We start from the raw sequence: 144,179 nt of genomic DNA on the forward strand, positions 1-144,179 counted from the left end.
CTATAACAATTTATTCATAAAATTAAGAGAGCCTATGTGACAACACAGCTCAGTGGGGAAAGAATACTACGTTTTATAAAGTGAATAGGTAAAAGATTGAGGCAGTCTTTGACTGGCAAGCTTTCCATCAAAATGCACGTTTTGAAAGTGGAGGCAGCTTTCTTCAGTTGCATTTGACAGTCCCTGGTTGGCTGCAAGGAGGCAAGGGAGCTTTTCTGGGATGTTTGAAAAGAGGAAGGATTGTTCCATGTTAAGGGTGGAGGATTTTCTGTAGCTATCTGTTTTATAAAAAGTAGAGGTAATTGGGATGCTTTCTTTCTGTTGCCAGGCTTTCACTGTTACAATAGTCCTTATTAAGGGGGTGGCTATGAGGTTTGGCAAATTATGTTCAGTTTTTTGGGGGGCTTCTTTAGGAACAGTGCAGTATCTACTGAAGGAAGACTATATTCAAGGGATTACTAACGAACTTTTACTTTCTTGTGTGAAAGGAGGTAATAATATCAACATTATTTGAGTAAATACAGGATTTGTAAAAGGACTAAAATAGATGTGCTAGTAGCTTCTCAGTTTCCCCCTAGTCTTCTACTATTGCTACTCCTTTTTATATTTTGCTATTTACTTCCTTCCCCCTCCGAATTTTTACTAGCCCATAATTCTCTCAAGTTGATAAAAAACAGTTTCCAAAAAATACTGTGATGATGGTTTTCAGTATTGTACCAATGGCCCTGAGCAAAGAGCCCAAATTTAGGACCAACTTTCAACTGTGAGTTTCAGCTAAAGTAAAAATTGCTGCTTGAGTCAAAACTACAACACAAGTATTTGACTTTTCCCTGCTACAAAAACCCTGACCCTTCAGTGGGGCATCTCTGGATCTTTAGGTGTTATCCGATGCATCTCAGCTAAATAAATTATTTAACCTCTACTTCAGTAGCTTAAGTAATTTTATTTCTGATATGTATGTAAATTCAATCTTGTAGTGACCATAACTGACTTCTCTCCACCATGGAAAATCTGGTGTTGTCCCCATTCACAATGTACCTCAACATTCCTTTACTTTATGGAAATTTGTGTTTCTAATTTTTTTTGAACTGCTATAACATGTACCTGGTTACCTCATATTACATGAGGAAATAAATTGCTTAATATGTGTTTATTATTATACTATATGCCAGTCACAATTTCATCTTTTTCTAAAAATTGCCTTTTAACATCTCTTTGTAACCTTGCTAAATGCATCAGAATTGTTTGTGTATGCATAAAAGTCTAAATTCTTTAAATGATGTTAATGGATCATTCTTACATATGAACTTCATGTACTAAAGCAAGGATGATAAATAAAATTTAAATGTTTATGTCAGACCTAATAAAATTGATATACAAATAGACAAACAAAGGGACAGATTATATTCTGGTAATTGGTGACTTTCATTCCCCTGAGTTTTATCAGTTGAGCCTATGAAAATTAAAAATGGATACTTTAGTCAATAGAACTATTGCACTCTTATGACCCCTAGTCATACAAAACAAATTCAATATATTAGGAAAGAGCTCATAGTAGTTCTACCACATGCAATAGTTGTGAAGCAGAGAACACTTGTGACCCAAGTGAATAGAAAAAGATAAAAATATGCTTGAGAGCTAGTGTTGAGCAGCAAAAAGGTGAGGCGGTAAATGAATCTCTTCCATCTACATCACACTCATATCTCCACTGGACTCTATTTCTCCTTCCAATTTAAAATATCTGTCATTGGGAAATAAAAACCATCTATTGTCAGAGTCTGTTGATGACTATCAATAGCAATGTTTCTTTTCGCCTAAATGCAAAGTAAACACTAAGATAACAATTACTGGGTACTTTTTTCATCTTGGGTAATCTACAGATTTGTTTAACAGCTAAAATTGTATTGCTATGGAAAAATACCGAAATAATGAATCTTACTTGGATTCATGCACTATAGGTGTACTCGTCATAGAACTGATTGTTACAGAGTTTTCACATGGCATGCATGAAAGAGTTTCATTTTAATTCATTTACTATTCATACATTATTTTCTCAGAATTTGCTTTATATACAAATAAAGTTTGTACTATTCTCACAAGTACTGGGAATTTTTACTAAACCATTCAACTCTTGCTTCTTTATTACCTCAATAAATGTCCATTAGCTAAAAACCTGAAAGTCTCTGTAGAGAAGACTTAAGACAATAAGGAAGGGTTAAAACAGAAGAAAGAAAGATAACACAACAAGGAAAGAATTGAATAAAGTATTGAGGACATTAACAACAAACACAATAACAACAGCAGATTAGCAAGAAGTATGCAGTGATTCATAGATTACCTGAAATTAGAATTGATTAACTCTAGTTTGTAAGGAAATACTATCATAAATATTAGAAGGCCAGTTTTCTATTTTGGTTTTATTGCTCACTAGCTATGTTATTTTTTTTAAAATACATCACACTCATTATTACATTATGTCTCTAAAATTTGAATTGATAATTCACAGGTAAGTAGTCAAACATGAGCAGGGCAACAGAGGGCTTCCTTATCACCAGGAATGTTAGGCAACAATTAGGTCATGGTCAGGTTGTTAAAATATCTCTCTAAAATAATAATTGGTTGCAGCCTGCACCAGGGAAAGGCAGTCTTCCAACAGAAAGAAAACATGAAAAGCTGGTGAGCAGCAGCTACCTGATAAGATCTCGGGAGTTAGGCAAGTGGGCTGAAGCATGCACACTAAGAGACAAAATACTAGAGTTTAATTGGCATATATTCTTCCTCTAGGAACACTCAACTGGTAAGGGAAAAACACCTCAAATGAGCATGCATAAAACTTCTGTGGACACACTGAGCAGGCAGCCCCTCTCAATTGCTGGCAGACTACTGTACATCCAAACAGTCCACCCCCAAGATAGTAATCAGGAGAGAAGGAGCAAAACCTGGAAGCATGCCACTGTGTAAATCCTAAGTCAAAGGTCAAATAGTGCAATTGAATCTTTCAAGTCGCCCACTTGGCCCTCTTTACTTCCTTTCATTCCTGCTCTAAAACTTTTTAATAAACTTTCACTTCTGCTTAAAACTTGACTCAGTCTCCCACTTTGCCTTACACCCCCTCAGTCGAATTCAAGAATTGAGGTTGCTGCAGAATCATACAAATTCACTACTGCTAGCAAAGGGAAAGGTATTTAAAAAACACAGAAGTACTGCATTGTTATTTATTTATTTATTTATTTGTTCACCCATGAATCTACTAGGTTTTCATGAGTAGATGTGGACTGTCTGTTGGTTGGTTTTTCATGAATAGATTATTTATATGGTTCTAATTAGAGGGCAATAAGACCTATACCTTAATGAGAAGAAGAATAAAATCAGGAAGAAATACCTTTCTCTAAAACTTGGCTTAATTTTCCATGTAAGGTTTTGAATCTTGAATGCTTACTAATACATACTATATGTTACATAATGTCTGCCACATAATAAGTACATAATTGGATCTATAAATGAAATTTGACAGATCACTAGTCTGTGGTCCATTAAGTAATTTAATTGACCAATATTTTAATAAAGAACTAACTTTGTGGCATATCTCACCAATTAATTAAAATTACAGAAATACTTGGTAAAGTGTTTAATGTAAGAGACATTCAGGCTTTTTCTTACTTCTTCTGGCATTATAGATGATTATTGTAGTACCCAACCTTTTTGGCACCAGGGACTGGTTTTGTTGGAGATAATTTTTCCATGGACTGTAGTGGAGGTGGTTTTGGGATGATTCAAGCATATTACATTCATTGTGCACTTTATTTCTATTATTTTTACATTGTAATATATAATGAAATAATTATACAACTCACTATAATGTAGACTCAGTGGGAGTCCTTAGCTTGTTTTCCTGCAATTAGACAGTCCCATTTAGGAGTGAGTGGAGACAGTGACAGATCATCAGGCATTAGATTCTGAGAAGGAACACACAACCTAGATCCTGTGCATATACAGTTCACAATAGAGTTTGCACTTCAATGAGAATCTAAAGCCACCTGCTGATCTGACAGGAGGAAGAGTTCAGGTGGTAATGTGAGTGATGAGAAGTGGCTATAAATACAGATGAAGCTTTGCTCACTTGCCTGCCACTCACCTCCTGCTGTGCAGCATGGTTCCTAGCAGGACTGGTCTATGGTCACAGTAGATACTGTGAAAGGAATTCACAATTAAAAGAAAACCCTGGATAACTCACAACAACAACAAAATATATTTTATACCCTGCCTGGTGTACAGGAAGATGGAATTTTTCTTCTCTTTCGCTTTGAAGGCTCAAAAGTTTGAGTCTATAAAACAAACTGACAATAGACAGATTAACAAGAGAAAAGGCATAGAAGTGTATTATGGGTACATATATATAGAAGCCACATGAAATATGAGACTTGTAAATGGGACAGATGACTGAAGTTTCAGTAAAGTATAGGGGCTAGGAGTTCATGGAGGATGATGGTGAAAAGCCATGGAAGGGTAAGGAGAGGAAATTTACTATAAATAAAGATTGTCCTCTTAATAAGAAGATAACAAGACTCTCAGGTGATAGCCCTCAGATGAATATGTGGCATCCTGTGGCAGTCTCTGAACAGGGGTGTTAATATGATCATTTCTAAATTCAGGTAAGGCAGATAAAGGGGCCTTAGAGACAGACTGTTTATATTTGCTCTTTACTAATATAAATGCATTCCTCTGTAGGTGAAAATCTATTCCATAAAAGGACTTTTTTTTTTTCAGAGCTATCCTATATCCACAACCCTTCCCTATACACATCTCAAAATATGCTAAAGAAACATACATTGAGGGGACATATTTTAATCTCCCACATTGGCTTGGCACTAAGTAAAATAAATTCACGCCACTTTCAACATCCTCATTAGATTAGGATATTTTGTTACCTGTAATTTAAGTCTGTCCTTAATTCCAGTTATATTAGTTCACCTAGAGTAGAACGGACTCTGAAAGACAAACTTTCATTAGCTAAACTCAGAGATAACTATTTATTTAACCCATCAGACATAGAGCATTCTAGTTACTGAAGTACTCCCCACTTCTTTTCTTAGTATCAGGCTCTTTGGGAACTGGTAGTGCTATTAGAAGTTTGTTTAGTGTTTATAGAGTTATTAAATCATAAGTGATAATTTATATGAAACAACCAATGAATATTCAGAGGTAATTTCTAATTATTCAAATGTGTAATGTTATTCTTTCTTAGGCAAGACTATCCTTACTTACTGATGTAACTACCCAACAGTTTCACCTTGTCTGCTATTTCAACAGAGCCAGTTTTTCAAGACAGGGAAACTGCAATAAAGAAAGTTATTCACTCTTTCTTTACTGAAGAGCTGGCTATGCAAGAGACTGGAGTTTTATTATTACTTAAATCAGTCTCCCAGATAATTTGGGAATTGGAGTTTTTAAGGATAATTTTGTGGGCAGGGGGCCAGTGAACTGGAAGTTCTGATTGGGCAAGTAGGAGATGAAATCATAGGGAGTCAAAGCTATCCCCTTTTGCTGAGTCAGTTCTTGGGTAGCGGGGACCACAAGACCAGTTAAACCAGTTTATTGATTTGGGTAGGGCCAGCTGATCCATCAAATACAGGGTCTGCAAAATACCTCAGGCACTGATCTTAGGTTTTACAATAGTGATGTTTTTCCTAGGAGGTATTTGTGGATTGTCAGAATCTTGCAGCCTCCAGCTGTATGGCTCCTAAACCGTGATTTCTAATCCTGTGGCTAATTTGTTAGTCTGCAAAGGCAGTCTAGTCCCTAGGCAGGAAGGGAGTTTGTTTTGGGAAAGGACAGTTACGATCTTTGTTTCAAGATTAAACAAGAAACTAAGTGTCTCCCAAAGTTAGTTCAGCCTATGCCCAGGAATAAAAAAGGACAGTTTGGAGGTTAGAAGCAAGATGGAGTTGGTTATGTCAGATGTCTCTCACTGTAATAATTATCTCAGTTATAATATTTACAAAGGCAGTTTCACTGTCAGCTGAAAAAGATAAAAACTTATTGAAGTGTCTACAAGACTATAACAGGCTTTCTAAGAAAGAGAATGATTGTATTAAAATCCAGAGGGAGAAGTTTCTGCTAGTGGGTGGTATTTGTATTTTAAGAGCAGAATTTTATGGTTCATAGGTTCAAGCAAATACCCATTGTGCCAGACATTAACTGCCACTTAGCAACAGTGATAAAGAAGAAGAAAACATCTGGTTATGGATAATGAGCCAGAGCTTCTCAGCTCCCTTGGATGCTAATAGTATTGGGCAAAGGTCATGGTGAAAGGCCATCTGGCTTCCTGTTAAAGATCTGTAGAGATCTTTCCAAGCACTGCAAATCATCAGCATATTTGTAGGAACCTGCAGATAAGAAAATCTATTAAGTAGTAATATTTAACCCCCAGTTTTAAATTTCTGACATCAACATATTTGCTTAGGATTGTGGCTACTAAATATTAGATTGTATCACAAACTATTAAAACATATGAACTATGCAATGATAATTTGCAAATTAGGAAAACTATATTTTAGAAACAAAACAAATCACACTCATGTATTTAAGTTACTCATGCAGAGCAGCTATGTGTAAAATTTCAACTTAGAAGAGATTTACTTTCAACAAGTATTTACATTCTCTGATTTTCCCTTAATTCCTACATTTATCATATTTCTATCAAAAATTACTTAATAGAAAACTTATGTTGTTACTCATTCCTTATGTAAACTCAATTATTATCTTTTTTATTTAAAGAAATTGTGGCATATTTCTGTGTCAGATGCTATGCTTGGCACTGGGGACCCAACAAAATTAACACCCTAAAAATTGATAGTTCTGTTGCAGAAAATACTTAAAAAATACCATTTGGAAGCATAATACAATGCATGCTTTAATAGATATATATATAGTGACTCATGGAAATTAATCAAAAAATAGTTAACAAAAGAAATGTCACTCAATATCCATCTTGTGTGACAAATAGGTATTAGGCAGGTAGAACTGATTATGAGCATATTGAGGCCTGAGAAAATAGCAAAGAGCATGAGAGCATAACTATTCATTTAAGGAGCAGAGGAGCAGGTAATAAAAAGGGAGTTATACTCTTACTTGTCATGTCAGTGTGCTTCATTTTCTCGTCATTAGAAAACTCAAGAATGACTTTGAAGTCTTGAAAATAGTTTTAGTGACACAATTCTGCAAGTGAGATGTTAAAAGTGATTTGTAGCATTATCAGATGAAGGCTAGAAAGTCATCTAGAAAGCAGTCGTGGTAACAGATGAAGAAAATTCTGATTATCTAAACTAAACTAAAACATGATTCAGTGAGGATGAAGAAGGGTATGTATATTTTAGAGATATTTTAAAAAATAATAACAAATTTCATTATGAAATTGAGCATGAGGGCTTTGATACAAGTATTATGCAAAGGTGGTTTGCAAATTAAAGTTTTGTACATTAAATGGATTATTATCACATTGAATTTTGGGACGCTGAGATCACTAAGCTAAAGCAAAAAGTCAGGCTGGGAACTGCTTAGGGCAAACCTTTCCATTTTATTCAAAGTCACTCTTCTGCTCACTGAGATAAATGCATATCTGATTGCATCCTTTGCAGAGGCTAATCAGAAACTCAAAGAAATGCAACCATTTGTCTATTAGTTATCTATGACCTGGAAGCTCCCTCCCCACTTCAAGTTGTCCCACCTTTCCCGATCAAAACAATGTTTATCGTACATATGTTGATTGATGTCCCATGTTTCCATAAAATGTATAAAAGCAAGCTGTGCTCTGACCACCTTGGACACGTGCTGTCAGGTGCCATGGGCGTGCATCCTCAAGCTTGGCAAAATAAACTTTCTAAATTAAGTGATACCTCTCTCAGATGTTTTGGGTTCACATTTTGGTAATCATGAAGGGATTCTGAGTGGAGTTGCCACTGACCTTTGACTAATCTCCTATCAGTGCTTGGTACCAGCATAAACTAACTTTATGGCTCAAACCAATACGATCATTTGGTAAAGTCTGGGAGCACTCCCTCCAGAGAACCTCTGATCTCCCAAACTTTGGTCAAAATTTAAAGTTTATATTTCCTTTTATTTTTTTTTCCAGGGAGAAAGGCAAAATTTCCTGTTTTCATGACGATACAAGGCAGGCAACTCCTTTGTGGAGTTTGAGCTTGCTCCCAGCAGGGAAGATTAGTTCAAGTTATTTTTCCTTCTTTTACGATGGCAGAAGGCAGTCTTGGCCTGAGATTCATTTCTAAGTAAGTAGCTGAATTGGGATTTTGTCTTGTGTAATGTTTTAACAGCCAGCTGATCTTAATTTCTTTTTACCATTAGAGTGTTCAGTAATCACATTGTTGGGGTTTTTGCTGTTGTTTATTCTGGTTGTTCTCTCATCAGATTTGACCAACTCTACATAACTTTGTCAAATCTGAGTGAGAATTCCAAAGTATGGGTAACAAAACTTCTCTATTTTAGCTAAAATTTCTTGCAGCTGAAAAAGAGGAAAATAAAAAGACAAAACCAAACCCCCCAAAACCATGTGCTTGGTTTCTGTGTTTGTTTCCTGTCTTAGAAAAAAAAAAGTTCTTTTGTTTACTTTTCTTCCACCCTATACCTCCTTCCCTCTTTTGCCATCTGCAGTACCAAAAGTCCAGAGAAGGTTTCTAATGACTTCAACCCCTTTAAAGAATTCAGAACCAAGGCACCACTTATCTATGACCTGGAAGCTCCCTCCCCACTTCAAGTTGTCCCACCTTTCCCGATCAAACCAATGTTTATTGTACATATGTTGATTGATGTCCCATGTTTCCATAAAATGTATAAAAGCAAGCTGCTCTGACCACCTTGGACACGTGCTGTCAGGTGCCATGGGCGTGCATCCTCAAGCTTGGCACAACACCCTTTTGGGGTGTTGTGTTTCTTTGTGGAGTTTCAAGTGTCATGGGAAGATTCTTCCTAGCTCTAAAGCTATGTTTTCCTGCATTGCATTACCTGACTTCTTTGGCTTTGGGGGTACCACAGATAACCTTGTACTGTGAGAGGATTTGACCTTGGTGTGTGTAATGGTGGACAAGAGCTACAGAGCAGTGGGCAGCTGAGCAGTTTACAGAAAGTGGTCTTGGCTGCTGTTGTTTTTTATTTTTCCTCCTAGGAAGTTGTTTTTAAAGGATCCTAATTCTAGTACTGAGATCTAAAGGGTCTTCTCTATTTGCTTTTTCTCCCAAAATTAATCTTGACTCAGCTTGTCTGTGTGCATTTGTATGAGGAACTGTTGTTTTTCATAGGTAAATGAGAGATTGAGTTTTTTCAGCTCTAAAGAAAAAGGGCATTTTGCTCCTTCCGGCTGATACACACATCTTGGTGACCAGGAGCCTCATGGAAGTGTCTAGGGAGTTGACCGCCCCAGCCCCGCCATGATGTTCAATGGCCCCTCAGGGAAATTGCCAACAAAGATTTTTTTTTTTTTTTAAAGGCTCATTCATGAAACATTCATAAGGGCTGATCACCTGGTGTTTTTAACCCTCTCAGAGCGTAGACCTCTGGAGAGAGAAACTGAGACACCGAAGAGGGTAGAAATGACTCAGAGGTAACACACTGTGGAGTCCTGCTCATAAGCAGCACATGTTCATCTGCCATACAAAAACCCTAGGCCACAGCTCAGCTCCTCTTTTAAGAAATAAAAAAGTGAAAAACAAACAACCTAAGAATGAGGAGAAAGTATGGAGAATGACCCCTTTTGAAGCACTCTGTCGGTTTTATGGCACCTCTACTACTAAAGTTTATGTAAAATAGGAATAATATGGTCTTGGTGCACATTTATATTATGAAAAAAGAGACCTAAGGTCGACCTGCAAACTCTAGAGTTTTTAATTTCTCTTTTTTTCCTCTTTTTTCTTTTCTGCCTGCTTTAAATCTGGTGTTATTTTTTCTATTAACTTAAAAACCAATCTTTGGATCAGGTTTCTGTTTGTAAGCAGCTAAATTTGTATTTATCTCATGACTAAATTTCTGAAGTAAAAGTGTAAAACTTATAGGGTGTGTGTGTGTGTGTGTGTGTGTGTGTGTGTTTATATTTAGAAGGACTTTATAATTTCTTTCCTTTTCTTTTCTTTCTTTCTTTCTTTCTTTCTTTCTTTTTTTTTTTTTTTTTTTTTTTTTGAGATGGTGTCTTGCCCTGTAGCCCAGGCTGGAGTGCAATGGCATGATCTCAGCTCACTGCAATCTCCGCCTCCTGGGTTCAAACGATCCTCCTGCTTCAGCCTCCGAAGTAGCTGGGATTACAGGCACCTACCACCACACCCAGCTAATTTTTGTATTTTTGGTTGAGATGGGGTTTTACCACATTGTCCAGGCTGGTCTCAAACTCCTCATTTCATGATCTACCTGCCTTGACCTCCCAAAGTCCTGAGATTACAGGTGTGAGCCACTGAGCCTGACCAGACTTTATAATTCCTATAATATTATGTTTAATTGGCAATTGAATCCATTTTAATTTCCCTCTAGCATGCCAGATGTTTTCTCTCTGTAACTTACAATGTAAAATTTGCTATCTTTCACCTGAGTTATTTCCATTAATATGCAAATTTAAAGCTATTAGCTGACAACTGACTAGGGTTAACAAGAATTGATACAGGTTACCTGTTGAAACAGGTTATCATAACTTTTGAAAGTTTAAAATGGAAAACAAAAGGTTTTTACTAATCTTTAAGCTTCACTTCTATTGGCATGTACATAACAAATAAATACATAGTGTAACATGTCTATGTATTTATTTGTTATGTATACAATGTTTCACTACTTAAAATATATAAAAGAACTCTAATTGGCTTAAGAAAATAAAAGTGCTTGAATAAAAGTGTTTATCAGAAAAAAAGACTAGTCAAATACTTTTTCAAGTTTACATAACAAGTAAACTCTATAACAAATAAGCTAGCTTAAAAATTATTGATAAAATATAATAATATTAGAAATATCTTAAGAATTGACAGCATACATTTTAGTTTGCATTTATTGATTAGGCAATTTCATACCTATCTCTGCCAAATATTATAAGGTGTCAAAATTTGGTATGGGGTTACAAAACTATAAACCAAGCCGAAAAACACAATGATCTTTTCTTGTGTAATTTTAATAAATAAGGCATAGATATTAGTTTAATGAGAATAGCTACCTCTTGAATTTTGTAAAATTGCAATAACTTCTGATCTTGTGGCTCTAGGCAGTCTAGTCTTCAGGCAGTAAAGTTTGTTTTGTGAAAAAAATATCAATTTTTTTTAAAGCTAAACTATAAACTAAGTTTCTGCCAAAGTTAATTCTGCCTACATCTAGGAATAAACAAGAACAGCTTGGAACTTAAAAGTAAGATAGGGTCTGTTAAAATCAGGTACTTTTAAATGTCTCAGTTGTAATTTTGCAATGATGGCTTCATAACTTTAAATGATGCTACTCCAGTATTCATTAATAATCTAGATAAATGATTTAAAAATTGGTAAATGTAATGGAATAAATACTTGTAGTCAAACTGATCTTTATTTAGAATCATAAGATAAATAATGAATATTTCATTATTTGAGAATTTCTCAGTAAAAATGTATTTGTAGAAAACCATTCTAAAAATAAATGTGTTCTTTTTAAAAGATTATCAGTTTTTTTCTAATTCAAAGCATATTTACAGATTACATATAAAATAAGGTAAAAGGAATCAGGAAATGCGAGATATGCTAAAAAAAAAACCCTATAATACAAAGAGAAGTTTTTTTTTTGTGGTAAGAAATGTTAAGAGAAATTTAAAGAGAAATAATTTTATGTAAAAAAGAACCTGGTGTGGTAAATGCAGTCCTAGAATAAAATGACTGACTGATTGTCTCAGAAAGTGAGATATTCAGGACAAACCAGAAAGTCAAAGCATACATGAATGGTCTGTGTGAATCACAGTGAGAGAATTTAGACAAAGAAAAACCTTTTATATGATCAAGTTGTCTATTATTAAAGAGAAGTTATAACCGTCTTTCTAGATTGGGCTTGATGTAAAACATAATTATGCACTAAATAATTGGTTAGAACAATGACTTTTTAAAGAGATTGATTTACTTTAAATAACATTATAAGAGTTTTTTTTTTTTTTTTTAATTCAACCAAAATTCAATGTTTATTGCATCTCACTGTTTTTGGTTTTCTCTCCCCCAAAAATGAAATGAAATGAAATGAAACCTGAGGTGAGACACTCATTTTCTTCCAAAATTCTTTCTTCAATTTTTTTAAAAAAGAAAACAGAAAAATTGTGAAAGAAAAATAATTCTTGGGCCCCAAAATCACTAAGTTAAAGGGAGAAGTTGAGTTGGGAATTGCTCAGAGAAAATTTGTCTCCCATTCTATTCAAAGTCATCTCTCTTCTCACTAAGATAAATGCATATCTGATTGCCTCCTTTGGAGAGGCTAATCAGAAACTTGAAAGAATGCAACTATTTGTCTCTTATCAGCCTATGACCTGAAAGCCCTCTCCCCACTTCAAGTTTTTCCACCTTTGCTTCAAGTTGTCCTGACTTTCTGGACCAAACCAATGTTCATCTTACATATGCTGATTGATGTCTCATGTCTCCCTATAATATGTAAAACCAAGCTGTGCTCTGATCACTTTCGGGACATGTCATGAGGGGCTCCTGAGGCTATGTCATGAGCATACATCCCCAACCTCAGCAAAATAAACTTTCTAAGTTAACTGATACCTCTCTCAGATATTTGGGGTTCACAGTAGCTATAAAATGACCAATTACATTAAGGCATAATAAAAAAATGTCCATGAAGGAATTGAGAGAGAAGAGGAAAATCAAAAGAAAGTGGGAAGTTCTAGACAAGAAAGATTTCAGAATGAAGTCATGGGCATTGTACCTAATGTCAACAAATGATTCCAGCAAAGTAAGGTCTGCACAAAGACACTGGGGCATCCAGATTAGAATGCCAGTTTTAGGTCTGACTTTGTCACTTTTTTAAAATTGAAGTTTGCATGAAGAGGCAGGTAATGTAGAAATAATCCTAGAAACCTAGAATACTCATCTCTGACTTATTAGATATTATTCAAAGAAATAACTAACAAAGTAAAAGGTGTCTTTTAAGAAAACAAAAGTCAAGAAAGTAGTGTATCTGCATCCTTATTTCTACAAAAAGTAAAATAAAAGAAAATAAAAGAAAAATTTATTGGGTTTGCTGGCATATACCTATAGTCCCAGCTACTCAGGAAGCTAAGGCAGGAGAATAGTTTGAAACCAGAAGTTCAAGGCTGTAGTGAGCCACGATTGCCACTCCCCTCTGGATGAGGTGAAAAAAATAAGACTCTATCTCAAAAAAATTTTTTATACATTTATATAAATACATACATATATACATATATAATATGTATTACATATATACATGTCTAGTTCATAAAGATGTAATATGTCTTACATGAATATATATGATTTATATAAAATATATGTATATATATATAAACCATAAATAACCTTCAAATTTAAAAAGATGTAAAAATGTAATACAATAAACTTGAAAAGTATCTCAGAGAGAATATGACATGCAGTCAGGACTGAAATTTATTCCATATCAAATAGAAGAGTAGAAAAATATAGCTTCAATTATTTTTTTTTTCTTTGTAACTTTTACACAGCCGTTTACTACTCACTGAATACTCCTGAGCTCTTTCCTTTTCTCTTTATAGTTAGGCAAACTCTGGGTTTAGTCCTGGAGAATGGATTGTGAATGAAAGTGCATTATGCCATTTGTAGCCAGAAACATTGAAGACTCATTAAGCAACCCTCCAGCTCTTTCTTTCTCTATTGTGTCATTCAAGATGGTCAGGGGTTATATGGTGAGGCCTGAGCTCCATCAGCTTAGATTTTTGATCAGTGGTTTGGAACATAAATCTCATCAATCTGTAATAGACATGAAGCATTAGCAAGATGTAGAGGCTCATTGTATTAAGCTACTGATATTTGTGGGCTAGTTGTTATGCAGTATAATTTAATTTTTCTGCTAAAGTCAGATGATAAATACTTTAGATTTTGTGGGCTCTACTGTCTCTTTTTCAAAGATTTAACTCTGCTTTTACAGCACAAATGCAGCTATACATAATACATGAACAAATGAGTGGGGTTGTATTTCAATAAAACTTTATTTACACAAATAGGCAGGGTGCCAGATATGAACACTCAAGCTATAGTTTTCTGACATCTGATCTAGACTATATAGATAATAAAGTAACTAATTTTCTCTTAATCATGAGCACTAACATGCTGGATAGTAGAAATATGAAGTTTTGGTTCTTTCTGTTTAAATTGAGAAAATACTCTGTGTTGTCAATGGAAAAAAAAAATTCTTCGTTATTATTTCCATCTACTCAATCCATCTTTCTAAAATACTGTGTCTTGTTTTACGGGAGTGAAGGGTCTAAATGTAGGTAGGCTAAATTAACTTGTGGTGGTAGTTGATTGTGCCCTCTGGTACACCTTTGTGGCTGAGCAATGTGCTGGCAGTTGATGCCAAAGTTGGTAATCTCTTACATAGGTTTCTTTGTTTTTGTTTTGTTTTTGTTTTTGTTTTTTTCTTTTTTTGAGATAAAGTCTCACCCTGTCACCCAGGCTGCAGTGCAATGGTGCAAATTTGACTCACTGCAACCTCTGCCTCCTGGTTTCAAACAATTCTCCTGCCTCAGCCTCCAGAGTAGCTAGGATTACAGGCGCCCACCATGATGTCCAGCTAATTTTTGTATTTTCAGTAGAAACAGAGTTTCACCATGTTGACCAGCCTGATCTCAAACTCCTGACCTCGTTATGTACCTGCCTCGGCCTCCCAAAGTACTGTGATTATAGGTGTGAGCCACCGCACCCATCCCTTACCTAGTTTTTCTCCTGGATTTAACAGAAATTTTGTTTATTCATATACATAAATTCATACATATGAATTTTGTTCCTGAAAATGTGGTATTAAATAACATGTTATACACAGGGGAAGCCCCATAAATAAGTAGTGTCCAGCTAAAAGTATTGTGCTCCTGATCAGAAATCTTCACCCAGGTGTACCATGTTGAGCCTCCACTCAAAATTCACATCACCCCACATGTTAAGCCTGGTCCTGTCTGAGACTTTCAAGATACCTGCTTTTTAAATGACCTTATTAAAATATCTGAGGGAAATCACAGGGACTAAATATCACTAATAATATTTTGCTATAGTTCTACTACATAAGATCTAAGGACAATGTCAAAAGATTATACTTATTAGATATGATACAAAGGTTTTCTATTCAAAACCTCCCATACTTATGTAATATACATCCCTCTTTTGAACTAATCTAGCAAGGGAAATTTATTTTCTTCTTCCATCAATATGTCTCTAGTTTCAGAATTAGTAAGTCTTTTTGCTTCCTTAATGTCATATTAATCTTTTTCATGATATCAGTTTCATGTCTGAACTTTAACAGTGGACAGGAAAATCTTCTGTATACGATGCTGTACACTCCAATACAGTGATCACTAGCCAGAAGTGACTAACTTAGAAATATTCAAAATTAAACTTTACACAACTGTAGAAAGTCTTATTGCACAGCACTGTTATAGATAGAACTCAAAGGAATTGTCTGTCATTGGTGGGGTGTGGTGGCTTATGTCTGTAATCACAGGACTTTGGGAGGCTGAAGTGGGCAGATCATTTGAAGTCAGGAGTTTTAGACTAGTCTGGTCAACATGGCACAACCCCTTCTCTACTAAAAATACAAACATTAATCAGCTGTACTGGCACCCACCTATAATCACAGCTCCCCAGGAGGCTGAGGCACAAGAATTGCTTGAACCTGGGAGGGGGACACTGTAGTGAGCTGAGATCGATCGCACCACTGCACTCCAGCCTGGGCAACAAGATGAGACACTGTCTCAAAAAAAAAAAAAAAAAAAAAAAAATGTCTGCCATAGAGTAGATATTGCATTGTTATATACATACGCCCTCTACTGTCTCTGCTAATAAATCTCATGCTTAAGAGGTGAATGGTTATGAAGATATAAGGTCTCCCAGATCCCTCCACTTTCTTTCTGTGTCCTGATGGGGAATTAGTGTCATAACCACTCAGTGACCCAGCCAACTGAAGATTTTTTACAGCAGGCTTGAACATCTTCAAGCACTAACAAAGATATCTAGGCATAGTAGATCACCCTAGTAAGAGAGAAACTGTCCCCATCCCTGAGCCAAATTCCTTAAGCCCTCATATAAACTCCATACTGTGACCCCACCTTACTGTGGACATATCTAGGGAGAACATCATTTTTTTTTTCTCCCCGTCTATCACAGTATTGTGACAGTACTGCTGCAGCCACTCTCTATATAAGTGCTCCTAATAAATGCTTTGGTTGGACTGATCACCCTGTCATTTAGTGCTTCTTTCTTTGGAATCCCAGCTGCCCCATCTCAGTTCTGTTTGGGACGCTCCCTTGTGAGAATTTCTTTGCTTCTTAGTTTCAGTTTTGTACACTGCAGGTGCACAGTCTATGAAAGGAAGCAATCGCCGCGGTCAGCAAGATTCCAAAGAAATGGGCTGGGAAAATGAAACTGGCAGTGAGACCCAAGGATGGCCGCAGGAGCCCATGTGGGGCTGTGCTGCCCTGCTGCTTGTTGCTTGCAGACTGCCCTGGAGTACTGAGATACTCCAAAAGCTCCAGAATCCAGCAGGCTTGTGTAGCCTGACAGAGAGTATAAAAGAGCAAATGACCTGCAAGGAAGCCCAGTACTTAGTGGTGGAGATACATTGGCTCCTGTTGTGGGCAGCCACCATGACAGCAGAGGCTCAGCTGGTGGCCAAGAGTAAGGCGCACAAGTTAAAGGAAGAATTACAACTGGGAAGTGGCATGCACTCCGCTGCCCCTCCATTATTTGCCTACAAGGTAGGAAAAATGGAAGGAAGAGAGGAGCTCTGCTGAGATGCGCCCAAGGATCCCACAGCCTCAGTCCTGGAGAGCTTTGGGCTGCTGTAGTGGCAGCTTGGCCCCATCTGCTGGCAGTGAACAGAGGGAGGAAAAAAAAAAAATAGAATATATTCACACTATCATTACTCTGTGTGAGCTTTTAATTTTTAAGTTTTAAATACTATAAAAATAAAAATTCTTGCATTTTTAGCTAACTGAAAAAATACTTAGGCCAATGTTTAGCACAAGGCTGGCAATAAGAAACTATTGATCCTCATGCTCCATTTTAGATCCTTTCTTCTTACTGAGTTTCCTTTCCAGGGTTCAGTCATGCTGTTGCTCGTAAAGAAAATCCTGGTGCCTGGATCTTTTGCCCTTCTGGCATTTCATTGACCGAACACTGTCTTTCATCAAACTTCCTTCTCTATGCACTAGTGACTTAACTAAAATCTCTACCTGTTTCCCAACCTGGAGATTCCTGATGCTGTCTGCCTGCCTCCAATTCTCATTTCTCTCTACAAGAAATTTACCTAGTCCACTTCTCTCGTATGTAGTTGATTTCCACTGTTTGTTCTATGCCATCCTTGAACTATGCCATCCCACTGAAAGTTTAGCTCTTGTTAGAATATAGGTAAGAGGATATAAGGGTTATTTTTTTACTTAGATTATTTCAGTCCCCTGAAAAATTATATTTAATGATAATAATCCATTTATTTATCAAGCAATTATAGATTCATGAAATTATTACCTTATTTAAATATTATTAAGATAAATGTATTTGCCTTTATCCTAATGCATTTATCTTATCCCACATTTGGTTCCACAAAACCATGAAGCTCAAATTGATTTCATTGCTGAAAAGACATATTATTTCTTAAATATTTGATAAGGCCAATTTTTATTTTTCAGAAATGACATTCCTGGGCAGCTGCCTTTGTTTGTATTACTATAAAGAAATAGCCAAGGCTGAGTAATTTATAAAGAAAATAGGTCTGTTTGGCTCAGCGTTCTGCAGGCTTTTCAAGAATCACAGCACCGGCTTCTGCTCCTGGTGAGGGCTTCAGGAAGCTTCCACTCATGGTTGAAGGGCAAGGGAAACAGCTGTCATATGGCAAGAGAGGAGAAAGGGGCAAGAGGTGACATGTTTTTTAAGCAACCAGTTCTATTGTGAACTAATAGAGTAAGAACGCACTCATTATCATGAGTATGGCACCAAGCCATTCGTGGAATCTCCCTCCACGACCAAAATACCTACCTTTAGACTCCACCTCCAAGACTGATAACCAAATTTCTTTTTCTTTTTTTTACCTCATTCCAAATTTATCTACTTAAATACTGTATATCTGAAAGAAGACACATCAGAAAGTTAACAGTGATCATCTCTGAGTGCTATGACTGTGGCTTATTTTAAATTTTAAAAAAATTCTTCTCTTTTGCAAACTTTCTACACTGAGCTTTATTACTTTTACATTTAGGAAAATCTTTAATTTTTTTTTCTTTTTTGTTTGTTTGTTTCTTTGTTTGAGACAGGGTCTTTCTCTGTCACCCAGGCTAGAATGCAATGGTGAGATCACAGATCACTGTATCCTTGACCTCCAGGGGCTCCAACCTCCAGAGTAACAGGGACTACAGGTTCATACCACCACCCTGACGATTTTTTTTTTTTTTAGAGACAGTGTTTTACCTTGTTCTCCAGGGTAGAGGAATCCAAATTTCAACATGAGATTTGGAGGGGACAAATATCCCACCTATATCAGCAGTCGTGTTGTCTTATGAAGTAATACCATTTATGGTAAGCTACAGTACAACATTTTTCTTTAGCTATATTCCATGCAGTTTCTTAAAGGTTAACTTCTAAAAGACATTCCTCATCATTTAAAAAAGAAACAGCTAAAGTGTATAAAATGTTCATGGTAATTTCTGTATGAAGTCTACAGAATATTACGATCTTTATTTAAGCATGTGTTGCTTAGCTGCACAACTTTCAGTTTTACTATTCACTTATGAAAAATGCAATTTTGGTTTTTAAAATTAGTTATGTTTGCATTTTAAATATTTGATAACCTACTCATGTTCACCAAATTGCTTATCTGACATGAAGAAGATTCAAATCAACTCCTTAGTAATTTCAGATTAATTAAAGTGGCAAAATTAGAATACAGAAGTACAAGTGTAAAAAAATAATTCACCTTTAACTTAAGGTATGTTGATTTGTATTTAGAATAAGTCATGTTGATAATAATGCTTGAAAAGCAGTCTAAAAGGAAAATAAAACCTTGTGAACTAAATCTGTCTGTTGTTTGAAAAAGAAAATCTAAATATAAGAAAACAAAAATAGATAATCCGAATTTAAATATGACCAAAAAGCTTGTTTTTTTTTCTTTTTTCACATTTGGAGTTTTTCAATAATATGGGGGATATTTCAGAAGAAAAATATCATAAATTACATGATGGCTTTAAGAATGCTTTTGGAATATTTATAAAAAGTTTGATTCAGTTCAATTCTAATACTATCTTAGCAATGCACTACTGATACATTTAAGAAGCTTGCTAGACTGATCTGTTATTAAAGATTGATCTTGATGCTCCCTGAAATACAAATAGTAATGAAAACAATTGAAAGTCAGAAGACTATTCAGAAAACCAGTTCAGCAATCCAGGCATACAATAATGAGCTAATAGGCAAGAAGTGACAGTTGGAACTGGGGAAAAATTGAGAAATATTCTGAAAAACAGTAAACTAAGTGTCTTGGAGAAAAGACAAGGAAAATTCACTTTATTTAGCATTGTCTAACTGTAAGATTTGTAATAGTAGATAAACAGGGAAGTAAGATGAAACCATTAGTTTTGAGCCAAAGAAATTTATTTGACTTAATACAAAAAGAATATGAAAAATGACATATAGTCATTAACAAGAAAATGTCAAATAAGTAGAGTGTGAAGATGAAACTCCAAGGAAATATTAGGGCAAGAATCAAACATTTTACAGCCATAATTTTAAGGGATATTTAGCACTCTGAATGCAGATAGACTCTTTAAGGAAAAGAGCTAGAATTTCAAGTAACGGAGGGATGAATGATATGATTGTTTATGCCTCCATGTAAAAATAAGACCATAAAGTGCCAGAAAGTAGAGTTAAAGCAGAACAATCAAATGTGACAATTACAGTGTGAGGAGAAGTAGAAAAATTAATAAAGTAAAGATGAAGTCAACAGTGTCCAATCTGCAGAAATTTAAGGAGAGGTTTGGGAATGAGACTGTTAGGTTCATTAATGACAAGAGTTTCTAAAGAAAGCTTACTGTAATTTAAAGAATGAGATAAGGACTTCCGCCAAGATGATCAAATAGGAATAGCTCCAGAGTGCATTTCCCGGTGACAGTGGATGCAGAAGGCAATTGATCTCCGTATTTCCAACCAAGATACCAGGTTCATCTCAGTGTGACTGATTAGACAGTGGGTATAGCCCAAGGAGGGCAAACTGAAGCAGAGTGGGGCACTGCCTCACCCAGGAAGTGCAAGGGGCAGGAGAACTCCCCCTCCAAGCCCAGGTAAGCCATTAGGAACTTTTCCAGACACTCTGGCACTCCAGCTCAAATACTGCACTTTTTCCATGGTCTTTACAACCCACACACTAGGAGATTCTCACCAGTGCCTGCAACACTAGCACCCCAGATTTTCAGCACAAAACTGGGTGGCTGTTCTAGCCAGTGCCGGGAATGCCAGCAAGACAGAACCTCTCATTCCCCTGAAAAAAATGGGGGTCAAAGGCAGGGAGCCAAGTTATCTAGCTCAGAGGACCCCATCCCCACAAAGACCAGCAAGCTAAGAACCACTAGCTTGAAATTCTCAAGTCCAGAAAAGCAGTCTGAGCTCAATATGGGAAGGTTGAGCTCAGTGCAGGGAGGGGCATCCATCATTACTGAGGCGGTTCTGACCCTGCCTGTATAAACAAAGTCACCAGGAAGTTTATGCAGCAGCTGGGCAGAATCCCTTCTTACCGGGCAGGACATCTCTGAAAAAAGACAGCAGTCCATCAGGGACTTATAAATAAAGCCCAATCTTCCTGAGACAGAGCAACTGGGAAAACAGGCATTTGTGTGTTCCCCTTAACCAGACTTAAACATCCCTGACGAGCAACTCTGAACAGAGCAATGGAACTCCCATTGAACAGAGCAATGGAGCTTCCTTGAATGCTGATAAAAGACAGACTGCCTCCTCAAGCGGCTTCCTAACCTCCATATATCCTAAGGGACATCTCCTATAGGAGAGTTCTGGCTGACATCTTGGAGGTACCCATTTGGGATGAAGCTACCAGAGGAAGGAACAGGCAGCAATCTTTGCTGTTCTGCAGCCTCTGCAGCTGATTCCCAGGCAAGCAGGGTCTGGAGTGGACCTCCAGCAGTCCTGTAGCAGAGGGGCCTGACTATTAAAAGGAAAACTAAAAAACAGAAAGAAATAGCTTCAACATCAATATAAAGGATGTTCACTCAGAGACCCTATCCAAAAGTCACAAACTTCAAAGACCAAAGGTAAATAAATCCACAAAGATGGGAAGAAACCAGTGCAAAAGGTCTGAAATAGCCAAAAGCCAGAATGTCTCTTCTCCAAGGGATAACAACTCACCAGCAAGGGAACAAAACTGAATGAAGAATAAGTTTGACAAATTGGCAGAAGCAGGATTCAGAAGGTCGGTAATAATAAAACTCTCTGAACTAAAGGAGCATGTTCTAACCAGTGCAAAGAAACTAAGAACCTTGAAAAATTTTTAGACAAAAATCTAACTAGAATAACTAGCTTAGAGAATAACATAAATGACTTGATGGAGCTGAAAAACACAGCACAAGAACTTCATGAAGCATACACAAGTTTCAAAAGTCTAATTGATCAAGCAGAGGAAAAGACTTCAGAGACTGCAGATCAACTCAATGAAATAAAATGAGCAGGAAAGATTAGAAAAAAAAGAGTAAAAAAAAATGAACAAAGCCTACAAGAAATATGAGATTATGTGAAAAGACCAAATCTACGGTTGATCAGTGTACCTGAGTGTGATGAAGAGAATAAAACCAAGTTGGAAAACATTCTTTAGGATATTATCCAGGAGAACTTTCCCAACCTAGCAAGGCACGCCAACATTCAAATTCAGGAAATACAGAAAACACCACAATGATAATTGTCAAGAAGAGCAACCCCAAGGCATGTAATCATCAGATTCACCAGGGTTGAAATGAAGGAAAAAATGCTAAGTGCAGCCAGAGAGAAAGCTCAGGTTACCCACAAAGAGAAGCCCATCAGACTCACAGCAGATCTCTTGCAAAAAACCCTACAAGCCAGAAGAGAATGGGGGTCAATATTCCAAAGCCTTAAAGAAAATTTTCAACCCAGTATTTTATACTCAGCCAAACTAAGCTTCACAAATGAAGGATACATAAATTCCTTTACAGACAAACAATTGCTGAGCGATTTCATCACCACCAGGTCTGCCATACAAGAGCTCCTGAATGAAGCAGTAAACATGGAAAGGAACAACCAGTACCAGCCACTGCAAAAACATACCAAATTGTAAAGTTCAATGACACAATGAAGAAACTGCATTAACTAACAGACAAAAAAAAAAAAAAAAAAAAAAAAAAAAAACCCTAGCTAGTATCAAAATGGCAGGATCCAATTCACACACAACAATATTAACTTTAAATATAAACAGGCTAAATGCCCCAATCAAAAGACACAAACTGGCAAAATGGGTAGAGTCAAGACCCATTGGTGTGCTGTATTCAGGAGACCCATCGCACATGCAAAGACACACATAGGCTCAAAATAAAGGGATGAAGGAAGATTTACCAAGCAAATGGAGAGCAAAATAAAAGCAGAGGTTGCAATCCTAGTCACTGATAAATCAGACTTTAAACCAACAAAGATCAAAAGAGACAAAGAAGAGCATTACATAATGGTAAAGGGATTAATGCAACAATAAGAGCTAACTATTCTAAATATATATGCAACCAAGACAGGATCACCCAGATACCTAAAGCAAGTTCTTAACGACCTATAAAGAGACTTAGACTCCCACACAATAACAGTGGGAGACTTTTAACATTCCACTGTCAATATACGACAGATCAGTGAGACAGAAAATTAACAAGGATATCCAAGACTTGAATTCAAATCTGAACCAAGTGGATGCAATAGACATCTACAGAACTCTTCATTCCAAATCCAAAGAATATACATTCTTCTCAGCACCATATCACACTTAGTCTAAAATTGACTACCTACTTGACAGTAAATCACTCCTCAGCAAATGTAGAAGAGTGGAAATCATAAAAACCAACATCTCAGACCACAGTAAAATCAAATTAGAACTCGGGATTAAGAAACTCACTCAAAACCACACAACTAAATGGAAACTAAACAACCTGATCCTGAATGACTACTGGGTAAATAATGAAATAAAGACAGAAATAAAAATGTTCTTCAAAACCTATGAGAACAAAGATACAATGTATCAGAATGTCTGAAACACATTTAAAGCTGTGTCTAGAGGGAAATTTATAGAACTCCATGCCCACATGAGAAGCAAGGGAAGATATAAAATCAAACATCCTAATGTCACAGTTAAAAGAACTAGGGGAGCAAGATCAAACAAATTCAAAAGGTAGCATAAGACAAGAAATAACCAAGATCAGAGCATAACTGAAAGAGATAGAGACACAAAAACACCTTCAAAAATCAATAAATCCAGGAGGTGGTTTTCTGAAAAGATCAACAAAATTGATAGATCACTAGCAAAACAAATAAAAGAGAAAAGAGAGAAGAATTCAATAGATGCAATAAAAAATGATAAAGGGGATATCACCACCAAGTCTACAGAATTACCACTACCAACAGAGATTACCACAAACACCTCTATGCACATAATCCAGTAAATCTAGAAGAAATGGATAAATTCCTGGACACTTACACCCTCCCAAGACTAAACCAGGAAGAAGTTGAATCCCTGACTATTCAGAGATTGCTGCCTCAATTTCATACCAATAACAAGGTCTGAGGTTGAGGCAGCAATTAATAGACTACCAACGAAAAAAAGTCCAGGACCAGATGGGTTCACAGCCAAATTCTACCAGAGCTGAAAGGGAAGCTGGTACTACTCTTTCTGAAACTATTCCAAACAATACAAAAAGAGAGAATCCTTCCTAACTCATTTTATAAAATCAAAAACATCCTGATGTCAACACCTGGCAGAGACACAGCTGAAAAAGAAAATTTCAGGCCAATATCCATGATGAACATTGATGTAAAAATCCTTTAAAAAAAAGTACTAGCAAACTGAATCCAATAGCACATCAAAAAGCGTATTCATCATGATCAAGTCAGCTTCATCCCTGGGATGAAAGGTTGGTTTAACATATGCAAATCTATAAATGTAATCCATCACATAAGCAGAACCAAAGACAAAAACCACAGGATGATCTCAATAGATGCAGAGAAGGCCTTTGACAAAATTCAACAGCCCTTTAAGCTAAAAATTCTCAATAAACTAGGTATCTATGGAACCCATCTCAAAATAATAAAAGTTATGTATGACAAACCCACAGACAATATCATACTAAATGGGCACAAACTAGAAGTATTCCCTTTGAAATCTGGCACAAGACAAGGGTGTCCTCTCTTACCACTCCTATTCAACATAGTATTGGAAGTTCTGGCCAGAGCAATCAGGCAGGAAAAAGAAATAAAGGGTATTCAATTAGGAAAAGAGGAAGTCAAATTATCTCTATTTGCAGATAACATGATTGTATATTTAGAAGATCCCATCATCTCATCTCAAAATCTCCTTAAGCTTATAAGCAACTTCAGCAAAGTCTCAGGATACAAAATCAATGTGCAAAAGTTACAAACACTCCTATACACCAATAACAGAGAGCCAAATCATGAGTGAAGTGACATTCACAGTTGCTACAAAGATAATAAAATACCTAGGAATAAATCTAACAAGGGATGTGAAGTAACTCTTCAAGGAGAACTACAAACCACTGTTCAAAGAAATCAGAGAGGACACAAACAGATGGAAAAACATTCCATGCTCATGGTTAAGAAGAATCAATATCATGAAAATGGCCATACTCCCCAAAGTAATTTATAGATTCAATGGTATCTCCATCAAGGTACCATTGACCTTCTTCACAGAACTGGAAAAAAAGCACCTTAAACTTCATATGGAACCAATAAAGAGCCACATAGCCAAGACAATCCTAAGCAGAAAAAAAAGAACAAAGCTGGAGGCATAAAACTATCTGACTTCAAACTATACTACTAGGCTAGAGTAATCAAAACAGCAAGCTCCTGGTGCCAAAACAGAGATATAGACCAATGGAACAGAACAGAGGCTTCAGAAGTAATGCCACACATCTACAACCACCTGATCTTTGACAAATCTAACAAAAACAATCAATAGGGAAACAATTCCCTATTTACTACATGACGTTAAGAAAACTGGTTAGCCGTATGAAGAAAACTGAAACTGGACCGATTCCTTACACCTTAGGCAAACAATTAACTCCAGGTGGATTAAAGATTTAATCATAAGACCTAACACCATAAAAACCCTAGAAGAAATACTAGGCAATATCATTCAGGACATAGGCATAGGCTTGGACTTCATTACTAAAATATCAAAAGCAATGGCAACAAAAGCCAATATAGACAAATGGGATCTAATTAAAGTTAAGAGCTTCTACACAGCAAAAGAAACTATTGTTAGAATGCACCAGCAACTAACAGAATGGGGAAAAAAATTGTGCAATCTACCCATCTGATAAAGGGCTAATATCTAGAATCTACAACGAATTTAAAAAAAAATTACAAGAAACAATCCCATCAAAAAGTGGGTGAAGGATATGAACAGATGCTTTTGAAAAGAAGACACATATGATGCCAACAAACATATGAAAAAATGCTCATCATCACTGGTCATTAGAGAAATGCAAATCAAAACCACATTGAAATACCATCTCATCAGTTAGAATGGCAATCATTGGGCTGGGCGCGGTGACTCATGCCTGTAATCCCAGCATTTTGGGAGGCCGAGGCGGGTGGATCACGAGGTCAAGAGATTGAGACCATCCTGGTCAACATGGTGAAACCCCGTCTCTACTAAAATTACAAAAAAATTAGCTGGGCATGGCAGAGCGTGCCTGTAATCCCAGCTACTCAGGAGGCTGAGGCAGGAGAATTGCCTGAACCTAGGGGGCGGAGGTTGCGGTGAGCCGAGATCGCGCCATTGCACTCCAGCCTGGGTAACAAGAGTGAAACTCCGCCTCAAAAAAAAATGGCAATCATTAAAAAATCTGGAGACAAAAAGCAGATGCTGGAGAGGATGTGGAGAAATAGGAACACTTTTACACCATTGGTGGGAGTGTAAATTAGATCAACTATTGTGGAAGACAATCTGTCAATTCCTCAATGATCTAAAAAAGAAATATGATTTGACCCAGCAATCTCATTACTGGGTATATACCCAAGGAATTATAAATCATTCTAATTATAAAGGCACATGCACACATATATTCATTGCAGCACTGTTTACAACAGCAAAGACTTGGAACCAACCCAAATGCCCATCAATGATAGACTAGATAAAGAAAATGTGGCACATATACGCCATGGAATATTATGCAGCCACAAAAAACAGATGAGTTCATGTCCTTTGCAGGGACATGGATGATTCTGGAAACCATTATTCTCAGCAAACTGACACAAGAACAGAAAACCAAACACTGTATGTTCTCACTGATAAGTGGGTGTTGAACAATGAGAGCACATGGGCACAGGGAGGGGAACTTCACACACTGGGGCCTGTTGGGAGTTGAGGGTGCTAGGGGAGTCTAGCAGGATGTGGGGGGATTAAGGAGGGATAACATTCGGAGAAATACCTAACGTAGATGATAAGGGAATAGATGCAACAAACCACCGTGGCATATGTATACCTATGTAACAATCTGCATGATCTGCACATGTACCCCAGAAGTTAAGAGTATAATAAACAATAAATTAATTTATAAAATTCTACAGCATAAAAAATAATATATAGGTTCCACCTAACTGCAGCTATGCAATTAGAAAAAAAACACATCTCTTGTAGCTCTAAACAACAAAACAAAACAGCAAAAAGAATGAGATTAGTGGTATGGTAATATAGTTGGCCTTGTATTTCCCTGGGTTACACATTCACGTATTTAACCAGTCTCAAATCAAAAATATTCAGCAAAATAATCTCAAAAAGTTATGCAAAACTTGAATTTGTAGATTGCTGATTACTATGTCAAGTCTACACAATGGTGTGTAAACACAGCATTAGGTATTATAAGTAAATTAGAGATTATTTAAAATATATGGGAGGATATGTTTAGGTTGTATGTAAACACTATGGCATTTTATTTAAGGGACTTGAGCATCCACAGATTGTGTTATCCACGGGGCACCCTGGAACAAATCCCCCATAGAACTTGAGAGATGACTGTAATATCTTGGCACTAAAGTTTTCAAAGTTAATGCTCTTTTTATATAATACAGTTTTCATATATTTGGTCATGACTTTCAGTGGATTCCAAAATCACTTCAGTGGACCTCTAGGACCAGCATTTTCACAGTAAGAAATAGAATAAGAGCTACAAGATTATGATACAATAGAATAGAAAGCATCAGAATAAGATTAAATATTGTGTTGACAGACGTGTGTTTCATCTGAGTGTGTGCATGCATGTGCGCTTGTAAATACTAACTCAAAATGTTACATATATTTTATACAACGGCCCTTTGACAAAAATGTTGAACTGCAAATAATACATAAATATGTATAAAACATTACTGAGGGGCAGGAGTCTTTCTTAGCAGATAAAGCTGAAAGATTTACAGAAGAAAAAATAATTAACTAGAGAATATCACATAGAATGGAGGGAGGATTTAATCACATACCTTGGGAGTTAGTACTAGAAAGCCAAGACAATGCTGTCCCTACCAATAAAAATGTAAAATTGGGAACCTGTAAAATTTATTAAATTTAAGACGAAGTCTACATGTTCTATATTTTGTTTTGGCTTTATTAAGAGACTTTCTTCTTTACATCAGTTTAAGGTTCACAGATAACTTGAGGAGAGATCACAGTTTCCATATACCCTCTCACTTCTGCCCCACTCAAAGATTCCTCTATTATTAATTTTTAATTTTTGAAGGTACACAGAAGATGTACATATTTATGGATTACATGAGATATTTCGATACAGGTATGCAATGTCTAATAATCCCATCAAAGTAAATGGGGTGTTTATCACCTCGAGAATTTACCTCTTGTGTTAAAAAAACAGTCCAATTATACTTTTAGTTATTTTTAAATGTAGAATTAAATTATTTTCACTATAGTCACCATGTTTTGCTAGCCAATACAAGGTCTTATTTATATTATTATTATTATTATTATTATTATTATTATTATTGGCACCCATTCCCCATTCCCATCTTCCCCAACCTGTCCTTATCCTTCCCAGCCTCTGGTAACCATCATTCTACTCTCTATCTCCATGAGTTCAACTGTTTTAATTTTTAGCTCCCATAAATAAATGAAAACATGGGAAGTCTGTCTATCTGTGCCTAGCTCATTTCACTTAAAATAATAACCACCAGTTCCATCCATGTTGTTGCAAATGACAGGATCTAATTGTTTTTCATGGCTGAATAGCACTCTCTAGTCTATGTGCACACATTTTCTTTATCCATTCATCTGTTGATGGACATTTAGATTGCTTCCAAACCTTGGGTATTATGAATAGTGCTGCAGTAAACATGGGAGTGCACATTTTTCTTGATATACTGATTTCCTTTCTTTGGGTATATACCAAGGAGTGGGATTGCTGGATTGTATCGTAGCTCTATTTTTGGATTTTGAGGAATCTCTAAACTGTTCTCTGTAATGGTTGCAGTACATCCCCACAAACAGCATACAAAGGTTCCCTTTTCTCCACATTCTCACCAGTGTTGTAATTGCTTGTCTCTTGGATAAAAGCCATTTTAACTATGGTGAGATATCTCATTGTAATTTTGATTTGCATTTCTCTGATGACCACTGATGTTGAGCACCTTTTGATATAACTGTTTGATACTTGCATGTCTTCTTTTGAGAACTATCCATTCATATATTTTTCCCATTTTTAATTGGGTTATTAGATATTTTTCTGTAGAGTTGCTTGAGTTTCTTATATAGTCTGTTTATTATGGGTAGTTTGTAAGAATTTTCTTCCATTCTGTGGGTTGTCTCTTCACTTTGTTGATTATTTTCTTTGCTGTAAAAAAGCTTTTTAACTTGATATGATCCTGTTTGTCCATTTTTGCTTTGGTTGCCTGTGCTTATAGGTCATTACTCAATAAATCTTTTCCCAGTCCAATGTCTAGGAGAATTTCCCCAAAATTTTATTTTAGTAGTTTCACATTATGAGGTCTAATATTTAAGTTTTTAATTCATTTTGATTTGATTTTTGTCTATGTTGAGAAATAGAGGTCTAGTTTTATTCTTTTACAAATGAATATTCAGTTTTCCAGCACCATTTATTGAATAGACTGTTCTTTCCCCAATGTATGTTTGTGACACCTTTGTCAAAAATAAGTTTACAGTATGTGTATTATGTATATATTTCTGGGTCCTCTATTCTATTCCTCTCGTCCATGTGTCTTTTTATGCCAGTGCTGTGCTATTTTGGTTATTATAACTCTGTAGTATACGTTCAAGTCACATAATGTGATTCCTCCAGTTTTGTTCTTTTGCTTAGGATAGCTTTGGATGTTCTAGGTCTTTTGTGGTTTCACACAAATTTTAGAAGTGTTTCTTCTATTTCTGTGAAGAATGTTACTGTTATTTTCACAGATATTGTATTCAGTCTGCAAATTGCTTTGAGTAGTATAGACATTTTAACAATATCAATGTTTCCAATCCATGAACATAAATATCTTTCCATTTTTTTGTCTGTGTCCTCTTCAACTTCTTGCATCAATGTTTTGTAGTTTTCATTGTAAACATATTTTTTCTTTGGTTAATTCCCTGTTATTTTATTTTATATGTAGCTATTTTAGATGGGGTTACTTTCTTGATTTCTTTTTCAAATTGTTTGCTGTTGGCATATAGTAATGCTACTGACTTTTGTATGTTGATTGTGTATCCTTCAACTTTACTAAATTTGTTTATCAGTTCTAATAGCTTTTGGGTAAAGTCTTTAGTTTTTTCCAAATATAATATCATATCATCTGCATACAAAGATAATTTGACTTCTTCCTTTCCAGTGTGGATGCCCTTTATATCTTTTTCTTGTCTGAATTGCATTAGCTAGGACTTTCAGTGCTGTGTTGAATAACCCGTGGTGAAAGTGGGCATCCTTGTGTTCCAGATCATAGAGGAAAGACTTTAAACCTTTCCTCATCAAATATGATAGCAGCTAAAAGTCCATCACATATGGTTTTATAATGTCGAGTTATGTTTTTCATACCATATTTTTAATGTTTTTATCATAATAGGATGCTGAATTTGAGAAAATAATTTTTCAATGAATTTTGTCTTTCATTCTCTTGATATGATGTATAACATCGATTGATTTGTGTATGTTGAACTATCCTTGCATCCCTGGGATAAATCCCACTTGATCATGATAAATGAGCTTTTAAATGTATTGTTGAATGTTCGCTAGTATTTTGTTGAGGATTTTTGCATCAATACATTCATCAGTGATACTGGTCTGTATTTTTTTTTATGTCTCTTTTTGTACGGTTTGATATCAGGGTTATATTTGCCTTGTGGACTGACTTTGGAAGTAATCCCTTCTTCTCTATTTTGTAGAATATTTGGAGTAAGATACATATTAGATCTTCTTTAAATGTTTGGTAGATTTAAGTTGCAAAGCCATCAGAACCTGTGCTTTTCATCTCTGGGAGACATTTTATTACAGCTTCAATCTCATTACTTGTTTTTGGACTGTTCTGGTTTTGTATGCCTTCTTGGTTCAACGTTGGTAGGTTGTATGTGTCTAGAAATTTAACCATTTCTTCTAGATTTTCCAATTAATTGGCATATAGTTGCTCATGGTACCCCCTATCAATCCTTTTAATTTTTTCCCTTATCAGTTGTAAAGCCTCATTTTTTTATTTATGATATTAGTTTTGGGTTCTTAACTCTTCTTAGTCTGGCTAAAGGTTTGTCAATTTTATCTTTTCAAAAAACACCTTTTTATTTTATTGATAGTTTATATGGTTTTATTACTTTCAGTTTCATTGATCCCTACTCTAATTGTTATAATTTATTTTCTTCTACTAATTTTGAGTTTGGTTTGGTCTTGCTTTCCTTGTTCCATAAGATGCATCATTAGGTTATTTATTTGAAGTTTTTTCTTATTTTTTGATGTATGCACTTACGGCTATAAACTTCATTCTTAGTACTGTCTTTGCTGTATCCAATAGGGTTTGGTATATCATGTTTTCATTTGTTTCAAGAATTTTTTTTGTTTTATTAATTTTTTAATTGACTCACTGATCATTCAGCAGCATACTATTTAATTTTCAAGTGTTTGTAGAGTTTCTTATATTCATCTTGTTATTGAATTCTAGTTTTATTTGTGACCAGAGAAGATGCTTGAGATTATTTCAATGTTTTGAATATTTTGAGACTTGTTGGTGACCTAACATATGGGCTATCCTTGAGAATGAGCCATGTACTGAGGATTCTATAGCCATTGGATGAACTATTCTGTAAATGTTTATTAGATCCATTTGGCCTACAGTGCAGATTAATTTCTGATGTGTCTTTGTTGATTTTCTCTCTGGAAGACTTATCCAGTACTCAGAGGTGTGTATTGAAGTCTCCAGCTATTATTGTACTGGGGTTTACAGCTTTATGTAGCTCTAATAATATTTACTTTCTATATCTAGGTTCTCCATATTGGGGCATAAATAATTAAAATTGTTATGTCATTTTGCTGAATTGATCCCTTATCATTATATAATTACCTTCTTTGTTTCTCTTACAGTTTTTGTCTTGAAATCTGTTTTGTCTGATTTAAGTATAGCTACTTCATCTCTTTTGTGGTTTTCATTGGTACAAAATAAGATTATCTTTTTCCATTTCTTTATTTTTAATCTATGTGTTTCTTTATAGGTGAAGTATGTTTCTTGTAGGCAACAGTTCATTGGGTCTTGTCTTCATAACCATTCAGCCACTCTATGTCTTTTGATTGAAGTGCTTAGTCAATATACATTTAATGTTATAATTGATAAGTAAGAACAAACTCTTTCCACTTTGTTTTGTGTTTTCTCACAATTTTGTGGTCCTTTCTTACTTCTTTTCTTTATTCCTGTCTTTTAGTAAAGGTGATTTCCTCTGGCAGAATGATTTAATTTTCTGCTTTTCATTTTTTGCGTATATGTTGTATATTTTTAAATTTGAGGTTACCATGGAGCTAGCAAATGCTATCTTATAACCCATGAATTCAGGCTGATAGCAACTTAACGCTGTTTGCATAAACAAACTAACTGACAAGCAAATAGAAACTCTCTCATTTCTCTTTTCTCTCTCACTCTCATACCTCTCACACAAACTTTTTTGCTTCCATTATCAAATTACGTTTCATATATGGAATCCTCCTATATATGTCTTATAAGAGCTTTGTGATTACATTGGTCCCACCTAGATAACCAAAGGTAATCCCCCCATATCAAAATCCTTAAATTAACCAAATCTTCAAAACCTTTTTGCAAAGTGTGGCAATGTATTTATAAGTTCTTGGAATTAGGGCATAAACATCTTTCTGGGGAGGCTGTTATTCAGCTTGCCATAGCTATATGACAGCTATTTCTAAGAAAAAAGCAAGATAAAATAGGAAGCCCCACTGATCATCCCTCCTAGGGAGCATTGGATTCAACCACTATCAGCTCAAAAAAGCACCTTCATAAGAACCAAACTCAGGTGTGCACTCATAGTGCCTGTGAGGAAATGTATTCTCTTCCCATGTCCACAAGGAGGCGTAGTTTCAAGGGCAATAACTTCACAATGCCTCTCCCCCTCTCTCCATCTGGGAGACTTAATGTTCTTTGTTTTAATTTTCACAGGCATGGGAAAATAATCAAGTTCAATCACTCCAGTGGAAGTTTAAAGGAACTCTTTTCATTGGCCAGGGGGCTTGGAGTAGGTGGGAATTCCTCCCAGGTTAAAAGTCTCTGTCTCCCTTATCCCCGTGGCTTTCCCCCCTGGGGTCCCCTTCCACAATCCTCATGGAAGCTGCTTTTCCTCTCCTGGATTCCATCTTTCTGGATGCTTTCACTCAGTGTGAGAGGAGCTTTTCTTCTTGGTTTTCCCCCTCTGGGAACCCTTCTCGTTAAGTGTGACAGTAGCTTTTCCTTCCTCTCATTCAATGTGAGAGCTAGCTGTTTCTCTCTCTTTCTCTCTACCTAAATAAATCACTTTGTGCAAAAACGTTTTAGATCCAGCATTTACTCTACAAGTGCACCGCGCCCAGAATTCCATTCCATTGGGTGGGTGAGGGACCAAGAGCCTGGAAAAACATCCTCTTGGGGGAGCTGTGCCTCTCCTGCACCCCAAAAACCCAGAAACACCTGGTTTTAATTTCAAATTTCTGAAGGGGTTCTGAAAAGGGTAGGAAAGAATTAGTGCTATCACCCCCCTCCTCACTCACTGGCAGTAGCTGCATGGTATGGAAAAATCCTTGCTCTTGGAAGAGGAAGAACACAGTGATTGTGAGACATGACATTGAACTCAGTACTGCCCTGACACAGCAGAAAGAAAAACCATGTAGAATTCAGCTGATGCGTACCTATGGAGAAAGCATTCAGACCACCCCTAGCCAGAGGGCAATCGCTCATCCCAGTGGTTGAAACTTGAGTTCTGACAATCCTCACTATTTGGGGCTGAACTACACTGGGGACCTAAATAAACTTGAAATGTAGTCTAGACCACACGGAGTGAAAGTCCTAGTGCTGAGCTGAGCTCAGAGCCAGTGGACATAGGAGTGCATAACTTACTGAGACACCAGCTGTTGCAGCTAGGGGAGTGCTTGGACCACTCCTTACTTACCAAGCAACACAGCTTCCTTCTGCTTGAGGAGAGAAGAAAGAGTAAAGATAACTTTGGTCTTGCATCTTGGATACCAGCTGAGCCACAGTGGAATAGGGCACTGGTTGGAGCTGTGTAGCCCCCATTCCAGGCCCTAGCTCCTCGTCAAAATTTTTAGATAAACCCTAGGCAGGAGAAAACCTGCAGTCTTGAAGGAAAGGACCCAGTCCTGGCAGGATCCATCTATGGCTAACTAAAGACCCATGGACTCTGAAAAATGAGCAGTGATAACTAGAATTATACTGCAGGCCTTGGGTGAGACTCAGAGTTGTTATGGCTGGAGGAGACCCAGTACATTTGCAGCTGTGGTGGCTGTGGTGAGAGACTCCTGCTTGAGAAAAGCAGAGGGAAAAGTAAACAGCACTTTGTCTTTCACTTTAGCTACTGTCTCATACACAATGTGGTAGAGCACCAAGTAGGCTCTTGGGGTTCCTGATGCCAGGAATGCTCTTGAACAGCATTTCTGGACCTGATCTTGGCCAGAGAGGATCCCACTACCCTGAAGCATGAGTCCTAGGCTTGGTAGCATTCATCATATGCTGAATGAAGAGCCCTTTGGCCTTAAGATAACATCAGTGGTAGCCTGGCAGTACTGCCTGTGGGCCTGTGGTTGGGGTGGTCATGGGATGAGGCTCCTCTGCTTGTGAAAAGGGGAAGAAAGAATGGAAAGGATTATGTTTTGTGGTTTGAAAGCCAACTCAACCACAGTAGAATAGACCACCAGGGAGATTGCTAAGGTTTTTGACTCCAGTCTCTACCTCCTGAATAGCATTACTGGATTTGTTCGGGACCTGGGGAAGGTTGCCACCCTGAGGGGAAGAACATAAACATGGCTGGCTTTGCCACTTTTTAATTGTAGACCCCTACAGCCTTCAACCAACATAGGCAGTAGCCAAGTAGTGGTTACAGTGAACCTTGGGCAAGATTCAATGCTGTGCTAGCTTCAGGTCTGACCCAGTGAAGTCTCAGTGGTTGCGGTAACAGGGGTGCTCATGTCACCCCACCCCTAGCCTTAGGTAGCTCATCACAGAGAGCAAATTTGTTTGTTTAGAAGAAAGTAAGGGAAGAGAAAAATAGTCTCTGCCTGGCAATCCAGAGAATTCTCTCAGATGTTATTCAAGACTATCTAGGTGGTATCTTTATAGGTCTGCAAAAATCACAGCATTAGTGATCTTGGGGTGCCCCTAATGCATAAATGGCTTTGATCACAATACCCAAGTCCTTTCAAATACATAAAAAGCCTTCCCAAGAGGATAGGCACAAACCAGACCAAACTGTGAAGGCTACAATAAATACCTAACTCTTTAACGCACAGACACAGACAAACATCAGCAAGAAGCATCAAGTATGAAAATTACCACCAAATGAATTAACTAAGGCACCAGGGAGCAATCCCAAAGAAATAGAGTAATGTGTCCTTTTAGAAGAATAATTTAAAATAATAATTTTGGGGAAACTCAAAATAATTCAAGATATCAAAGATAAATAATTCAGAATTCTATAAGATAAATTCAATAGAGAGATTGAAATAATTAAAAAGAACCAAGTGGAAATTCTGGAGCTGAAAAATGCAATTGACAGAATAAAAAAAAATGCATCAGAGTCTCTTAATAGCAGACTTGATTAAGCAGAAGAGAGAATTATGTGTTGATATGAGCAAGAGAGAGAGAAAGAGAGAAGGGTGGAAATAGAGGTCAGAGAAAGGAGAAGGTGCTATGTATCTAGATTTGCAGATCGAGAAAACAGACTTGGGCCAAGGAATGCAATGCAGATAATAGCATCTATAATCTGGAAAAGGCAAGGAAATAAATTAGACTATAAAGGCTCCTGGAGAACTGGGCCAGCTGACACCTTGATTTTAGCCCTTACAAATGATGTATGATCTCTCATCTACAGAATTGTAAAATAATAAAATATATTGTTTAAAAAATCTCTGCTTCTGCTAATTTGTTAGAGCAGCAACGAACAACTAATATTGGTGTCAATTGTATCTTTCAGTATTTTTCTACTTAAATTTTCTGAATGTATTATTTTTATTATGTTATGTTAATAAATTTTGAGAAAAAATAAGTGGTAGCAAAATTCAACCATCTCTCCCATCTGTGTGTATGTACATGTATAAATACATTTATGTGTTGATATGCAGCTATCAACACATATATTTTAAAAATATATATCAATACATATGTTTTGACTAGTAAAAGAAATCTGCAATTTTATTTAGCCAAATATTCTGTCTTATTTGAATATGTTCTGTAACACAGCTTACTAGTTTATCATTTTTCAGTTATCTAAGAAATTTCAGATATTACTTGAAATTTAATCATATGTTTCCAGAATTCCCTTAGGCTTAGTTAATAAAAAATTTTGAATGTAAGTTTATGCTAAATCCAATATTCATTTCAATCTGGTGGTTTAATTTAGTATTATATGTGCAAAGCATGTTTTAACAAGGAAGCTTAAATATAAAAAAAAGATACAATTCCGTATGAATTTGAATGAGAAACGTTTCTCTAATTTCCTTAGATTTTAAAAATTACAATAAAAACATTCTGCATATTTGCAAAATTAATAAAACCATTAAAAAGCAAATTATGGGAAACATTATACTTCTATTTATTGCATACATTAGTCCATAATAAATAATAATAAATAATAGATATAATTGATTTTAGTTTGTATTTTTTTCTTTTTTATCATGATTTAAAATTTGGAGAAATCTACACAGATACACTTACACATACAAAAGTATCTGTGTATATGTGTGTATGTGTATAAAGAATATATATATTTTTAATTACTGAGGAACTTTCATTTTCTTATTATAAATTGTCAGGAATCATATTTATCTGTTGATTTTAAATTATCATTAAGTGATTTGATAGTAATTTAAAAACAATATTACTTTAGGATATAGTTCCTCCGAACTGTGTTTAGAAAAATAATATACCTTAGCCAGCTGTAACAAACTTATGCCCAACTTTACACAAATCTACAACTTAAACCAAAATAAAAAGAAAATTTCTATTTCCTTTTTTAACTAGCTTAGAATTTTTGTACAATATTGATAATAGATGTATTGTTTATCCCAAAGTGAAACTTAAAATATTTGCCAACTAATTATGCTATTTGCCGAGGAAATTTTTTGTAGATAACCTTTATCACATTGAAGATGTTTTCTTATAAGAATAGATGCTTAAGTGCATGGTCCAAATATTAATTTTGCTTCTGTGAGTGTTGTGGCTAATAGCTAAATCCTGAGATCTTCTCCAGAACATTGCATTTGGCTAATGGAAGGTTGCTTGCATATAGAAATACACAAGATTATATTACCTTTGATAGCAGAAAACTGAATGATATGAAGATTCACAGCCCAGTTATCTTATTTCCAGAGAGAAAAAATTATTTTGCTATTTATGTTCTAAATGCTGCCTATGAATGACAGTAAAGCTAAGCTTTGCCAGAAAACTCATCTCTGCTCTGTCCTTTCCCCAGCTTTTGTTCTCTCTATTACAGTATTTTCTGAAGAACAGGTTTTCAAAGACGCATATACATATGAATTCCAGTCGTAGAGATTCTTGTTTTTTTCTAGGGTACTTACCAAGATAACTTCTATTTCTCATTTGCTATGAATTGTCATCATGAGTTGTTGGTGTATGTATACATTTATTGTCTTGATTTCTGGTGGTAATTATATTGCTTTCCTCCTTTAGAATAAATGAAACAATGTAGGATTGTGTTGATTGATTTTCAGATGTTAACCAACACTTCATTGCAGGAATTAGCCCAAGTTATTCATGACATATTATCAATTTATTTTGTAGTTAGATTTGTTTTGCTCATATTTTGTTAAATACTTTATATCTGTACTCATAAATGATATTGCTATGCAATTGTCTTTTATTTTAATAATCTTGTCCTACTTTAGTTCATTTATATTGGTATAAAAATATAGTTTAGAATTTATTTTCTACTTGTTAACATATTTGAAAACTTAATAGTAATGTTGGTGAGGCTGGTTTTTTAAATTGCAGAAGTTAAAAAATATATATGAGGTCGGGCACAGGGCTCACACCTGTAGGCCTAGCACTTTGAGAGGCTGAGGTGAGCAGATCACTTGACATAGAGTTCGAGACCAGCCTGGCCAACATGACAAAACCTTGTCTCTATTAAAAAACACAAAAAAATTAGCTGGGCATAGTGGCACATGTCTGTAGTTGCAGCTACTCGAGAGGCTGAGGCACCAGAATCACTTGAACCCAGGAGGCATAGGTTATAGTGAGCTGAGATCATGCCACTGCACTCCAGGCTGGGTGACAGTGTGAGACTCTGTCTCAAAAATAAGTAGATAAATAAATAAATAATAAATGAATTTCAAAATCTGTTCCTTTCATAACTATAGGGACGTTTAATTTATTCTATCAGTTTTGGCAAATTATGTTTTTTTTTAAATTATTCATCTCATCTAAATACTTAAATAGATTAGAATAAAGTTGTTGATAACATATAACCTCTTTTTGTCCCTATGTAGGCAGTATTCTAAGGTGCCCCTAAAGATTCTTCTCCCAGATGTGTAGGTCACATATAGTCCTTGTTGTTTGCGTGTGGATGGGAGAAGTGATATACTAAGAGAGGAGAATATGATGGTACAGCACTACTATGATTAAGCTATTTGTCAGTTGATTTTGAATTAAAATGAAGGTGATTCTGGGTGGGCCTGGCCTATTGCAAAAGGCTATTTACAAGGGTGAAGTGATGGAGATTTTCCATTAGTGACATGGAAGAAAGGAAACTATCATGTTGTCCAGAGGGCCACTTGGCAGGGAATGGATCATGGCCTACAGGATCTGTAGACCTCAGACTTACCAAAAGGAATTGAATTCTACCAACAACCAATGAGCTCAGAAGAGCACCACAAGATTCAGGAGAAATCAAGCTTAAATATCCTCCTGATGAAACTGAGTAGAAAATTCTGCTCAGGATTTTCAGGAATCTGATACCTGCTCAGATTTCTGATCTCCAGGACTGTGAGATAAGACTTGTGTTGTTAAATTTTCTTAGTGTTTTGTAACTTCTTAGCAGAATAGAAAAACTAAAACACTATCTGTTATTGATTGATTGATTGAGACACGGTCTTACGCCGTCATCTAGGCTGGAGTGCAGTGGTGCTCACAGCAGCCTCGATCTTCCAGGCTCGAGTGATCTTTTCATCTCAGTCTCCCAAGCAGCTATGACTGCAGGTGCAACAACAGCACAATGCTGATTTTTTTTTTTTTTTTTTTTTTTAGAGAAAAGATCTTGCTACGTTGCCCAAGCTGGTCTCAAAGTCCTGATCTCAAGTGATCCAGTGGCTTCACTTCAACCTCCCAAAGTGCTGAGATTACAGGTATGAGCCATCACGCCTGGCCTAATTTGCAAACTTTTAATATGTACATCAGTATAACCAGGTTTATCACTTGTATTACATATGTTAATATTTTTTCCTTTCAACTTTTTTTCATCCTTATATATGTAAGGTGGATCTTTGATAAAGTACATATAATTTGTATGCTTCATAAATAAGTATAATGACCTCATTCATTAAACTGACATATTTAGTTCGCTTGCATTTAATATAATCTCTGTGTTGTTCTTCAGTGGTTCCACTGAGTCATCTTTTGGTTATACCAACATGTGTAAAAAGACATCTATTACCCTTGGTAAAGTGTGTAACAAGAACTTTTGTTATCTTATGAACAAACATTGTTTGACCAATATATTTTACAAAGCTAGTCTTTGGAGAGGAGATTGATCATTTTGGGGTCATTATAGGTTTCTAACTGGAAAAACAGGGTTAGGGAACAAAAATAATTCAAGATGCCAACTTGGAGGAAAGAAAAGAACCTTATTCCTGGGTTGGAGTTTAAGTTATCTTCCAGCATCAGCAACCATGGCATCTGGTTCTGCTTTGAAAAATGACTAGACTTGAGAATATGAAGTAAAACAGTGTGTCTTGAACAACCAGCATTCATGCAAGTGACTGAGTGTCAGGCGGGACATGCTCTTGTCACACTTCATTCTGTCTCCTCAATAGGCTCTCCACTCTCTCCTATGATTAGCTGGAGGGACTTAATACCCTGGACATAAAAAATAATAAAATGGCTTATTTCCTACAACTGCCCTCGCAGTCCAAACAAAAGGACATCAAATAGTTAATCCTCTCACAGGAAGATTCTCTTACCTTTCTGTTCTAGGTATCTAAAACAGGCGTCCCCAAACTTTTTACACAGGGGTCCAGTTCACCGTCCTTCAGACCATTGGAGGGCCGCCACACACTGTGCTCCTCTCACTGACCACCAATGAAAGAGGTGCCTCTTCCTGAAGTGCGGTGGGGGGCTGGATAAATGGCCTCAGGGGGCCGGTAGTTTGGGGATGCCTGATCTAAAAGATAACCGTTGAAGCAAAACATGGACATACATGAAAACTTCATTCATGAACCAAGATTAATTTTTGAAAGCAATACAGACCCTCTTTTTAGTGAAGAAGAACAATTCTTTTCTATGTAGAATATAATGTGAAGAGGTTATGTTGACCATATTGAAATAACGCTTGACATTTCTGGAAAAGAAATTCCTTGAGTTCTTGTCTTATACTTAGACGATGTCTCAGGGAATAAGCAGTACCTAAGGAGCAGAACATGGAAAATACTACATAGGAATCATCTCCTTGAGGGTGGTCAGCCTCATCTGAACCAAGACTCACAAGAATCTTAAACTTGATATTTTTTATTTCCTTAAGTTAGCGCCAAGGTATGATGAAACTCTTGCATAAGATATTAGCCTAGAATAACTGTAAAAATGGGACAGAGCAGGTTTTGAAAATTTAACCTCTTCAGTCCAAGTGAAGTTCTTAGAGTTAGAAAAGGTAGAATATTTGCTCTTGCCTTTGTGCTTTAAATTCAGTAATGGGAGGAGAATCTACATATTTTTCTAAATATCCAATAGTTTCAAGCACAGACCCTGGGATATAGTGGGTGTTCATTTGAGAACAGCTGTTTTAATTTTAATTTAGAATCAAAAGCAAATTGGAATCCCTTGGAAAACATAGTGAGCCAAACACTGTGGGAACAGCAAGCTAATCACATGGAGATAGTGGAAATAGCAGATGCTATCAAGAAGGGTGTGTAGGGCAGGAAGAAGAGCAAATAAAAAAGGAAGAAACTGATGATTACTCGTAAGAAGATTAAAGCCCCTTGTGAGCATAGCCCCACAGCTGATAACACAAGTCTAAAGTGAGAGCTGAAGAAGCTGTGAGTGTTGCACTTATCAACACCTCCTGGGTACTCAGGAGACTGCTGGAGATGAAAGACCAACAGAGGCTCTAATTTACCTTTCCTGGAGCTTTCACTTATGATTTAGCAAAAAGACAGTCATAGGTTTTTTTTTCAAAGATTAGGATTGTTTTGTAGCATGTTACCTACCAATAGCAAAAGAAAACTACATGTTTTACAGAGAAGGTAAAATATAGGTCTTATCACCATTTCCACTTTGTGTAATAATGCTCAGCCATAAAGGAAGGATCAAGGAATAGAGGCACAATGCCATGTGTCAAACTTCACAGTATTTTCAACGTAAGTGGGTCAATACTTAAAATACACAAATTAACATTGGAGCAGCCTATGTTTTTACCATAAAAAGTCTTCATTATTTTCAGGTTTATGTCTTTTTTTTTTCTGAAAATATCAACCTCAAATCAAGTTTTTCTTAAATTCCATGGCAAACTATATTTGTTATACATAGATTGTTATTCATTATACTTGATTTCATAAATTTCTTACATCTGTGTAAAACAGTTGTTATATTTCATTAAATCACATCTTTAATACTGAATTATTTTTACATGCTATAGTAATTCACACATAAAACTGTGAAATCAGTGTGACCTAACTTATAAAACAACTCTGCTGTTCATTAGTGTGATCTAGTTAAATTAACTAGCTGATGGACCAAAAAAAAGAATACTATGAGGAAAAAAATAGGAAGCTTGCATGTTTGTTTTGAAATATTTTGTGAAAATAAGTTGTTTTTTATTTTATCCCCAAATAAATATCAATATGTGTTCAAAATAATTGAGCAAAACAATTGCAATGACTTTAAACACAGTAAAATGAATCATTTTTGGTGTTTTAAAAGTGTGTGTTATCATATGCTAGAAGTTAAATGAAATGTGCGCTCAGTTTGTGAAGTTGTTCTTTTTTTTTTTTTGGAGATGGAGTTTCACTCTTGTTGTCCAGGCTGGAGTGCAACGGCATGATTTTGGCTCACTGCAACCTCCACCTCCCATGTTCAAGTGATTCTTCTGCCTCAGCCACCTGAGTAGCTGGGATAACAGGTGTGTGCCACCACACCCAGCTAATTTTGTATTTTTTTTTAGTAGAGATGGGGTTTCACACGTTGACTAGCCTGGTCATGAACTCATCTCAGATGACACACCCACCTCGGCCTCCCAAAGCGCTGGGATTACAGGTGTGAACCACTGCGCCCGGCCATAAAGTTTTTATTGGGATATCTTCAAAATCACTGACTCTTTCCTTGGCCATTTCCAGTTTAGTTATGAGTCCACTAAAGGCATTCTTGTCAGGCACAGTGGCTCATCACTGTAATCCCAGGACTTTGGGAGGTAACGGTGGGTGGATCACTTCAGGTCAGAGGTTTGAGACCAGCTTGGCCAACATGGTGGAACCATGTCTCTACCAAAAATAAAAAAAAAAATTTAAAAAGTTTGCCAGGTGTGGTGTTGCATGCCTGTAATTCCAGCTACTCAAAAGGCTGAGGCATGAGAATCTCTTGAACCCAGGAGGCTAAGGTTGCTGTATTTGCAGGGAGCCAAGATCATGCCACTGCACTCCAGTCTGGGTGACAGAGCAAGACTTAAAAAAAAAAAAAAAGAGAGAGATTTTCATTTCTATTACAGTGTTTTTAATTTCTAGCATTGCCTTGTGATTCTGTTTCCATCTTTTTGCTTACATTACTCATCTGCTCTTTCACGTTATCCATTTTTTCTATTAGAGACCTTACCATAGTAATCATTTATTTAAAATTCCCATGTATCAATAGAACACACCCATGTATAAAAACTATATTCAGACACAAAATATGTAATGTAACATACATAAAATAACAGTGAGTTTATTATATCTCTCAATATTTTAAGTATAAATAATTTTCAGAATGTTAGTTTATATAATTTTTAGAATACATATTTAATATTGGAAGGGTCTGCTAGATTATAGAACCCTTACAAAACATCTTCTGAAGGTCTATATTATTCCCCACACTGTGTTAAGTGATAGATCCTTAACAACTTTAATATCCTATTATTCTGTCTCTATTATATTGATATTTTACAAATTTGTACAACTTGAAATTCTGTTTTTCCTCTGTTTAGTATCTCCAGTTACTTAAACAATAGAAAAGAAAATCAGAATAATGAAAATAAATAGGTTGTTTCCTCACATATGTAAAACCTCTCATGGGTTACCTGAGAAATTTAAAAAAACAACAACAGCTAGAACTGAGCAGGAGAATAGGGTCTGGAGTTAGGGAAACTAAAGCTTTTTCAAACTGACTTCCTAGAACTAAATTGAAAGGAAAATCCTAACTTTCCACTGGTAAGTAACTACAAGACCAGAGACTACTCCCTTTTCAAACACCAACTTTTTCTGCACAGCAGATGGGAAGTTGCTTTTTGTGAACAATCAGACTAATTGTAGGCCACCACTTCATTTACATGGGGTGAACACCAAGTGCCCAATGGGAAACTTCTAGAGGGTATTTGGACCTGAGAAGATTCTGTATCCTGGGCCCTTCAGCAACTGCTCAGCCAGCTCCCACCCTGTGGAGTGTACTTTCATTTTCAATAAATCTCTGCTTTTGTTGCTTCATTCTTTCCTTATGTTATTTGTGCATTTTGTCAAATTCTTTTTTTCAAAACACCAAGAACCTAGACACCCTCTACTGGTAACAGAACTATTCACTTATTAAACTATATATGGGAATAGATAAATAAGAAGATCCATATTAGGCTAAGGTCAGAAGTACCTCAATGCCTCTGTGCAAGAAACAAGGTCGAAATTCTCTATTGCTCTAAGTGGTTGCAGTGCACCACCTTATAGATACTGAATGTAATTTGGAACTCAATGCTATCAATACCAACTATTTTCAGCAATTTTTCTCCCTGTAAAATTGCAGATATTTTAATCATTTCCTTTATTTGTCATACTGATTGAGTAGCAACATTCGATCATAGTGTGTTTTGTCGTATCTGTGACCATCTCATGACAGTTTGAGTCTACAGATCATTAAATGCAATAAATCTTATATATATATATATATATATATATATATATATATATAATCTATATGTAAAATAATAATAGATAAGGAAACATGATTTCTCTGTCTCAAGAATAATGACTTGGATACTTGATGTAAAGTTGAATTTTAAAATGACTCCATCTATACATCGAATCCCTTCATTTCATAATTAGTACTACAGCTGTGGCAAGGCATGCCAACCCAGACTAAGAGCAAAGCTAATTAGCAGTAAGGAACCGAGGCTCACCAAGTAGTTGTAAATTTTTACTTAGCTGGGTGGAAGGCCCCTTGAGAGGTCAAATGATACTGACATCAAACCAGCACATGGAAAGAGAACTATACAGAATGGTCAAAGAGATCATCAATGATAGTAAGTACAGAGAAGTTAGGGTACAGGACTAAAACACAGCAGAGTGATGAGTTGCACAATTTTTGAAAAGGCAATTAAATTTGAAGTACTTCTAATTAACTGCAGGGGTGAAAAAGAGCCAGATAGTGGAGGAGGAATAAATCATACGCCTCTAAGAAAAACATTGTTTTCTTCATTAAAATTCTTTTAAATTTTTACTTAAATTTTCTTCTATAAAGTCTTAGGGATGGCAGAAGCCACCTAATTAAATATTCACACATTACCTATTAGTCATTTTTCAATCACATTACATAATACCCTTGGAAAAGAAACTTTTGATAATGAATATATTCTACCAATTAAAGTAACCCAGAAATTTCTTTGATTTACAATAAAGAAACTGTACTTGACTATGAAAGTAAAAATGCTTGATTTGCAGTCTCTAAAACAATTTCAATCATTCTGTGCTTCCTTTAGTGTCGCTTTCTCTACCAAATTGGGTGCATCTTTATCAGGACAGCTTGTTAAAAGTAATTTGAGATTATGACTAAGTGAAAAATGCCTATTAGGAACTATGGGATTTGTTTCATTTACATTATATATTTATTGAAAAGGCTTCCATTTGATCAGGAAAGACTAAAAGTACAAATAATTGGGGTCATATGTAATGATTAAAAGCTGCACTAATTTTTCAAACACTCTTCAGTTTTGAAAAGCTTACAGAATAAAACCAGAATCAGAGTGATTGAAAAGGCATTTTCTTCCAAATGATCAATTTGTCTAACTTGTCTTCATTCATAGTGTTGAGAACATTTGGATAATTCTAATCAAAATATTAATACATTAGAAGAGTAAATGCATTTGTATAATTTTACAAATGAGCAATACTTTGAAGAGCTGAAATTTAAGGTAGCTATTTTCTTTGCATAAAAATCAATTAAATTAATTACATGATTAATCAAACTCTCATAGTAAAAAAAAGTTTCAGTATAATATCTTAAAATATTGGTGGGATTATAATTGAAAAAGAGAAGGACATCCCAAGTTAAGGATGGCAGGGGCTTTATCATGACTGGGATTCCAGAGTTTAGTGTAAAAAGACCTGAATTCTAGATCTGGCTAGATCACCAACTTGATTTTTATCATTCAAAATATGCCCTTATTTCTTAAAGCTTAATTTATATATATAAAATAAAAATAAGACTATAAGACAACTTATTTACATTCCATCTATTTAATTATCTATAATCCAGAGCATTAAACTATAGGGTAGCAATAATGACATGGGAATTAAAGTCAGAGAATTATTATGTAATCATGTTCTGGAAGCCCATTTATGGGCAGGCTGAGTTAATGTATAATTCAGCAAATTACGTGAAACTAAACTTTTTCATCAGCACATTCTGTCAATAGAATCAATAAAATAATTAGCTATCTATGATGGGAAACACAAAACCAGTGTAGTATTTTAAAGTGATACTTCTCCATACTTCTATTGATATGCTCCTAACATAAAGTAGTCTTAGGCCATAGTCCAAAGAAACCCTCTAAAAGCAAATTTTTTTTTACATGTTTGTGTTTATTAAAAAAATTCACAATTCCATTATGTGCCATAATATGTCCACAGTTTTTGAAATAGTATTTTCCCTAAAAGCTTCAAAGTAAATTGAACTGCCAAAACATGTTCCGTGTTTATTCTCTGGTTTGACCCACTGCCTCATATGCTATCTCAAACTTCCAGGGATATGTTGACAAATTTATTTAGGCAATACAAGACTCTGTGTGTTTTTGTGTGTGAGCATTAATTACTGATAAATTACCATGAGAATAAACAGAAGAGAAAAGAGAGATAAGAGAAAAGACACTGGGCCCTGTGGCTCATGCCTATAATCCCAGCACTTTGGGAGGCTAGGATTAGATACATAATTACATATTACATATGTTTTATATATATATATATATATATATATATATAATTTTATATAGAGACATATTTGAAAGAAGTTTATATAAAAAACCATTGCTACTAAAATGAGATTTCTTCCATAAAATAAATCTCATTTGTAGCAAAATTTTATCAAAAAAGATGTCTTCTCATGTATAAAGGAAAGCATAATTTATATTGACTATACTTTTGATTTGATTAAAAAAATTTCACCACACTACAAACTTTATCAAAGTAAATCACAAAAATGAGTAGTGGGGGAGGTATTTTGTCAAATAATTTATTAATATGACTAGCACTACTTCATATATATTAAATATCTACTCTGTATTAAAACAATGCTTCAAATTGTATAAGAAACCACATGCTCTTGGGCATTTAATACAGGAATATTTTATTACAAAATCAGAAAAAAAAATTTTTCAGACACCTATTGTGTGCCCTGGAATGTTCTAACGTATTCATTCATGTTATCATTAATATTCATAAATTCCCTAAAAGGTAATATTATACTCATTTCCCTAATGAGTAATCAGACTATCACATAGAAAAGTTACCTAGATTCACCTACCAATTAAATTACAAAATTTTAATTTACTATCAAGTCTATTTGAATAAATATTCAAGATTTTGTTCATTATATTATGGCTTGCTGCCTCTGAAACTACAAGAAATATTAGTAGTTTTGGAATTCTCTTTATAGTATAAAATACTCAGGAAATGACTGTTTATTAGCTGGGAAGAAGGAAATAATTCCAATCCTTGGTCTTCAATCTCTAAATTTAGTCCACTTCCCAGTTCTTTGCATGTCTCCTACATGCTCTTTCTCATAGTCCAGTTATCCTGGAACCAGATTTTAAAAGACAGACTTGGGTAAATAATTTTGGTTAACATATGTTCAAAAACAAAGTAAGTCAGACATGGAGGCTCATGCTTATAATCCCAGCACTTTGGGAGGCTAGGGTGAGAGGATTGCTTGAGGTCAGGAGTTCAAAACCAGACTGGGCAACGTGGTGAGACTCCCCATCTCTACAAAACATAAAAATATTAGCTGGATATGGTGGCACATGCCTGTGGTCCAGCAACTTGGGGGCCAAGGCAGAAGTATCACTCGAACCCAGGAGGTTAGGGCTGCAGTGAGTCATGTTAGTGCCACTGTTTGCCAGCCTGGAAGACAGAGATAGAGTCTGTTGGGAAAAAAAGCTATTAATAAGTAAACAAAACCAAAAAAAAAAAAAAAGAAAAAAAAAAAAAGAATGTTTCTCTAAATTTTAAGTTGTAAAGAACATGATGAAACTTGAAGTGTTAAGACTTTCACAGACTCTGTCCCAGTTTTCCAAACCATAGTAACAGATAAATTACTGTGTGGGAAAAAAACAAGAGATAAGAGAAAGGAATGAGAGAGGTAATTGGATCACATAAAACATGCATTGATATATATGCATATTAATGAATTTACTTTTCTTTCTCCCACTTAAATTTATTTAACTTTTCTCAGCTGACTTGAACATCCCTACATGACATGCATTTTCCTACATGTAGATATGTCTAAAATATATGTTCTATCCATGAAGGGGGTTATTATTTCAGTGTGTTAACTGTTAGAAAACCTCTGCATGAAGTTATGATTTTCTAGATATCCATGCAATCTGATTCATGGAACAGCAAGACAGTAGATGTTCTATAGAACTAGCGATGCATTATACATTTTATGAGATGAGTAATGTTTGATAATAACATGAATTTAGCATTGGACATGTTGAGTTTATAGTCCTTGGGAACATCCATATGGGAATATCGGCTAAGCAGTTTGGGGAAGTACTGCAGTGTGGTAGTCAAGAACGTAAAATGGAGACTAATTGTCTCACAACCTCTGTAAACTTGAGTAAGTTATTTGTATTGTTTGTTTCAGTTTTATTATCTATATATAATAACGAGAATACTCAACAAATGTACCTCATTGGATATTGTGAGAATATATGCAAATTACTGGAACAGTGCTTAACATATATAATGTGTTAGGTATTTTTTAATATTCTGTATAGGTTTGGAAGTACAAAGAGATGACTATAACTAAAGTACAGAATTAAGAGTCACAAATAGCCAGGCACGGTGGCTCAAGCCTGTAATCCCAGCACTTTGGGAGGCTGAGGCGGGTGGATCACGAGGTCGAGAGATCGAGACCATCCCGATCAACATGGTGAAACCCCGTCTCTACTAAAAATACAAAAAATTAGCTGGGCATGGTGGTGCGTGCCTGTAATCCCAGCTACTCAGGAGGCTGAGGCAGGAGAATTGCCTGAACCCAGGAGGCGGAGGTTGCGGTGAGCCGAGATCGCGCCATTGCACTCCAGCCTGGGTAACAAGAGGGAAACTCCGTCTCAAAAAAAAAAAAAGTCACAAATAAGCACGTTATAAGTTGGGATGTGTGGGACTGATTAAAAGTATAGTATGGAGTGAGTAAAGTATCAAGAAATAGAGGAAAATAAAGAGAAACTGGCAAAAAAAAGAAAAAAAGAAAAAAAAAAGACTGAAAGGAAGCAAAGAGATGTTATAGGAGAAATGCCAGAAATAATCAATGTCTCAGAAACAAAGGGGTAAGTAAAATATCTCTAAAGTGACCACTTTGGTGGTTAAAAACACCTATTTGTTTTGGAGACATGGATTTCATGTGTGACTTAACAAATGCACTTTTCATGCTATGGACTGGTGGAAGTTGCAGTCAGTTGAGAAATGAATAAAATAATAAGAAATAAGAATAGATAATAAGGGCCATACTTACAAAATATTAATTGTCAAAGATAAGAGAAACTAGTGAGGTCTGGGCAGTGCCACTAGACATGGAGACCTGATCATACTGTTGTAAAAATATTAGCATAAAGGAAGAGGATGAGAACACAGAAGTATGAGAGACCATTAGAATACAACGCATATGCATAAGAGGTGAAAAGTAAGTGAAGGGATTCATCTTAGCAGAGGAAAATGCTGCTGTGTATTAGGATAAGTGAATAAACTATGAGTTTCAAAGCAAAATAGTATTTTTTAGAAAGTAAATACTTTTGTCAGAAGTTGTAGAAGCTCTGGATGTCCTTCCCTCCTTCCCTCCCTCCCTCCCTCCCTCCCTCCCTCCTTCCCTCCTTCCCTCCATCCCTCCTTCCCTCCTTCCCTCCTTCCCTCCCTCCCTCCCTCCCTCCCTCCCTCCCTCCTTCCCTCCCTCCCTCCCTCCCTCCCTCCTTGCCTCCCTCCCTCCCTCCCTCCTTCCCTCCCTCCCTCCTTCCCTCCCTCCCTCCTTCCTTCCCTCCCTCCTTCCCTCCCTCCCTCCTTCCCTCCCTCCCTCCTTCCCTCCTTCCTTTCTTCCTCCCTCCTGTCCTCCCTCCCTCCCTTTCCTTTATTTTTTTCTTTTAGGATACAAAGTTATTTTTTGAAGACCATGGATAAGATGCAGGGGGTACTCAGAGATGAAATAGTTATTTTAGTACATGGGAAAAGTGAAATAAATAAAGGTGCTTGGCAACTTTAAGTGATGGTTTGAGGTTGGTGATCATGAATTTATACTAAAACCAGGCATTCCTGTTTTATGATTATGCCCGTGAAGCAGATAAAATTTAAAAAGTTGGATTTGTCTTCAGGTATAATTTTTATGGATAACTATAATAACGAGACTAAAAATCAAGGGGATTAAAATAATGGCAATAGAATAATGAAAAAGCATGGCTCGTGACATAAAAATGTAAAGGTAGTCAGCAAATTAACAGAAATGTGTATATATTAGAGGTGCACATGAGATTTTCAGATTAGGGTATTTAATGAATAAGCAGGAAGCAATGGAAATTTATTCACAGAATAGGATTTTGAAATTACTGAAAAGTAGAGCAGATTCAGGTAAACATTAAATTATGACAATGCGGAAAAGTTAGAGTGAAACAGAGGGGATGTTTAAAGATTATGAGGCCTCTAGAAACTGAGATCAATGTGTTGTATGGGCCAAAGTAATCTCATAACTCACCATGATTCAATTGTTATCACAGTCAGCAAATGAGGGGACATAATCAGGACATTTGTAAATAATACTCAAAATTAGACCATTGTAGTAGTTAAAACTCAAGAAAGAAGTTTAAGTTCATATATGTACATGTGCATATTTGTTTTGTTGTTTATTTTGTCTATTATAAGTTAGCAGAATTGTACTTGTCCAGCAGAGACTCAGAGAAATACAAGAGTTCCACTTCTACATAGCGCATTGTACAAAATATTAGAAAAAGAGCAGTTGCTACCCGATAGTACTTGTTGTGGGGTTCTAGGACAGGAGGAGGCTCAACTTGCTCTGTGGTGGGCTGTTCTTCCCGGCTCGTGGTTTCTCACTCTCCCAAGATTGGGATGGAGGACCCTCCTAGGAGGGAGGACCCCGCCGGGCACATTCGTAAATATCGGACCCCAAAGAGTTTTTGCAGAAAGTGATTTATTTAGGAAGAGAAAGAAAAAAAGGAGAAAGAAAAAGATAAGAGAGAAAAGCTTCCGTGAGATTGTGGAAGGGGATCCAGACATGGAATCAGAAGAAGTGTGGAACAAGGGGACTTTTAACCTGGGAGGAATTCCAACCCCCTTTATGTTTTCTGGGCCTATAAGTGGAGGTCCTTTAAACTCCCACTGGAGCGATTGATCTTTGATTCTTTCCTGCATGAGTGAAAATCTAGACAAAGAACTTTAATCCCAGGATGGAGAGGTGGGGGAGGCATGACGCTGGGAAGTTCTTGCCCTTAAAACTACACCCCCTTGTGGACCCAGAAAGAGAATACATTTCCTCAGTTTTGTGTTGATTTTGTCTGTTACAAGTTAGCAGAATTGTACTTTCTAGCAGAGACTCAGAGTGAGGAAGACAAGAGTTCCACTTCTACATAGTGCACTGTATAAAATATTAGAAAAAGCAGTTGCTACCTGATAGTACTGCAGGGAAAGCTAGTTTCTTCTAAGAATGGAAGAAACAGGAAATAATCATTAAAAAGTAGAAAGTAGGATGCATTTTTGATAATAAAGTAGGAATTTCAGATAGCAACAGAAAAAGTTTGAGTGAAGAAGACAGAGGAATGCAAGAATGTAGTCAGATCAGTTGATATGTCAAAGAGAATGCCAAACACACAATTATAAGACAAGAATAGTAAGGTGAAGTATGGATTATTGAGCCCTTTTGAGAAAAAAAAAAAAAAAAAAGAGAGTTATTGGGCTTCCATGTTTTTTCCAAGTCTCTGTAGTTCACACGGAGGCTTGTGGAGGCTTCAAGCACTTTTTTCATATTTAACTTTAATCTATACAAGACTTAAACCTTCTGTCTCCAACAAATATGTATTCTCCACTGAAAATAAGTTAGATTAGTTAATACTGGCAGAAAGTCTTTATCTTTTGTAACTCACAACCTAATACTCTGTAGAGTGCCAGTGGTCCATCAGGTTGCTTTTTGAAGCCTCACCTCCAGGATAAAGTAATTTAATGCATAATAAGCTCCTAAGTCTCTCCTGAAATGTCACTTACTTTCCTGTGTGAAGGAATAAGTAGTCCTCACAGGTACTTTCCCAAGGTAAAGAGGTTATTTTTTAAAATCCCAATATTTGCAGTAGTAGTAAGGTGAAGAAAATAAGAGACCTTGGATACTTTATCTCCATTTTCTTGTTTACACTTTGTATGATAGTGATATTATGTGTTTTATCATCTAATTTTTTTTTTTTTTTTTGAGGTGGAGTTTCGCTCTTGTTACCCAGGCTGGAGTGCAATGGTGCGATCTTGGCTCACCACAACCTCTGCCTCCTGGGTTCAGGCAATTCTCCTGCCTCAGCCTCCTGAGTAGCTGGGATCACAGGCGTGCGCCACCATGCCCAGCTAATTTTTTATATTTTTAGTAGAGACGGGGTTTCACCTTGTTGACCAGGATGGTCTCGATCTCTTGATCTCGTGATCCATCTGCCTCGGCCTCCCAAAATGCTGGAATTACAGGCTTGAGCCACCGTGCCCAGCCATTATCTAAAATGTTTCTAAGAAGCTAACAAGTTCTGTGATCTTGGTGTTCTTTCAGACTCTGTGATGCATATCCCAGAACCCCTTGCTTGCCTATACGGTGTTTCCTCAGATTCTAAATTCCAGACCACATGCTTGAGTGACCACCTACTCTCTATCTTTTTCATGGTAGCAGTTACATGATAGGTTCACTCTGCAAAAATGCATGAAGTTTTTAGACTTCGAATTTTTGCACTTTCTACATGTATTCCAGCCTTCAGCAAACATTTACTTTAAAAAGAATCCCTTTGGCACATAGTAAATGAAATGAAAGCACATTGTAAATTGCACGTGTCTTAGTGAGGCAGATTATATTCCAAGTTGATGGACAAGCACTCAAAGTAAAAGGCATATTTGCACAGTAGAAAACAGAGGATGAAATACAATTAGTGCTCTCCTGCTGAAAATGGAGTGTATGTTAAAATTAGAACCTGTTTCAGAACTCTGTTTCCACAGACACCGTATTTTCAATAGAACCCAAAATTTGGTCCTATCGCATTCTGGCTACAATTATTTATATTTTTTTAGTTTATTGCATATAAGAGACTTGGATACTTGTAAGACATACTGTGCTTATTTTTATCATACGGTCAATAGTTAACACAACTTATGATGTTATTAAATCAATATCAAACATTGTAATACTAGCTGTTTTCTTCATCTTATGAGAATTTTCCAGTTTCCATTAGTGTCGAGCTTATTTAAATATTTCACTTTTTATATTAGAGTAAGTTAATGCATTATCGTTCTTTAAACAAGCAAAATAATTTTTAAGATGTTATTGAATACATTTATTACTTTATTATAAATCTAAAAGCAATTTTATACATTTTTACATTTCTGTTATATGTCAGACATTTAAGAAAAAAATGTTCTAAAAAGAAGATCTTAGTTTGTCCTTCAAGATGAATGTCATATTACTTAAGGAATCTACTTACATAAAAATGCAAAAAATAAAAGGTATTTCATATCACATTTAATTATCTGTTAAAATCTTTTTGTTACACTCAGAAAACTTAAAATCTATACCACAGACTATCATATTCCAATTTGATGGACAACCATGTAAAGAAAAATGCATATTTACACAGTCGAAAATGGGACAAAATACAGTAAACACACTCCTGCTGCAGAAAGGATATGTGATAAAATTAAACCCATTTCAGAGCTCTGTTTCCATGGACCACACATTTTGAATTGGCCTTCTGGCCCTTGACTTCACTTCTGTCCTTTAATACTCAGTTCCAGCCAGATAATCATTCTTTCTCACTCATCTATAAAAATCATGCTTGTGTCTCATCATTTACCCTGATTTTTATTCTAATTAGAATTCTCATCTCTTAAACAACCATATCTTACTCCATCTCTTAGGTCCCTACTGCAATGTTTCTGAGACTCACTGAATACTCTATATGGAATGTAAATCCCCTTCACATCACTCCAATCTCTATCTCCCTTGTCCTATCTTATTTTTCTTCATAGCACATAAAGCCATCTGACATATCATTCATGTGTGCGTATATGCATGTCCTTCTGTCTTGGAGCTCCAGATTTAAAGTTTTTAGAAGATCAGAGATGCTGTTCTTCTGACTGTTGTAGCACAGTGCCTAGAATTCTTCTTGAATAAATGAATGAATTTGCTGTAATCAAGGTAATTATAGCTTTTCAAGAGTCCCCTCTGTTCTCTTATCTGTGTAAACTGCTATTATGAGACAATTTAAATTTGTAGCTTCTAATGGGCTACTTAAAATTAGAGACTCCAAGAAACATTAGGTTTGTGAACTAGCCTTTCTAAAACATTTGAACGTTGCAAAAACAGCATTTGTTATCTCTCAGTAAGTTAATATCTACCATTACTTTCTGGAATAGAATTTGTTAACTGCAGTTTCTTGATGCACTTCAGAAACCTCAAATCTCATTGGGATTAACCTGCAAAATATGTTATGTCTTTGCTAGGGTCTGAAAGTTGTCACTCCAAAATACTTATGGGGAAATCGCAACCCCCAAGATGATGCTACTAGTGGGTGAGGCCTTGGGAATCGATTAGGTAATAAAGGTACAGTCCTCATGAATGGAATTTGTTTCCTTATAAAAGAGGCCTAAGTGAGCTGTCTTGCCTCTTTCATCATCTGAGGACACAGAAGGTGTCATCTACGAACCAGGAAACGGGCATTCACTAGACATGGAATCTTCTGATATCTTAATCTTAGATTTCCCTGCATCCAGAAATGTGATAAATAATTTCCTATTCTTTATAAGCTATCACGTCTGGGTATTTTGTTATAGCGGCCCAAACAGACTAAGGCAAGAAAGTAAGATAACCACATCTCAGTGTTCCCTTGGGATTATTCCTGTCTTTCCAAGAGGGATTTGTGTAATGATTAATGAACTTAAAGTTTTTAACCTATTCTAGCACCTCATGATATATAATTAACTAATTAAGCTGAATTTATTACCTTGACTGATCTCCAGCACCTATTCAGATGAGTGTTCTCCTAAATACAATCAATACCTCCATTCCCAAACTGATATTTAAAATGGTGTCTACCAACTGAATTCACAAACTCTGTGTCCGTTCTATCTTCTTGAATTACTGTCTTCCAAGGCTTTCATTCCAGACAGAATTTGCTATTCATTTTAATTAAAAAGGCTCTGTGAACTTTGCCTTCACCATCCTCTTGAGGTCCACTGATCTGCGTATTTTTTTTTAATCAAAATCATATGCATTTAGCCATGCTATTGCTCTTGGATTTATAGGCCAAATAGTTTTTTAAACTACTTTTTGACATTTTGTATTCTGAGATCACCATAATTATCTATTGTGTAAATATACCTGTTTACTATTCCACCCTGCCCACCACTCCTAACCTCCCTACTTTCAACATACATCAATTTGGAGAAACTAATAATTAAAAGCATATTTATTATGGTCCTGCTTTACTAACCTCTACTTACGTTAGAGTTCTAGAGCTCTTTTGGAATGCCTATCATAATGTATTTCATGTTATATTCCTTTTTTTTTTATAATGTTGGAATCCTGATGAACAGTGCCAGTGAATGCCAGTTTGCAGTAAGTAGAACAGTTTGGCTCTCCACACCTATTCCTATCCCCTCTAGCATGTCTCCTTGTATCATGAATGCTGGAAAGCCAAAAACTACATTTTTCGGATGTATTTGCAGTTAGTCTGCAGTATGATGCTTTGACAAAGCAGAGCAATGTGAAATGGTATCTGTTCCCAGAGAGAATCTGTAGAGTGGCTTTTCTTGGGCATCTGTGACAAAGAACCGGTTACTGGTCTCTAGTGAGTGCAATGTCTTTTACCAATTGCTTCTGCATTCAGTTAAGTGTTTCTCATGGCATCATTTGTTCCTGACTGCATAGCATATAAATTTGATTCTATGTTCTGGAAATTCTGTAAGATAGCCATTATGCTGTAAAATTTCATTGTGTTATACTAGCTTAAAAGGATTCTGTTCTCTGCAACAAAGCTTGAAAGATATAGGAGTTTCTTTAACTAAATTTCCTATTCGCCCCTTCTCAAATCTGTCCTTATTTTAGTAACCTAAACATAGAAGCTATTAAGTAATAATTTTTTATACTGCCTCCTACATGTAGATTTATGAGGGTAAGTCTCAATGATTTCCTAGATTTTGTCTTCCTTTTACAGTTATATCATTTGACTTTCTCTCTGTGTTAGAATTATGGGATCTAAATCGTTACCTCTAATCTTTTAGGTATTTTTATTTCCAGAACAACGCTTGGATTCAAAAATCTACAGATGCTTGTCTCATTTTTATTTTTAATTATTTAAATTTACAATGTTTCCTTGTTTGTTCTTATCCATAGTAATGATCTCTGAGGATGCATTATGGAAAGTGTATATATTTTAACATTTCAAATAATTGTAGCTTAACCTGTCAAATAATTTTAAATCTTTCTTCATTATCTGGAACTACATGTCATCTCTTAACCTGCAACTCTTTTGCTAAACCTTCGATATCTGTGGATATAAAAATTATCTTGTCATTTCTTTGGTTGATGCCATGTTCTTTATTCTATTTCTGGCTATCTTAATTTCCAAGGCAGTCCCAGTACAGATTTTCATTATTCTGACCTTTGTATTTTATTATTTATTCTTTCCACTAACAGAAATATGCTTCTTAAATAATTTTACATGCTATTGTTCATATTACTTTTATTATAAATACATTTAATTCCATCTAGATCTTTACCTTAATCTGCTGGGCATTTTTTACTGATTTAACTTTTAATCTACACTAAGAATCCATATCAAATTTAGTTTATTTTCATAAATTTGGTAGGAGTTCTCAGTGTAGAATATAAGTTAAACTTTCTATTAAACCCAAATTGTCTTCTTTACCACTAGATCCTGGAAACAAATAATAAAAGCTCAATAAATATTTATCAAATGATAAGCTAAATTTATTTTCTCATGTTATTGATTGCTATTTAGTTTCAAAAAATGAATTTATTTACTTTCTTTTCTACCTATAGTCAAACTTACATATTCACAGGTTCCACATCAGTGGATTCAACCAACTGCAGCTCTAAAGTAGTCAAAAATGAATAAATATGTAAATAATATTAAATAATACAAATAAAAAACAATACAGTACAGCAACTATTTACATATAATTTACATTGTATTATGTAAAGTAATATAGAGATATTTAAAATATACAGAAAGATGTGAATATGTTATATGTAAATACTATGCCATTTTATATAAGGGACCTGAGCATCTGTGGATTTTGGAATCTGAAGGGGTTCTGGAATGAGTTTCCCGAGAATATCAAGGGATGACTGTACAGTTACCCCATCCACTGAGCTCTTCTTTATATTAGTTCCACAAGATGCTCTCATTGCATTCCATTGAGTGATTTGATCTTGAATTGTATCCATAAATGAATAAATTGGATAACAGCAACTGCATTTGGGCTTAACTTTTTCTAGTAGCTACAAAGGTAGGATGTAGGAAATATGAGAACAACAATATCTGGGCATAACCTTTTTATAGGACCACATCTTCATGAGCAAACTATACTGTATGCACTAAATAAATAGAAAAAAATAGTTATTATTAGAATACATACATAAATTGGTAATAGAAATCATTTCTGTATGCAAAATGCATTAAATAAGTACTAACTCTTTACAGCTATAACTATGGACATTTACTTCATAATTATCAACAATAATAATACAAAGATAGAATAGGCTTTTATATTCACAGAACTCAGTGAATAATAAGAGAGCCTTATCAAACATTACAGCAAAAAAATAAGTTATCAAAGCAAAGCACAAGATTCTATGAGTCCCAGTAAAAAATAAATATAAATTAGTCCAAATATCTAGAGATGACTTTTCTGAGAAAACAATGGGTGAATATGGGTTACTTAAGTTGGGGAGAAAGTGGGAATTGTTTCAGGAAATCACTACACAAATTCCTTATGAGGGTTGGGACACATTGTACTGGAGCACAGCAGTAGTTTACAGCAAGAAGAAAAACAATGAGAGGTGAGTCTAGATAGGTAAGCAGGAATCAGACCATGCAAGACCTTACAGACCATAGGAAGAAATTAGTTGTCATCTTAAGAACAATTGGAAATTGTTGAAGAACCTTAAGGATGGATGTGACACAGTTAAAATGTGTGCTTTTGGAAAGTAGATTAAAGGGTTATGAGTTAATTCTTAGCAAGCAAGAGGTTATTGCAGTGTAAAATGTAACTCAGTTTCTCAGGTATATTTATGCCATTCTTATTCCCAATCAATGTTCATGCCTCTGAATGAATAAACACTTTGGTTGAATTAGAGTTTATATATAAAATAACCTTACTACTTCCATTTATTTTATTATAACCATATATAAGTAAAAAGCTCTGATTTAAAACCTAATTCTTGCATTCTTCTAGATTAATTAATAAAGCATTGATATTGACTTTGCATTCTGGATGCTTATTTTATTACTCACACATCCCTGTGTTAATATATCATTTTAACATCTGAAATAAATTTTGAAACAGAAGTGAAATTATACTTTATGCAATTAAAGGTATAGGTTTCAGGGTAAAAAATTATCATATAAATGTACTCTCATTAATATTGTGGGTAAAAAGACCTCATTGATGTAATCACTAGTAGGTATATTGATGAAGACACGAAGAATGGTGAGTTATAATCATTACTGAAATAGGTCACATAAAATAAAAGACCAACTGAGTATAATTTTATTTTTAATTGCTAACACTTGAGTTTAGTCAGATTTGGGGGAAACTTTGAGCACGTCATATTGAAATTGTCAAAGTCTGAAGATATTTATGTAAGTTCAATATTTTGTGATAGAATAATAAGGCTTAAAGAAAGATATTATCTCAACGGATAACCCAGCCACAATGTTAATAGCATAGTTTTTGGACTTTGGTGCTCAGTTTTTATAAGAAATTAGATTATGATTGTTCTATCTTACCTTTAATGCAAACTTTGATCTCCGTATTTCTGGTGGGATTTTGCAAACTTAAAAGAATAAACTATCTTTACTCAAGCTTACAATAGTTTTGTCTTTGAATAAAATGATTTCTCTATAATCCTGTTTCAGTTTGAACTTCTAAATCTCTGGGAGATTGTATCTCTAGTCAGAAATGAAGTATAAAGCCAAAAAATTAATTAGCATGTATCACGTGTGCACATGTGCAAACACGCGTGTGTTTGTCCTTGTAGATTAAAATATTCTTCTCTATTGCACTTCTTACCTTCCTGTACCCCTTTCTTTTCCCGTGGATTGACAGTTGAATTGTATGCTGAATAGATTATTTGTAGGCACAACTCTTCCAAAGTGATATAAATCACAAGTTTTCTTGTCTCTCTGTTTTGGCTAAAGGAACAGAGTTTCCTTAATTACCTACTAATATTTATCTTTCCTCGTCTAGTGACAGAAATGGGCTTCGCTAGAGACTACAATTCCAAGCCTCTTATGCAGTTTTGCTATAAACATATATATTTTCTGACTAATGGGATATGCAAAGTGATATCCACCTCTGAGGTATGCCTTCAGAAGAACTTGTGTGTTTTTCTAACTTTTGTTTTACCATCCAGTGGCCTGGAGATGGTGTGAAAGAGCTACCCATGAAATAGACACCTGAACAAAGATGGCAGTCTCCCTACCAGATCTGGACCTACTACTTCTGTCCTTTTATGTACAAGGTAAGTACTTTTATACTGTTTTTACTACCATATTTTGGTGCCTCTTTGTTATAGCAACTTGCCTGATCACTCATTTATGCAGCATGAGGGCTAGGTCAAATATTCTTCGTGTTTGGAGTATGCCTAAACAGCATGTAACCTATGATTTCTTTGCTTATTTTATAACTACCCCTTTCAATCGCATTCCTGTCTACTAGTCTATTCTTTCAGAAAACAAATGATCAAGCATATGGGAACATGGCAGGGATTTTGTTCCTTGGTAACTAGTAAACCATGGGTGAATTTGCCAGTGAAACCAACTAAAGCCTGAAACAATATCTCTTATAATTAGGCATGGTGCTGAAACTACAAATAGAAGGAAAACTATTGTCAGCAAATATAAGGAACACAAGAAAAAGGAATAAGAAGCTTTTCAAAGCACAGCTCATAAAATGATGTGATCGTTATAGACATGAACTCAGTCTAAGCCAGTTGCTTATTCTCTTACTCTGTCATGGCACGTATTATGAAAAGGCATGGAGCGACCAAGAAATATTTACATACATATACCTTATTACCTTTAGACATCACCTACTTCGTGTTAACTAGAATATATTTTAAAAATTAACTTGAATCAAATAATTAAAATCTTATATATACACTATATGTTAAATAGGAAAAACTAATGTGAACATATTCAGGTAAAGTGGAAGGGTACTAGATAAGAGATTATAAGATCACTTTTACTATTTCTACTTAATGGTCTTTGAAATGAAAAAAATTATTTTTCAAATATATATAACTAGTGAAAAAACACGGCTCAGAATATGCCTAAAATACCATTTTTTCTATGGGATAGTAAGAGTGACAACTTTATATTAAATAAATGAAAAAGACACACATAGAATATTTATTCTTTCCAAAGGACTATTAAAAAAGAAAGTGAATAATTCAGGTTTCTTGCTTTTAAGTGACTAAAAATTTAATTTTAGACAAAATTTGGTAAACCATTCTTATAAATGGAGGATTAATAAATGATGAATAAAAGTTCAACTAAAACACCTTACAATTAATTCTGACTGGCAGATAGGGACAATATTCAGAGAAAAATGTGTCTTTTTATTTAATTTCTAAATGTGGAGGGTTTCAACTATAGGAGAGTGAAAGAAAAGATAATTCTGGGTAAAAGTAACATACTGGAAGTTAGTGTCAAAAAATAAATCCAGTCTTGGGTAAGGAGAGACTTTATTTGAAGACTATTGCATTGGGGCCAGGGATCATTGCGATAGAGAGAATGCAATGGCCATATTGTCTACAGTTTCTTTGAGCATATGGATAACCATTTGTCCAACTCTTATTCTGTTATGTTGGGTAATTTTTCTTGTGGTCTATGCTCTTTTGCTCTGATCCCAAAATCTACAAGAGTCTCCAAAGTGAGAAAGGGCTTTTTAATAAAAACAATAAACAAGTCTGAAAAGAATTAGGTGTGGAGTAGTGGGATGTTTTTCTTCACAGTCAGCTAATTCTCTGCAGAGGCCATTGCAAATATGGGCATTCAGGCTGAGATTTCTGTAACAAGTTGGAGGTTGGGGAGAAAGATTGGGAGCATTAGTTTGGTTGTAACGAGATATTGAAGAAAACAAACATAATTGGGAGTTTGATAAGGTTTGTCAATTTATACAAGGTGACAGGATCTAATACACATTACAAGTAGGTAACTAATTTTTTTTCATAGTAGAAAAAGTCAACTGAATCGCTGAGAAACAGACTTTGCATATCAGTTACCTGCAATTTACAAAAAGCTGGAAAAATAGTCAAAAGAGAGCAAACAGGTTCAGAATATGATTATCCTGTATTAGAAGCTCTAGTTTTCTACTGAAACATAAAATATCTCTCTACAATCACCATTCCTTTCCTCTGACCAAATATAATCTTACAGAAAAATTATTCTTGATCATAAAATAAGGCCTGTCTCTGAGTTGATGCGATTATTTATTTAAGTTCAACAAAAGTAATTTCCTATACAAGCCTTTTGAAGTTTGCATTGTTGGAAATTCTTATAAGGAATCTCAGATTGGACTTTTAAAATCCTCTTGAGGTTAGGAATAAGCCAATAATTTGCCATTAGATTTCACCTTCAGTAGCTATAAATTTGGATAAATTTCTCTGTTCCTGAAGTCACCAAAATATCCTAAGATTCCTAAGCTTTGCAGGAAGTTATCATTCTTACTCATCTGTATGACTTGGAAGCATTGTAAGCCAACTTTCATGCCAATTTTCAGAAGAGAGCTGTGATGCCTAATACTGAGTGTCAAGTTGATTGGATTGAAGGATGCAAAATATTGATCCTGCGTGTGTCTGGTTGGGGGTGTTGCCAAAAGAGATTAACACTTGAGTCAGTGGTCTGTGGAAGGCAAATCCACCATTAATCTGTGGACACAATCTAATCAGCTGCCAGTGAATATAAAGCAGGCAGAAAAATGTGAAAAGTAGAGACTGGCCTAGCCTCTCAGCCTACAACTATTTTGAGACAGAGTTTAGCTTTGGGACTCAGACTGACTCTCCTTGCTCCTCAACTTGCAGACAGCCTGTTGTGGGACCTTGTGATCATGTAAGTTAATACTTAATAACACCATCTCTACCTCTATCCTATTAGTTCTGTCCCTCTAGAGAACCCTGACTAATATAAGAGCTTTGTAAGCCTTGGCTCCATTTAAAGAAAAAAATCAACCTTATTTCTTTCATACTGTTCATATTTGATTAGATAAGCAACATTCTCCAAAATGGCCTTCCAGTCAAAGTAAGAACCAGTGTTTCCAATTATCTCTGTTTAACAAGCACCTCTGCAAATAATAAAATTGGCAAAAAAAAAAAGTTTCTGAATTTATTTTTGAGGCATATGAAACAAAGTCAATCCAAAGTAGTTTTTGACAAAATACCCATAAACATTACAATTAACTATGTTTTCAAATTAAAGTGAATATACATCTAATATATAAAGTGAATATATTATTTACAGAGGAAAAACATTTTCAAATACAATATCTAACAATTATGAGAAACAATATGAATATACATGTATCGTTAGAATATATAAAGAATACTTCTATGTATTGTCCTAATGAAGAGACTTAGTAAGTTTGGAGTAGGTCCTAAATATCTATATATTTTAAAAAATAACACAAGTAAGTAACGTAAATACCCAGCTGAAACCCAGTAGCCCAGAATATGCTAGATTCAAATTAAAGAAATAAAACCAAAATCAAATAACATTAAAGAGTAACTGAAAGTATGAATAGTAACACTATATTGTTGCATAATGTAAGGCAAAGCAGCACCAGGACTCTGAAAAAAATAGCAATATATCAATGGCAAGGGCATCAGTAAGTCTTGAGGAACTTCATACAATTTCTGAAATACTTATTTTAACAATATTTTCCTCATAAAATAAAATTAATCAAGGGAATGCTTAACATCTCATCTGATTGGATGCCTCCCTTGCAACTTATATCAAATAATCTGAATTATTTGTAGCACTTCTCTTTATAAAAGTAAAAGAAGAACTGATTTCTGATTCTTAGGGGATTCAGGGAACTCTAAAAGACAATTTTACCTGCAAAAGATATCCCTTGGAATTTGATTTGAGAAGGCAAAGATATTAACAGTTGTAAGAAGGTTTGAAAATTTGATTAAATTGGATTCTGGGCTACTGAGAAAATACTTGGCTACCTATTTAATGAAAGGGTCAACAAAAGATTTTAAAAGCAAGCATAAAATGTAACAATTGTAAAGAGGCTTAGTTCTTACAAAGGCAAACATATTATTTTTCTTAAATATTCAAGGGTATAATAAAGTCGACAAAAGCACAACAAATTTTTCTAATAAATGTCAGAATTTTTCCCTCTAGGTAGATTATCCAGAAGGTGAAGAAAAACATTCTGTAAACTCTTATTAAAGGTACACTATTAATAAAAAAAGTTATTGTCATTTTAACAGAGATAAATACAAATTCTAGTTTTGCATCAGTATGTCAGTATATTTAACACTAAAGTCCCCCCTCCCCCCCTTTTTTTTTTTTGAGATGGAGTCTCACTCTGTCGCCTGGGCTGGAGTGCAGTGGCACACACAATCTGGGCTCACTGCAATCTCCGCCTTCATGTTCAAGCAATTCTCCTTCCTCAGCCTCCCAAGTAGCTGGGACTACAGACCACCACGTCCATCTAATTTTTTGTATTTTTAATAGAGTCGGGGTTTAATTGTGTTAGCCAGGATGGTCTAGATCTCCCAACTTGACGAACTGCCAGCCTCAGCCTCCCAAAGTGCTGGGATTACAGGTGTGAGCCACTGCACCAGGACTAAATTTCTTTTTTATGTAAAAACACATGAAATCTTATCTAGCTTTGACCACAGCAGATAAAATTTATTTTCTATAAACCTTCTGGAACTCTCTGAACTCATTCAAATTTTTACCTATACTTTCCTCTTTCTCCTGGAAGAAGCAGTCATTTTACTTTAAGAGAAACACTACTCTTTTTCTTAACAAAAACGAATACTTTATGCTTTCCATACTAATGATTTTCCTTTCTGTCATTATTTCTCCCAATAGGTTCTTATTTACATGATTGGTTACAACTTTTAACTACCATAACTTTTATTATGCAGATGAAACTATGAAGTAGGTAATTGTGAATAGTCTTTTACAGCACAAATATTCTGTAGCAGATAAGTATATCTTACAAATACATACCTCACAGCCTTTTATAGCCATATACTTCCTTATAGTATAACTTCTCAATTTGGTAAAAGTGAATGTTTATTAAACCACTGAGCTCAAACCTCTAGCTATCTATTAACACCTCTAACTACCATAAAAATAAATGGCAAATGGTATGCACAATTAAAACATTTGAATTAGTTTCCACAAAAATACATTTGAAATTATTAAAAGTTCAATTTTCTTAATATCTGGGAAATATAGAAATGTTTAATTCATAAGTGCTTATTTATCACAAAGTCAGTAAGAATAGAGTTCTTTTAAAAATTTTTAAATACAAAAATTTGGTAACAACATCTGAGGGTAGGAAAATATTACATGCATATAACATATATACAAAAATACAAGTATTGAAAGTTTGATTTTCTTAATATCTTGTAATTATAGGAAGATTTAATTTATATAAGTGCTTTTTTATCACTCAGTCAATAGGAATAGATCTCCTTTGAAGTTTTTAAAATTCAATAATTTGGTAATATCATCTGAAGCTGAGAATATGTCACATACATATAAAATATACATACATATATGAGCATTCAGACAGACACAAAATAGAGGGCATACAGCTTCAACTGTAAAATTTTGGATAGCAATTAGGGATAAAAAACAGAAAAACAAATTCCCCTGCTTCATATAAAAGATCTGGCTCTCCTCCTTGCCCTATTTCTATAATTTTACTAAGATTGTGTTTTTAGCAGACAGAACAAATTGAGGTTACATGGTCAATGTGAAGGCTGAAGTGTCTTCACCAATATGCATGAATAAGATTTTTAAGACTGTCTTTGCCTCATGTCTAATCTGACGATGGCTATGAACTCAGTTTTGGCTGAGAGACTGAGGGGAAACCAAGTGGCCATTGCAGCATCTCAGAAGCCCATCTGACTTGAAAAGAGATTCAGTATGTCTCCACTTAGCCGTAAAAGGTCTCACATAAGGGTCAATGAAAAGTCTTTGCCCGAAAAAAAAATAAAATCAACTCCTTACTGAGCTTCTGCAGTAAGTACAACTGCAGCACTGGATTAGGCGGTGAAACTCACCATGGACCCTAATTTCCCCAGCCAAGTAAAAACATAAAGGATCCAATAAGCTGACATGGCTACCTAGGAGAAGAGAGTGGGATCCAGGGAATCAGCACTCCATCCAAGTCACAATACCAGAAAACCATCAAACAAAGCAAACTTGGGTTTAGGTTAAGAAAAAAAGACTTTATTCCAAAGACTACTGCTATAGGGGAAATGCTGTGACCATTAGATCTACAACTATCTGGCAGGTTAGAAAGAAGGAGCTTTCCTTGTATAGGAAGGAATGATGCTACAAAGACTAGGTGTGGGAGAGCGGAATGGCAGATGGTGTGAGTTTTGATCAGGGAATGTTTTTTTCTGCAGACATACGACTCTCAGGTGAGGCCATTAAGGAGTTTTTCTGTTTCAGTGTTTGTTTAATCTGAGTCAAGATTTCAAGGTCTCCAGTCAAAAAAAGAAACCCATCTAAATTTTAGTCAAGTTAGAGGGCATTCTTTCCAGATTGGCTAGAGGACAAACAGGTCAGTTAAACATTTATGAGTCAAATAATAGGAATTTGAAGGGTCTCTGTCTAGCCTTTACACAAGTAAACAAGGGCATCATCCACAAGTCTTATTTAAGTCATATGGAGAAGGGCTGTTCTTTTTAGTAAACTATATCCTGGAACTCAAAAGAGTGGGAGTTCCTGAATTAATATTATTTTCAGGAGGAGAGGGTTCAAGTAAATTTCAATGTTGTTAAAATAAGGAAATTATAAAAATTCATGTAATATTGGATTACTACTTGAAATATCCAAATCGTGTGGGTCTTCTAAATGAGTCCATGATCATTTAAAAGTGAATAATTTACTGTCTATGGCCATATAACTCTGAACGTGCTTAGTCTCATCGGAATTCAGAGATTAAGCAGAGTCTGGCCTGGTTTGTACTTGCGTGGGAGACTGGAAGCTGTAGGGGTATAAAAAAACTAGCAACTAATTATGAAATTGTCTAAAATATTTGTGTCTCTAATACTCAGGTTTTACAAAACTAAGAAGGGAATTATGATCAACAACAATAATTTGTGGCTTTCTTAAGTATCCAAAGAACAAAAATTGTATTAACAAAAAAAACTGTTGAAGTTATAAAACTTAACTGTGAAAATAAAACTGAAATAACATTTTGTATGAATACACAAATATGCATTACAGAATTGGCTCAACGTTTTCTTAAAATTCTGATGAAGTTACAGAGATAATAAAATCATCATGGCTTTCAACTTTGGAAATTGTGGTTTCACTTCCAATCTTTCCATATCAGTGAGTTTAAGAATAATGAAAAATTTAACAATAATTAATAATAATGTTTCATCAGTTGAAGGAAGGTGTATGCTAATCGCATCCCTGCCTGGGTGGAAGCATGGGAAATGTACAGAGAAGAAATCTACGGAGCTTAACCATGATGTGAACATCTATAGTTGTTTCCACAGAGTGCACATTGTTTGCAAATGCTTCATATTAACTGTGATTTGCTCATGAGAATGTTTACATTCGATTCTGAGCCTAGAACTAAATGTTAAAGCTTGTATTTCATGACTAAGAAGGCAATTATTCTGTCAGACTCAGTAACAATCATAGCAGTTATTTGATTATCAGGTTGAAGGTTCGTTAACTACCTGGAGCTGTTATTTAAATTATACTTTAAGGTTTTATTATCTTGACTCTTAACCATGCCAAATCCATCTCCCATTTCAATTCTCTTTTTCCCTTAAGTCGTATCTGTCCTTTTGCTTTATTTCAAGCAGTAAGTCTATTAAATACTATGCACAGAGTCCACAAATTGCTACCAGAAATCACTGTTTATTGCTGCTAAAAAAATCAATTGCAGGTTAGATATTTAAATGTGCCTAGATGGACATTGCGTATGTTATCTCCAAAATGATATTCCACATAGTTTTTCTTACTAGTTATAGAAATAAATAAGTTGGAGAAAACTACTATGATAGTTGAACATTGGAATTAGCATCATCAATCTCAAATAAAACATGAATAATATTTTTGTCAACATAATAGTTTTTTTAAAACCTTAAATTGAGAGTCACTTTTCAAACTTCAATTCAGTTGATAAGGCTTTATGGAAAAGTGAATAAAACTCTGCACTTGAGAATAAAAGTTTGCAATACTTTTGGTTTTTTCATTTTCTAAGGAAATTTACTCAATCAGTTTTTAAATATGTAACTCAGATGGAGGTATAACACTGGTTGATAACACTGTTGTAAATACTAAATCAGATTATATCTGTGTTAGGGCAGCTGAGATGATTCGTAATATTAATGATGTTAGTTCAAATAAAATACTTACCCCAATAGTCTTATTTCCTATTTAGTGAAAACTTATTTAAATACATAATAACAGAGTGCCATCATTAAATACAATAATCAGATTGGAAACTGGTCCTCCTTAATCAGAATTATTAAGTGCTTTTGGTATTGACCAGATCTGACCAGATTTTCCCTAATAGTGCAGTGCTACAAATAAAAGCCAGCATACTTTCCTCCTTACTTCCCCAGCTCCACAAGAGCCCTGACATTGCCTTCTGGACAGAATTTGCTAAAATTACAACTGGGGATGCAGCAGCCTCGAGAGGGTACTTGAAATTACAACTACAGCAAGTACACACTATGAACCAAAACTGGGGACTTCGTGAACATAATGGAAAAGGATTCCAGGCAGTCTAACCTTATACAAAGCCTAATAACTAGTGCAAATATTACTAATCAGTGTCATTCAAGGCTTTACTTTCTGGCTTTCTGCTTCTAGCTGTGTAACAGACAGTGGCAATTTCTTACGTAATGCCAACCAGGACCCCGAGACATGATGGCGAAGTTGGAGTGAATGGATTTGACCATATCAATTGCCTGGTCACCAGGGCTGACTTTATCACTATCACAGTGGATACTGTTACCATCAATGACTTCTTTCTTCACTAGCCTCAACTACATTGTCTATATGTTCCAGTATGTAATTTTACTTATGGCAGGTTTTGTGACACAGTCAAGGCTGAGAACAGGAAGTCTGCCATCAAAGGGAAGCCCATGTCTATTTTACAGGAGTGAGATCTCACTGTCAAATAGGGTCATGCTGTTGCTGAATATGTTGTCAAGTCCACTGAGGTCTTCAGTATCTTGAAGAAGACTGATGATCATTTGAAGGGTGGGGCCAAAGGGCTCACTGTCTCTGCCTCTTCTGCTGATGCCCCATGTTTGTGATGAGCATGAATCATGGGAAGCATGACATTTTCCTCAATATCTTCAAAAATGTCTCCTGTACTGTAAACTACTTAGCACCCCTAGCCAAGACCATTCGTGATAGCTTTGGCATCATGTAGAAACTCATGACCACATTCCATGCCATTACTGCCACCCAGAAGACACTCTGGGAAACTGCAGCATGACACCTGTAAAAGTGCTCAGAACGTCATTCCTGCATATATTGGTGTTGCTGTGGACTAAGTCATCCATGAGCTGATAGGAAAGCTCACTGACATGAACTTCAGTATCCCCACACCCAGTGTGTTGCTTATGGATCTGATCTTCCATCTGGAAAAAGCTGCTAAATATAATGGCATCAAGAAAGTGGGGAAGCATGAATATTACGGCCCCCAGATGGCATCTTGGGCTAAGCTGAAGACCAGGTTGTCTCCTGTAGCTTTAAAAGTAAAACCTGCTATTCCACCTTCAATGTTTGAGCTGGCATTTTCTTCAACAACCACATCGTTAAGTTCATTTCCTGATGTTACAATGATTTTGGCTATAGTAACGGAGTGGTGGACCTTGTGGTCTACCTGGCTTCCATGAAATAATAGCCGTCTGAACAACCAGACCCAACATGAGTATGAGAGGAAGAGAGAGCCTCTCAGCTGGCAGAGAGTCCTAGCCCCGGTTCAGTCCACCAATACAATGAGAATCTTCCCTCCTTGACACAGTTTTTATCTCTGGCCTCTTGAAAACGAGGGATTTAGGGTGTGCTACTATATACAGCAAAAAAAAAAAAAAAAAAAAAAAAAAAAAAAAAAAAAAGACAAATTTCCTGATATAGGACAGAAATTCCATTTTAAAACATATGAACACTTTTCAGATACCTACCTAATGTCTTCCAGAGTTTTATCCTACGAACTATGCTGGATAAGGTGTTGTCTGCCTGACAAAAAATGTACATGTAGTGCTCAATCTCTAGTCCTGGAGTATTAAAATTTCTCTTTGTTACCCTACAATTTTTCACATATGTTCAATTTACTTCTATTTCCTTTTTTTCAGTGCCTTTCAATCTTGTGCACTCCACTCAACCTTTAAGTTTTGGTACAAATATCTTCTTGCCTAGATGAATGTATATGATATCTGTAGACAGAGTTTCTATAGGATGTATCATGTTATAACAGTTATTATATCATACTCTATGCAATTGATGAGGCTCTCTGTTCTTTTCAACACTTTTGATTCTCCCCACCCTACAACAGTGCCTTGCACAGAAAAGATGCCCAATCAATATTGACTAAATGAGTTGTGGTTTAAGAAATATTTCTTTAGGATCTACTATGTAACAGACATTCTTCCTGGAAGAGCAGTTTGTAAGTGTGTTTGTTTATGTTAACCTCTATAGGATGTCTTAGTTGGCCCATTCATTCCAGGAACCTGAGCATTTCAGTTTTGTTAAGGTTAGATTCTGACAGTCCTTTCTGTGTGTGGAGTCCTGAAGAGACCCTAGGGAGATTCTGTAACTTCCCAAGTTGAAACCTATCATAAACTGTGGTCTTTTGTACTTACACAGCTAAGTACAGAAATAGAACACTTCTATTCTGATGTACTCAAAAAGAAGAGAAAAAATGTCCTGAAATAGGAGGTAAAAGCAGACACAGTAATTTATCAGCCCAGAGACTCTTGATTGGCAGTACTTCCAAGCAAAAAATTCTCCAGCACGGGGCAAATATCTACTAGTTTCCACCAGTGAAAAAACTATTGTAAAATGATAAATGAGTCTCCCTACTGACAGAGAAATTGCAGGAGGAAAAACTTACACAAAATGTTAACATATAAAAATGTATCATGGAGGTGTTAGCTTGATTGAAGCAGATGGTAAAGGTACTATGGTTCTACCACTTTGACATTTGTCTAACCTCCTAAAAGCCCATCATTAAATTTCTAGGCTTGAGAAGCACTACTGGAAAATCATACTGTATGATTTGAATTACTATGAACAGATATAGGTTCATTTTATATGTATAGTTAAATAGCGAAAATGAGGAGGACATTAGGTGTGAACAGGTTAAATTACCTCGCTAGTAGATAATCATTATATATATCAGGGAAATTACTTCTACTCTTTATTTTCTCAGCCATTTTAATTAAGAAAGGATCTCCAATTATGTTCTCACATATCTTTCCATGTGTTTTGTTCCTTCCATCTCCACTTCTGAGGCCATCATTCAAATCCTGTCATTTCTCACCTTATAATAATTTTCTAATGATTCCTTTATGTTCAACCTACTATCTTTGAAATTTTTTCTCCATATGAGCAGTTCTGAACTAAAATGTAAGGACGCTCTTGAATCAGAGCAAGGTGAAGAGATAGAATTACTTCAGTATCATTATTATTCAAAATCAGAATGACCCAAATATTATACTGTAGCTCATGCTATATGTCTCCTTAATATTCTTTAATAGTCTTTAATTGTTTTCCATGATTAAATCCAAGCATTTTATCATGGTCCATTAGTTAAAGTAGGCTAAGCTATCTTGTGTTAACAAATTAACTCCAACTTTCAGGGGATTAGCCAAATAAGACATTCATTTTTCACTCAAAGAAATTCGCCATGGGTCAGGACTGTCCTCCATCTGCAGCTACACTGTATGAATGTTTGGTGCCCTCCAAGGTTTCTCTAGAATAGAAATAAAGGTCATGAGAAAAACACTTGTTCTTAACTGCTCAGCCCCAGAATGATTTCTTAGGTTGTCTTTCTGTGAAATATATGTCGAAAAAAAGATTCAAACTCTATAAAATATTTTATGAGATTTATTCTAAGCCAAATATGAGTGATTGATGGCCCATAACACAGCTCCAAGGAGCTCCTGAGAATATATTCCTAAAGTGATCAGACTATAACTTGGTTTTATACATTTTGGGGAAACATAAGACATCAATCAGGCTGGGCATGGTGGCTCATGCCTGTAATCCCAGCATTCTGGGAGGCTGAGGCAGACGGACCACTAGGTCAGAAGTTGGAGACCAGCCTGACCAAACATGGTGAAAACTTGTCTCTACTAAAAATACAAAAATTAGCTGGGCATGGTGGCACGCACCTGTAGTCCCAGCTACTCAGGAGGCTGAGGCAGGAGAATTGCCTGAACCTGGGAGGCAGAGGTTGCAGTGAGCTGAGATCATACCATTGCCCTCCAGCCTGCATGACAGAGTGAGAGTCCATCTCAAAAAAAAAAAAAATGATAATCAGCCTTTTGAGAGACCGAGGAAGGCATATCCCTTGAGGTCAGGAGTTTGATACCAGCCTGGCCAACATAGTGAAACACTGTCTCTGCTAAACACTGTCTCTACTAGAAATACAAAAGTTAGCCAGGAGTGCTGCTGGGCACCTGTAATCCCAGCTACTCGGGAAGCTGAGGCAGGAGAATCACTTGAACCAGGAGGCAGAGGTTATAGCAAGCCAAGATTGTGCCACTGCACTCCAGCCTGAGCAATAGGGCAGGACTCAGTTTCAAAAAAAAAAAAAAAAAAAAAAAAAAGACATTAATCAGTACATCTAAAATGTGCATTAGTTTAGGCCGGAAAGGCAGGACAATTCAAAAGCAGGGAAGGGGAGCTTTCAGGTCATAGGTAGATTCAAAGATTTTCTGATTTGCAATTGGTTGAAAAAGTTTAGTTACTGACTAAAGACCTAGATTCAATAGAAGGGATGCCTGGGTTCATGGAGACCAGAGTTCCCATTATGCAGGTAGAATCAATAAAAGGAAATTTCTGGGTTAAGATAAGAGGTTACGGAGACCAAAGTTCTTGTTATGCAGAGGACACCTCTAGGTAGAAAATTTCAAAGAAAACAGATTGTAAATGTTTCTTATCAGAGTTGATCCCTTCTGGATCAGGAAAAAGGCATAGAAAATGAAGGAGATTCTCTTCAGAATGTAGATTGTCCCTACAAGAGACAGCTTTGCAGGACTATTTCAAGATATGGCAAAGAACATAATTTGGGATAAAATATTTCAATTTCCTTCCAGGCCTGCTATCTGTCATGTAATGCTGTTCTAGAGCTGGGCTGGAATTTGGTATCTTACTGCTACAAAAGGTCTGCTTTGTCAGTCTTGAAATCTGTTTTTTTTTTTTTTTTTTTTTTTTTTTTTTTTTTTTTTTTTTTTTATTGCATTTTAGGTTTTGGGGTACATGTGATGAACATGCAAGATTGTTGCATAGGTACACACATGGCAGTGTGCTTTGCTGCCTTCTGTCCCCTCACCTGTATCTGTCATTTCTCCCCATGCTATCTCTTCCCACCTCCCCTCCCCCCGCCCCTCCCCCATTTCCCCCCAACAGACCCCAGTGTGTAGTGCTCCCCTCCCTGTGTCCATGTGTTCTCATTGTTCAACACCCGCCTATGAGCGAGAATATATGGTGTTTGATTTTCTGCTCTTGTGTCAGTTTGCTGAGAATGATGGTTTCCAGGTTCATCCATGTCCCTATAAAGGACGTGAACTCATCGTTTTTGATGGCTGCATAATATTCCATGGTGTATATGTACCACATTTTCCCTATCCAGTCTATCATCGTTGGGCATTTGGGTTGGTTCCAGGTCTTTGCTATTGTAAACAGTGCTGCAATGAACATTCGTGTGCACGTGTCCTTGTAGTAGAATGATTTATAATCCTTTGGATATATACCCAGTAATGGGATTGCTGGGTCAAATGGGATTTCTATTTTTAAGTCCTTGAGGAATCGCCACACTGTCTTCCACAATGGTTGAATTAATTTACATTCCCACCAACAGTGTAAAAGTGTTCCTATTTCTCCACATCCTCTCCAGCATCTGTTGTTTCCCGATTTTTTAATGATCGCCATTCTAACTGGTGTGAGATGGTATCTCAATGTGGTTTTGATTTGCATTTCTCTGATGACCAGTGATGATGAGCATTTTTTCATATGTTTGTTGGCCTCCTGTATGTCTTCTTTTGTAAAGTATCTGTTCATATCCTTTGCCCATTTTTGAATGGGCTTGTTTGTTTTTTTCTTGTAGATCTGCTTTAGTTCTTTGTAAATTCTGGATATCAGCCCCTTGTCAGATGGGTAGACTGCAAAAATTTTTTCCCATTCTGTTGGTTGCCGATTCACTCTACTGACTGTTTCTTTTGCCGTGCAGAAGCTGTGGAGTTTGATTAGGTCCCATTTGTCTATTTTGGCTTTTGTTGTCATTGCTTTTGGCGTTTTGGTCATGAAGTCCTTGCCTACACCTATGTCCTGAATGGTTTTGCCTAGATTTTCTTCTAAGGTTTTTATGGTATTAGGTCTGATGTTTAAGTCTTTAATCCATCTGGAGTTAATTTTGGTGTAAGGTGTCAGGAAGGGGTCCTGTTTCTGCTTTCTGCACATGGCTAGCCAGTTTTCCCAACACCATTTATTAAACAGGGAGTCCTTTCCCCATTGCTTGTTTTTGTCAGGTTTGTCGAAGATCAGATGGTTGTGGGTATGTTGTATTTCCTGTGAGGCCTCTGTTCTGTTCCATTGGTCTATATCTCTGTTTTGGTACCAGTACCATGCTGTTTTGATTACTGTAGCCTTGTAGTATAGTTTGAAGTCCGGTAGTGTGATGCCTCCCGCTTTGTTCTTTTTGCTTAGAATTGACTTGGCTATGCGGGCTCTCTTTTGGTTCCATATGAAGTTTAAGGTGTTTTTTTCCAGTTCTGTGAAGAAGGTCATTGGTAGCTTGATGGGAATAGCATTGAATCTGTAAATTACTTTGGGCAGTATGGCCATTTTCACGATGTTGATTCTTCCTAACCATGAACATGGAATGTTTCTCCATCTGTTTGTATCCTCTCTTATTTCGTTGAGCAATGGCTTGTAGTTCTCCTTGAAGAGGTCCTTTACGTTCCTTGCTAGTTGTATTCCTAGGTACTTTATTCTCTTTGTAGCAATTGTAAATGGCAGTTCGTTCTTGATTTGGCTCTCTTGAAGTCCATTACTGGTGTATAGGAATGCTTGTGATTTTTGCACGTTGATTTTGTATCCTGAGACTTTGCTGAAGTTGTTTATCAGTTTCAGGAGATTTTGGGCTGAGATGATGGGGTCTTCCAGATATACAATCATGTCATCTGCAAATAGAGACAATTTGAATTCCTCCTTTCCAATTTGGATACCCTTTATTTCTTTTTCTTGCCTGATTGCTCTGGCTAGAACTTCCAGTACTATATTGAATAGGAGTGGTGAGAGAGGGCATCCTTGTCTAGTGCCAGATTTCAAAGGGAATGCTTCCAGTTTTTGCCCATTCAGTATGATATTGGCTGTTGGTTTGTCGTAAATAGCTTTTATTGTTTTGAGATACGTTCCGTCAATACCTAGTTTATTGAGGGTTTTTAGCATAAAGGGTTGTTGAATTTTGTCAAAAGCCTTCTCTGCATCAATCGAGATAATCATGTGGTTTTTGTCTTTGGTTCTGTTTATGTGGTGAATTACGTTTATGGACTTGCGTATGTTGAACCAGCCTTGCATCCCCGGGATGAATCCTACTTGATCATGGTGGATGAGCTTTTTGATATGCTGTTGCAATCGGTTTGCCAGTATTTTATTGAAGATTTTTGCATCTATGTTCATCATGGATATTGGCCTGAAATTTTCTTTTCTTGTTGAGTCTCTGCCGGGTTTTGGTATCAGGATGATGTTTGTCTCGTAAAATGATTTGGGAAGGATTCCCTCTTTTTGGATTGTCTGGAATAGTTTCAGAAGGAATGGTATCAGCTCCTCCTTGTATGTCTGGTAGAATTCAGCTGTGAACCCATCTGGACCTGGGCTTTTTTTGGGTGGTAGGCTCTTTATTGCTGCCTCAACTTCAGACCATGTTATTGGTCTATTCAGGGTTTCGGCTTCTTCCAGGTTTAGGCTTGGGAGGTTGCAGGTGTCCAGGAATTTATCCATTTCTTCCAGGTTTACTAGTTTATGTGCATAGAGTTGTTTGTAATAATCTCTGATGATGGTTTGGATTTCTGTGGAATCTGTGGTGATATCCCCTTTATCGTTTTTTATTGCATCAATTTGGTTATTCTCTCTTTTCTTTTTTATTAATCTGGCTAGTGGTCTGTCTATTTTGTTGATCTTTTCAAAAAACCAGCTCCTGGATTTATTGATTTTTTGAAGAGTTTTTTGTGTCTCTATTTCCTTCAGTTCTGCTCTGATCTTAGTTATTTCCTGTCTTCTGCTAGGTTTTGAGTTTTTTTGATCTTGCTCCTCTAGCTCTTTCAATTTTGATGATAGGGTGTCAATTTTAGATCTCTCCTTTCTTCTCATGTGGGCACTCATTGCTATATATTTTCCTCTAGAGACTGCTTTAAATGTGTCCCAGAGATTCTGGTATGTTGTGTCTTCGTTCTCATTGGTTTCGAGGAACATCTTTATTTCTGCCTTCATTTCATTGTTTATCCAGTCAACATTCAAGAGCAAGTTGTTCAGTTTCCATGAAGCTGTGCGGTTCTGAGTTAGTTTCTGCATTCTGAGTTCTAACTCGATTGCACTGTGGTCTGAGAGACTGTTTGTTATGATTTCTGTTCTTTTGCATTTGCTGAGGAGTGATTTATTGCCAATTATGTGGTCAATTTTAGAGTAGGTGTGATGTGGTGCTGAGAAGAATGTATATTCTGTGGATTTGGGGTGGAGAGTTCTGTAAATGTCTATTAGGTTTGCTCGTTCCAGGTCTGTGTTCAGGTCCTGGATATCCTTGTTGATTTTCTGTCTGGTTGATCTGTCTAATATTGACAATGGGGTGTTAAAGTCTCCCACTATTATTGTGTGGGAGTCTAAGTCTCTTTGTAAGTCATTAAGAACTTGCCTTATGTATCTGGGTGCTCCTGTATTGGGTGCATATATATTTAGGATCGTTAGCTCTTCTTGTTGCATTGATCCTTTTACCATTATGTAATGTCCTTCTTTGTCTCTTTTGATCTTTGTTGCTTTAAAGTCTATTTTATCAGAGATGAGAATTGCAACTCCTGCCTTTTTTTGCTCTCCATTTGCTTGGTAGATCTTCCTCCATCCCTTTATTTTGAGCCTTTGTGTGTCCTTGCATGTAAGATGGGTTTCCTGGATACAGCACACTGATGGGTTTTGGCTTTTTATCCAATTTGCCAGTCTGTGTCTTTTGATTGGGGCATTTAGTCCATTGACATTTAGGGATAGTATTGTTATGTGTGAATTTGATGCTGTCATTTTGATGCTACCTGGCTGTTTTGTTGGTTAGTTGATGTAGATTCTTGATTGTGTTGCTGCTTTTTTACCATTTGGTGTGTTTTTGGAGTGGCTGGTACTGGTTGTTCCTTTATATGTGTAGAGCCTCTTTCAGGAGTTCTTGTAGAGCAGGTTTGGTGGTGATGAAATCTCTGAGTGCTTGCTTGTTCACAAAGGATTTTATTTTTCCTTCACTTATGAAGCTGAGTTTGGCTGGATAGGAGATTCTGGGTTGAAAGTTCTTTTCTTTAAGGATGTTGAATATTGGCCCCCAGTCTCTTCTGGCTTGTAGGGTTTCTGCTGAGAGATCTGCTGTGAGTCTAATGGGCTTCCCTTTGTGGGTAACCCGACCTTTCTCTCTGGCTGCCCTTAGCATTTTCTCTTTCATTTCAACCCTGGTGAATCTGACGATTATGTGCCTTGGGGTTGCTCTTCTTGAGGAATATCTCTGTGATGTTCTCTGTATTTCCTGGATTTGAATATTGGTCTGCCTTGCTAGGTTGGGGAAGTTTTCCTGGATAATATCCTGAAGAGTATTTTCCAGCTTGGATTCATTCTCTTCATCACATTCAGGTACACCTATCAGACGTAGATTAGGTCTTTTCACATAGTCCCACATTTCTTGAAGATTTTGTTCATTCCTTTTTGCGCTTTTTTCTCTGTTCTTGCCTTCTCTTTTTATTTCATTGAGTTGGTCTTCGACCTCTGATATCCTTTCTTCTGCTTGGTCAATTCGGCTGTTGAAGCTTGTGCATGCTTCACGAAGTTCTCGTGTTGCGTTTTTCAGCTCCATCAATTCACTTATTCTCCTCTCTATGCTGTCCATTCTCGTCAGCAGTTCGTCCAATCTTTTTTCAAGGTTCCTATTTTCTTTGCGATGGGTTAGAACATGTTCTTTTAGCTCATTGTAGTTTCTTACTACCCATCTTCTGAAGTCTGATTCTGTCATTTCATCACCCTCCTTCTCCATCCGGTCTGGTTCCCTTGCTGGTGAGGAGTTGTGATCACTTTTAGGAGGAGAGGTGTTCTGGTTTCGGGAGTTTTCCTCCTTTTTACGCTGGTTTCTACCCATTTTTGTGGGTTTATCCACCTGTTGTCTGTCTCTGTCCCAGGGAGTTGGAGCTTTATGAGTTTCCGTTGCACTACTGCCTTTTTTGATTTTTTTTTTTTTTTTTTTTCAGGTCGGACCCGCCCAGCTAGCAGCACGCCTAGCCTCTGCCTGCCTGCAGGGGCTTTGCTGAGCTGCTGTGGGCTCCGCCCAGCTGCCCTGAGCTCTTCCCTGTAGTCCTTTTTATATGGGCGTAGTTAGAACTGCCTGGGCAATGGTGGCCCCGCCTCTGTTATGGCGGACTCTCTCTGTTGTGGCAGGTTGCCTCGGCAACGGCGGGTTGCCTCGGCAACGGCAGCCTGCCTCCGTAGCGGTGGAGAGTCTCAGTAATGGCGGAAGCCCCTCCCCCACGGAGCCGGACCGTCCCGGTTCAGCTGTGCTTGGTTTGAAGGGCTCAACCCAGAGGGTTTCCAATTACTGTTTTTGTTTTCGTTGTTGTTGGGGGTGGAGGGGTGGGACCAACCGAGCCTGATCACCTGGTTCCCTGACTCAGAGTCTTTTCTTTTAAGTTGAACGACCCCACGTTCCGGTCGCTTGTTGAAAAGGCGCCGGGATCTCCCGTGCTGCGACTCACGGAGTCGGCTCGAACCGCGGCGCCGGCTCCTGGCGGATTTTTTGCCTAGGAATCTCCTGGCCTGGCTCGCTATTTCAGATGAATGGGCTATTCTGCCGTCTCAGGGCTCTGCTCGCCAGATAAGAGGCTCCCAGACCAGTGGCTTTTGTACGGAGAACGGCAGCAACAGGGAGTGGTCACAGCAGCCGCGCGGGCGGAATCAGCCCTGCGGGGGCCAAAACAGCCGCACTGGCTGGGACTGCGACGCTGGCGACCCCTCTGCCTGGGTATCTCCTGGTCTGTGGGCAATAAGAGTTCGTCTGGAAATGCGGCGTCCACTCACCCTCTGCACTTTCACTGGGAGCTGAAGTCCTGAGCTGTTCTTAGGTGGCCATCTTGAAAGTCCACCCGTTGAATTTTTTTTTCTCGAAATCTGTTTTAATGTTAATGTTGGTCATCTGTGCCTGAATTCCCAAAGCGAGGACAGAATAATGAGGTATATCCACCTCCACTTTCCATCATGGCCTGAACTAGTTTTTCAGGTTAACTTTGGAATGCCCTTGGCTGAGAGAAGGAGTCCATTCAGATGGTTGTGAAGCTTACAGTTTTAGTGTACATATATTATATGTAACATATGTGACTTTTGTCACTACTACATAACATTATTTGAAATAAACTCAATTTCAGGTTCTCAGGAAGAAGGTTTCTAAGTCTTCTTAAACAGCTATTAAGAGTAAAACAAAAAGAGATTTTCAAATGTCCCTTTCATGTCTAGTATCCAAAGTCTTTCTTGATGTGCCCTTTATTTTTCAGCTTCATATTTCTCCATTGTCTTTAACAGATTTATTTGTTCTATCCACAAGTTATGTTACTCTCAAATGCACCATGCTATATTTTATACTTTTATGATTTAGAAAGTATCTGAAATGCCATCTTAACTATTCTCTTCAGCCCCTCTGTTTTCCTACAAAAATCTTATACATATTTAAGATTAAGTAATTTTGCATTCTTTGCCTTGCAGTTGCTGGGCTGAAGAGTTGTTAAATGAAAGATTATTTAAGATATGGCATTCTGAGAATGAGAAAGATTGGTTGTCAAGGAAGATATTGTAGAACATAAAAGAAAAAGGAAGTAAGGGGGAAAGCAGGCAGGAGGGAAAGAAGGAGGCAAGGAAGGAGGGAAGAAATTAAAGCAGAAAATAGAGAAAGAAGGAAGAAGGGAAAGAAACAATTAGATTTTGTTATCAAGCTTTACAGAGAACAAGGGCATTGATAGAAACTAGGCATTAAAGGCAAGAACATGGAGAAATAGAGAAAGAAAAATTTGGTTGAAAACTATTTTAGTAAGTCTTTAACCAAAGAAAGCAAAATCATCAGCAGATTATAAATACAAATATAGATTTAGTTGTAGAGAAGATAGCATGGTAGAGCAATAGGATAGATAGATAGATAGATAGATAGATAGATAGATAGATAGATGGATGGATGGATGGATAGATAGATACATACATACATACATACATAGATTAGATAGATAGATAGATAGATAGATAGATAGATAGATAGATAGATAGATGATAATTTCATTACTGAAATTATCTGACCACTTGATGCAGGTGGTCAGAAAGGGAAGATTTAAGGGAAAGAAAAACAATTGCAGGACCAGCTACTGCTTAACGCAGTTCAGTGATGTGAGTCAGAAGATCAGCAAAAATTAAGTGATGGATGAGGTACCAGAATATACAAATGCTTTTCAGTCTTTGTTCTTTCTGTTGTGTGAACACTCTAATATTAGTTCCACTTTGTAGGGCTTTAAGCCAGCCAGCACAGGATAATCTCCCTTTTGATTAACTAAAATCAACTGATTTGATACTTTAATTATATCTTTTAAGTCTTTTTCTAGCAGCACCTAAAGTTGCTACTAGAAAATTAGTAGCAGTTAGTCAACTGCGGGAAGATGTATGTATGATATAAAATGGCTAATGGATTTCTTCAGCCATTCAGCTCTTTGAAGAATCTTTCTTGTTTCCCATGCTAACTGGAAACACCGTAGAAAGGGAACCTCGTGGGTTTTAGTTCAGCCTAGACAAGTTGACAAGTTGCAAAACAATAAAGTAAAACAAACCCATTAATGCTGCGTACACTGGAATAAAACTTCTCAGAATCCTCCCTGATACTATCCCAGAAAGAATGAAACACTCACTCTTTCAGCAATCACATATTGGCTCGTGTACACAGTCGATTATTGTTATTCATATTAGTTATGTTTATAAAGTCACTGCAAATACTGAATTAGTGAACACTGAACTGTTGCTAAGGAAAACACAGAATTAGATTCCTGTGATCCTCCAGTCTCAACACTTTTTATCAACCAAAATGTAGGTTCATTTGCAACATTGTTGTAAAACAATCCAGACTCACTAGTGTTGAAAATCTACTCTTACACATAACTGTTTTTCTGCATAACACTTAACCGGTTTAAATATACTTCTGCAGCCTCTTAATCTACAGAAACTGTCTATCTGAAAGTTTGGCATTGTTCATGCTATACCATCATTTGAAATGTGAGAGCTAGCTGGTACTAGCCAAAAAACAATTAATATTTCCTTTACTCTTTGTAATGTGACCATAAATTTTTTTGGCCGTCAGCCTCACAACAATACTTTCCATTATACTTTTTAAAAAAGTGTTACCATCTCTTGAATTTACAAATTTTCTCACTTTTCTACTTTTTTGATATATTTAACTTCCTTCGTGGCCACGAAAGAAAGCTATTCGCTTCACCTATTCCAAAGACCCACCTTAGTGAATGGGAGACTTAGAGTTACAGTGGTCTAAATATTGTCTATTGATGATAATACAAAAGAATATCCATGCATGAAAATTTGTTAAACTCTATAAGAAGTGCTCTGAAGAAGCATTTCCAGTGAGTAGGAGGCTTTCACAGCCTCCACCTTCAAACTGAGGGGCAGTGTGCATATTCTGCATAGATTTTAGATGAGAATAGAGAATATTGAAACAAACATTTATGTGAAGGGGAATAGGAGATAAAGTTGTGTACTCCTATATTAATTCAAAACCACAGGATTAAAAAATATTAGCCAAAAACGTATTTATTTCTCAATACTTTAAAGAGGTAAGCTTTCTAAATAGTAAATTTAGATAATGAAATTCATCATATTATTTTTGCAACAAAATAAGAGTGATTAAGAAATAGATATGAGTAACTCCCACCTACATCAACCTAAATGGAAGAGAAAGTGATTGAACAACTAAAACCCAGGGACCAGGGATATTTTAAGCACTGAATTTACACAACTCTATTCACTGACCCAATTCACTACAGGGTTTCTGCCCTCTAGACACACATAAAAATTACTTCCAGAAAAAAAAAAAAAAAAAAAAAACTGTGGAAGCTGAAGAAAATTGTTTTTTATTTTTTCTTGGCCTAAAAGGAAAAATACGTGACTGATATACAAACACAGGAAAATCAGGTGTATTTTAAACTATTAAATAAAAACATGGTTTTATTTACAAGTATAACTACACATTTCTAAGTTTTTATTTAGAGTGAATATAACACTTTGTAAATAGAGTTGATACTAACAGAAAACATAAATATAATTTAAGTTATAGTAATTGCTTTCCAACTTCTTTCAGAGTAGCACACATCTTTTTTTAAGAAATAGCAATTTGAATTCATTTTGAATATTTTTCAATTATGAGGATGTTGCCTGCAAGTAGAATGTAAATGTAGTGCCTATTCCTATAGAAATAGTTCAACGTGTCCAAAGTGGGCTTTAAGCAGCTCAAAAATAAATAAAAAAATAAATAAATAACAAGAGTAGGCTAACAACAACAACAACAAAAACCGGCAGAGAAGTACATCTTCTCAGAAATTGTGAGAAAGCACAATTTCAGAAATGGAGTAAGGACCAAATTTCCTCTAAATATCTCCCCCACTAATATTTGCCATCATATCTGGAATTACTATTATTAAAGTCATTATTTATAGCTGAAGCATTGTTTTCAGGTAGTTTAGTTTAAAAATACATAGTTGTAGACATAGTAGTTTTAGTAATAATAGCACCAACAATAATAAGATGGTGATGATCTACCACATTGATGCCATGCATTCTTGGAAGTCCTCTACAATGCTTCTTTCTTCCAACCTCTCACATCTCTTTCCCACATCATCACCCTCAGCTAATGATTTTGCTTCTTACTTGAATGAGAAAACAGGAGCATTTAGAAGAAAATGTCAAAATGCTTCAACTTCTGCATTTATCTACTTAGTTGTATCTATGCGATTCACTGTCTCAGCTGTGCTGTCCTCATAGATAGAATAAGCTCAGTCTTATTTAATATCAACCTCTCCACCAGAACACTACATCCTATGCTAGTCCCTATGAGGGCCATCCCTCTCTTCTCTCCTAATTTGTCCTTCTCTACTGAATTTTTCTCCTCAGCAGACAATCATACTGTTAATTGGCCCTTTTAAAAATGTTACAATACTTAATTTCACACCTTCAAGCTACTGCCCGGTTACTCCTGCTTCTTCCTTCTTTACAGCAAGCATTGATGTCCCACTTCCTGCCTTTTCATTACGTCTTGAACCCAGTTCAATCTTTTCCCTCTACTACTCCAACAAAACTACTGAATTGAGGTCACCAACTTACTTAGACAAAAATGTAGTGATCACTGATTCCGTCCAGTGGGTTAATCCAGTGTTTAAGTAGTCCTTATTCTGTTTTGACTAGCAATAACATTTGACACAACTGATTACTCTTTCCTACTTAAAATACGGTTTTCACTTTACTTTCAGGACAGCATATACTCCATTTCAGTTCTCCTTCACTGCCTACTTCTTTGTTTCCTTTGTTGCTTCCATCTAATGGCAAAAAATGCTTATCATTTAAAAATTTTCCATTTAGGAAAAAAAAGTGCAGCTCGCTGCCAGCACTCATTTGATTTTACATAAACATGCTCTTTGTGGCTGAAGCAAATCTGACTGATTTTCAGTGTGAAAGTAAAATACAAGAAAATTGTTCTTGGAGTTATTTCTAACAGGAACTTGTCTCTAATTCTAATGTAACAGAAATGTATGTGATGATAAGTATTTAAATTTGTGTGTGTAGCGGGAGGTGCGTAAACTTTCAAAGCAAGGAACAACACAAACAGGAACATCACAACATTTTGCACAAAAATATCACATTTGTCTCTCGATATTGTTGCCATCTTTGTTTTTGTGCATGCAGTCAACTTTGCAGCAACAAGTTAGATTCTGTTTCACTGATGTTGGTAATATGCTCTTGGGGAAATGTCTTCCAGACACGTGAAGAGGTGTGACATCACAGCACAGACAACCAAGAAGACATTGCTGCCTTGGCTTGTGATGCTTTTCCAGCATTCTTTCCATCAATGGCCATCTTGACGTTTACATGGCTAATCATGTACTCAGAATTGTCCTTCTTGAACACCATGTGGGAGTTAAGCACTGTAATATTTAGAAAGTGGCAAAATACTTTGGGAGGCCAAGGCAGGTGGATCATGAGGTCAAGAGTTCGAGACCATCCTGGTCAACATGGTGAAACCCCGTCTCTACTAAAAATACAAAAAAAAAAAAAAATTGGCTGAGCATGGTGGCGCATGCCTGCAGTCCTAGCTACTCAGGAGGCTGAGGCAGGAGAATTGCTTTAACCCGGGAGGCGGAGGTTGTAGTGAGCCAAGGTCGTGCCACTGCACTAAGCCTGGCGCCTGGAGAGGGAGTGAGACTCTGTCTCAAAAAAAAAAGAAAGTAGCGAAATAACTTTCTGCCAAATCCTGTGTCTTTCGTGCTCAGGTGCATAAGAAGTGAGCATCTGCTCAGCTGAGTCCACTGCTCGCAGATTCTTATTATAATCCAAAATAACGCTTGATTTCTTACTTTTCTTTCCGTTTCTGTTTTCTACTTCAAACACAGTATTATGTGGAATAATAACAGCACTGTCACCTCCTTGTCACACCATTTCATCTCAGGGTAAATGCTGAAGCCACAAGCACCACCAGCGAGTATTCTTGGGGCAAATGGGAAATTTTGCACAAAATGTTATGCAAAATGTTGGTTTAATGCTGCAGAATTCAGTTTTCATCACTTATTGTTTCTTCATTTTCTATTGCCTATCTCATCTAGTCTCATGACTTCACTTCTTAGTTTGACTCTATCCTTTCAGTGTCTAAGATTATATATTATTAGCTATCTGAGTTAACTTCTTCTTTTCCTCCAGCCTACTCTTCTCAGTCTTCCACATCTCGGTAAACTCATGCTCATTCCTTTCAGTTCTGTAAGTCTAAATCCTTACAGCCATCTTTCTCTCCCATTCGACATACCTCAGAAATTCCTTTCTCATCCACTGTTACCACATATCCAGAATGTGACGTCTCACCACAAACTTTTGCTACCCGAATTCAAGCAACAGTCATTTTTCACCTGGTTATTGCAGTTGTTTCCTGCTTCTGCTTCAACACCACACACCTGTATCCCCATATGTTGCCCACATAAGTAGTCAGAATGATCCTTTACAAACAAAATGCAATGTAATTCACTCTTCTCTTGAAAGACTCCCATATTTTCCTATTCCACTTAGATTAAAAGGACCAACTCCAAGGTGACCTAATTTTGTGTAACCACCCATCAACTTATCTGTTGCCACTCTCTCCTTGCATCCATTCTACCCACACTGGCTGCTTGTTTACTCATTGAACTAATTAGGTCCACAAGTCTCAGAACCTTGGAACCATTTGATCCCTCTGAACAAAAAACTTCCTCTCTAAATATTCAGTTGGTGATATGGTTTGGCTCTGTCCCCATCAAAATCTCACCTTGAATTTTAATAAACCCCATGTGTCAAGGGGAGGGCCAGGTGAAGATAATTGAATCATGGGGGCAGTTTCTCCCATACCATTCTCATGAAAGTGAATAAGTCTCACGTGATCCAATGGTTTCATAAATGGGAAATTATCTATACAAGCTTTCATTCCTGCTGCCATATAAGACGTCCCTTTTCTCTTTATTCCTCTCTGTCATGATTGTGAGGGAATATGTTCTCTTTCTGGGTACACCAGGGGGTGTAGTTTCAAGGGCAAGAACTTCCCAGTGCCATACCCCCCTACCATCTCTCTCCATCCGGGAAATGTAATGGTTTCTGTTTAATTTTTGCAGGTGCAGGAAAAGATTAAAAGGTCAATCACTCCAGCAGAAGTTTAAAGGAACTCTTTTCATTGGTCAGGGGGCTTGGGGAGGGTGGGGATTTTTCCCAGGTTAAAAGTCCCTGTCTCCCTCATCTCAGCAGACTTCCCCCTCTGGGGTCCCCTTTCACTCTAGTGGAAGCTGCTTTTCCTCTCCTGGATTCCATACTTGGGTCCCCTTCCACATTCATCATGGAAGTCTTCTTTTCTCTCTCTGTCTAAATAAATCACCTTCTACAAACACTTTTTGGGGTTTGGTATTTGCAAGCACACCATGCCAGCCATGGTCCCCTCTCTCATTCTTGGGAGAGCAAGAGACAAGAGCCTGGAGCCCACTGAGGAGTGAGCTGAGTGCTCTCCTGCACCCCAAAAACCCGCCAACGATTGTGAGGCCTCTCTGTCCATATAGAAGTGAGTCCATTAACCCTCTTTCATTTATAAATTACCCAATCTCAGATATTCTTTTGTTAGCAGCATGAGGACAGACTAATATAGTTGGCTTGCATATTAGTCCATTTTCACATTGCTATAACGAACTACTGAAAACTGGTTAATTTATAAAGAAAAGAGGTTTAATTGACTCAGTTCCATATGGCTGAGGAGGTCTCAGGAAACTTACAATCATGGCAGATGGCAAAGGGGAAGCAAGTCCTATCTCTTCTGGCAGGAGAGAGAGAGCGAGAGAGCAAAGTGTAAGTGCCACACTTTGCTCTCATGAGAACTTATTGTTTCATTCATCACTTTGTGTAGAAACACAGATCCAAGTCATAGAATTCTGCCCCTGACCTCTCCCAGAGCCCATGTCCTTTTCATGTTTCAAAACCAATAATGCCTTCCCAACAGTCCCCCAAAGTCTTAACTCATTCTAGCATTAATCAAAAACTCAACAGTCTAATGTCTCATCAGAGACAAGGTAAGTCTCTTCTGCCTATGAACCTGTAAAATCAAAAACAAATTAGTTACTTCCAAGATATAATGAGGTACAGGCATTGGGTAAACCCCACTCCAAAAGGAAGAAATTGGCCAAAACAAAGGTACTACAGTCACTATGTAAGTTCAAAACACAGCAGGGCATTCATTAAATTTTAAGCCTCCAAAATAAAGCTCCTTTGACTCCATGTCACACGTCCAGGGCACACTTAATGTAAGAGGTAGGGTCCCAAGGCCATGAAGAGTTCTGCCCTTGTGGCTCTGCAGGGTGTAGCCCCTGTGACTGGTTTCATGGGCTGGTGTTGAGTGCTTGTGGCTTTTCCAGGTGCATGATGCAAGCTGTTGGTGGATCTACCATTCTGTGGTCTGGAATATGGTGGCCCTCTCACAGATCCACCAGACAGTGCCTCAGTGGGGACTCATATGGGGACTCCAACTCCTCATTTCCCTTTTGCATAGCCCTAGTAGAGATTCCTGATGAAGGCTCCTCCTTTGCAGAAGACTTCTGCCTGGAGATCAGGCATTTCCATACATCCTCTGAAATCTAGGCAGAGGTTTCTAAATGTCAGTTCTTGCCTCTGTGCACCTGCAGGCTCCAGGCCATGTGGTGTCTGCCAAGGTTTGGGGCTTGCACCTTCTGAATCCACTGCCTGAGATGTACCTTTGTTCCTTTTAGACTCAACTGGGACTAGAATGGTTGGGATGTAGGATGCCATGTCCAGAGGCTGCACAGAACATTGGGGCCCTGGGCTTAGCCCATTAAACCATTTTTTCAAAAAGACTGCAGCCCTGTGATATGAAGGGCTGCCATGAAGATCTCTGAAATGAAATGCCTTGGAGACATTTTCCCCATTGTCTTGGCTACTAACATTTGGCTCCTTATTACTTATGTAAATTTCTGCAGCCAGCTTCAATTTCTCACAGGAATTTTTTTTCTTTCATACCACATGGCCAGGCTGCAAATTTTTCAAACTTTTATGCTCTACTTCCCTTTTAAATATGAGTTCAAATTTCAGGCCATCTCTTTCTTAAGCTATATGAGCATATACTTTTAGAAACAGCCAGGTTACATTTTGAATGCTTTGCTGCTTAGAAATTTCTTCTGCTGGATACCCTAAATTATCTCTGTCAAGTTCAAAGTTCCACAGATCTCTAGCACAGGGGCAAAACACCACCAATCTCTCTGCTAAAGCATAGCAAGAATGACATTTACTACAATTCCAAAAGTCTAGGTTTTCTCATTTATGTGCATAAAGGTGTTCCTAGTATCCTTGAATGAACTTTTGTTCTTCTGTGGTGTCAGTTGTAATATCTCTCATTTTGTTTCTAAATGAGCTTATTTGGGTCTTCTGTTTTCTTTTCCTGGTTAATCTTGCTAATGGTCTATCAATTTAACTTTTCAAAGAAAAGCTTTTGTTTCATTTATTTTTTGTATCGTTTTTGCTGTTGTTGTTTCAATTTTATTTAGTTCTGCTCTGATCTTGGTTATTACCTTTCTTCTGCTGTGTTTGGGTTTGGTTTGCTCCTGTTTCTCTAGTTCCTTAAGATGCGACCTTAGATTGTTTGTCTTTTTTCAGACTTTTTGAGGTAGGCATTTAAATGCTACAAACTTTCCTCTTAGCACCTCCTTTGCTGTATCCCAGAGGTTTTGATAGATTGTGTCACTGTTATTGGTCGGTTCAGAAAATTTTTAAATTTCCATCTTGATTTCATTGTTGACATTAAATACTTAATTTCCATGTATTTGCATGGTTTTGAAGGTTCCTTTTGAAGTTGATTTCCAGTTTTATTCCACTGTGGTCTGAGAGAGTACTTGACGTAATTTGAATTTTCTTAAATTTGTTGAGAGTTGTTTTTGGCCTATCATATGGTCTATCTTGGAGAAAGTGCCATGCACTAATGAATAGAATGTATACTTTATGGTTGCTGGGTAGAATGTTCTGTAAATATCTGTTAAGTCCATTTGTTTTAGGTTATGGTTTAAATCCATAGTGCTGTCAGGGGAGTACTGAAGTAGCCCACTATTATTGTACTGCTCATTTCTCATGATAAAGTACCCAGGAGTTAATCTTTTTGTGATGGATTTCCCAGGTGTTCTTTCAGTTTCTTGTATTTGGATGTTTAGGTCTCTAGCAAGGCCAGGAAAGTTTTCCTTTATTATTTCCCCAAATATATTTTTCAAACTTTTAGATTTATCTTTTTCATCAGGAATTCCTATTATTCTTAGGTTTGATCATTTAACATAATTCCAGATTTCTGGGAGTCTTTGTTTATTTTTAAAAATTATTTTTTCTTTGTCTTTGTTGCATTGGGTTAATTCGAAAACCTTGTCTTCAAGCACTGAAGTTCCTTATGCTTCTTTGATTCTATTGCTAAGACTTTCTGGAACACTGCATTTCCTCAAGTGTGTCTTTTTTTCCTGATGTTATGATTGTTTTTTATTTATCCTATTTATTTCACTGAAGATTTCTTCTCTAATTTCTTGTATCATTTTTAAATTTCCTTAAATTGAACTTCACATTTCTCTGGTACCTTCTTGATTAGCTTAATAATTGAACTTCTGAATTCTTTTCTAGGTTAATCAGGGATTTCCTCTTTGTTTGGATCCATTGCTGATGAGCTAGTGTGATTTTTGGGAGTGTTGAAGAAACTTGTTCTGTCACATTACCGTAATTGTTTTTCTGGTTCTTTCTCATTTGGGTAGACTATGTCAGAGGGAAGATCTGGTGCTCAAAAACCTGCTGTGTAGATTATTTTGTCCCATGGAGTGTTCCTTTGATGTTGTACTCTTCCCCTTCTCCTAGGGATGTTGCTTCCTGAGAGCTGAGCTGAAGTGATTGTTATCTCTCCTTTAGATCTAGCTGCCCAGAAGGGCTACAAGACTTCAGGTGGTTACTGGGGGTTATCTGCTCAGGATCCTGTGATGTGAACTGTCTTCAGGTCTCTCAGCTGTGGATACCAGCACCTGTTCTGGTGGAAGTGGCAGGGGAATGAAATGGACTCTGTGTGGGAACTTCGTTTTGGTAATTTAATGCACTATTTTTGTGCTGGTTGACCCTCTACCAGGAGGTGACTTTTTTTAAAAAATATATATATATTCTTAGACACAGTTACACTCTTGTTGGATTGCAATGCACAATCTCAACTCACTGCAACCTCTGCCTCTCAGGTTCCAGAGATTCTCCTGCCTCAGCCTTCTGAGTAGCTGGAATTACAGTCACATGTCACCGTGCCCAGCTAATTTGTTTGTATTTTTAATAGAGACAGTGTTTTGGCATGTTGGCCAGGTTGGTCTCAAACTCCTGACCTCAGGTGATCTGCCCAACTTGGCCTCCCACTGTGCTGGGATAACAGGAGTGAGCCAAAATTCCTGGCCACTTTCAAGAGAGCATTAGATGGGATAGTATAGGGAGGTAGTGGGCAGGGCCCTAGAACTGTCAAGAGAATTTGCCTTTTGTGGCCTGGAGCAGTGACTCATGCCTGTATTCCTATTACTTTGGTAGGCTGAGGCAGGCAGATTGCTTGAGCTCAGGGGTTCAAGATCAGCTTGGGCAACATGGTGAAACCCCATCTCTACTAAAATACAAAAAATTAGCCTGGCATGGTGGCGTGTGCTTGTAATCCCCACTACTTGGGAGACTGAGGCAGGAGATTCGCTTAAACCTGGGAGGTGGAGGTTGCAATGAGCTGAGATTGTGCCACTGCACTCCAGTATGGGTCACAGAGAAAGACTCCATCTCCAAAAAACAAAAAATGTTCATTGTCCTCAGCTACCAAGGTGGGTAGGGAAGAGTGAAGGACCATCTGGTTGGAGGATGATTAGGAATGTCTGAGCTCAGACGCTCCTTGGGTGGAGCTTGCTGTGGCTGCTGTGGGGATGAGCGTATAGTTCCCAGGTCAATAGAATTATGTTCCCAGGAGACTATAGCTGTGTCTGCTGTGTCATGCAGGTTGTCAGTGAGGTGAGGGAAAACCAGCAGTTACAGGCCTCACTCATCTCCCATGCAATCCAGAAGGTCAGTCTCACTCCCACTGTGCCCCCTACAACAGCACTGAGTTTGTTTCCCAGCAGTGTGCGAGCAAGGCTGAGTGCTTGTTCCAGGGAGCAAGTCTCCCAGCTGTGAAAGCAAGCAAGCCTTTCCCTCTTTCCTTAGCCTGTGAAGTCTGCACACCAGATTTATGCCCTCCCCTGTGATCTTTTCAGGTGACTTCACATATGATTGGAATTATCACAAAGTTCATCTGGAGATTTCCTTCTTCCTTTGGTCTTTTCTGAGTTACTCTGGCAGCCCTCCCCAAGAACCCCTTTGTGACAAGTCATAAATGGCTTCCCTGGGAATCCAAAAAGTCCACAGGGCTTTTCCTGCTTCTTCTTTTACCACTGTATTTTGCTCAGCTCTCTAAATTGAACTGGTTCCAGGTAAGGTCACATCCTTCTCCTGTGACCTAGATCTTCAGGTTCCCCAGTAGGGGTGTGTGTTCAGGGGTGGATGATCCCCCGTTCCCACTTTCACAGCTTGAACACTCACAGTATTTGGGCTGTCTTCTGGGTCCTGCAGGAGCAATCCACTTCTTTCAGAGTGTCTGTGGATTCTCTTGGCTTTCCTGGCATAGTGCTGCAGTAGTTCTGGAGCAAAAGTTCATGATGTAAGTCTCCTACATGCTGCTTTTCTTTTTCAGTTCTTATTTGTCACCTACGTACTTAACTTCAATGTAAACATCCTCTAAGACTTGAGCAAAGAATATTCACTACCCCTTCCATTGCTTCTATTGCCACCTTACCCTCACCACTTGCTGCCACCCATCTTCCTAATTCACATCTTCTCTCTGCTCCCTACCTCCACACTGTTTCTACATCTTTCACTACAGCGCTTTTATTTCTTATGTATCCTATATTGCAGCTCCAGTGCCTCATCTCACTGTTTAACTTGAAAGTCTAAAAATGATTTTAAAATATTATGTCTTACAATCAAAGTTTCCACATGAAAGTAAAAGAAGTGGCCGGGCGCGGTGGCTCAAGCCTGTAATCCCAGCACTTTGGGAGGCTGAGGCGGGTGGATCACGAGGTCAAGAGATCGAGACCATCCTGGTCAACAAGGTGAAACTCCATCTCTACTAAAAAAAATACAAAAAAAAAAAAAATTAGCTGGGCATCGTAGTGCGTGCCTGTAATCCCAGCTACTCAGGAGGCTGAGACAGGAGAATTGCCTGAACCCAGGAGGCTGAGGCTGCAGTGAGCCGAGATTGCGCCATTGCACTCCAGCCTGGGTAACAAAAGCAAAACTCCGTCTCAAAAAAAAAAAAAAAAAAAAGAAAGTAAAAGAAAGAAAAAAGAGGCTGACAAAATATTGCTGCATTGGCATAGCTGCTGTGGAATTTTGTGTTTGTTTGTTTATATGTGAAATAATATTTAAAAATAAAGAGGAGATCTCTTACCACTCCTGCTCAATATAGTATTGGAAGTTCAATGTGCAGAAATCACAACTCTTCCTATATACCAATAACAGACTAACAGAGAATCAAATCATGAACGAGCTCCCATTCACAATTGCTACAAAGAGAATAAAATACCTAGGAATACAGGTAACAAAGGATGTAAAGGACCTCTTCAAGGAGAACTACAAACTACTGCTCAAGGAAATAAGAGAGGACACAAACAGAGGAATAAACATTCCATGCTCATGGTTAGGAAGAATCAACATTTTGAAAATGGCCATACTGCCCAAAGTAATTTATGGATTTCTCACTATCCCCATCAAGCTACCATATTCTTCACAGGACTGACAAAAACCACCTTAAACTTTATATGGAACCAAAAGAGAGCCTGCGTAGCTGAGACAATACTAAGCAAAAAGAACAAAGCTGGAGACAGCATGTTACCTGACTTGAAACTATACTACAAGGCTACAGCAATCAAAACAGCATGATACTGGTGCCAAAACAGAAATATAGACCAATGGAACAGAACAGAGGCCTCGGAGGCAGTGCCACACATCTACAACCATCTGGTCTTTGACAAACCTCACAAAAACAAGCAATGGAGAAAGGATTCTGTGTTTAATAAATCGTGTTGAGAAAACTGGCTGGCTATCTGCCGAAAGCAGAAACTGGACGATTTTCCTGACACCTTACACTAAAATGAACTCCAGGTGGATTAAAGACTTAAACATAAGACCTAACACCATAAAAACCCTAGAAGAAAATCTAGGCAAAACCACTCAGGAGATAGTCATAGGCAAGGACTTCATGACTAAAACACCAAAAGCACTGGCAGCAAAAGCCAAAATAGACAAATGGGCCCTAATTAAACTCCAGAACTCCTGTACAACAAAACAATCATTAGAGTGAACTGGAAACCAACAGAATGGGACAAAAAAAAAAAAAAAAAAAAAAAATTTGCGATCTACCCATCTGACAAAGGGCTAATATCCAGAATCTACAAAGAACTAAAACAGATTTACAAGAAACAACCAAATAAACCCATTCAAAAGTGGGTGAAGGGTATGAACAGACACTTTTCATAAGAAGACATGTATGAGGCCAACAAACATGACAAAATGCTCATCATCACTGATTATTAGAGAAATGTAAATCACAACCACCTCATGCCAATTAGAATGGCGATCATCAAAAAATCTGGAGACAACAGATGTTGCAGAGGATATGGAGAAATAGGAACACTTTTACACTGTTGGTGAGAGTGTAAATTAGTTCAACCATTGTTGAAGACAGTGTGGCACTTCCTCAAAGACCTAGAAATAGAAATTCCATTTGACCCGCAATCCCATTACTGGGTATATACCCAAAGGATTATAAATCATTCTACTATAAAGACACATGCACACATATGTTCATTGTGGCACTGTTTACAATAGCAAATACCTGAAACCAACCCAAATACCCATCAATGATAGACTGGACAAGGAAAATGTGGCACATATACACCATAAAATACTATGCAGCCATAAAAAGTGATGAGTTTGTGTCTTTTGAAGGGACATGGATGAACCTGGAAACCATCATTCTCAGCAAACTGACACAAGAACAGAAAGTCAAACATTTCATGTTCTCACTCATAGATGGGTGATGAACAATGAGAACATGTGGACACAGGGAGTGGAGCATCACACACTTGGGTCTCTTGGGGGAGCCCAGGGGAGGCACAGTAGAGGGCTAGGGAGGTTGGGGTGGGATAACATGGGGAGAAATGGCAGATATATGTGATGGGTGGATCAAGGCAGCAAACCACACTGCCATGTATGTCCCTATGCAACAATCCTGCATGATCTGCACATGTACCCCAGAACCTAAAGTACAATTTAAAAAAAAAAAGGAAATAAAAAGAGTTTTAGGTTACAGGCATAACATCTTACTTCAGCAGTTCTGAAGTAAATTTCCTCACAATTCTTCCTTCTTAATCATTTCTTCCTCCATATTTATTTCTTTATACAGAAATATGATAAATTGATATTAAAGATCAAATAAAATACATGACCAACAGTAGAGCAGAACTGAGGTGGTGCCTCAAAAGTCCTACAAAGTAATAAGTACAGCTGCTAACTTTAGCTGCCAGGAAAAATGTCAATGTTGCAATAGGTGGATAAGTAATACTATTTATTAATCTATGTAATTTAAGGTGTACATGTGTTTAGTGTGAAAATAAAAATATAAGGAAATCTGTAACCAATTTGGAAGCTTTTAGTGTTGTTTTCAAAAAGGTAATTATATTAATAAGATTTACTAACATTTAACTAAGTATGAGGATTAATACACATTGTCTAGCCATATCCCTTTAGCACAGGATTTATTCATTCAATAATTTTCTACTTGAAAACAAATTTTTAAAATATGACTTAACAACTATTTTTAGTTTTGTTTTCTCATCAGTATTTTAAATCATGTATGGCTTTAGTTATATTTCTTTTGAAGGTGAAATCCGCTGCCCATTGTAGCCTTTATGCCATTCTTTGTTTCAACAGTTTATATCTGCATTTCACATATAAACAAACATATATAAAGCTCCACAGCAACTATGCCAATGCAGCAACATTTTGTTGACACTTATTTTTGTTTCTTTTTATTTTCATGTGGAAACTTTATTATTTTAAGACATAATATTTTAAAATCATTTTTAGGCTTTCAGATCAAACAGTGAGATGAGACACTGGAGCTGCAATATAGGATACAAAAGAAATAAAAGCACTATAGTGAAAGAAATAGAAAAAGTGTGGAAGTGGGGAGCAGAGAGAAGATTCATGCATCAGGAAGATGGGTGACAGCTAGCTGCTTCTCAAGCCTCTGCACCTCAGATAATACAAGCATACTGTGGAGGTATTGTAGGTTCAAATACAGACCACTGCAATAAAACACATATCACAATGAAGCAAGTCACCTATTTTTTTTGGTTTTCCAGTATAAATAAAAGTTGTGTTTATACTCTTTTATTTTCTAAGTGTGTAATAGTATTATGTCAAAAACATACACATACCTTAATAAAAATACCTTATTGCTAAAAAATGATAATAATTATCTGAGCCTTCTGTGAGTTATAATCTATTTACTGATGGAAGGTCTTGCCTTGATCTTGATGGTTGCTGACTTATCAGGGTTGTGGTTGCTGAAGGATGGGGTGGCCATGACAACTTCTTAAAGACAACCATGAATGCCTGGGTGTGGTGGTTCATGCCTGTAATCCCAGCACTTTGGGAGGATGAGGCGGGTGGATCACGAGGTCAGGAGTTCAAGACCTGCCTGACCAACATGGTGAAACCCCATCTCTACTAAAAATGCAAATAATTAGCTGGGCATGGCACAAGCCTGTAATCACAGCTACTCAGGAGGCTGAGGGGGGATAATCATTTGAACCTGGGAGGCAGAGGTTGCAGTGAGCCGAGATTGCACCACTGTACTCCAGCCTGGGTGACAGAATGAGATTCCATCTCAAATAAATAAATAAATAAATAAATAAATAAATAAATAAATATTTAAAAAGAAAGAAAAAAGACAACCATGAAGTTTCCCACATTAATTGACTCTTCCTTTTATAAACTATTTGTCTGTAGTGTGTGATGTTTGATGGTATTTTACCCACAGTAGAACTGCTTTTGAAATTGAAGTCAATCCTATCAAATTGTGCTGCTGCTTTATCAACTGAGTTTATGTAATATTCTAAGTTATTGGTTATAAGTAAAATAATGTTTAAAGTATCTTCACTAGAAATAGATTTAATCTCAAGAAACTACTTTCTTTGCTAATCCATAAGAAGCAATTCTTCATCTGTTCAAGTTTTATCATAGCGATTTAATCTAATCTTTAGACGCCACTTTTAATTCTAGTTCTCTTGCTATCTGCACCACATTCCACACACAATACTTGAATTTCTCAAAATATTCTATGAGATTTAGAATCACCTTCTTCTAAAGTTCTGTTAATGTTGGTATTTTTCCACCCTGTGACAAATTACAAATATATTTAATAAAAACTAAAATTAGGATTGCTTTCCAGAAAGTTTACAACGTACTTTACCCAATTCATTATTTACTAATAATCAAAGAAATTACTACTGATGGAAGCTAAAGACTTATACATTTATTAAATAATAAGATTTGAAACTGAAAATTGCTTCTTGGTCCATAGGCTTCATAAAGGACGTTGTGTTAACAAGCATGAAAACAACAATCATCAGAGCCCTTCAGTGACCAGGTGTGTTGTCAACGGGCAGCAATATTTTCTTTTCCCTAAGCAGTGAGTCTCAACAATGGGCTTAAAATATTTCAGAAACCATGCTTCAAAGAGATATGTTGTCATTGAGGCTTTTTGTCTATTAGTAGAGCATAGGCAGAGTAGATTCAGCATAATTTTTAATGGCTCTAGGATTTTTAAATGGTAAATGAACATTGACTTTAACTTAGACTTGCCGGGTGCGGTGGCTCAAACCTGTAATCCCAGCACTTTGGGAGGCCGAGTCGGGTGGATCACAAAGTCAAGAGATAGAGACCATCCTGGTCAACATGGTGAAACCCCGTCTCTACTAAAAATACAAAACATTAGGTGGGCATGGTGGTGCATGCCTGTAATCCCAGCTACTCAGGAGGTTGAGGCAGGAGAATTGCCTGAACCCAGGAGGCGGAGGTTGCAGTGAGCCGAGATCGCGCCATTGCACTCCAGCCTGGGTAACAAGAGAGAAACTCCGTCTCAAAAAAAAAAAAAAAACTTAGACTCACCAGCTGCATTAGCCCTTATCAAAAGTTAGCCAGTCCTCTGAAGCTTTGAAGCCAGGTATTGATTTGCTCTCTAGCTATGAAGATCCTAGATGGCATCTTCTTCTACTATGAGGCTGTTTTGTCTACATTGAAAATCTGTACTTTAGTACTGTATCATCACCAAAGATCTTAGCTAAATCTGGATAACTTCCTGAAGCTTTTCCACTAACACCTACTGCTTTACTTGCACTTTTATGTTATGAAAGTGGCTTCTTTTCTTAAATGTCATAAACCAATTTGCTGGCTTCCAACTATTATTCTGAAATGTTCTCACTCTCTTAGCCTTCATAGAACAGAAGACAGGAAGGCCTTACTGTGGATTAGGTTTTGCCTTAATGTAATGTTGTGGCTGGCTTGATCTATCCAGAGCATTAAAACTCTCTATATCAACATTAAGGCCATTTCACTTTCTTATCATTTGTGTGTTCACTTGAGTAGCATTTTGAATTTCCTTCAAGGAATGTTTCTTTGCTTTCACAACTTGTCTGTTTGACATGACAGGTCTAGCTATTGTCTGTATAGGCTTTCAAAATGCCTTCCTCCCTAAGCTTAATCATTTCTATAGTTAGATTTAAAGTGAGAGATATGTGACACTTCCTTTTACTTGCACACTTAGAGTCCTTGTAGGACTTTTAATTGGCCTAATTTAAATACTGATGTGTTTCATAAAATAAAGAAACTATAGAAGAGGAAAAGAGATGTTAAACACTTTTAGCCATTCCATGATTTATACATATATAAAACATCATGTTTTTCACCATGAATATATATAATGTTACTTGTCAATGTATGTGAATAAATAAACAGATGAATGAAAGTATAGGTGGTCTTGGATTTAGTAATGACTTCTCAGATAAAATAACAAATGCATAATCCATAAAAGAAATAATTGATAAGTTGTATGCCATTTAAATTAAAATCTTCTGCTCTGCAAATGGCAAGCTACCAATTAGAAGAACATATTTGGAAAACATATATCTTTTAAATGACTAGTCTCCAAAATATACAAAGAAGACTTAAAATTTAACAATAAGAAAACAACCCAATTAAAAATTGCTCAAAATCTGAACAGGCACTAAGCCAGGGATAATATGCACATGACAAGTAAGCATATGAGGACACTCAACATCATAAGGTATTAGAGAATTACAAATTCTTAAAAATGTGATACCACTACATACCTATAGAATGGACAAAATCCAAAATCCTTACAATATCAACTTCAAAATTACTTTAAGTCAAATACAAGGAGAAAATACTGAAGGCAACAAGATAGGAATGACTTATCACATACAAGAGATGCCCGAAAGATTATTGACATCTCATCAGAAATGGAGGCCAGAAGTCAATGAGATATTAAAATTTCTCAGACTTAAAGGAAAATATACTGCCTATATTAAGCATTATCATCTTTCAAAAAGGAAGGTGAAATAAAAATAAAACCAGAAAAACAGAAACTGAAAGAATTATTGCTTGCAGACCAGTCTAACAAAAAAATAATAGGAAAGTTCTTTATGCTGAAAGGAATTGATTCTAGATTCAAACACACACACACACACACACACACACACACACACACACACAAATACAGAGCACCAATAAAAGTAATTATGCAATTATAAAGATAGTATAAATTCACCTTTTGTCTTTTTATTCTTTTAATACATTAAAAATAATATAAAATACGTGTGATTGCAATTTTGAAACTGTAGTTCATAGAAAGGTAGTATATTCCCTAACAACAGCAAAAGAAGGTGAGTGGGAGCAAAACTGAATTGGACTAAGGAAATGACATTAGATTGTTAACTCAAATCAACAAGGAAAAAAACAAAGCAAGAAAAATATCTGAAATGGTAAATATAAAGTTTAACATAACAAATGCTATAAATACATGCTTCTTCCACTTTCTTCTCTCAAAGCCTTAAAATTATATAAAGTAATAATTATATCAATGTAGTATTTGTTTTATAACACTATAGATGCAACTTTTTTTTCAGTTACAATTTTTTAAAATTGTATTTTAGGTTTTGTGGTACATGTGAAGAACATGCAAGATTTTTGCATAGGTACACACATGGCAATGTGATGTGCTGCCTTCCTCCCCATCACCTATATATAGATGCAACATTTTTAACAGTATTACCACAAAAATGTGTAAAAGAAAATAAAGCTATATAGAAAAAATGTATCTATGCCTTGCTGGAATTATGTTAATATAATTAAGTTAATATAATTAAGTTAATAATAATATATCAGCCAATCTTGATAAGCTAAGAGATACATGGTAAGCCCTATAGCAATCACTAAGAAACCAACTCCCAAAAATACAGTGGAAGAAGTTATTTAAAAATTAAAATGCTACATTGTAAAATATTCTATCAATGCATGAAATAAAAAGAAATAAAAAATACAGAAACAAAAGAGGCATGAGACATAGAGAATATAAAAAAGCAAAATGACCAATGTAAATATAACTATTAAATACCTACATAATAACATTACATGTAAATTGACTAATCAATGAAAAGGCAGCGATTCTTACATTGGATAACAAAATAGGGTTTAACTATGTCATACAAACAACAATTACAATATTGCATCCCATACTAACATCAGGCAAAATCAAACTTAAAACAAAAAATGTTACTAGAGATAAAAAGAGGTATTTACAACAATAGAATCTATAACCAATATGTAACAATTATAAACATATATGAACTTAAAACTAGAATCTCAAAAGACATAAAGCAAAACTGACAGAAGGAAATGGAGAAACCGGCATTTCAGCAGTAATAGCGATTTCAACAACCCATTTTTGATAATGAATAGTACTAGGTAGAAGACCAAAATGGCGATTTCAACAACCCACTTTCGATAATGAATAGAACTAGGTGGAAGATCAAAAACTAGTTTTTGAGCAACGATACAAACATAGACTGAGCACTCATCTATAGAATGTGCTATTCCTAAACAAGAGAATATACATGAAACATTTTCCAAGGTAGATCATATGCTAAGCCACTAAAAAAAAAAAAAAAAAAAAAAAAAAAAAAAAAAAAAAACTATGGTTATTTTTTAAAAAATTAATACTAGTTTTTTTGCAAATTCTTTCAAAAAATGAAGATGAGGGGAAGAGACATTCTCCAATTCATCCTATGTAGCCAGTGTAACCCTGATATTAAAACCAGTCAAAGATACTGTAAGTAAAGAAAACTACAGACCAGAATCTCATATGAATGAATATTCGCGTAAAAATCCTCAACAAAGTACTAGCACAGTGAACATGGAAACATATAAAAAAAATCAAACACTAGGAAAAACTGATATTTATTCCAGATATGCAAGGTTGAATTATCATCTGAAAATAAAATATTATAAAACATCATGTCAATAATAAAAAACAACAAAACCCACAATATCTTGTTTAGAAACAGAAAAGCATTCGACAAAATCCAACATTTATGATAAAGCAGTCGATAAGGAAGAAAAGGAACAGTCCTAATCTGATAAAAGATATCTATGAAAAATCCAAAATTCAAATGATACCTAATGATAAAAACTGAATTCTTTCTCTCTAAGATCAGAAACAGGATAAGGAGATCTGCTCTAGACACTTGTGTTTAACATTGAACTAGAAGTTCCAGCCAGGGAAGTTAAGCAAGAAAATGAAAGAAAAGATATCTGTATTGTAAAGGGAGAACAAAAACTATTTCTATTCACAGATCATACATTTTTATATAAAAATGTTAATAAATCTACTAGTAGGATGTTACTATTAGAACTAATAATCTTGTTCACCAAGTTGGCAGGATACAAGTTTATATGAATTTAATTGCATCTATCTACATTTGCACTGAGCGATGGCAAGGTAAAATTAAGAAAACAAGTCTCTTTACAAATAACAACCAGAAAAATAAATGAATAGGTGTAATTTTTTTAAGTTCAAAACTTTATTTTAAATAGAAGGTAATTTTGAAACAGAGGATATGAATAAATAAAGATTTCTGTATGTGTAAATTTTGAAATATTTCTAAAGGCTACCAACAAATAAAGATAATTCAATATTTAAAATATTTTTTATAATAACATATACTCCCAAAATGGGTTTGTTGAATACATGAGTCTAACAATTTAATCAACTGCCCTGATTAAATTTTGTTATCCAGCCCAGGTTTTTTTAAGGATATGTGCTAAATTCAAATTATTTTCCTTGATTTATTTGAGTAACTTACTTAGATAACAAGTCTTCATTACTATGGCAAATATATAAATAGTATATTTAAAAAAAATTTTCTATGTAGAAAACAACGTATTATTCACCTCAAGGTTATTTATTTGAGCTGTGCAATTTAAAGAACAAATCTGCTTTTTAACAACTCATCTTTCTGATATCATGAGCGGCCTTTGCATTCTTTCTAAGTGGCAATATCTCCATATTAAATATCTTTTGAAAAACTTCACTAGTATTTCTCTTACTTTATTTCTCCCATACTTGAGGATATTTCAATAAAATTAAATGTAACACAGGTTCCCATGAAATTCTTTTGTATATGAGAAAAAATACATTTTTATTCATAACTTATTGTCACAGAACTCAATGAGCTGCTTTTAATAACGATTCATCTCATTTAATGGACTAAGCCATTTAGAACAGCTATCTCCTACCTCCTCCTCCCTAGGCCCTAATAACAATTTAGTTACTGTGATAATTTGCAAGCATAATATAATGAGTGACATTTAAAGAGAAGACAAGTATAGATGGTTGTATTTTTAATTAAAAAATGCCTTCTCACTTTTCAGTCTAATATAAGCCACAGTAATCTGGTGATACCATGTTTGAAAAGTTACTTTTGATACCAGATTTCAATTAATAATGAATTTAGGAGACAATAGTAGATAAAAATTGCTATAACAGAGTGTAGTGGTTATTACATCAAGAGGTGACTAAAGAAGTACATGGATCCAAATCCCAGGTGGCCTTAAATGCCAAGTTAACGTTGGATAAATGTTAATAATGATTAAATAGTTACTGACTCTTCCAGGCTTACCATGTGTTTAATACCAAATGCTGCATAAAATATGCTATATGTAATCTGGCAACATTCTGATAATAAATATCTACATTTTCTCAATAAAGTAATAGTATTTTACAGAAAAGAAAAATGGAGATTAGAGACATTATAAAATTTAGGCAAAGATAACACAGCAATAGAAAATCTGAGATGAAACCTAAAGAGTTAAAAAATGTGTTGTATGGACTAAGATATTGAGATATTTTAAATTGGAGGAATTTTTGGCATACTCTAGTATCAGAAGGTCGTAGGCTGGAGGGACAGTTCCTTATATGGCATAGTGTTAACAAAAGTTGACACCAGTATCTCCTTCCTTCTTACATGTGTCCATCCTTTTTACATTTCTTTTTTCTGCTGATTGCTATGATACAACATCCTGATTTTCCTCCTCTCTCTTTGTATTCGTCTTCTTCTAATTTACTGCCTGTTTCTGTCTTCACTCTTTGTGCTTACCCCTAGGAAATCTTGTCCATCCCAACATACTCCTGTATTCATGTGTATCATTCACAAATCTGCAACTTTTGGAACTCTCTTCTGACCATTAGTTCTAAATATTCCATTTCTATATCAGTACTTCAATCTACATCATTTCTATATTAAACCTAATTTTTTCAGTTAGACTGCTATTGCCTTAGCTTGGGTTTATTCCATTCCTTTTCTATGCTTTTCCAGAAGCCTACAGACCAGTTATCTGGCATTTAGTTTTTTAAATTTCCTCTTTTAAATTGACTATCAGACTGTTTTATGAAACAGACAATTGATTTTATCATAGCTCATAGCATAAGGTTTACAGTTCATAGTACTTCATAATGGATATATAATGCATGTAGACATGACTATTTATTGATACTTTTTTTCTTTACAATAGCTGATACTATTGCATTTTAATAGAATGTATAAAGAATAAATTGTGTTAGTTGCTAGTCTGGTCTAACCTGATTAGAACCCAGTGAATTCAGAGAATCTCCTATTTCCTTTTCAAAATGTGTTTTAACTCTGAAGTGACTCAGATTTTTGAGTCATGTATCCCTAAAATCTTCCTTAGCCTATAAAGTAAAGAATAAAAAAAAAAAAATCTTGTTTCTTCAATATTATCACTTTTTATAATTTTCTAAAACAATCAATTTAAAGAATACTTTTATATTTTAATATCTCAAATAAGGAATTAAAAACTAGACCCTACTTAATCTAAAAATAAAAATAAAAAATATTCAGACTAAAAGATTATCAAGAGCTCCAAGTCTACCACTAAATAGTTGTATAAATAGCTCCGGAAAAATACCAAAATCTCAGTCTCATCATCTGTAAAATGAATTGCCAAATATGTATATCCAAAGCTGCCCTTCAGTTCTATGATTTATTGACTTATTTTTCATATGTATCTATTTTCCCATGACAGTTAATAACTTTTATGCTTTTCTTCTTATGCAATGTACTTTTTCAATGTATGCATTCATTTCTCTGTGTTTCTCAAACATTGTGGATTTTTTTATTTGCTTGGGATTTTTATTTGTTATATATATATATATATATATATATATATATACACACACATATGCATATATATGTCAGGAGGAGTGCATTTTGTATGCCACTGACAATGTATGTATGTCTAAGGAAAAAAAGTTATTCATATATTGTATTTGAAATAAGTGATAATGATAAAGAGGTAGTGTGTGTGTGTGTGTGTGTGTGTGTGTGTGTGTGTGTGTATTTTGTTATGCCTCTGACTGTAGGTCTAAGAAAAAAAAAAGAATACACATATTGTATTTTAAATAGGGAATGATCATAATAAAGAGGTAGACTCAAATAAATCCTGAGAACCAAGATTTAGATAAGTTACAAACCATATGTCAACTATGATTTGTGGCTAGAAAACCAGGAAAAGCATCCAACATTTGACTTCTACCAAATTGATTTTCTTACTGTTTTCCATGGAAGTTTTAAAGGATTTTCTCAACCTTAAACATATATATGTATTTAATATTTTTTATTCCATTTAGGTTTATGAGGATTAGCAAATTTATAATTGTATTATTTATATCTTACCCTAATACATGTGGATTATATAAAACCTATTAAGAAAAAAAAGGAAATATCACATCTCATTTCCAATTATCATAATAGGATTTTAAAAAATACTGTTAGACTTTAAATGTTTCCATTTCTTTTTCTGTCATTTTCCTATGGCATGCTTGTTTGGGATTCATTCAAGCCTTTTTATCAAGAAAGCATCATAGTATCTGACAAGAGAGATTTTTGAAAACTAACATGGAAGGAATATATACGCATATAGATTCCTCTCTGGCTCTGAAATTCTTCTCCTAATACATGAATAAATTGAAGATGAGAATAAACCTATCCAGTAATTATCATTAGCCTGTAGTTTCAATAAGTGCAGTAGCTAGATTGTCCATGGTTTCTTTGCAGTGTGTCCTGGATCATGGCCCTGCCTGTGCTCTAGAATGCTTTGTACAACAAAATAGGTGACTCTTGATGCCTATGTGCATTTCATTCAGATTTCTAATAACAGTTTTATTATAGCATTCTAAAATATCTCATAGATTCAGAAGCTATTAAACATTTTTAATTAATTATATAATTTTCTAAACTTTTAAAAATTTTCATTAAGCTTGGATATTAAAATCAATGTCACATTAAAGCATTTTGGTTTATTCAGTAGTTTCTATTGCAAAGATGTTCTAATTGCATATAAATCAAGAGAGTCATATTAATATGGGCTGCCTTGCCATTGAACACAGATTATTTTAATGTTAAAATACATTACGATAAGTATTTTCAGACATTTATGCTTAAGACACTCCATATATTGATGCCTACTGATAAAACACACAGAACTCAAAGTAATGAATCTATGTAATTTATTCAAATTATTTAGCATTCCTATATTGTGTAGACTATGGAAACATTAAACACAATTTTATCATAAAAGTATAATAAACATATGGCAGTGAGACTCCATAGCTTCATATATTTGAAGTAAATCATCTCTAATATCCACTTTATCATTAGAGTGTATATATTTTATTTATATTGTAAAATATCAATACCCACAGTACATATAGACAGGGATTGTCCTTTAGGTAGTATTTCTAAGGTATTTGCTGATTAACATATTGTAAGTGCTAATAATTTCATAATTAAGCTCCTACTTTTATATAATTATTTACATACTAGCAATACAATAGTTTTCTGACTTTCTGCCTTTGAAAAATTTCCAAAAATTATACTTCAAATTTAATAATTGCTTGAATTTATCATGTTTACTTCCTCTCTTATTTTGTTGAATTATTTTATAAAATACCAAAAAACAAGTTTCATCTTTATATGCCATTACGCATCTCTAAACAATAAATACATCCTCATAGTTTATCATAATGCTAGTAATAAAAAGTTTTTCAGACATTACAAAAGGCCCCCAAACTTTCTGACTTGGTGGATGTAACAGATTCAGCTTACAATGAGCAGTTCTGGGTGCATGGTTGCATGGTGCCACAGAGTTAAGTGTTGCTTGTCCACAAAATTCCACTTACACATCAGGAGCTGTCTCTCAAAAGGCATAAAATAACTGCTGCAAATGGCATGGCCTTGCTCCCAGTTGGGAGGCAGCTTTTTGCATTGTATATGAGAAAGATTTACAGTGTCTTATATTACATGAGAGAAATAGGCCACTCCTGTAACTGCTGAGTATTTATGGAGTCTACAGAGCCAATTTTTTAAGGAATATCTATCTTGATATTCCTATGTCATATTTGTGGGTGCCAGTTTTCCCCATCAGGGCTCTGACCTTACTTAGCTACGTTTACTAGTATAACTACGTTTACTCAGGATGTAACATATCAGAAGCTCTCCAAGTCTATTAACTCATATATCTGCTAATAAACTCTGATATCCATTGCAGGATATCAGTCTCTTTGTAATCTAGCAATGATTCCTTCTGCCTTTCCTAGCCTTAACTATTTAACTGCCCTCAGTCATTATCCTTCTTTAGTATCAATTCCACTTAGTAATAATCAGCCAATTTTGATGTCTTTGTAAGTTCTGTTTCCTGCATATCTTTTAGATGTCTGCCTCATTATATCTGCAAGAACATTTTCCTTCATGGATGTTTTCCTAGGCCAACACTGGGAAATCTTCAGCATTGTGGCTGCCGTCTTATGCCAGGGACTAACTGTGCCTCATATTCCAAGACAGTCCTTCAGCTGAATAATGAGTGAGTTAGTTCCAAAACTCCAACTTACTGCTGTTTTTTCAGAACCCCAAGTCAGTACCAGTTATGCCATTTGGGGTCTTCCAACATGCAGATGTTAACATGGAATCAGACATGCAGGAAGTTTGTTGGAGGAAATTCTGGTGAAACACATATTGGAAGGGAGCAAGAGTAATCAGGAAAAACGTTTAGACAATAACACAATTCTCACACTTGTCAGGAAGCATAAGAATGGTGATTTGGGTAGCAACAGTTTTAGATTGCAGGGTTGTTTTTAGTTGCTGTTTTGTTTTTGTTTTTCTTGCAGTTTTTAACAAACTGATGGTAAGTCCCATGGCAAAGGCTGCCAATTGGAATAACTGTGAAATTGATAGAAACATACCAGCAAGCATGGTCTTTCATATCCATTCATGGGCTAGAAACAGTCTGTGAAAGTTGTTACCATGATATACAATGGTGAATGGAGTTGCAATCATGAATTCAAAGGGCCAAGACCGAGACCTGTAGTCATTATGCACCCCACAACAAGTTCTCTTGAAGGATATCTGAGTGACACACATTTACGGCCACTGCACTGAGACTTGAATAAATTCATGAGAAATGTATCTCCCAGGAATATATTATGTCCACCCTATTTGTGGTGGGCATAATAATGGACTCCATAGATGTCATGTCCTAATCTTGGATTCTGTGAATATATTATGTTATGTGTCAAAAGAACATTACTGTTGTAGATCAAATTTAATTTGTTAATCAACTGATTTTAAAGTTGGGAGGTTTTCTTGGGTTATCAATTTGGTTCCATTGAATCATAAGGGTCTGTATTAGTCCATTCTTAAACTTCTATATAGAAATTGTTAGAGACAGAATGTTTATTCCCATATGTTGCAAAGAAAAATTAGTATCCCGACAAAAAGTTCTCTCAACAAGGCAATTTTAATTTCTGCAGAAAGGGTGCTGTTTGTCAGCAATCTTGCCACAAAAGCACACTGAACAAATGAAAGGCAGGAATATTTATTCCTTATGCATTGGGTCCTTACTGCTGTGTTCTCTCTCCATTAATTGGAGCTGGACCTCACAGTCTAAGCTAAATCCAATTGGCTAATAACTTAAAACTTTCCTGAGTGGGTAAAGCAATGTAGAAAAGAGGAAAAGGGAAAGTAGCTTACGAAAAGACTTAGAAAAGTGATAACATTTCCAAATAAGGAAGGAGCATAGGCTGTAACATGGACCATGACTGTGATTATGTCTGGCACAAATATCTTGGTTAAAGTACAGGGACATAGAATGTACTTATTCCCTTATATCTAGCAGCTATGTAGGATAGGGCTTAACAAAGAGCAAAAGGCAAGAAGACTTTGAAGGAAGTTAGTCTTTAAAATAAACTATTATTTCTAACATTTATTATTATTATTATTTATTAAGAAGGGAAACTTTGAAGAGAAGCTTTTTACTTTCTACAGAAATACTCAGGACTGGTAAATTTATAAAGAAAATAGGTTCAATGTGTTACATAAACTTATATATGATAACTTTCATTCATTCATACAACACATACTTATCAAACTCCTATTGTATTTCTGACACTTTCTGTATTCTAGGAATAAAGCAGAGGAAAAATAAAACCTGTGTCCTGATATAATTTATACCTTAGATAATATAGGGAGACTGTAAGCAAATATACACAAAAATACATATTATATAAAGGGTGAACAACCATGTAAAAACATTGAGAAGTGTTCGAATGAGAGGTACCCAGGGAAAGATGGGCCTCTATTTTATGTGTGACCAGGCAAGCTATTTCTCATAGAGAGACTTTTGAACAGAAAACACGTTATATAAGTTTATTGGATTCTCTTTCCTGTTATCACTCTCAATTTCTTCGTAATTGAAAATACTGTGAGAACCTACAAATGCTGTGACTGGAAAATGAACAAAGTCTAGTCTGTTCATTTTAGGATTCTCATGATTTCTCCTATATTTAAGTTTTTCTTGGATACTGCTCATCTTTCTGTGACTAACCATGTGAGAACTATAAACTTCTTTTTGGATTTTCTCCACTGTTTCGATATTAATTTTAATCTCATGAAATTGCTCAAAGTTTGCTTCAATTGTCATGTCCTTATATTTTTCTGTATGGTTTTCTTGTTTCTAGTAAATTTAACAAGTACTGGATACCCTATGTGTGATGGGCATAATAATGGTCCTCCATAGATGTCATATCCTAACCCTTGGGTCTGTGAATGTGTTATGCTACATATCAAAGGGGCATTACCCTTTTAGATAAAATTGAATTTCTCAATCAACTAATTTTAAAGTGGGGAGAGGTTCTTGGATTATCCAAGTGAATCCAATTAATCATAACGGTCTGTATTAGTCCATTCTCACATTGCTACAAAGAAATACCCAAGGACTGAGTAATTTATAAAGAAAATAGGTTTAATTGCCTCATGGTTCCACAGGCTTTTGAAAAATCATGTCAACATCTGCTTCTGGACCTCAGGGAGCTTTTATTCATTGTAGAAGACAGAGAGGGAGTAGGTATCTTACATGGCAAAATCAGGACCAAGAGAAATGTGGAAGAGGTTCCATATACATTTAAACAACCAGATCTCATACGAACCTGCTCATTACACAGTACCAAGAACAGTGCTATATTATTCATGAGAATTCCACACCCATGATCCAATCACCTCCCACAAGGTCGCACCTCCAACACTGGGAATTAAAAGTCGACATGAGATTTGCGTAGGGACACAGATCCAAACCATATCTGAGTCATTAAGAGTGAAATATGAAGTTAGATGTAGTTAGAAGAGGAGGTCACAGTAATGTGTTATAAGGACCACCCATCCCACCATTGATGGCCTTAACAATGGAGAAAGGAGCCATGAGCCAAGGAATGTGTGGAGCCTCTAGAAGTTAGAAAAGGCATGACAGTGAATTCGTCCAGAGAGTCTGCCAAAAGGAACACAGCTGTACTGACACACTGATTTTAGCCTGTGTCAGACTTCTGTACTACAGAAATGTAAGCTGATAAATTTATGTTGTCTTAAGCCACTAAGCTTACGGTAATTTGTAACAGCAAAAGTAAGAATTTAATAATATACCACATTAACTGAAAATATCTTTCTTTTCTCTAAATTGTTTATGTTTTGTAACTGACTTTGACTCATCATTAAAATTAGTATTTGTTGCTATTAGGATAACAAAGACATTTAATGTACTTTGCAGAAAGTTTATTTATTTATTTAAGATAGGGTCTCACTCTGTCACCCAGGTTGGAATACAGTGGTGTGAACTTGACTCCTTACAACCTCCACCTTCCAGTCTCAAGGAATCCCCTCACTTCAGCCTCCTGAGTAGTTGAGGCTGCAGGTGTGTGCCACCATGTCCAGCTAATTTTTTTGTTTGTTTTTTGATAGAGAAAGGTTTTCACCACATTGCCCATGATGTTCTGAAACTCCTGAGCTCAGGCGATCCACCTGCCTTGGTCTCCCAAAATGCTGGGATTATTGGTGTGAGCCACTGCTCATGGCAAGGGAGAGTATTTTTTATTGGAATCTCAACTATTTAAAAAAAAAAAAAAAACGGTTTTACTTTTCTTGCTAAGTAAGAAAGTAAATACTTTGATAACTCCTGGAAATTGTACTGCAATCTTATCTTTCCATACCATAAACTCAGGGCCAACCTATTTAGCCATATGTATTCACTACAGCAAAATATATATTTAGATATTTTGGGCTATGCATTCTGATTATCTCTGAGTACTCTAGGCCCCTTTTCATGTTTTGATGATATGTTTTGGATCCATTTTCTAGCCAAACAATCCTAAGATTTCCATAAACCTTGCAACCCAATGTTGAACTCTGTGTACTTTTTCAGTTTGCCATCTTTCCTGAACAGAACTTCCAGAGAGGTAAAGAAATAGAACTTCCCAACAAATGTCAGATGATTTGAAATCATATATTATATCCAAACTTTTATTTTATTTTTTTCTTTATCCATACAGGGACAATGCCATCCCATCAAGGAATTTAGACAAGAACAAATTCTTCTCTTAGAAAATGCAACATTACTATTTACATTCATACTTCAGGAAAAGAAAAAAGAATCAACCTCCTACACCTATACTATTCTCCTAAAGTTCAGAAGATATTTTGGCCTATGTCCTATAAAGGGTTTTAGCATTAGTAAAAATTAGATTATTTTATAACTTATATGTAAGTTATATAAATAAAAATGAAAAAACAATTGTACAGCTTAATAAATTAAAATATTTGTTTGGATAGCAATAGCTCTGTCATAAAATATCCATTCATCTATATTTTATAATACCAGTTTTCCTCAGTTTAAATTTAAATCCTCATCATTAGTGAATCAGAGTTCCAGTTTCTCCACATTCTTGTCTGCACTTGATAATTGACAAAATACTTCCTTTATCTTTATGAAATGACTTTTTTATTGCTGATTTATACATCGCTGTCAGTTATACTTTGTCAGATATTATTATAGATATATTAGTATTAGCATGGTATATGTTTCTCTTTTATTGTTAAACGGTCAATGTACTTATATTTAAAATGTGTTTTTTATAGACAGCATAGAGTTGTATCTTTGTTTTACAAACTGTTAGTTGTTAACTGTGGTGTTTAGAAAATTTACATTTAACATGTTTATGTTTGAATTTTGAATTTAAACCTTGTTATTTGTTCTATTTGTCCCTTTTGTTTTTCTTTTCTCAACTTTTATTTTAGGTTAAGTTGGCAGTCGGGCACGTGGCTCACGCCTGTAATCCTAGCATTTGGGAGGCCGAGATGGGTGGGTCACATGGTCAGGAGTTCAAGACCAGCCTAGCCAACACTGTGAAACCCCGTCTCCACCAAAAACACAAAAAAATTAGTCAGATGCAGTGGCATGCACCTGTAATCCCAGCTACTCAGGAGCTGAGGCAGGAGAATCGCTTCAACCCAGTAGGCAGAGGTTGCAGTAAGCCAAGGTCACATCATTAAAAAAATTTAAAAGTAGGGCACATGTGCAGGTTTGTAACATAAGTAAATTGCATGTTGCTAGGATTTGGTGTACAAATAATTTCATCACCCTAGTAGTGAGAATAATGCCTGATAGGTAGTTTTTTGACTCATACCCTCTGCCTGCCCTCTCCCATAAGGTAGGCACTTGTGTCTATTGTTTCCATCTTTGTGTCCATGTGTACTGAATATTTAGCTCTCACGTGTTTGGTAGATCAAGTTTTCTATCTGCCGTTATTTTTCTTATCTCTGAGGACTTCTTATTATACTTCATATTCTTCTTGTCTGAGAATGATATATATATTTTTTCTGTTTATAAACCTAAAAAACATTTCCTTTTGTTTTAGGAGGATATGTTTGCCAGATAAGAATTCTAGGTTGACTTTTGGTTTTACTTACATGAAAATGTCATTACACTACATTCTGGCTTGCAACTTTTCTAATGCAAAGTCTTCTTGCATTCTTAACCCTTGTATTTTGTTCATAGTCCATCTTTTCTCCCTCTGTGTGCTTTTAAGTATTTGTACATTTATTCTAAGCTTAAGTACTTTATTTTCTGGTTGAGCTTCATTAAGCGTCAATCTGTAGGTTTATGCTTTTCATTGCATTGAATTTTTTTGCATTTATTTTTCTCAATTTTTCTCTTTGCTCTTCTCCCTCCTACTGGGATTTCATTTAGATTTATAATAGGTCATTTAAAGTTGTCTCATGCCTCACTAGTACTAAAGTTTTAAATATTATTCTTATTTTGTTTCATTTTGAGTAGTTTCTATTACTAAGGAGTCACAATCACAATTTTTTTATGCAACATATAATCTAGTATTAATTCTATCAAGTATATTTTTTAATCTAAGACGTGGTGTTTTTCCCATCTAAATTTTAAATTTGGTTAGAGCTTCCAAACCCCTTATCATACTCTTGCTTTCCTTTTCTTTTTAAAACATATAGAGCATATTTATAAAAACTATATTAAGGTCCATTAATATTAATTCAATTAAATGTTCATATCTGGGACTTTTTATTGATCGTTTTTCCTTGATATGTCTGCTTGCATGCATACTTGATTCTAGGCATTATAAATCTAACATTCTACGGCACTGGACTTTTTCTCTGTATTCTTTTGATACTTTCCTTCTTTTCTCTTCCATTCAGATAAGATGAGTGTAAATCGTTTCATTCATTTGAGCCTTGCTTTTCAGCTTTGTTAACCTTGATGAATGGCTAATCTCAGCATACCACTCAGGCAATACCAGTGTAAAGACCCCTTTTGATACCCTACTTGTTTAGATGTTTTTCTTCTCTGGATAGTGAGGAGAAAGTAAGGACATTTCCTAATCTTCTGTGATCTCTAGGGATTATTTTATCTGCTCCTTTCCAGATGCTTTTCCATGGGCTTGGACGTTTGCTCAAACATACGTGCTTATCAATATTCAGTTGAAGACATGAACTCTCAGTACTTTTGTGAATCTCTCTGTGCTGTTCTCTAAGACTCTGTTCGTCTTCAGTGTCTACTCCCTTTACCTACTCAAGCACTTAAATCTGTTTCCTCATCTCAGGGAGAGCTTTGGAACCTATATTGGCTTCCTTCTTTGTGTTGTTGCCAGGAAACTGTCTTAGGCAATTAGATGGTACAATTGCGAAGCTCATCTTGGATGTTTCCCATCCCTCAGCGGTCTCTGCTGATTAAACTATTTTCCAGTGAAAGCAATTGATTTCATAGATTTTTTCTAGTTTTTTTCTTGTGTGTGGTACAGAAGGTGGTAAACTTAGTCCCTCATATTATCCTGCCGGAAGTGGAAGTCGTCGTTTTTATTTTTTTTTCTTAACATTAAATCAACTTTTCAGATGTTAGGCATTTCTTGGTACATCTAAACTTTCATATTCCTTTAGAAATTGGGTAAAATTTCTTTCTAGCAATGGTTTAAAAGGAGGAAGAAGAGAGAAAGTAAATAAAGTGGTGTAAATACTGTCCATTTTTTTATTTAACCCAAGTAGCTTGGTGGAGAAAAACAAGTATCTGTTGCTTAGCATATGTAAAGTTGCGGTCTATATTTATGAGACAATTGCTTAAAGATTATAAATTATGGAAATATGTTAATAACGTCTAAGTTAGCCGGGCGCGGTGGCTCAAGCCTGTAATCCCAGCACTTTGGGAGGCCGAGGCGGGTGGATCACGAGGTTGAGAGATCGAGACCATCCTGGTCAACATAGTGAAACCCCGTCTCTACTAAAAATACAAAAAACTAGCTAGGCATGGTGGTGCGTGCCTGTAATGCCAGCTACTTAGGAGGCTGAGGCAGGAGAATTGCCTGAGCCCAGGAGGCGGAGGTTGCGGTGAGCCGAGATCGCGCCATTGCACTCCAGCCTGGGTAACAAGAGCGAAACTCTGTCTCAAAAAAAAAAAAGAAAAAAAAGAAAAAAAAGAAAATAACGTCTAAGTTTTACTTTAAAAAAGAAAGGAAATATTTTAAAATGTATTTCATTTTATTTCAACTGCTATTCATACTAATATTTTCTTTTGGCATATTATTCTAAATATTGAATATATATCTTACTTTATAACTAGCCCTTGCCTTTTAGATTCCATTAAGTTTCAGATATAAAGATTTCACCAATTTGGGATTCACCTTCAGCCACACTTAAAATACATATTTTTACTATTCATCCTTTCTGATATCAGTGACTTAACCTATTCTAAATCTCCATTTCAAAATTCTTTCCTTCTACTTTTGTATTATTTCTCTTCACTTATTTGTCTACGTTCACAAATTCCCTGTTTTAAAAATAATCAGTTGGAGAATCATTCACCTACTAGTAGCCAAAAAGGAGTATAGAAATAAGTATGCTTAGACCAGAAATCACTCTGCCAGCTAGCCTGAGTAACTAATTACCAACGTGAACACTTTCCGTAGTAATATATTCCAAATGCAAACCAACTGACTTAACTGACTGCTTTGAATACTTATTATCTGAATGTATACATCAATTATATACTAGTCATTTGATATTATACTTATTTTACTGTTTTAATATCATTTAAATAAAAATATATGAGATAATTTTTTGAGAGAACAACAAAAATGTAGGATGATAATGCTCTAATAAGTTAATATTTATCTTAAATTTGCATTTGGATGTCTATGTAACTTTCAGCCACTTGGGGGAAGAGTTTCTGTTTTATGTAATGAAAGTTGTTATGTTACATAATGTATAGGTGTATTTCAGAAACTTTCGATCAGGCTGTCCGCAGTGGCTCACCCCTATAATCCCAGTTCTTTGAGAAGCTGAGGCTGGCGGATCACTTGAGGTCAGGAGTTCCAGACCAGTCTGGCCAACATGGTGAAAACCTGCCTTTACTATAAGTACAAAAATTAGCTGAGCATAGTAGCACATGCTTGTAATCCCAGCTATTCAGGAGGCTGAGGAATGAGAATCACCTGAATCCCAGAGGCAAAGGTTGCAGTGAGCAGAGATTGCGCTACTACACTCTGGGTGACAGAGTGAGACTCCGTCTCAGGAAAAAAAAAAAAAAATGAAGTTTGAACAGATCCTTGAAGGCTATAAAATTTCAAAAACGGATGTAGCTTCTACTGAGCCAATTTCTAATGCGTAAATTGAAATAAACATGTCAGATTTTCATAATCTTTAGTATTGACACCAAATAATAGGTGCAGTTTCTATATAAGGTACTTCTGTGATGCTTATGAGCACTTCAGTTTATTTGCAGCCTAATATTGCTCGTAGCAAATAACAGTCCTGTATAGATATACAGTTCGCTCTCAGAAATGCCCCAGGATGAAATACCTTCTGTTAAATATATCTGTAGATGTTGAATCTTTTTACTTTCCTTATTGTATGTTCTCAGCTGTGAGCTAATGCCATTTTTGTTACATTGAATCTCTTTAAATCATTTGCTGTTTTAAAGGTCAGATATTAAAACTCTTTTAAATACCAGATTGCATTCATCAGCAGTTCATACAGATTTATCGTCAGTGTTCATCTTCAAGCTTAACAGCCGCAAATAATATCTAACATAATGGTCTTCAGTATGTTCCCTTTCTGCTTATGAGTAGTAATACCATTAATAAATATGAAGAGTTTTTTGCATATCATTTACCATGGTTGCTGTTGCAAGCCAATATGAAATTCTAAAATAAATGATACATTTCAGTATTATGTGAATTAATTGTAAAATAAATCAAACAAAACAGTTAATATGACTGCTTTAACTTTAAGTAGATTTGCTTTTGGTCAAATATATATTTATTTTTGTCTGGAAACAAAGCTTTCTCAGTTCAGTCTCCATAGCTAAATTTTAATAAAATAATATTCTTTTTAAAAACTGTAAAATAATATTTGTAATTTAAAAAGATAATAGTTACAAATGATTTATATGATATTTTTCGTTCTCTTAAAATGTCCTTGCATGTCTCTCATTATCATGCAAATTGTAATGTTTCCTTGCATTTGTGGGGAGGATTTTAAATCTTTGTTTCATTGTTGTTTTTTGGTTTCCTATCTTTATTCATTCTCAACCTTTTTTGATAAAGTTCCAAATTTGAATTTTCTATCATTTATATGAATATTTAACTTCGAACATTACTATTATTCACGAACATATCTGAGTTTTCCCTTCATTAAGAGATATGGGTTCTTATACTTCTTTGCCTCTTTGAAGATAAGCAAATTTTCTTTATGCATAATTTTCAGAAATATCTATTAAAGCAAAAGTGCTTCATTATGTATGCTCTTTTATATAAAAGTAGTTATCATCATCATATTTCTTGATTTTGAGGTTGCACCTGAATGATACCAAACATGGAGTTACTACACGGAAGACAGATACATTGGAGAGTCACTTGATCATCAGAAGAATTTTGTTCTTAGTGATAAATACATTTTGCTGTGAAAAACTTTTGAACTTGATAACTTATCTTGCCAAAAAGAAGTTCTCTTTACTGAGATCATTCTTTTACACGTTGTTAACTCCTATGTGTGGTACTTATTACTAAATATTCTTCAAGTATTTCTCACTATTTGTAAGTTGTACCAATCTATTTGTGTCGAGTTATGTCACAAGTTTCTTTGCAAACATTTTCCCAATTATGCCAGAATTTATCTTAAAGCTCTATTTCTATTTTATCTGTAGTCTATGGCATTTTATCTATCTTTTCTCTATTTATCTCTATTTTATCTGTAATCTATGTCATTGGTCACTAAAATCAGTACTCTATGCCACAGTGTTTGCAAAAGTAACTTGAGTACACAAAAAATTAAAATGTAATTAATATGTATATTTTCTATTAAAAGATTTAAATGTAATAAATTTTTGTGTATTTTCTTCTGTTGTCAAAGTTTCTACATATCAGACATTCAATTACTGTGCATCTTAAGTGGTATACAATACTTCTTAAGAAATGAATAGAAACTCTATCATATGCAGAATTTGGAAATGGACTCTGAATTCTTATATTATTTCAGTACATTGAAATGCATTGCTATATATAGTTTAAACACATGATGTTAAAGATAATAATAAGAATGACCAAAACAAATCACAAGGATATGTACTTCATGTACTCTAATCATACTTACTAAATGAGATCTGAAAGGATCAATAAAAAATCATTAAGCCTAGCTGAAATATAGACTGAAAATTCAAAATAATTGGAAGGATTATATGCAGTAAGGATCTACCTCATAAAATGAATTAATAAAGCTTAATATAAATATTTTATAATTAATTTATTATATTTTCATATTTTTAATTTATGTTGAACAGCTTTTATGAAATACATATATTAATATGGTTCTACTTATATAGATTTTATGCATAAACACATAAATGTGTATGCCAAATGGTTTTTGATAAAGATGCCTAAATATTGAAAACCTCAAATTAAAAAAACTGTATTTTCATTGCATTTTTCTTCATTATTTTAAAATCTGTTGGTATTGTATGGAAGCAATATTTTAAGCACCCTGAGAACAATGGAAAAATGTTATGTTATTTTTTTTCCATTTTCTTTATAGAACCTATGGCTTTCTTCTGCATAAGGAGGCAATCAAAGCATATTATGTATGATCATGGTCATTAGAATGCAAAATGTGAATGTGCTTTTGTGAAAATTGACATTTAGAAGTTTACATGTTGATCACACAGAACTATCACAATATTTTAACAGTGAACATTTGGATTCCTTTAGCAAATCAGAAAGATTTTTTTTTTTAATGTATCCAAATAGGTTTAATTAGAGAGCATCTTCACAGTTCTATTTAGCTACTCTACATGTAATTGTATTTGCAATTATATACATATGCATATACATATACATATACATATATATATATTAAGTTCTGGGGTACATGTGAAGAACATGCATGATTGTTGCATAGGTACATACATGGCAATGAGGTTTGCTGCCTCTATCCCCCTGTCACCTATATCTAGTATTTTTCCCAAGTTATTCCTCACCAACTCCCTACCCCTGCTGTCCCTCTCCTAGTCCCCCCTCAACAGACCCCAATGTATGATGCTCCCCTCCCTGTATCCATGTGTTCTCATTGTTCAATGCCAGCCTATGAATGAGAACATGTGGTGTTTGATTTTCTGTTCTTCTGTCAGTTTGCTGAGAATGATGGTTTCCAAATTCATCCATGTCCCTACAAAGGACATGAACTGATCGTATTTTATGGCTGCATAGTATTCTATGGTGTATATGTGCCAAATTTTCCTTGTCCAGTCTATCATTGATGGGCATTTGGGTTGGTTCCCAGTCTTTGCTATTGTAAACAGTGCCACAATGAACATACGTGTGCATGTGTCTTGATAATAGAATGACTTATAATCCTTTGGATATACACCCAGTAATGGGATTGCTGGGTCAATTGGAATTTCTATTTCTAGGTCCCTGAGGAATCACCACACTGTCTTCAACAATGGTTGAACTAATTTATACTCCCACCAACAGTGTAAAAGTGTTTCTATTTCTCCACATCTTCTCTAGCATCTGTTGTCTCCAGATATTTTAACGACTGCCATTCTAACTGGCATGAAGTGGTATCTCAATGTGGTTTTGATTTGCATTTCTCTAATTACCAGTGATGATGAACATTTTTTGTATGCTTGTTGGCCTAATATATGTCTTCTTTTGAAATGTCTGTTCATATCCTTTACCCACTTTTGGATGGGTTTGTTAATTTTTCTTGTAAATTTGTTTTAGTTCTTTGTAGATTCTGGATATTAGCACTTTATCAGATGGGTAGATTGCAAAATCTTGTTCCCATTTTGTTGGTTGCTGATTCACTCTAACGATTGTTTCTTTTGCTGTGCAGAAGCTCTGGAGTTTAATTAGATCCCAATTGTCTATTTTGACTTTTGTTGCCAATGCTTTTTTTGTTTTAGTCATGAAGTCCTTGCCTATGCCTATGTCCTGAATGGTTTTGCCTAGGTTTTCTTCTAGGGTTTTTATGGTGTTAGGTCTTATGTTTAAGTCTTTAATGCTTCTGAAGTTAATTTTAGTGTAAGGTGCCAGTAAAGGGTCCAGTTTCTGCTTTCTTCACATGGTTAGCCAGTTTTCCCAACACAATTTATTAAACGGGGAATCCTTTCCCCATTGCTTTTGTGAGGTTTGTCAAAGATCAGATGGTTGTAGATGTGTGGTGTTGCCTCCAAGGCCTCTGTTCTGAACCATTGTTCTATATCTCTGTTTTGGTACCAATACCATACTGTTTTGATTACTGTAGCCTTGTAGTATAATTTAAAGTCAGGTAGCATGATGCCTCCAGCATTGTTCTTTTTTCTTAGGATTGTCTTGGCTGTGCAGGCTTGCTTTTGGTTCCATATGAGCTTTAAGGTGGTTGTTTCCAGTTCTGTGAAAACAGTCATAGAGAGCTTGATGGTTATAGTGTTGAATCTATAAATTACTTTGGACAGCATGGCCATTTTCAGATATTGATTCTTCCTAACCGTGAGCATGGAATACTTCTCCATCTGTTTGTGACCTCTCTTATTTCCCTGAGGAGTGGTTTGTAGTTCTCCTTAACATCCTTTGTTAGTGGTATTCCTAGGTATGTTATTCTCTTTGTAGCAATTGTGAATGGCAGTTTATTCTTGATTTGGCTCTGTTTAAGTCTGTTATTGGTGTATAGGAATGCTTGTGATTTCTGCATATTGATTTTGTATCCTGAGACTTTGCTGAATTTTCTTAACAGTTTAAGGAGATGTTGGACTGAGAAGATGGGGGTCTTCTAAATATACAATCATGTCATCTGCAAATAGAGACAATTTGACTTCCCCTTTTCCTAACTGAATATGCATTATTTCTTTTTCTTGCTTAATTGCTCTGGCTAGAACTTCCAATACTAAATTGAATAGGATTGGTGAGAGAGGGCATCCTTGTCTAGTGCCAGGTTTCAAAACGAATGCTTCCAGTTTTTGCCCATTTAGTATGATATTAGCTGTAGGTTTGTAATAAACAGCTTTTATTATTTTGAGATACCTTCTGTTGATACCTAGTGTATTGAGAGTCTTTAAATAAAGGGTTGCTGAATATTGTTGAAGGCCTTCTCTACATTTATTGAGATAATCATGTGTGATTTTAGTCTTTGGTTCTTTTTATGTGTTGAATTACATTTATAGACTTGTGTATGTTGGAAAAGCCTTGCATCCCTGGGATGTAGCTTACTTCATAGTGATGGATAAGCTTTTTGATGTGCTGTTGCAATCCATTTGCCAGTATTGAAGATTTTTGCATCTATGTTCATTGTGGATATTGGCCCCCAATTTTTTTTTTTCTTGTTGAGTCTCTGCTGAGTTTTGGTATGAGGGTGATGTTGGTCTCATAAAATGATGTAAATTCCCTCTTTTTGGATTGTTTGGAATAGCGTCAGAAGGAGTGGTACCAGCTCCTCTTTGTATGTCTGGTAGAATTCAGCTGTGAGCCCATCTGGATCTGAGCTTTTTTCAGTTGTTACAGTATTAATAGCTGCCTCAACTTCTGCTCTTGTTATTGGTCTATTGAGGGTTTCAAATTCTTCCTGCTTTAGGCTCGTGAGAGTGCAAGTGTCCAGGAATGTATCCATTTCTTCCAGGTTTACTGGTTTATGTGCATAGAGTTGTTTGCAGTAATCTCTGATGGTAGTTTGTATTTCTGTGGAATCAGTGGTGATATCCCCTTTATTGTTTTTTTATTGCATCTATTTCATCCTTCTCTCTTTTCTTTTTTATTAATCTGGCTAGTGGTCTGTATATTTTGTTGATCTTTTCAAAAAACCAGCTCCTGGATTTATTAATTTTTGGGGTGTTTCTTTTGTGTCTCTATCTCCTTCACTTCTACTCTGGCCTTAGTTATTTCTTGTCTTCTGCTAGCTTTTGAGTTTTTTTGATCTTGCTCCTCTAGCTCTTTCGATTTTGATGATAGGGTGTCGATATTAGATCTTTCCTTGCTTCTTGTGTGGGCATTTATTGCTATAAATTTCCCTCTAGACACTGCTTTAAATGTGTCCCAGAGATTCTGGTATGTTGTGTCTTCATTCTTGTTGGTTTCTAAGAACATCTTTATTTCTGCCTTCATTTCATTGTTTATCCAGTCAACATTCAAGAGCCAGTTGTTCAGTTTCCATGAAGTTGTGTGGTTCTGAGTTAGTTTCTTACTCCTGAGTTGTAATTTGATTGCACTATGGTCTGAGAGACTGTTTGCTATGATTTCCATTATTTTGTGTTTGCTGAGGAGTGATTTGCTTCCAATTATGTGTACACTTTTAGAAGAGGTGTGATGTGGTGCTGAGAAGAATGTATATTCTGTGGGTTTGGGGTGGAAAGTTCTGTAAAAGCCTTAGTTTGCTTTGTCCAGATCTGAGTTCAAGTCCTGGATATCCTTGTTAATTTTCTGTCTCGTTGATCTGTCTAATATTGACAGTGGGATGTTATAGTCTCCCACTATTATTGTGTGGGCATCTAAATCTCTTTGTAGGTCATTAAGAACTTGCTTTATGTACCTAGATGCTCCTGTATTGGGTGCATATATATTTAGAATTATTAGCTCTTCTTGCTGCATTGATCATTTTACCATTATGTAATGCCCTTCTTTGTCTCTTTTGATCTTTGTTGGTTTAAAGTCTATTTTATCAGAGACTAGGATTGCAACTCCTGCTTTTTTTTTTCTCTCTCTCTCTATTTGCTTGGTAAGTCTTCCTTTGTCCCTTTATTTTGAGCCTATCTTGCCTTCTATTTTTTATTTCATAGAGTTGATCTTAGGTCTCTATATCCTTTCTTCTGCTTGGTCTACTTGGCTATTGAAACTTGTGTATGCTTCACATAGTTCTCTTGCTGCGTTTTTCAGCTTCATAAATTCATTTATATTATTCTCTAAGCTGTTTATTCTAGTTAACATTTTGTCAAGCTTTTTTTAAGGTTCTTAGTTTCTTTGAATTGTATAGAACATGTTCTTTTAGCTCAAATAAGTTTATTATTATCCAGTTTCTGAAGCCTGTTTCTGTCAATTCAACAGACTCATTCTCCATCCAGTCTTGTTCTCTTGCTGGTCAGGAGTTATGATCCCTTGAAATAGGAGAGGCATTCTGGTTTGGGGTGTTTTTATCCTTTTTGCACTGGCTTATTCCCATCTTTGTGGATTTATCTACCTGTGGTTTTTGTAGTTGGTGACTTTCGGATGGCATCTCTGACTGGTCATCCTTTTTGTTGATGATGAAGTTATTTCTTTCTGTTTCTTAGTTTTCCTTCTAAGAGTCAGGCCCCTCTGCTGTAGGACTGCTAGAGGTCCACTCCAGATCCTACTTGCCTGGGGATTACCTACAGTGGCTGCAGAATGGTAAGGGCTGATGCCAGTTTCTTCTTCTGTTATCTTTGTCTCAGAAGGATATCCACTAGATGTTAGCCAGAGGTCTCCTTTTTGAGGTGTCTTTGGATATATGGAGGTCAGGGAGCTGCTATAGGAGCTCAAGTGCTGAGCTGTGAGCTCTATTGTTCCATTCAGAGCTGCTGGGCTGGTACCTTTAAATCTGCTGCAGTGGAATTCATAACCACTTCTTTTCCCCAGGTGCTCCATACTGGGAAAGTGAGGCTTTATTTATAAGTTCCTGACATGCTGCTGCCTTTTTTTTTCAGAAATATCCTGCCCAATGAGGAGTTTGCCTAGTCACAGTTTGCCAGCAGAGGCATTGCTGAGCTGCCATGCGCTCTGTCAACCTGCTGTGTGAACTTTCTTGTGGTTTTGTTTATAGAGGTATAGTTAGAACTGCCTCAGTAATGGTGGACTGCCTCGGTAATGGTGAATTGCCTAAGTAGTGGTGGACTTCCTTGGTAATGGTGGACACCCTTCCTCCCACAGAGCTAGATCATCCTGAGTCCAGCTGTGCTTGCTGTGAAACTCTCAGTCCAGAGCACTTAAGATTGCTGGTCTTTGTGGGTGTGGGACCCACTGAGCCAGATCACCTGGCTCTGTTTCAGCCTTGTTTTTTCAGTTGAATGTGTGACTCTGTCTCCCAGGCATTCCAGGTGCTGGTTGAAATGGCACCCAGATTTGTGTGAGTTTTTGTGTGGAGACTCACTGTGCTGGCTGAACCAGCCATGCTGGATACTTGTGACACTTTTCCACCTGGGAATTTCCTGGTCTGTGGACAGTGATGTACATGTTAGTATTTTTGAGCCATTATAAATTGTATTACATTTTTAATTTAGTATCCACATGTTCATTGCTAATATATAGATATACGATTGATATTTTTATGTTTGTCTTATATCATTGTCTTTGCTGAACTCACTTATTAGTCTTGGGGTTTTTGTATTTTCAAGAATATATGAGATTTGCTACATAACAATAATCATCTGCAAATGAGGATACTTTTAATTCTTCCTGTCCTTTATGCCTTTTTTTACTTCCTTTTCTGACCTTGTAGAGCTGTCTACAGCTTTCAGAAATATATTGAATTAAATAGATAAAAATAGATATTCTTATATTTTTCTCCCTACAAGGAAAGCATTCAGTTTCTATAAGTAAGTACAATGTTATTTGTAGGCTTTATCCAGATTCTCTTTATTAAGTTTCAGAAGTTTCTGCTCTGGGCAGGGAATCTCTGAAAATAAGATACAGCCCCATTCAGGGGCTGATAGATAAAACTCGCATCTGCCTAAGACAGAGCCCCTGGGGGAAGGGGTGACTGTGGGTGCAGCTTTAGCAGATTTAAACTTTCTGTCTGCTGGCTCAGAAGAGAGCAACGGATCTCTCATCACAGTGCTTGAGCTCTGCTAAGGAACAGATTGCCTCCTCAAGTGGGCACCTGGCCCTCATGCCTCCTGACTGGGAGACACCTCCCAGCAGGGGTTGACTGACACCTCATACAAGAGAGCTCTGGAGGGCATCTGGCGGGTGCCACTGTGGGACAAAGCAAATTTAAGACATATAATTGTCAGATTCACCAGGGTTGAAATGAAGGAAAAAATGCTAACGGCAGCCAGAGAGAAATTTCGGGTTACCCACAAAGGGAGGCCAATCAGATTTATAGTAGATCTCTCTTCAGAAATCCTACAAGCCAGAACAGAGTGAAGGCCAATATTTAACATGCTTAGAGAAAAGAAGTTTTAACTCAGAATTTTATATCCAGCCAAACTAAGTTTTATAAGCACAAGAGAAATAAAATCCTTTAGAGACAAGCAAATGCTGAGAGATTTTATTACCACAAGGTCTGCCTTACAAGAGCTCCTGAAGGAAGCACTAAATATGGAAAGGAAAAGCTGGTACCAGCCACTGAAAATACTTACCAAATTGTAGAGACCACTGACACTATGAAGAAACTGCATCAACTAATGGGCAAAATAACTAACTAGCATAATAATGACAGGATAATATTTACACATAGTAATATTAACCTTAAAATAAATGGGCTAAATTCACCAATTAAAAGACACAGACTGCCAAATTGAATAAAGAGTCAAGACCCATCTGTGCACTGTATTCAGGAGACCCATCTCATATTCAAAGACACATATAGGCTCAAAATAAAAGGATGAAGGAATGTTTACCAAGCAAATGAAAAGTAAACAAGCGAAGAAAAAAGCAGGGGTACAATCTTAGTCTCTGATATAACAGACTTTAAATCAACAAAGACCAAAATCCACAAAAGGCCATTGTATAATGGTAAAGGAATCAATCAATGAAACGAGAAGAGCTAACTATCCTAAATATATATGCACCCAATACAGGAACACCCAGATTCATAATGCAAGTTCTTAGAGAAATATAAAGAGACTTAAACTTCCATACAATAATAGTGGGAGACTTTATCATCCCACTATTAATATTAGACAGATCAATGAGACAGAAAATTAACAAGCATATTCAGAACTTGAAATCAGCTCTGGACCAAGCAGACCTAATTGACAAGTACAGAACTCTCCACCCCAAATCAACTGAATATACATTCTTCTCAGCACCACAAAGCACTTATTCTAAAATTGACAACATAATTGGAAGTAAAACACTTCTCAGCAAATGCAAAAGGATGAAAATGATAACAGTCTCTTTGACCACAGTGCAATCAAATTAGAGCTCAGGATTAAAAAGTTCACCCAAAACTGCACAACTATGTGGAAATTGAGCAACCTGCTCCTGAATGACTACTGGATAAATAACAAGATTAAGACAGAAATAAGTAAGTTCTTTGAAACCAATGAGAACAGAGACACAGTGTATCAGAATCTCTGGGACACAGCTAAATCAGTGTTTAGAGGGAAATTCATAGCAGTAAATGCCCACCAAAGAAAGTTGAAAAGATCTAAAATTGACACCCTAACATCACAATTTAAAAAAACTAGAGAAGCAAGAGCAAACAAATTCAAAAGCTAGCAGAAGACAAGAAATAACTAAGATCAGAGTAGAGCTGAGGGAGACAGAGACATGAAAAACCCTTCAAAAAATCAATGAATCCAGGAGATAGTTTTTGGAAAAGATCAACAAAATAGATGGTCTGTAGCCAGACTAAAATGGAAGAAAAAAGAGAAGAATCAAATAGACAGAATAAAAAATGATAAATGGGATATCACCACCAATCCCACAGATACAAACTACCATCAGAAGACACTGTGAACACCTCTATGGAAATACACTAGAAAATCTAGAAAAAATGGATAAATTTCCTGGACACATATGCCCTCCCAACATGGAACCAGGAAGGAGTCGAATCTGAGTATACCAATAACAATTTCTGAAATTGAGGAAGCAATTAATAGCCTACCAATCAACCAAAAAAAACAAAAACAAAAAAACCCAGGAGCAGATGGATTCACAGCCAGATTCTACCAGTTGTACAAATAGGAGCTGTTAACATTCCTTCTGAAACTATTCTATCTCCTTCCTAACTCATTTCATGAAGCCAGCATCATCCTGATACCAAAACCTGGCAGAGACACAACAAAGAAAGATAATTGCAGGCCAATATTGCTGAAGAACGTCAATGTGAAAATCCTCAATCAAGTACTGGCATATCAAAAACTTTATCCACCATGATAAGGTCGACTTTCTCCCTGGGATGCAAGGCTGGTTTAACATATACAAATCAATAAATGTAATTCATCACAGAAACAGAACCAATGACAAAAACCACATGATTATCTCAAAAAATGCAGAAAAAGCCTTCAATCAAATTCAATACCCCTTCATGCTAAAAACTCTCAATAAACTAGGTGTTGATGAAACATATCTCAAGACATTAAGAGCTATTTATCATAAACCCACAGCTAGTATCATACTGAATAGGCAAAAGCAGGAAGCATTGCCTTTGAAAACCAGCACAAGACAAGGATGGCCTCTCCCACCTCCTATTCAACATAGTATTGAAAGTTCTGGACAGGGTAATCAGGCAAGAGAAAACAATTAAGCATATTCAGATAGGAAGAGAGGAAGTCAAATTATCTCTGTTTGCAGATGACATGATTGCATATTTAGAAGATCCCATCGTCTCAGTCCAAAATCTTCTTAAGCTGATAAGCAACTTCAGCAAAGTCTCAGGATACAAAATCAATGTGCAAAAATCACAAGCATTCCTATACACCAATAATAGACAAACAGAGAGCCAAATCATGAGTGAACTCTCGTACATAATTGCTACAAAGTGAAGGAAATATCTAGGAATACAACTTACAAGGGATGTGAATGACCTCTTCAAAGAGAACTAGCAACCACCATTCAAGGAAATAAGAGCAGACAAAAACAAATGAAAAAAAACACGCCTTGCTCATGGATAGGAAGAATCAATGCCATGAATGTGGCCATACTGCACAAAGTAACTTATAGATTCAATGTTATTTCCATCAAGCTCCCATTTACTTTCTTCACAGAATTAGAAGAAAAAAAATTATTTTAAATTTCATATGGAATTAAAAAAGAGCCCATGTAGTCAAGACAATCATAAGGAAAAAGAGCAAAGCTGGAAGCATCAGGCTACCTGACTTCAAACTGTAGTAAAAGGCTACAGTAATCAAAACAGCATGGTAGTTGTACCAAAACAAATGTAGACACCAATGGAACAGAACAGGGGCCTCAGAAATAATGCCATATATCTATAACCATCTGATCTTTGACAAGCCTGACAAAAACAATAAATAGGGAAAAGATTCTTTATTTAATAAATGATGTTGGGAAAACAGGCTAGCCATATGCACAAAACTGAAACTAGACCCCTTTCTTACACTTTATACAAAAATCAACTCAAGATCAATTAAAGACTTAAAGGTGAGACATAAAACCATAAAAACCATAAAGGAAAACCTGGGAAATACCATTTAGGACACAGGCATGGTAAAAGACTTCATGATTAAAACACCAAAAGCACTACAACAAAAGCCAAAAAATACAAATGGGATCAAATTAAAGTAAAGAATATTTGCACAGCAAAGCAAACTATAATCAGAGTAAAGAGGAAACCTACAGAATAGGAGAAAAAATTTTGCAATCTATCCATCTGACATAGGGCTAATATCCAGGATCTACAAGGAACTTAAACAAATTTACAAGAAAACAAACAACTCCATCAAAATGTGGGCAAATTGTATGAGCAGACACTTTTCAAAAGAAGACATTTATGCAGCTAACAAACATGAAAAAAAGCTCATCACTGGTCATTAGAAAAATGCAAATCAAAACCACAATGAGATACCTTCTCATGCCAGTTAGAAGGGTGATCATTAAAAAATCAGGAAAGAGGCCGGGCGTGGTGGCTCAAGCCTGTAATCCCAGCACTTTGGGAGGCCGAGGTGGGTGGATCACGAGGTCGAGAGATCGATACCATCCTGGTCAACATGGTGAAACCCCGTCTCTACTAAAAATACAAAAAAAAAAATCAGCTGGGTATGGTGGCGCGTGCCTGTAATCCCAGCTACTCAGGAGGCTGAGGCAGAAGAATTGCCTGAACCCAGGAGGCAGAGGATGCGGTGAGCCGAGATCGCGCCATTGCACTCCAGCCTGGGTAACAAGAGCGAAACTCCGTCTCAAAGAAAAAAAAAAAAAAAAAAATCAGGAAAGAACAGGTGCTGGAAAGGATGTGGAAAAATAAATATGCTTTTACACTGTTGGTGGGATTGTAAATTAGTCCAACCATTGTAGAAGACAGTGTGGTGATTCCTCAAGGATTTAGAACCAGAAATACCATTTGACCCAGCAATCCCTTTACTGAGCACATACCCAAAGGATTATAAATCATTCTACCATAAAGACATATGCAAATGTATGTATATTGTGGCACTGTTCACAATAGTAAAGACTTGGAACCAACTCAAATGCCCATTGATGATACACTCGATAAAGAAAATGTGGCACATATATACCATGGAATACTATGCAGTCATAAAAATGGATGAGTTCATGTCCTTTGCAGGGACATAAATGAAGGTGGAAATCATCAATCTCAGTACACTAACACAGGACAGAAAACCAAACACTGCACGTTCTCACACATAAGTGGGAATTGAACAATGAGAAAACATGGACACAGGGATGGGAACATCACACACCACGGCCTGCCATGGAGTGGGGAGCTAGGGGAGGGATAGCATTAGGAGAAATACCTAACGTAGATGATAATGTGATGGGTACAGCAAACAACCATGGCACATGTATATCCATGTAATAAACCTGGACGTTCTGCAAATTTATCCCAGAACTTAAAGCATAAGATAGATAAATAAATAAATAAACAAATAAATTAATAAAATGTCATAGCACTTGCATATAATCTACACATCCTCCTATATATTTCAAATAATCTCTTTAAAAATTTTTTCTTGGCCGGACGCGGTGGCTCAAGCCTGTAATCCCAGCACTTTGGGAGGCCGAGGCGGGTGGATCACGAGGTCAGGAGATCGAGACCATCCTGGTCAACATGGTGAAACCCCGTCTCTACTAAAAATACAAAAAACTAGCTGGGCGTGGTGGCGCGTGGCTGTAATCCCAGCTACTCAGGAGGCTGAGGCAGGAGAATTGCTTGAACCCAGGAGGCGGAGGTTGCGGTGAACCGAGATCGCGCCATTGCACTCCAGCCTGGGTAACAAGAGCGAAACTCCGTCTCAAAAAAAAAAAAAAATTCTTTATTCTTAGTTTTCTAAGAGTTTTAAAATTCTGAATTAGTGTTAAATTTTATAAAATAATTTATCTTCATCAATTGACATGATCATGTAATTTTTCTTCTTTAGCTTGTTACTATGGTAAATTAGATATATTAATTTAGAGTATTAAACAAGCCATGCTTCCCTTGAATAAACCTCAGTTTATCATAGTATATAATTGTTTTTATATGTTGCAGAATTCCATTTGCTTATACTTCATTTAAGATTTTGTCTAATTCATGATAGATACTGGTCTTCAGCTATTTATTCCTTTTTCTTTGGTTCTACCTTTGTCTGGTTTTGATATCAGGGTAACATTTGCTTCTTAAAATAAACTAGTAATATTCCCTCATCGATATTCTATAAAAGATTGTGTAAGATTGGTGTTAATTCTCTTTAAAACATTTGGCAATATTCTTTAGTTGAGTTAATTAGCTATAAATATGTCTTTCATGGAAGTTTTAAAATTATACATTCAATTCTCTTATTATTATACTGCTATTCTATTATCTATTTTATATTGTGTGTGTTGTGTTTTGTGCCATTTCAGAAATTGTTTTATTTTTTCTAAGTTGTGAAATATATGTGTATAGAGTTTCTTTATTATAGTTTTGATATTTGCATCTTCTGTAGCGACAGCCCATGTGTCCTTACTGATACTAAAATCTGTGTCTTCTTTCTTTTTTCTTGCCATTGTTGTTACAGGTTTTAAATTGTATTGCTTGTTTTCAATTATCCATGTCTTCAATTTTTCTCTATTTTTTGTTTTCAGTTTATTTCAATTCTTCTATTACCTAGGTTATTTTTTTCCTCTGTTTCTTTTTGGTTTATCTTTCTTATGCTAATTTCTATATTACTATATAAGATCAGATCTTATATTATTGGTCTGAGGTTTTTTCTTTTTTCTAATATAAGTATTTAGTGCTATCAGTTTTCTCCTTTACCTTGTTTTTGCTGTTTCAAATATGTAAATATATTATATTTGTATTTAACTAGTTCATTGCACATTTGGATTTTGCTTGAGACTTCTTTGACTCAGATTATTTAGAAATCTGCTATGTCATTTCCATGTTTTGAGAGATTCTCCTGTTGTCTTTGTTTTCAATTCCTAATTTTGTTTATTTTTATTATATAATAATTCTGTATTATTTGTTAAGGCTTCTTTCTGAAAACAGAGTGTTGTTAATCTTGGTATATGTTCTATGAGCACTTGAAAATTTGTATTTTATTGTTGGATGAAGAGTTATATAAATGTCAATTAAAAATTGCTTGTTGATGATGCTAAATTCTTCCCTTTGCTTGCTTCTGTCTACTTGCTTTATCAATTATTGAGAGAGGATTGATGAAGAGTAACTAAATAGAATCTGAGATTTGTCAATGTTTTCTTTCAGTTATATGAGTTTTTGCTTATAATATTTGTGGATGCGTTGCTTACTGCATGCACATTAGGATTCCTATTTGTTCTTGACGGATCGATCTTTTTATCATTTTAAAGTCTCTCTCTCTCTTTAAAGTTTTTCTTTGTTCTGATTTTAATTTTTTCTAACATTAATATTGCTCCTCTTTTTTTATTATTGTTTGCATGGAATACACGTTCTATTCTTTTACTTTCAACATAACTGCATTAATTTATTTGAATTTTTTCTGTATGGACAGCCTATAGTTGGGTCATATTTTCTATCAATTCTTCCAATTTTTAACATTGGTGTTTCTAGGACACTTATATTTAATATGATAATTGATATGTATGCCTTAAGTTTGCAGTCTAATTTTGTATGTTTTTTAATTTGTTTTACATATTTTATTTTTTTCTGTATTCTTATGTTTTTCCTGAATTTTTTTAGCATTTTATTTTGATTTACCCATGTTTTTAGTATATATATTTCTATTACTATTTTAGTCTAGATAATATGTTATATACACAAAATTCATTACAGTCTCTTGGCGTCATAATTTTAGCAGTTTGATTGAAATGTAAAAACTTACCTCCCTTTATGTTCTTTTAACCTCTTCCATTTATATTACATTTATCTAGAATAATTCTTATGCCTATTTAAAGCAAATCAGCTAATGATATAATTGTGCTTTAATTCTCAACCTTAATTTAAAAAGCTCAAGAGGAGATGGGAACCTAATGTATTTACTTATATTGCTACTCTTTCCATATCTTTCTTGCTGATATTACAGGATGTTTTACCTATCATTTCCTATTTGGAGTTCTTTTCAGTATTCTCTTAGCACTGGCCTTCTGGTGATAATACTCCATTTAAGACTGTTCTGAATACCTAATGCATGCAGGGCATAAAACCTAGATGACAGGTTGATGGGTGCAGCAAACCACCATGGCACACGTATACCTGTGTAACAAATCCAAATGTTCTGCACATGTATCCCAGAACTTAAAATAAAATTTAAAAAAAGAATGTTCAACTTCTCCCTTGTTCCTGAAGACAATTTTCACTGGATATAGAATATTGTGTTGTCTTTTCTTTCTTCATTTTAAAAATATTGTTCTACTTTATTGTTGTAACTATGAATTTTCTGAAGAAATCTTTTGTCATTAGAATTGTTTTTCCCCATAAGCTAGAGATTGTTTCTTTCCTTTTGTCTGAAAATATTTTTTTTCTTATCTTCACTTTTCAGCTGTTTGACTATACTGAGTTTTACTATAAGTTGCTTTGAGTATTTTGTGGATGGAAGGTTCCACCAGCTTCTTCAATCTGTCATTCCATGTCATTTGCGAAATTGAGAAAAATTTCTGCCATTTTTTTATTTGTCATTTATTTAATCCCTGCCCTCTTTCTACTCTCTTCTAGCAATCCAGTGAATGAATGCTAGATCTTTTTTCATAATTCCACAGATCTCTGAGATATAAATTTATTGTTTAGAGTTACAAAGAACAAACTGAATAGATATATCGAAAGAAAGTCCAATTTGTTACCATTAGGAAAACATTTGGTACTTTTCCATCATGCTTTTGTTTTTATAAACTTGTGGAAAGATTGAAGGTAAAACATTCTTTTTTTTCCCCATGTTCCTTCTTTTGGAAAAAAAATTCTAAAAAGTCATTGATCCAATAACCCAACTTGAACAATTCATTCCCATTTTACACTTTCCAAAGGTCTTCTTTAAAGTTCTGCTTTAACGTGTTTACTCTTCCCATTATTCCTATGAGTAATAATCCTTAGAGGTAACCACTTTGGTCTTTTTTCTATTTAGCTATTCTAGTCTGTTCTTTTTAACTTAAACAATACATTCATAACCTGAGGTGATATCTAATATTTTTAACATCCAATGTACCAAAAGCACATCCACAACTAAATGCTCAGTGGTACTGAAGTTAGGCCAAGATTTGTCTCCTGAGTATTGACTCTATTTATATCGATATTGGTTAGTTTATAAAATGAACATATTATCTGGAAACTCACATCAATAAATGTAAATAACTTAGTTTATAAATAGTCTCTTTCTCCCTTAACATATCCCCTTTTCATATTATTTATGACCTTTTGTTCAGTTAACTAAATCCTATGACTTCTCTCTATAGCCTAATATATGGGTAACTCTCGTAAGGATGCCAGGAAACAAAATAAGTAGATTCTCTGATGTTCTGATCTCTCTCTCTTTCACAAACACACACACACACACACACACACACACACACACACACACACACGAGTTTATTTATGAATGAACTCTAAGGTTCCTTGTTATCTTTTTTTATGAGGAAATAAGATTCTCTGATAGTCTAATCTCTCTCTGTCTCTCTCTGTCTCTGTCACACACACACACACACACACACACACACACACACACACATAGTTTTCTTATGAATTAATTTTATTTAAGGTTTCTTAGGTCATCTTTTCTGTTCAACTGATCTGTCATAGCAGAAATCACCTACCAATTATGTATTTCTAATCTCTTTTCTGAGGGTTTCATTTTATGAGTATAGCCTATTTATAATCCCATCTCTTCTCAAATAATATTCTTCCATGTAATATTAAATATTTAGCATTTTTATTTGTTATTTGTATTCTCTATCTCATTTAAATTTTCACATCTTTCATTCTGTTTTTACATACACTATATACAATTTTTAAAATAATGCACTTTTGTAAAAAAAAGTCTAAACATTAATATATAAAATTATTCTAATTGACATTTAAAACTCAGCTGGAAGAAATATTAAAGCCCTTAACCTAAAGAAGATCTGAGTGCTGGTCCTGGATCTTGCACACACAAAAAATATCTCCATACTGCCACTTTAATTCTGCTTTCTCTGCTTCTTATTTTGTGTAATAATAATACTATTGCATGGTGTTATTACAAAGATCAAATGTTATGTATTCTGTGAAACCGCTTGTAATACCCAGCATTAGTCATCCTGATTGCAACAAAATGTATGTTATTTCCTTGGGACACATCGGTTAACACAATGTAGCACATCCTTACAGAAATGAACCTATGTACTAAATGAAACATTTTAGGAAGCCTTTCCATGCCCTGAACCTGTATTTTCTCACTTTTCCAGTTTTGTTAATGCCCAGCTTCTTTAATTTCAGCAAGTTGTGCTCCTGAAGGTGATCATATCACATTACAGAATCTCATTTTCTATCAAAAAAAATGATTTTTATCTCATTTCCTATCAAAAATGCCTGTTTCCTTTATCATGCAATTCATAATTATCTGAAAAAAAGCAGCCTGCTGTTGATGCTGGCAAAGGAATTAAAGACAGGATAATATTCGTTTCTATGCATGTGCCTGAACACTCTTCAGAGACATGTGATGTCATTGCCTGTAATAATCTTACATTGATGCTCTTTTACACATCTATAGCTTAAAGTTTACATTTTTTAAAATCCTTTCTGAAAGAATCAGCTTATTCATGAATATATTAAAACTACATTGTCCTTTATTCTGTTCAACATTGATAATGCAAATTATTTCATAATTTTTAGGCCACTGTTTTAGGTGGAGTAAGATAATATTACTCTTTAATTAAGGGGCCATATATATGTATCTGCTTTAAAAATGTAATTGGTAAGTTAGAAATTATGAATTCTTTTCAATATCTGGATGAATTTTTAGTTACTGAAATTTAGAAAATTATCACCAAGGAAATGTCTTCTAAAACTGCTCCAGTAACATAAGAGTTCCTTGAATTCTACCATGCATTTAATTTTTCTCACTAAAGATATTACCAAGTTGGGGGATAAAAGATTGTATTTTGAATCAAGAATCATAAAAGAGACTTACATTGCAAGCATGCGTATCACCCTACTCTATTTACAGTATGCAGATTTTAAGTAGGCTCTCATATTTCTGTTATGCAGGCAGATCATTCTAACTGTAGACTTCTCTTAACAGATTCTAGCCCAGGTGTAGTAACTCACACTTGTAATCCCAGCACTTTGGGAGGCCAAGACGGACAGATGATTTGAATTCAGGAGTTGAAGACCACCCTGGGCAATATGGTATAACCTCGTCTCTACTAAAATACAAAAACTTAGCTGGGCATGGTAGTGTGTGCCTGTAACCACACTCAGGAGGCTGAGGCATGAGAATCACTTGAGCCCCAGAGGTGGAGGTTGCAATAAGCTGAGATGGCACCACTGTACTCCAGCTTGGGCTACATACAGAGTGAGACATTGTCTCAAAACAAACAAACAGAAAGATTCTAAAATGACTCTTCATCCTTCATTTAACTATTTTTATTACTATGTTTCAATGTAATCATTGTGATTTTAAGTTTTTCACATTAATCTACTTATATATTTAGATATCTGAGGTTTCCAAATAATTCTTATTTTGTGAATATTGTTGAGCATATAATTGTATATTCTCCTCATTTCACAGGGTACATTGTTGCTCATTATATTCTTTATTTCATGTCATTTGTAATGCTTTGTTTAGGTGGATGAAAAATGGTAGCCAATATTAATTTGGAATTAAAATTGAGAATATTGCATTTTCTCTAGTATTTATAAAGATTTAAAAATTTAACATGAAAAGTCACAGAATGACCAATTATTGAATCTATAACATTATTCAAGATGGTTGTCTCTCTAATATCGCTTAAGCATTATTACTAGAACAAAGTGATTTATTTGAGTCACATATCCCTTAGGCCACGAAAGAGGAAAAATAGGTGTTTATGTTATAGGCAATATTATAATAATGAATCAGATGCATATGCTGCATGAAAAGAAGGTAATTTGTCTGTACCAACAGAAGATCAATGTCCTTTGACCAAAGGTTAAGAATATTGACCACATTAAGAATGTTAACCAAGAGATATCTCATATAGACAACAAGTAGTCTTTCTGTTTTTTTTTTTTTATAGAATATTTTAGACCATTTTTTTCTCTTGCAAAATGACCAATATAATAAATTCTAAGAAAGTAGGAAGGGGCAGAACAACATGGCAAAATAGTTGTCTCTAATAATCATGCTCCGACAGTAATATCCATTTGAACAACTATCCATGAACAAAAATACCTTCACAAGAATTATAAAAAATACAGGTTTCAGATTATGATACCTGATAACATGATAATAAAAAAAGATGCATTGAAGAGGTTAGAAAAAACACTAGTATATTACTTATGTCACTACTCTCTGACACCAAGGCTCCAGAGTACAGAGAGTTATTGTTTGCTTGGGGTCAAGAGCAGGAAATAAGCACAGAACTGTGTTAGACCCCCCAACATCAGACCTGACACAATAAAATCCAGAACTGGAAAAACCTGATGGCCCCAGATTTCAGGCCAGTACTTCTAGACAGAGCTTCTAGATCTCCTGCAGGGCCAAGTAGGACAACACAACCCCAGGCTTCTTCCGGCTTGCATGGCAGACTTGATCTCTCTTCCATACCACCACTGAGCCAATGTCAGAGGCCCCAAGTTCCAGACAGTCCTCAGTGTCAGGCAGCCTATAGCAACCCCGAGCATCAAGGGCACACTCGTGCCACACCAGCCACAAGGGGTCCCAAGCAAAGAACTAGGCCAAAGAGCCTGCCCAGAATCTTTGGGCAAGTTGACTGCTAAGAGATTTGCCCAGCCAAAGTCAGTTTGTGATGACTGCAATAAGCACATTTGTCTTCAAATATACAGACACTGATGCATATTCACAAGAATTAAGGACAATGTGGGGGAAATGGCATCACCGAATGAACAAAAAAAAGTGCCGGTGAATTATCTTAAAAAATGGAGATTGTGTAACAAAGTATCTAAAATAAAGGTTTTAAGGAAGCTCAGTAAATGTTAAGAAAATACAGAGAAAAATTCAAAAAAAAAAAAAAAGAAAAAAGTGAGCAAAATAAGAAATTTTAATAGATTGAAATAACAATTTTTAAAACTGGAGCTTAAAAATACAATGAACTAAATAAAAAGGCAAAAACAAAAAATGTCATGGAGATCATCAATAGCAGAATTAAAGAAGAGGAAAGAATTCATAAACTCAAAGACAAATTATTTGAAAATATAAACCCAGGGCAGAAAAATAAAGAATAAAAATAAATTCAAAAAGCATATGAGATTCACGAGATTGTATCAAAAGAGCATATTTTGAAGTCATAGAAATTTAAAAATAAGAAAACAACATAAAGGAGTAGAAATCTTATTTTAAATATAGTAGCAGAATGCTTTACAAATTAGAAAAAAATGTAAATGCCCGAATAAAGAAAAGTCAAATACCTCCAATTAGTTCAATACAAATAAGACTACACTGAGACACATTACAATCAAACTGTCAAAAACCAAAGAAAAAGAGAAGATCCTGAAAGTAACAAGAGAAAAGACGCAAATAACATAGAAGAAAGTTTTTTTAAAAGGCTAGCAGCAGACTTCTTAGCAGAAACCTAACAGGCCAGGAGAGACTGGAGTATTATATTCCAAGTGGTAATGGAGAAAAAAGAAAAAGCTACCAGCTGAAAATTTTACATGCAACAAAATCATCCTTTAGCCAAAGCCAGACAAAGATACTTCAAGTGAAACAACACAGAAGACTAATATTCATAATGAAAGTAGATTCAAAAATCTTCAACAAAATACTGCAAACCAAATTTACCAGCACATTAAAAAGATCATTCACCATGACCATGTAGAATGTATTCCTGGGAGGCAATGATGGTACAGCAAACACAAATCATTAAATGTAAAATACCACATTAAACAAATGAAGAATAAAAATCATATAATATTCTTAGTAGATTCAAAAAAATGGAAAAAAAATCAACTTTTTCTTTTTTTTTTTTTTGAGATGGAGTCTCACTCTGTCACCCAGGTTGGAGTGCAGTGGTGTGATCTCAGCTCACTGCAACCTCTGCCTCCTGGATTCAAGTGATTCTCCCGTGTCAGCCTCCTGAGTAGCTGGGACTACAGGCATGTGCCACCACACATGGCTATGTTTTTTATTTTTACTAGAGATGGGGTTTCACTGTGTTAGCCAGGATGGTCTCAATCTGCTTACCTCATGATCTGACCACCTTGGCCTCCCAAAGTTCTGGGATTACATGCCTGTGCCACTGTGCCCGGTCAACATTTTTTTTTAACATTAAAAAATCAATAATTAGGGATAGAATGAATGTACTGTAACACAATAAAAGCCATATATGATCCAGGTCAAAGTATATAAAATTTCACTTATGAGGAATAAATTGAAAAGATCTATTGTATATCATATGTGACCGTAGTTAACAATATTTTGTATTCTTTAAAAATGCTAATACAGTGGCTGTAAAGTCTCTCACCACAAAAATATATTAATATATAAGGTAACACATATATTAATTAGCTGAATTTAATCCTTCCATAATGCATATATACTTCAAAACATCATGCTTTACAAACTAAATTCATACAATTTTATCTGTCCATTAAGAAGTATTATAAATTTATATCATTAATATATGTTATTTGAATTCTTAAAGGAAATAACATTTTAAACCCCTAATCTACTTTTGTATCTCCAATAAATTTATTTCATTTTAATCATATAGCTTAAACTAAAGGTATCACATGGTTTTCTTGTTTTGAGACCAAGTCTTGCTCTGTCACCCAGTCTGGAGTGCAGTTGCACAATCTCAGCTCACTGAAACATCTGCCTCCTGGGTACAAGCTGTTCTACTGGCTCAGCCTCCCAAATAGCTGGTGGGTGCAGGTGGTGTGGTGGCTGGGCAGCTGGTTATCTGTGGAAAGGCAGTTATGGATTACAGGCACCCACCACCATGCCCAACTAATTTTTGTATTTTTAGTAGAGACTAGGTTTTCCCATATTGGCCAGGCTGGTCTCAAACTCCTGACCTCAAGTGATCCGCCTCCTCAGCCTCCCAAAGTGCTACGATTACTGGCATGAGCCATCACCCCAGCCACATGGTTTTCTTTAAATAAAAAACGATGATATCGGCCAGGCACTGAGGATTACTTGAGGTCAGGAGTTCGAGACCAGCATGGCCAACATGGTGAAACTCTGTCTCTACAAAAATACAAAAATTAGCTGGGAGTCATAGCCAGTGCCTGTATTCTTGGCTACTCAGGAAGCCTGAAGCAGGAGAATCACTTGAATCCGGGAGGCAGAGGTTGCAATGAGCAGAGATCGGGCCATTGCACTCCAGCTTGGGTGACAGAGTGAGACTCTGCCTCAAAAAAGAGATAATATCTCTCTAGTGCCTAAGTAATGGTAGACATGTCATGTTGATAACGTGGACAATAATGAACAGGGATTATAGAAAAATATTGTGTTCAGGGGAAACCCTTATAGCACTAGAAAAATACATTTTTTCTCAATTCCAGATACTTTGTTTCAACTTTTGTAATGTTTTACTTGTTTCATTTATTTAATAACTCCAAATTTAAATGTATTTTTTCTACTTAGTTTTTCCTTTCTTATATTTAAAAATAAGTAATGTTTAAAAATAAGATGTGTGTGGCCATGACTTTGGACCTGGGCTTGAAATGTACACCCTGATGATGCATTTTTAAGAATTCTTAGAAGATTTACTTTAATTCCACAAAGTTCTGGAAATACAAATATGAGACCAAAATATCTACTTCCTCTTACTCATCCAGAATTATCTTAATACATGGATATGAAAATCAAGGTTTCTGGTATAACATTTGTTGTATATATTTATTATATTATTTTCTATCAGCTCAAATTTTATTATGTTCATAGAGCCAGGGTTTTGAGGCCTTCTGTATGTCTGATATATTACAAAGTCTAAGTGAGTGTAATTATGAGTGATCAATCCATATAGTCTTTCAACCTTTTCAAAAGACTTGTGTGGAGAGGCAAAGAAATCTATTGAAGGAAGAAAGAATGGTTTCATTCAAACTTCTTTAGATGTGTACTAATGCTTTCAGTGTTTGAGAACTATTATTTCATATAATTATTAAAATAAAATACCAATATTATTATTAAAGAAAACATGTGATATACCTACTCTTTTATAATCTTAAGTAACTATTTTAGTCCCTAAATAGTTGTTTCATTGTTTTAAAAAAAAAGCCTAAGATTCCCTAAATTACCAACTTTCCCAGCAACACGCATAAAAAAAACGTATTTGTACTGCAATTTAAATGGACTAGTAAAAGAACATTCAACCATTTGGTGCTGAAATATTCATAGGCTACTCAGAGAAGAGTGAAACTAAATATCTTCAGATGTCCTGGAGGAACAAGAGTCAAGGCAACCCTGGAATAACGAGAGACTATTCTATTTTAAACTTTTTCTTTTTTCATCCTTTTTCCCCCATTAGATGATAATACACAATTTAATCTTGCTACATTATGAATATAATGTGACAAGCTCACTAGTCTATGTTAAAAATTATATGAAAGCTTTTGACATAGCTTAATTCTATACTTTTAGGGATATTGGGACTTTACTTGGTCTTAAATATTTAATCGGGTAACTAGAATTATGACTAAAATTGTCCTTATCTAGGTAAACATTGAGTAATATCTAATGGATTATCTTCAAGTAAAAAATTTTTAAAAAGCCATATCTACCCTAAGTTCTACTAATACGCTATCTTAACAGGATAAGAACTCAGAGTTTTGAAAATTATAATGCATGCTATCTCTACAAACATTCTTCAGCAAATAATAACCATCATTCATTTGAGTTAGTTTTACATAGTTACATATTCCTATTTTTAATTTCAGATCAGCTATACGGTTTTTAAAATTCCCTAGTATACATGTCATAGACATTAAAAAGAAAGTTTAAAAAGGGCATTTGAATATTTGGGAGCTTTAATCAGATTATAATTCCCAAAAAGGATAATTTTTACATGCAAATTGTCTAGTTGAAAACAGAATTACTATGTCTATTTTTTCATAAGCTCAGTGACATTCAGAAAAGTCTATCATGTAAAACTTTCATTATTTTATTTTTAAAATTGAATTCATGAATCTTCACTCCTCATTCAACACACTTTCAAATCTGCCTTTGTTCCTTGATCTTTTTCTTAGTCGGTTTTACTACCTTCTCAGTTTCTTCAGATCAGAAACTGTGCTTGTATTACTAATTCTAAATCCTCACTGTCACTCTCTTTGGTATACTGCTACAATTTTTACTTTCTTTGGTAAACTGCTATCATCCTTTCTCCAGGTTATATTGCAACAGTTATAATCACTATGCATAGAAAACTATATGGCCTCCAAACTGCTGTCTCCTTCACAGTTTTGACACCAACAATATAACCCCTTCACACAGAACACAGAGTGCTTATTTAAGAAATATATTTTGTCTCACAGCTATATTAATTAAAATAGCTGATGATATGTAAACCAAAAAGTATCTGAGAAAGTCTCAGTAAGTTTAGAAGTTTATTTTGCCAAGGTTAAGAACATGCCTATGACATAGCCTCAGGAGTTTCTGAGAACATTTGCCCAAGGCTGTTAGTTCACAGATTGATTTTATACATATTTAGGGAGACAGAAATTACAGGCAGACATTAATCAACACATGGAAGTTATACATTGTTTTGCTCTGGGAAGGCAGGACCATTCAAAGTGGGGGCTTCCAGATCATCAGTGGAGTCAGAGATTTTCTTTCTGGCAATTGGTTGAATGAGTTCAGTTATTATCTAAAGTGCTGGAATCAATAGAAAGGAATGTTTGGATTAAGAGAAGACATTGTGGGCTGCGTGCAGTGGCTCATGCCTGTAATCCCAGGACTTTGGTAAGCCAAGATGGGCAGATCACCTGAGGTCAGGAGTCTGAGACCAGTCCGACTAACAGGGCAAAATCCCATCTCTAATACAAAATACAAAATCAGCCAGTCCTGGTGGTGTATGCCTGTAATCCCAGCTACCCAGGAGGCTGAGACAGGAGAATCGCTTGAACCTAGGAGGAGGAGGTTGCTGTGGGCAGAGATTGCGCCATGGCACTCCAGCCTGGACAACAATAGCAAAACTCTGTCACCCCTCTGCTCACTGAGATGAATGCATATCTGATTGCCACCTTTGGAGAGGTTAATCAGAAGCTCAAAGGAATACAACCATTTGTCTCTTACCTACCTATGACCTGGAAGCCCCCTCCCCACTTCAAGTTGTCTTGCCCTTCCAGACCAAAGCAATGTTCTTAACACATGTCGATTGAGGTTCCATGGCTCCCTAAAATCTATAAAACCAAACTGTGCCCTGACCACCTTGGGCACATGTTGTCAGGACCTCCTGAGTCTGTGTCACATGCATGCATCTTCAACCTTGGCAAAATAATCTTTCTAAATTAACTGAGACTTGTCTCAAATTTTGGGGGTTCACACCAGTCGAATGTCTCTAGGGGGGTCATATACCTATTATATAGTCCATCATTTTGCCTCTTAGTGCACATCTTGAGCCCACTCGCCCAACTCCTGAGATCTTATTGGGAAGCTGCTGATCACCAGTTTCAGTTGTTTTTATCTATTAGGAGACTTTCCCCTGGTGCCAGCTGCAACCAATTATTTTAGAGAGGCAGTATGAAAACTGCCTGACCATCATCTGTTGATTGCCTGACCTTCCTTGTGGGGTTGGGGGAGCCCTTTCCTGCCCTGTTTATGCCTGACTAGCAAACTACTGTAACAGGGACTTCAAATTTTATTTCTGGTTTACAAATGTGTCAAGAGACAGGTCTCCATAATATTTCCACAGGTCTTCTATTGCTTTTTTTCTGATTACCTTTTCAACGATGTATATATGACAAACAGCCATGGAGGATGAAATGGTGTCTTTCTCTTGGCAACAGAGAAGATTTATTGTCTATCCAGAATTAAAGAAAAAAAAAAATGTCTGTGGCTAAGGTAAGCCAGGTTGGCAATCTCCTTTACAGAACAGGGGTTTCCTAGATTTGGACTTCCTCAGCTGTGACACAGACACCTTATACGGGCAGCATCCATTTGTGCCTGCTTCCGCATTGCTTCTGTGGGTCTCGGGAGACACAAAAAGTACATTTAAATATAAAACAACTGCTGCCTGCCGTGCTGTAAGTAATAGTCTTTTTTTCAGATGCGAGAGACTTTTATCTTCTGGAAGTATCCGTGCAGGCTCACTTGTTAGCTGAAAACAAGGATAAAACCTCAAACCCTTCACAATTCTTAATCATTGCACTTACTGAAAAATTCTAATTTTTGAATTTAACCCTTATGTAACTCTCAAGTTTTCATTTGTCTTGTCTGCTGGCTAACTAGCTACTAGCCCCATCAACTTTATATTAGTTTCTTAAACATGAAAAATGTTTTCTAATAGCAGAGAATTCTCTCATCATATGCCTTCAATATTCATCTTGTTTTGCTAAACTCTCATTTCTGGATGCTCCAATATTTATGAATGATCTGTCTGCACCCAGATATTTTCTCTCCATGTAGTTTATTCTTCTTACAGTGTTTTCCACTATTTTAAAATATGTACATAAATACATAGTAAAATACATAAATATATCATTTACTTAAATAGCCTGTACTCCCTTTTCCTTTTGTTTTTATTTGTTTCTCTTTATTTTCTCTAGGCCTTGAGTTATCTAGGTTTTCTACAGCAAGAACAAATAAGAGTTACTTGTTCTGAAAGTTCACAGTTAATTCTCACCATGTTTTTTCCACTCTACTGTGGAAGACAGACAAAAAGTAACATTGTGTTAAACGTGTGAGAAGGACAGAATCAAATACAATATTTGGTTAATATTTGTGACATAACATAGGCATATATATTCATGTTTTCAATTTTGCTTCAAGTTTGTTGCACCGATATAATGTAAGCTCCGTGATGGAAAGTTGTATATCTATTCTGTTTTCCATAATGTCCTTAAACTTAACACACTATCAAACATAGAGTAGGCCACGTTTTATATATATATATATATATATATATATATATATATATATATATGTTGAATGAATGATTGCAGAGCAGACTAAATGGTTTTTCTGTTACTAGCCTGGTCCATTCTAAACACTTCATACACAACAATCTTTGTGGATAAAAATATATTCCTATTAGACATCTATTTAGAAATTTTCAAGATTTCATACTGCTATGAGAAGCTCCAGCCTATTTTTCATAGTTTAATAATTATCCATCACCATTATGGTTCAACTTCTCCCTTCATATTCGTTGGAGAGAATCCTCCTCTGATGTTAAGTGCCCTCCTGTAGCACTCTGAATGTATTCTATCATTGTTCTTTTTCAGCTGGTTTTAGTTTTGCATTTTCTCTATTCAGTTACATCCTCTAAAAACACATATAGTTTCACGTCATTGTATCCCCAGTTTCTACCTCAGGCTGTATACAAGGAAGATACTTGGTATATATTTGCGGAATGAATTAATAAAACCAGTAATGCTACTGTGTTGTCTTATTAAGTTAAGTTTAGCCTAAAGCTGCCTCCT

At 35.7% G+C, this 144,179-nt stretch overlaps 1 long non-coding RNA gene across 1 annotated transcript; it reads left to right on the forward strand.

Annotated features, from left to right (window-relative positions):
- Positions 1–18,719: 18,719 nt before the first annotated feature.
- On the forward strand, positions 18,720–68,815 carry LOC141583935 (uncharacterized). Its single transcript, XR_012516766.1, has 4 exons — positions 18,720–18,758; positions 39,411–39,508; positions 59,931–60,038; positions 68,361–68,815. It is a non-coding gene; the product is annotated as an uncharacterized LOC141583935 (long non-coding RNA).
- The last annotated feature ends 75,364 nt before the right edge of the window (positions 68,816–144,179 follow it).

Source organism: Saimiri boliviensis, chromosome 3 (genome assembly GCF_048565385.1).
Source record: "Saimiri boliviensis isolate mSaiBol1 chromosome 3, mSaiBol1.pri, whole genome shotgun sequence".
NCBI classification, from domain to species: Eukaryota; Metazoa; Chordata; class Mammalia; order Primates; family Cebidae; genus Saimiri; species Saimiri boliviensis.